The sequence below is a fragment of the Oncorhynchus nerka genome, linkage group LG17 (assembly GCF_034236695.1).
Source record: "Oncorhynchus nerka isolate Pitt River linkage group LG17, Oner_Uvic_2.0, whole genome shotgun sequence".
NCBI lineage: Eukaryota > Metazoa > Chordata > Actinopteri > Salmoniformes > Salmonidae > Oncorhynchus > Oncorhynchus nerka.
Window position 1 is genome coordinate 50,737,040 of NC_088412.1, and position 144,179 is coordinate 50,881,218.

Here is a 144,179-nt window from a genome sequence, read left to right on the forward strand (position 1 = left end):
GTATACAGTAACTATTTGACACTAGCCCATACCTGTATACAGTAACTATTTGACATTAGCCCATACCTGTATACAGTAACTATTTGACACTAGCCCATACCTGTATACAGTAACTATTTGACACTAGCCCATACCTGTATACAGTAACTATTTGACACTAGCCCATACCTGTATACAGTAACTATTTGACACTAGCCCATACCTGTATACAGTAACTATTTGACACTAGCCCATACCTGTATACAGTAACTATTTGACACTAGCCCATACCTGTATACAGTAACTATTTGACACTAGCCCATACCTGTATACAGTAACTATTTGACACTAGCCCATACCTGTATACAGTAACTATTTGACACTAGCCCATACCTGTATACAGTAACTATTTGACACTAGCCCATACCTGTATACAGTAACTATTTGACACTAGCCCATACCTGTATACAGTAACTATTTGACACTAGCCCATACCTGTATACAGTAACTATTTGACACTAGCCCATACCTGTATACAGTAACTATTTGACACTAGCCCATACCTGTATACAGTAACTATTTGACACTAGCCCATACCTGTATACAGTAACTATTTGACACTAGCCCATACCTGTATACAGTAACTATTTGACACTAGCCCATACCTGTATACAGTAACTATTTGACACTAGCCCATACCTGTATACAGTAACTATTTGACACTAGCCCATACCTGTATACAGTAACTATTTGACACTAGCCCATACCTGTATACAGTAACTATTTGACACTAGCCCATACCTGTATACAGTAACTATTTGACACTAGCCCATACCTGTATACAGTAACTATTTGACACTAGCCCATACCTGTATACAGTAACTATTTGACACTAGCCCATACCTGTATACAGTAACTATTTGACACTAGCCCATACCTGTATACAGTAACTATTTGACACTAGCCCATACCTGTATACAGTAACTATTTGACACTAGCCCATACCTGTATACAGTAACTATTTGACACTAGCCCATACCTGTATACAGTAACTATTTGACACTAGCCCATACCTGTATACAGTAACTATTTGACACTAGCCCATACCTGTATACAGTAACTATTTGACACTAGCCCATACCTGTATACAGTAACTATTTGACACTAGCCCATACCTGTATACAGTAACTATTTGACACTAGCCCATACCTGTATACAGTAACTATTTGACACTAGCCCATACCTGTATACAGTAACTATTTGACACTAGCCCATACCTGTATACAGTAACTATTTGACACTAGCCCATACCTGTATACAGTAACTATTTGACACTAGCCCATACCTGTATACAGTAACTATTTGACACTAGCCCATACCTGTATACAGTAACTATTTGACACTAGCCCATACCTGTATACAGTAACTATTTGACACTAGCCCATACCTGTATACAGTAACTATTTGACACTAGCCCATACCTGTATACAGTAACTATTTGACACTAGCCCATACCTGTATACAGTAACTATTTGACACTAGCCCATACCTGTATACAGTAACTATTTGACACTAGCCCATACCTGTATACAGTAACTATTTGACACTAGCCCATACCTGTATACAGTAACTATTTGACACTAGCCCATACCTGTATACAGTAACTATTTGACACTAGCCCATACCTGTATACAGTAATCATGGCATGGGGTTGTTCATTGACTGATATGTATTTGTTGAAAATGTATCACTTGCTGGTTTCATTTCAGCAGCATTTTAGTTTTTTTGCTAAATGCTATATATCCACAATAAATAGTCCTGCTAGGTTATATATGTAGTAAATAACGGGGGAAAAAGTTACAAATGTCACATTTGTGACAGCAATATTTAAATGTTTTTTAAATCGTTCAAAACAGTAATATGAGATCTGTATGTAAAACATGAGTCATTTAGCAGATGCTCTTATCCAGAGCGACTTACAGTAAGTGCATTCATCTTAAGATAGGTGAGACAACCACACATCACAGTCAAATATACAGGATATGAAGATTCCATTCCATCTAAACAATTAAAATAGCATTTAGCAAAAAAAAGCCCATTTTCATACACCTCTAAAAATCTATTAATAAGAAATCTGAGAACAGTAATATTTTACACACACATGACGGTACCCAGAAGCAAATCATTTCTGATGAGAAAACACAAATGTTTAAAATTGGTGGATTTAGCGTTTTGGAGAAAAAAAAACTTCAATTAGCTCTCTCCCTGTCTCTCTTTCTCTGTCCTGTAGGTTTCATCGACCGTAGTTCTTCTTCTGCCATCTTTTACAATAACCTCAAGTGCTGGATCGCAAACTACTGCCTCTGTGTACCACACCCCTTCGCTTCCAGACCAGAACACAACAAGACCAGAACTGGACCAGAACCACACTAGAACATGTCCTGAAACTGACCCGAAATGTCATCTGAACCTGGAGGGGTGTGTGTACAGAACTGGGCAGCTGACACTACTCCAGGCGGCTCCAATGTTGACCCAAAATATGTGCCAATATCTAGAGTGGGTAGACTGGACCAATCACAACAGTATCTTGGTTCTGTGTTTATAGAGAGGTCACAGTGTGGCCATGTTGGGGTTGTGGAGAGGGAGCATCGTACACATGGAGAGAGATTGATGGACTGACTGACTGGGTTCTCCTCTAAACGGAGATTATATGGACTAAAACGTATTGTTTTTAACAGCCTTTTATTATCCTTTTTAATTATGAAGATAGTTCATGTGTTTACTTTACTGCACTTTAGTTTTTGACGGTACTCTATGGAGGGGTTATGGAAATCTATTCCTATATCGGTGCCAACAAGACTTTGGGATTGTGGGAGATTGAGTCTGGGAGGGTATCCGTAAGGAATAAAGAGAGACATCCAAAACTGATTGGTTAAAAAATGATTATCCTCCATTGGTTAATGTTCCTGCCTTTTTAATACTTTTTGGTACATTATTCGTTTGACTATTTTCCATTGTGGGCTGCTGTTTCCAAAACAGAGGGACCAAACCCTTTTAATCTGATAGTACTGCAGAATAGGATTCTGTAATAAGTGTGTTGTGGTTAAAGTACTATTTTACAATACCGTGCTATTCTGAAGGAAACTGTAGTAGGAGAATATGATCGGAAATATTTACCTCTTAAAAACGTTGAAATACAACACAAAACTCTCCTGTCCATGTTGTGTTCATGTTGGGATATTGACACGTGAACCAAGCAATAATTGAACTTTTCTTTCCTCCATCTGTCTGTCTTTCTGGGCTGCATTCAAGTGAACAAGTACTGGGAACATTTCGGAGAGCTACCCGCTCAATACCAAATACACTTTGAAATGCTGTTGTGATCTTGAATGCAACCCTTTGTATAGTGTCACTGTGCCTGTTGTATTGTTTACAGGGATGAAAACATTGCCAAATGTACTTTGTTTGAATGACATTTGATCAAGTATGTTGTCAATATAATGTTTCAGTAGCGTGCTCCATAGACTGGTAAGTATCAGTTCTGAATGGAATGGAATTGTTCAATTTCTCAATGTTCTCAAAACAGGAATTGTATGGTTCCACCTGGTTTGGCCTCATAGTGGAGAACCTATATTAGACCACCCTTTGGCTGTGGATCAAAGTACAGTACCACCTTTTGCTCACAAAAAGCCAGACACCTCAAAATACAAGGAAAAACATTCTTCTTTTTTTTTTTTTTTTTTCAATGAACACATGCAGTTGATGAGTTGGTCTTGATCGTTTAGTCTGAACCCTTGTTGGGTGTGTGTGTGCGTACATGTTCATTAGGCACAAAACAGGAAAATGTTTTACAACGGAGTGCTTACTTAACACGACCCAAGACTCAGTGTTGTTTCCCTGTGCCTCTCTCCTGTATCCAAACTAACAAAAGAGGACACTCTTTGTATAATATATGTACATAATACAAAAGAAACTTAAATATTTAAATATGAATTTCTTTTTTGTACAGAAGGAAACTGCATGTGATGATTGTTAACTATTTGTTCATCTTCTATAGCCCTGTTTATACCTGGTTCTAACTTGGGTCCTTTGTCCGGATCTTGTCCAAATTCTGGTTTTGCCCACATTATTAGGCAGGTGTAGAAAATCAAGAGACACATTGTGATCAGATCATTCTTCCCACTTCCGGAGGTAGTCAGGCATGCATTGTGTAGAGAGATCTGGACAGAGAAACCATTTAAATCATCGTTTTTCTGCCGTCTAAAATCATTGTGATCCGATTGTGATCCGATCATTCTTCCCACTTCCGGAGGTAGTCAGGCATGCATTGTGTAGAGAGATCTGGACAGAGAAACCATTTAAATCACCGTTATTCTGCCGTCTAAAATCATTGTGATCCGATTGTGATCCGATCATTCTTCCCACTTCCGGAGGTAGTCCGGCATGCATTGTGTAGAGAGATCTGGACAGAGAAACCATTTAAATCATCGTTTTTCTGCCGTCTAAAATCATTGTGATCCGATTGTGATCCGATCATTCTTCCCACTTCCGGAGGTAGTCAGGCATGCATTGTGTAGAGAGATCTGGACAGAGAAACCATTTAAATCACCGTTATTCTGCCGTCTAAAATCATTGCATTGATCTGGACGATCATTCTTCCCAAAATCATTCCGAGTGATCAGATCAGGCATGCATTGTGTAGAGAGATCTGGACAGAGAAACCATTTAAATCACCGTTATTCTGCCGTCTAAAATCATTGTAATCCGATTGTGATCAGATCATTCTTCCCACTTCCGGAGGTAGTCCGGCATGCATTGTGTAGAGAGATCTGGACAGAGAAACCATTTAAATCAAAATCATCGTTTTTCTGCCGTCTAAAATCATTGTGATCCGATTGTGATCCGATCATTCTTCCCACTTCCGGAGGTAGTCAGGCATGCATTGTGTAGAGAGATCTGGACAGAGAAACCATTTAAATCATCGTTTTTCTGCCGTCTAAAATCATTGTGATCCGATTGTGATCCGATCATTCTTCCCACTTCCGGAGGTAGTCAGGCATGCATTGTGTAGAGAGATCTGGACAGAGAAACCATTTAAATCACCGTTATTCTGCCGTCTAAAATCATTGCCAGGTGGCATCAACATATCTTACAATAAATACATATTATTTTGAAAGAATAACTGTGAAATAATTTGCATAAAGGAAGGAAATCTGGTCACAACAAAGACATAGTGGACAGAGAAGACATTTTAATAGCCTGTGTAGACACATTTCTGGAAATGTGGGCACAATCAGCATGTAGAAAAGATCAGGACAACGAACCTATAAAAGCACCAGGTATAAACGGGGCTTGTGATGTATGCAGTTTCTTATATAAAGGAAATATATATAAAACAACTTTTAAAAACGTTCATAACTGCTTTTTTCTTCAACCTTCTCTATTCCATATATACAGTGGTGTACGAAATGATTGACACCCTGGATAAAGATGAGCAAAATTACTGTATAAAATAAATAATTCAAATATTAAGATATATTTTAATGCTCCAAAAATTGGGAAATTATATTATTTTATACTAAGTAATAATCTTTTTTCAAAAAATAGGTAGGGGTCAAAATCACACCCATGTTTTTAATACCTTTAAATACCTCACATTGCAAAGATAACAACACTGAGCCTTTTTCTGAAATATTTAGAAAAAGGCTCAGCGTTGGTAAATTCACTCAGGCTATCTACTCCGATTTCAAAACCTCTGAGTGTGTCAGAGTGCAGAATAACTGAGGAGTTTACGACCGTGCATCACCTGTTGAATATGACTGGTGTCAGAGTGCAGAATAACTGAGGAGTTTACGACTGGTGTCAGTAAACTTCGGCAAAAGATTAATATAATAATTAAATTGTTGCCAGCAGCAGTTACAGTCAAACGGAGTCTGTATTGAATACACATCAGGGGAGATACCTATTTAGACCATCCCTAGCTGCTGGGCTGCTCAGCCCTGGGGGTCTGTCGTACTGTTGGCTGCTGGGCTGCTAAGTCCTGGTGGTCTGTCGTACTGTTGGCTGCTCAGCCCTGGGGGTCTGTCGTACTGTTGGCTGCTGGGCTGCTCAGCCCTGGGGGTCTGTCATACTGTTGGCTGCTGGGCTGCTAAGTCCTGGTGGTCTGTCGTACTGTTGGCTGCTGGGCTGCTCAGCCCTGGGGGTCTGTCGTACTGTTGGCTGCTGGGCTGCTCAGCCCTGGGGGTCTGTCGTACTGTTGGCTGCTGGGCTGCTCAGTCCTGGGGGCTGCTGGGCTGCGTCCTGGGGGGTCTGTTGGCTGCTGGGCTGCTCAGTCCTGGGGGTCTGTCGTACTGTTGGCTGCTGGGCTGCTCAGCCCTGGGGGTCTGTCGTACTGTTGGCTGCTGGGCTGCTCAGTCCTGGGGGTCTGTCGTACTGTTGGCTGCTGGGCTGCTCAGTCCTGGGGGTCTGTCGTACTGTTGGCTGCTGGGCTGCTCAGTCCTGGGGGTCTGTCGTACTGTTGGCTGCTCAGCCCTGGGGGTCTGTCGTACTGTTGGCTGCTGGGCTGCTCAGTCCTGGGGGTCTGTCGTACTGTTGGCTGCTGGGCTGCTGGGCTGCTCAGGCTGCTCTCCTGGGGTCTGTCTGTTGGCTGCTCAGCCCTGGGGGTCTGTCGTACTGCTGGCTGCTGGGCTGCTCAGTCCTGGGGGTCTGTCGTACTGTTGGCTGCTGGGCTGCTCAGTCCTGGGGGTCTGTCGTACTGTGCTGGCTGCTGGGGGGTCTGTCGTAGCCCTGGGGGTCTGGGGGTCTGTCGTACTGTTGGCTGCTGGGCTGCTCAGCCCTGGGGGTCTGTCGTACTGTTGGCTGCTGGGCTGCTCAGCCCTGGGGGTCTGTCGTACTGTTGGCTGCTGGGCTGCCCTGGGGGTCTGTCCTGGGGGTCTGGGGGTCTGTCGTACTGTTGGCTGCTGGGCTGCTCAGCCCTGGGGGTCTGGGGTCTGTCGTACTGTTGGCTGCTGGGCTGCTCAGCCCTGGGGTCTGTCGTACTGTTGGCTGCTGGGCTGCTCAGCCCTGGGGGTCTGTCGTACTGTTGGCTGCTGGGCTGCTCAGCCCTGGGGGTCTGTCGTACTGTTGGCTGCTGGGCTGCTCAGCCCTGGGGGTCTGTCGTACTGTTGGCTGCTGGGCTGCTCAGCCCTGGGGGTCTGTCGTACTGTTGGCTGCTGGGCTGCTCAGCCCTGGGGGTCTGTCGTACTGTTGGCTGCTGGGCTGCTCAGCCCTGGGGGTCTGTCGTACTGTTGGCTGCTGGGCTGCTCAGTCCTGGGGGTCTGTCGTACTGTTGGCTGCTGGGCTGCTCAGCCCTGGGGGTCTGTCGTACTGTTGGCTGCTCAGCCCTGGGGGTCTGTCGTACTGTTGGCTGCTGGGCTGCTCAGCCCTGGGGGTCTGTCGTACTGTTGGCTGCTGGGCTGCTCAGTCCTGGGGGTCTGTCGTACTGTTGGCTGCTGGGCTGCTCAGTCCTGGGGGTCTGTCGTACTGTTGGCTGCTGGGCTGCTCAGTCCTGGGGGTCTGTCGTACTGTTGGCTGCTGGGCTGCTCAGCCCTGGGGGTCTGTCGTACTGTTGGCTGCTGGGCTGCTCAGCCCTGGGGGTCTGTCAGCCCTGTTGGCTGCTGGGCTGCTCAGCCCTGGGGTCTGTCTGCTGGGCTGTTGGCTGCTGGGCTGCTGGGCTGCTCAGTCCTGGGGGTCTGTCGTACTGTTGGCTGCTGGGCTGCTCAGTCCTGGGGGTCTGTCGTACTGTTGGCTGCTGGGCTGCTCAGCCCTGGGGGTCTGTCGTACTGTTGGCTGCTCAGTCCTGGGGGTCTGTCGTACTGTTGGTTGTCACGCTGGCCTTGGTTTAACACACCTGAAACCAATAATGAATGTTTCACTAAGATCCTAAAGATGAGTGGGGCGCTGCAGGGCTGTGGACCCCTAGGGGCAGGACAGGGTGACCCCGATTTATTGTGTACAAAAAGAGCTCTATAGAATTATTAGGCCTATGATATCATATGGAGGATGTACTGTTTGTGTGTGTTAATGTGTAGGTATATGAGTGCTTTTATTAAACTTTGGTTTTTCAAACCTTTTCCTCTTGAGACAAAAAAAAGATGGGAAGGAAGTTGTTGGGGAGTAGAGTGATTGACTAGACTGGTGGGGGTGGTGGGGTCAGGCATGTGGCGGCTCGGGCTGGCTGGGTGGCCTGGCTACTAGACTGGTGGGGGTGGTGGGGTCAGGCATGCAGGCGGCTCGGGCTGGCTGGCTGGGTGGCCTGGCTACTAGACTGGTGGGGGTGATGGGGTCAGGCATGCAGGCGGCTCGGGCTGGCTGGCTGGCTGGCTGGGTGGCCTGGCTACTAGACTGGTGGGGGTGGTGGGGTCAGGCGTGCAGGCGGCTCGGGCTGGCTGGGTGGCCTGGCTACAATTTGATATAGAGGATGTCTTAATATGGACAAACAAAAGTTATGTCTTTGTACTTTATTTGTGAGAGTTGTTAGGCTATTGGTTAAAGGTGCAACACAATATTGATTATTGAATTATCATTTATCTAGTTCAGTCTAATCAATCAATAAACATGTTTAATAATGATCTCTTACCCAGTGGTGGAAAAAAGTACTCGATTGTCATACTTGAGTAAAAGTAAAGATGCCTTAAAAGAAAATGACTTGAGTAAAAGTGAGTCACCCAGTAAAATACTACTTGAGTAAAAGTGAAAGTCACCCAGTAAAATACTACTTGAGTAAAAGTCTTAAAGTATTTGGTGTTAAATATACTTAAGTGTCAAAAGTAAATGGAATTGCTAAAAATGTACTTATATTAAGTAAATCATTTCAAATTCCTTATATTAATCAATTGTTTCTTGTGCCAGGGGCACATGCCAACACTCAGACATCATTTACAAACAATGCATTTGTGTTTAGTGAGTCCGCCAGATCAGAGGCAGTAGGGATGAGCAGGGATGTTCTCTGTTTAGTGAGTCCACCAGATCAGAGACAGTAGGGATGACCAGGGATGTTCTCTGTTTAGTGAGTCCTCCAGATCAGAGGCAGTAGGGATGAGCAGGGATGTTCTCTGTTTAGTGAGTCCACCAGATCAGAGACAGTAAGGACGACCAGGGATGTTCTCTGTTTAGTGAGTCCACCAGATCAGAGGCAGTAGGGATGAGCAGGGATGTTCTCTGTTTAGTGAGTCCACCAGATCAGAGGTAGTAGGGATGAGCAGGGATGTTCTCTGTTTAGTGAGTCCTCCAGATCAGAGGCAGTAGGGATGACCAGGGATGTTCTCTGTTTAGTGAGTCCTCAGAGGCAGAGGGATGACAGGATGTTCTCTGTTTAGTGAGTCCACCAGATCAGGGATGATGACCAGGGATGTTCTCTGTTTAGTGAGTCCACCAGATCAGAGGCAGTAGGGATGACCAGGGATGTTCTCTGTTTAGTGAGTCCACCAGATCAGAGGCAGTAGGGATGACCAGGGATGTTCTCTGTTTAGTGAGTCTACCAGATCAGAGGCAGTAGGGATGACCAGGGATGTTCTCTGTTTAGTGAGTCCTCCAGAGGACATGTTCTCTTGATAAGTGTGCGAATTGGACAATTTTCCAGTCAAAATATAACGATGTACTTTTGGGTGTCAGGGAAAATGTAGTAAAAGTAAAAAGTACATTATTTTCTTTAGGAGTGAAGTAAACGTAGCCAAAAATCTAAATAGTAAAGTAAATTACAGATACCTCAAACGACTTAAGTAAAAATACTTTAAAGTACTACTTAAGTACTTTACACCACTGCTCTTACCTAGCCTGATGATTGTGGGCATTTTTGTTTATTTTTTGTTCTAAATAGAGACAGCTATAGGGCCATGGGTCACATTAGATAGTGTAGAAATGTAGGAAATTAGCTGCCCAATAAAAAATACAAAAATCACATTTAAACAGACCACAGCCAAGTTACACCCCCCCCCCCCCCTCCACTTCTAAAACCAGACCTGCGCCCCTTACTGATAGTGATGCTAATGTTAGCTAAACAAACACTGTTAGCTACCTACATTAATAGTTAAGAGCTGTTTTTATGAAAACATTGAGAAAACGGGATTGTAATGTATTTGAGAGTGTTTGCTATTGCCATAATATATTTAGTATTAAGTTTTATTTTTCAGCTTTCTTTAGAGCTGTCCCTGCATTGTCAAATACTCTATTCTGATTTCTGTTCTTTACTTTTCAGAGAAAGTAATATATCTGCTGCATCATGGGTTGTAGGTGAAGACCTTAAGGGAGGCTGCAGAAACTAACCAAAGGAAACTTCTGGGCAGGAAAAAAACACATTGGAATAAATAATACGATTTAGAGTTTAAATCCTTTGTTTTTGTTGGAAAGATTGTTTTACAATCATGTTTTTAATTCATTGTATTTTGAATAACTTGTAGAAAATAGACTTTATGACACCATCAAGAAGCATTGTGACATCCTGGGTCACTTTACTTGGACTAAGAAAATACACTTTGACACCATCAAGAAGCATTATGACTTAGGCTTATATGAAAAAAAATAAAAAATAATAAAACATATCACATACATGCCCTTATGTCAGTCATCAGCCACAAAGAGGGTGTCTTGTCCTGCTCCTGAAAACTGCTCCTGCATTTATCCCAGTCACCAGCAACAGAGTATTGGGGAGAAGGTTGAGGCAGTGGTAATAGCTCTTGATGCAGAGAAGGTTGAGGCAGTGGTAATAGCTCTTGATGCAGAGAAGGTTGAGGCAGTGGTAATAGCTCTTGATGCAGAGAAGGTTGAGGCAGTGGTAATAGCTCTTGATGCAGAGAAGGTTGAGGCAGTGGTAATAGCTCTTGATGCAGAGAAGAATAGCTCTTGATGCAGAGAAGGTGAGGCAGTGGTAATAGCTCTTGATGCAGAGAGAAGGTTGAGGCAGTGGCTCTTGATGCAGAGAAGGTTGAGCAGTGGTAATAGCTCTGATGCAGAGAAGGTTGAGGCAGTGGTAATAGCTCTTGATGCAGAGAAGGTTGAGGCAGTGGTAATAGCTCTTGATGCAGAGAAGGTTGAGGCAGTGGTAATAGCTCTTGATGCAGAGAAGGTTGAGGCAGAGTATTGGGGTAGGTGCATGTTTGACATCAATGTATGTGCAATTACAATGATATTTTAATATGTAACATTTTTGAAAATGTTATTTAAAACATAAACATACGGTTTACAAGTAGGCTATGGTGTAATGGATTGGTTCGCCTTGTTTGTGGGTTTTGATACTTTTGTAGGTGTCATAACCAGCCAAAAAAACAACGCAATATATTGCCGCATTCACATGCTAGTCAGAACTAGGAAACCAGATAGCAAATCGGACATTTCTGAGTTTCCTCATTCCGACTAGCACTTGAATGCGGCGTATGTCACAACAGATCTATCTAGATATGTCATGACAGTGTTATGACCATATTATGACAAGTTATGTCAGCTGTTACAGCAGTGGTGGGTTTGGCGTCGAAATGACCCGGAAACCAGCTACTCCAATGTGTCAGAGGAAACACTATTCAACTAATGACTGAAGTCAGCCTGCAGGTGCCTGGCCCGGCACAAGGAGTCGCTAGAGTGCGATGAACCAAATAAAGATAATCTCAGTCTCTGGACTTAAAACTAATTTAAAACATATGGTTTGAATTGAAGAGGGCAGCCCATAAGCACATAGAATCCTTCCAGATCCTTGATATCCTGTCTGTACACTTTAGAAACGGTTCAGTGTCCTTATCCTATTGAAAACAGGAGTGTCAATGATTGTCTCTCTTTGAGAAAAAAAAAAGTATTACTTGTTAAACAAAATCTCTACCTCTGAGCAATTGTATTAGTACAATTTTTTTTTTTTGCATACAATATAGCTCAGTATTTGAATTATTTTATGAAGTTATTTTTTATCAAGTGTCAATTTCAGATCCCACCGTATATAACTTTATAACTTCCCTTCACTAACTGAAATCAAACTGTTTTCATAATAGAAATAGAAGAGTATTATATCTCTGGTTTTAATTCACTCAAACTTTCTCTGTCATTAAATGCATGTTTATTGATATATAAATACATGATTCAGCTGTGATCTTCTGCTAGATGGTCACATGTCAAGCAAAGACACCTCCAAATTCCTTCCTTTGGGACACATGTTCAAGGAAATGGGCTTCATTTCAAGGAGTCTGAACTGAGTAGGTTGGAGGAGTTGACAAGCATGGTTGGAATTGACAAGACAAACAGATCTGAGACCAGGCCATAAATATAGTGGATTGCTGCTACGATCCAAACCTGTCTGCTTAGTAAACCTCCCTAAGCACAGGTTTAGGACCAGTTTCCCCATAGAAACAACCATAGTAACCTCAACCATGACAGGCCCTGGACCAGCCCTTTGTACTGTACAGTCATTCATTTTATCCATTTGGTCCAAGCTCAATGTATGTTGTGTTAGTGGCAGAGGACTGGATGTTCTCCTGTTAACCCTTTAGACTCGTGGGAATTGGCCTATATGGATAAGGATTAAGAAAAATTATGAAAATGGTAGCAATTGAACAGGAACAGTTTGGGCATTATGGAAAAAGTATTAGACCAAAGTGAGGACAACAGTTCACCTGACACAATACTGAATCCAAATATAACACTTGATTTTATGTGCATTTTTACATACAGTACCAGTCAAAAGTTTGGACACACCTACTCATTCCAGGATTTTTCTGTATTTTTTACAATTTTCTACATTGTAGAATAATAGTGAAGACATCACAACTATGAAATAACACATATACGGAATCATGTAGTAACCAAGAAAGTGTTAAACAAATCAAAGTACATATTTTAGATTCTTCAAAGTAGCCATCCTTTGCCTTGATGAAAGCTTTGCACACTCTTGGCGTTCTCTCAACCAGCTTCATGAAGTAGTCACCTGGAATGCATTTCAATTAACAGGTGTGCCTTGCTTAAAGTTAATTTGTGGAATTGATTTCCTTCTTAATGCGTTTGAGCCAATCAGTTGTGTGGTGACAAGGTAGGGGTGGTATACAGCAGATGGTATTTTACCAAATAGGGCTAAGTCCATATTATAGCAAGAACAGTTCAAATAAGCAAAGAGAGTACATCATTACTTTAAGACATAAAGGTCAGTCAATGCAGAACATTTCAAGAACTTTGAAAGTGCAGTCGCAAAAACCATCAAGCGCTATGATGAAACTGTCTCTCATGAGGACCTCCACAGGAAGGGAAGACCCAGAGTTACCTCTGCTGCAGAGGACAAGTTAAAGAGCTAACTGCACCTCAGATTGCAGCCTAAATAAATGCTTCCCAGAGTTCAAGTAACAGACGCATCTAAACATCAACTGTTCAGAGGAGACTGTCTGTTATCAGGCCTTCATGGTCAAATTGCTGCAAAGAAACCACTACTAAAAGGACACCAATAAGAAGAAGAGAAGAAACATGAGCATTGGACATTAGACCGGTGGAATACTGTCCTTTGGTCTGATAAGTCCAAGAGATTTTTGGTCCCAACCGCAGTGTCTTTGTGAATGGTTGATCTCTGCATGTGTGGTTTCCACAGTGAAGCATGGAGTAGGAGCATGGAGGAAGTGTGATGGTGTGGGGGGGCTTCGCTGGTGACACTGTTAGTGATGTATTTAGAATTCAAAGCACACTTAACCAGCATGTCTAATACAGCATTCTGCAGCGATACGCCATCCCATCTGGTTTGCGGTTAGTGTGACTATCATTTGTTTTTCAACAGGACCATGACCCAACACACCTCCAGGCTGTGTAAGGACTATTTGACCAAGAAGGAGAGTGATGGAGTGCTGCATCAGATGACCTGGCCTCCACAATCACACGACCTCAACCCAATTGAGATGGTTTGGGATGAGTTGGACCGCAGAGTGAAGGAAAAGCAGCTTACAAGTGCTCAGCATATGTGAGAACTCCTTCACGACTGTTGGAAAAGCATTCCCCATGAAGCTGGTTGAGAGAATGCTAAGAGTGTGCAAAGCTGTCAAAGGCAAAGGGTGGCTACTTCGAATCTACTTCGAATCTAAAATATATTTTGATTTGTTTAACACTTTTGGTTCCATATGCATTATTTCATAGTTTGTCTTCACTATTATTCTACAATGGAAAAAATATAGTAAAAAGAAAAACCCTTGAATGAGTAGGTGTGTCCAAACTTTTTACTAGTACTGCTGTATATATGAATATTATATATATAATAATATATATACTTTTTACTAGTACTGTATGCTGTCCTTTGCGTCACATTTGTTGAAAACTAAATCTGAAAATGCTCTTGATACATTCAGTAACAGGATAAGAATATTCCTGGAAAATGTGGTGTAGCTACAACATAAGACAAATAAATTACAAGGGTTTGAGTGAGAGGATTAACTGGTATCTCCAAGTGGCCACACCTTTCTAAAGGGTGCACAGTTTCTAAGTCATTTCAATGCACTTTTATGATTTAAAGAAGAGTCTTCAACTATAAGGTGAGCTCTCCTAGCTGTGCCATTCAGGAACTAGAGCAGCAAGCACACTTGCAGTGTTGTTCCAAACAAAAATAACTACATCCCCGCAATCACACAATTACAGTTACTTACGCAATCCAAAATGGTCAATTATAAATCGCAATCTGAGTCAGGTGGGCATCATTTCAAAGCCTGTTCCATTGTCAACATGACTAGAAAAGGTATAAAATACGATATTACAGTGTTAGACAAAGACATTATAAAAGGCTTTCACAATGCAATTCAGGGAAACAGATCAGAATTTTGGTGCGCATAGAAAGGAGTCATGAGCGCATTCAGGTGCGTGCGCCGCGGCAAATCTTCTTCACAGAAACCGAGGATCATTCTGTTCAGAATAACGTATGACGGCATGTCATCTTGTAACTGGACATCAAACATAGTGATCATAAACGTTGACACGGTATATGACATGAGTTTTATGACATGGAAATGTGAAGTGCACATTTTGGACTCAAGGGTGTTTGGCTTGCTTGTATGACATCAATTTGGTATTTATTATAAATTATAAATAAAGTATCATCTTTCAAAATATACTGAATAAAAATATAAAACGCAACATGTAAAGTGTTGGTCCCATGTTTGATAAGCTGAAATAAAAGATCCCCAAAATGTTCCATATGCACGAAAAGCTTATTTCTCCTCAATTTTGCGCACAAATGTGTTTACCTCCCTGTTAGTGAGCGTTTCTCTTTGCCGAGATAATCCAGCCACCTGTGTGGCATATCAATAAGATGATTAAGCAGCATGATCATTACACAGGTGCAACTTGTGTTGGGGACAATAAAAGGTGCAGTTTTGTCACACAACACAATGCCACGGATGCCAAGTTTTGAGGGAGCGTGCAATTGGCATGCTGACAGCAAGAATGTCCACCCGAGCTGTTACCAGAGAATTGAATGTTCATTTCTCAACCATAAGCTGCCACTTACGTTGTTTTAGAGAATTTGGCAGTATGTCCAACAGGCCTCACAACCGCAGACCACGTGTATGGTGGTGTGTGGGTGAGCAGTTTGCTGATGTCAACGTTGTGAACACAGAGCCCCGTGGTGGCGGTGGGGTTATGGTGTGGGCAGGCATAAGCTATGAACAATGAACACAATTCCGCAGACCACATGTAACCACACCAGCCCAAGACCTCCACAATCGGCTTCTTCACCAGCGGGATCGTCTGAGACCAGCCACCTGGACAGCTGATGAAACTGAGGAGTATTTCTGTCTGTAATAAAGCTCTTTTGTGGGGAAAAACTATTTTTGTTTGACTGCACCCCTGCCCAGTCATGTGAAACCCATAGATTAGGGCCTAATATATTTATTTCAATTGACTGATTTCCTTCTATGAACTGTAACTCTGTAAATTATTTTAAATTGTTTCGTTAATATTTTTTTCAGTATACATAGAATCCTCTTAATTTACAGCATTTCCCTCAAAAGTTGCCCAATTTAGCGGGAGGGATGGGGGCAACTTCTTGTCGTGCGAGGTGCTCATGTTCAGAACGGCTGTCAGTCAAAACCCATACAGTGCTGTGAAGAGCAGAGCCAGAGTTCTGACGTCATGCAATGGCTGTACAGTAACGTTTCCAATTTAGGCATGCCCAAATCTGCAACGGGGTACTGCCCTTCCCCACCTGGACAAAGGGAACAGCTATATGAGAATGTTGTTCATTGACTACAGCTCAGCATTCAACATCATAGTGCTCTCAAAGCTCAACACTAAGCTAAGGACCCTGGGACTGAACACCTCCCTCTGCAACCGGATCCTGGATTTCCTGACAGGATGCTCCCAGGTGCTGATGGTAGGCATCAACACATTCGCCACACTTACCCTCAACACGGTGGTTCCTCAGGGGCACTTCCAGTCAGAGGTTGAAAAGACTTGGCATGGAGGCTGAAAAAAATTTGTCGTGGACCCTCAGATCCTCAAAAAGTTCTCCAGCGACACCACTGAGAGCATCTTGACTGGCTGCATCACCGCCTGCATCACCGCCTGGTATCACCGCCTGGTATCACCGCCTGCATCACCGCCTGCATCACCGCCTGGTATGTAAATTTCTTGGCATTCAAGCGCAAGGCTCTGCAGAGGGTAGTGCGTACAGCTCAGTACATCACTGGGGCTGAGCTCACTGCCATCCAGGACCTCTGTACCAGGCACTCATCACATACACTGCTGCTACTGTTTATCTATCCTGTTGTCTAGTCACTTTATTCTTAGTTATATGAACATATCTACCTCAATTACCTTGTACCCCTGCAGATCTACTTGGAACTGGCACCGTGTGTGTATATAGACATGTTATTATTACTTTTATATTAGTTCTCTATGCTCTTTCTCTCTGCATTGTTTGGAAGGGCCCGGAAGAAACCGTTGCACTGCTAGTCCACATCTGTTGTTTTACGAAGTATGTGACAAATAAACGTGATTGATTTGAGTCCAAGCGTATCCCAATGTCAACGACCCCATCCAGACGGTCCGGCAGGAGACCTGCGATCCTATACAGAGTGCATGGGGGTGCCACAGTACTTGTGCCACAGGTCAATGGCCTTAGTCACTATTGCGTCCGTGTTCTCCTGGGGCATCTGGGTAGTAGAGGAGGAAAAACAAATCAATGTGATTGGTAGACGAAAAAGGGGAGAAAATACTCAAACCTCCAGCGGATCCTGTGATGATGACGTCACTCACGTTGCACAGGACGCTGACCACTCCCTCCGGTCTGCTGGTCCCCATCACCACGATCTTGTAGCTGAGAAGGATCTCCATGGCAACGAAGACCAGGATCTTACAGGACCCGCTGATCACCTTGTCCCACACCCTGAAAGAGCAGAATACCATGACATGAGTCAGAACGCCAGCACAGAGCGATGAGTTTCCTGAAAGCGTCATAGCTAACACGGTACATGACTTCTCCAAGTCCCAGACCCACGCCACTCACAGAACAGCAAAGTGCTTCATGCAACAAATGTGGTTTGTTGATGCAAAGATTACACCTCTCACGCCTGTGTGGCTGGGTTGTTGAGAGAAACAAGCCTCAGTGTGCCTAACCTCTGCAGGCTGGACTCAGGCAGGCAGCCAGCGAAGCATCGTCTGAACCACAGGCTGTATGGCAGCATGGCGAGGGCCCCAGTATTCTTCAGATGGTTCAGTAGCCGGGGCTCCTCCACACTCAGGTAGTGCTCCAGACTCTTGGGCTAAACCAACCGGACACAGATGGGGGGGTTAGATGTGTTGAGAGGTAGATGCAGTGTGTTGAGAGGTAGATCCAGTAGATGCAGTGTACACATCAGCTACATGTACAATTTTTATGTTGGATATTTGACTATAACAGTAACAACAACAACGAGCAAGGCAACACCATACAACAAGTGTAGTCCAGACCACCCCTTTCATCCCCTTTCATCCCCCCTCCAATCCACTGCTCACCAGGTGGGGAATGGAGTCTCCAAACTTATTGTTGAACTGGTTGACAAAGCTCTTGATCAGCCAATAACAATCCATAGGGTCTTCTACGATCTCCTCCATGGCTCGAGCTATGGACAGGAAGTCCTCATCCTCCTCGTCCTGAAACAGAGACACGGCCGTCAGTCTCACACATAAACAGCCTATCCTACTGATTCTACCGAGAACAAAGAATAAAGTGAAATCAAGTTCCTGAGTAGGACCAGGCAAGTTTCAGGTATTAATGTCACGGGCACAAGTACAGTGAAATGACTTTCTCGCAAGTTTTAAACCCAACAACGGAGTAAGCAATGTCAATGTAGTGCTAAAAAAATTACCTAAGGTTGGACAAAACACACAAGTAATAAAAATAAGAAGAACACGAGAAGTAAGTAAGCTGGATACAGGGTCAGTTCCAATACAATATTTACAATGTGTAGGGATACTGGCAGAGGTAAGTTGCACATTCAGAACAAGAGCCTGATTTAATTTAATCTCCCACTCCAACTGTTTACTTTAAAATAAGCAAAGAAAGGCCCAGTGCAGTCAAAAACGTGATTTTCCTGTGGTTTATATACAGCGCCCTCCAACAGTATTGGGACAGTGAAGCATTTTTTGTTATTTTGGCTCTATACTCTAAGAGTTTGGATTTGAAATCAAACAATGACTAGGAGGTTAAAGTGCAAACCGTCAGCTTTCATTTGAGGGTGTGTTTGTCCATTTTGGGTGAACCGTTTAGAAATTAAAACACTTTTTGTACATTGTCCCCCCATTTCAGGGGAGCAAAGTATTGGGACAAATTAACTTACATGTGTATTAAAGTAGTAAGAAGGTAAGTAATTTGGCACGCAATGACTACATCAAGCTTGTGACTCAACAAATGTGTTAGATGCATTTGCTCTTTGTTTTGGTTGTGTTGCAGATGATATTGTGCACAATATTAATTCATGGTAAATAATGCATTGTGTCATTTTGGAGTCATTTGAAAAGTAAATAAGAATGGAATGTGTTTCTGAACACTTCTACATGAATGTGGATGCTACCATGGTTACAGATAATCCTGAATGAATCGTTAATAATGATGAGTGAGAAAGTTAGACGCACAAATATCATACCCCCAAGACATGCTAACCGCTCACCATTACAATAACAGAACAGGGGGAGGTTACCATTTTTTTGGGGGGGGGTATGATAGTTAGAAGCACAACTTTCTCATTCACGATTTGATATTGCGATAAAAACAGCTGCATTGGACCTTTAAATTATTATTATAATAATAATAATAATAATAATAAATAATATATATATATATATATATTTTTTTTTTAAAGGCCCCTCTTATTCTCTCTCGCTCTCCTCTTACCGGGGCTGAGGTATCAGAGCGTCTGGGCAGCACTTGGCTCTCCAGCTGGAACATGCGTAGGTACACCTGCGTCTGGGGAGTGGCCATGTGGACAAACCTCATCACCTTCAGGGCCTCCAACACATCCTGGTACTGTTCCCGCCTGTACCCTCCCACCAGGGAGTGGGAGTCACTGTGGGGAGGAAGGATACCTAGAGACAGACACAGGGTGGGTCACATCAGCAAGTCACGGCAGCGGGTTGGTCTGTCAGACGGATCTGTCGAGTGTATGTGTGTCTGGAGAGAAATAGGGTTTTCTATGGGCTGAGAGGCGGGCTGGTATGTGAAATATGCTCTGAATCCTGTGGGTAGTCTGTGATAAAAGACTTACCCAACAGCACTTTCCATACATGGATCCTATACATTGAGGGCAGAGGGAATCTCTGACTGAAAGTGCTCAGCTTCTCCACGTCTGATGAAAGAACACAAAAAACGCATACGAACAGACTTGGAGGTAGAAGCAGAACAGCAGTGATAATAACAATGATGTACCCGTTGTAACAGTTAGTAGTACTGTAATGTACATACCCAGTGGGTTGTCCTTCAGTAATATCTCCAGTGATTTCTTCTCCTCCACCCCTCTGAAGCCCACCTTCTCATAATAGGCAGAACGGAAGTTCCTCTGAGGGTCCTCAGCCATACTGTCACCTGGAAAAGCAGTGTTAAAGAATGGTAATTTATTGATAGGATACCTAGAGACAGACACAGGGTGGGTCACATCAGTCTCCTGAAAATGACATCAAAACCACAGCACACTTACTTTGTCGGGCACTGGCAGGCTTAGAACGCTAAAGATACTTAGACTAACGCCATCATCTCTACGGACAGCAATTAAGTTAGCACAGCTGAAAACTGTTGTTCTAATTAAAGCAATACAACTGGCCTTCTTTAAACTAGTTGCGTATCTGGAGCATCAACATTGGTGGGTTCGATTACAGACTCAAAATGGCCAGGAACTTTCTTCTGAAACTCGTGAATCTATTCTGTTCTGAGAAATAAATACACACACAGAAAATTACTGGTCCCCTCCCCTCGTGTCAAACACTTAAGGAGGCAGGCATTACCAATGATTTACTTCTGTCCTCCCAATCCACACAGAAATGCATACAAAGCTCTCCATCAACCTCCATTTGGCAAATCTGACCAGTGCATCAAAGGATTCGTCCCCACAGTGACCGTACACACAAGCCATCGTTTACTGAGCTAAAGGCAGATTACAAAGGGAAACCCATCCGCAAGCTGCCCAGTGACATCAGTCTACCAGACAAGCTAAATGCCTTCTATGCTCGCTTTGAAGCAAGCAATACTGAACCATGCATGAGAGCACCAGCTGTTCTAGACGACTGTGTGATCAGGCTCTCCATAGCCGACTTGACTAACACCTTTAAACAGGTTAACATTCACAAGGCCGCAGGGCCAGAGGACTACCAGGATGGCAGGGTTTCTGTTAACCGGTAAATGCTGGTTTAAAAAAGAAAAGCCAATAAATTAAATTGACGGCCAAATTGCCCCCCCCCCCCCAAAGAATCCATTGCGAAATAATGCTTTTTATTCATTGATGGAAATAACAAATATACTTCATAGGCTAATAAATCCACAAGCTGCTTGGAAATTAGTGTCGGGTAAGTATGTTTTTTATTTTTACTCATGCAAAAGACGCAAAGGGACTTCCGCTAAAATGTACCTTCCGACAGGGCGAAATGAAACGAGTGAGATATCATTTCAGTTTTGGAAACAAGTACTTTCATAAAAACATGACACCTCGTTTCACAGGAGCATGAATTTTGTTTATTTACATTGCATGTACATTACCGTTCAAAAGTTTGGGGTCACTTAGAAATGTCCTTGTTTTCCATGAAAACATACATGAAATTAGTTGCAAAATGAATAGGAAATATAGTCAAGACGTTGACAAGGTTATACCTAATTATTATTTCAATAAAAAAATAATCGTGTCCTTCAAAGAATCCTCCATTTGCAGTAATTACAGCAATGCAGACCTTTGGCATTCTAGTTGTTAGTTTATTGAGGTAATCTGAAGATATATCAACCCATGCTTCCTGAAGCACCTTCCACAAATTGGATTGGCTTGGCTTGATGGGCACTTCTTACGGCCAAGCTGCTCCCACAACAGCTCAATAGGGTTGAGATCCAGTGACTGTGCTGGCCACTCCATTATAGACAGAATACCAACCAGCTGACTGCTTCTTCCCTAAATAGTTCTAGCATAGTTTGGAGCTGTGATTTGGGTCATTGTTCTGTTGTAGGAGGAAATTGGCTCCAATTAAGTGCCGTCCACAGGGTATGACATGGCGTTGCAAAATGGAGTGACAGCCTTCTTCGAGATCCCTTTAACCCTGTAGAAATCTCCCACTTTACCACCACCAAAGCACCCCCAGACCATCACATTGCCCCCACCATGGTTGACAGATGGTTCACTCCTCCAGCATCTTTTCATTTTTTCTGAGTCTCACAAATGTTCTTCTTTGTGATCCGAACACCTCAAACTTAGATTTGTCTGTCCATAACACTTTTTGTCCAATCTTCCTCTGTCCAGTGTCTGTGTTCTTTTGCCCATCTTAATCTTGTATTTTTATTGGCCAGTCTGAGATATGGCTTTTTCTTTGCAACTCTGCCTAGAAGGCCAGCATCCCGAAGTCGCCTCTTCACTGTTGACGTTGAGACTGGTGTTTTGGGGTACTATTTAATGAAGCTGCCAGTTGAAGACTTGTGAGGCGTCTGTTTCTCAAACTAGACATTCTACTGTACTTGTCCTCTTGCTCAGTTGTGCACCTGAACCTCCCACTCCTCTTTCTATTCTGGTTAGAGCCAGTTTGCGCTGTTCTGTGAAGGGAGTAGTAACCAGCTTAGTACGAGATCTTCAGTTTCTTGGTAATTTTTCTCATGGAAGAGCCTTCATTTCTCAGATCAAATTTACACTGACGAGTTTCAGAAGAAAGTACTTTGTTTCTGGTCATGTTGAGCCTGTAATCGAACCCACAAATGCTGATGCTCCAGATACTCAACTAGTCCAAAGAAGGCCAGTTGTATTGCTTCTTTAAGCAGGACCACAGTTTTCAGCTGTGCTAACATTATTGCAAAAGGGGTTTCTAATGATCAATTAGCCTTTTAAAATGATAAACTTGGATTAGCTAACACAACGTGCCATTGGAACACAGGAGTGATGGTTGCTGACAATGGGCCTCTGTAGATATTTCATTTACAACATTAACAATGTATTTCTGATCAATTTGATGTTATTTTAAAAATGGACAAAAAAAAATGCTTTTCTTTCAAAACAAGGACATTTCTAAGTGACCCCCAAACTTTTGAATGGTAGTGTACATATCAAATTTGATTGTCCAATATGAGTTGTATAATTTTCCAATGATGTGATGCTGAATCGCAGCGGGATGGGGAGGGCAGGCTAGACGGACGGAATCCAGCTTGTCAAAATCAACATCAAAAGTAGATTTATTTTTATTTATTTTGCATTTGAGCTAATTCTCCTAACCTGCGGAGTAACTTCTCCTAATCAGCTATGAAAAGGCAAATCTGACATGAATTTGACAAAAGTTGGAACACTTCTATCCATGACCGGCCTGACCTGGTGCTTGTAAACAGCCATGTTTAATTATTAATTAGGCCTAATTCAAATGTTCAAGCATAGGCTAAATTAGATGAGATGATATTAGAAAAAATGCTGTTTTGTTATTTATTAATGAACATGTTCATACAGATAGCCTAAAGGACAGGTTGTTCGAAAATTATATAATATTTGGAAGTTATATTTTATTATTGTGTGCTTAGTCATTGTCCTGTTGGAAGGTGAACCTTCGCCCCAGTCTGAGGTCCTGAGCGCTCTGGAGCAGGTTTTCATCAAGGATCTCTCTCTACTTTGCTCCGTTCATCTTTCCCTCAATCCTGACTAATCTCCCAGTCCCTGCCACTGAAACATCCCACAGCATGATGCTGCCACCACCATGCTTCACCATAGGGATGGTGACAGGTTTCCTCTAGAAATTACGCTTGGCATTCAGGCCATAGAGTTCAATCTTGGTTTTAGCACACCATCGAATATTGTTTCTCATGGTCTGAGAGTCTTTTGGTGCCTTTTGGCAAACTCCAAGCGGGCTGTCGTGTGCCTTTTACTGAGGAGCGGCTTCCGTCTGGTCACTCTACCATAAAGGCCTGATTGTTCGAGTGCTATAAAAATGGTTTCCTTCTGGAAGGTTCTCCCATCTCCACTGAGGAACTCTAAAGCTCTGTCAGAATGACTATCGGGTTCTCGGTCACCTCCCTAACCAAGGCCCTTCTCCCCCAGTTGCTCAGTTTGTCCGGGCAGCCAGCTTTAGGAAGAGTCTTGGTGGTTCCAAACGTCTTCCATTTAAGAATGATGGAGGCCACTGTGTTCTTGGGGACCTTCAATGCTGCAGACATGGGTTGGTACCCTTCCCCAGATCTGTGCAGTGCCTTGGAAAAGTATTTACCCCCTTGGCATTATTCCTATTTTGTTGCAAACTGTAATTTAAATAGATTTTTATTTGGATATCATGAAATGGACATACACAAAATTGTCCAAATTGGTGAAGTGAAATTAAAAGAATGTCTTGTTTCACACATATGAGTGGTTTCGGAGGAAATATGTAAATGTCTTTGAATGGCCTAGTCAAAGCCCAGACCTCAATCCAATTGAGAATCTGTGGTAAGACTTAAAGACTGCTGTTCATCAGCGGAACCCATCCAACTTGAAGGAGCTGGAGTACTTTTGCCTTGAAGAATGAGTCTAATCAAGTTATAGAAACATCTCAAGGATGATCAATGGAAACAGGATGCAACTGAGCTCAATTTCGAGTCTCATAGCAAAGGGTCTGAATAATTGTATAAATAAAGGCTGTAATGTAACAAAATGTGAAAAAGGTCCAGGGGAATACTTTCCACTGTATGTCTAAGCTTCTAAGGTGCAGAAGTTGCTTTACAAAATATTGCGAAGAAGTCTATCAGTCAACTGTATTCTATAATTACACTGAACTAAAATATAAACGCAAATGTAAAGTGTTGGTCTCATGTATCATGTGCTGGAATAAAAAAAGTACCAGAAATGTTTCATATGCACAAAAAGCTTATTTCTCTCAAATGTTGTGCCCACATTTGTTTACATCCCTGTTAGTAAGCACTTCGCCTTTGCCAAGATAATCTATCCACCTGACAAGTGTGGCATATCAATTTTGTCACACAACACAATGCCCGATGTCACAAGTTGAGGGAGTGTGCAATTGGCATGCTGACTGCAGGAATGTCCACCAGAGCTGTTGCCAGACAATTGAATGTTAATTTCTCTACCATATGCCACTTCTAACGTTGTTTTAGAGAATTTGGCAGTAATCGGCCTCACAACCGCAGACCACGTGTAACCACACCACCCCAGGACCTCCTCACCTGCGGGATCGTCTGAGACCAGCTACCCAGACAGCTGGTTTGCAAAACCGAAGAATTTCTGCACAAACTGTCATGGTATATAGGCAGGCATAAGCTACGGACAATGAACACAATTACATTTTATCAATGGCAATTTTAATGCACAGAGATACCGTGACGATATCCTGTTGTGCCATTCAACCGCTGCCAACACCTCATGTTTCAGCGTGATAATGCACGGCCCCATGTCGCAAGGATCTGTACACAATTCCTGGAAGCTGAAAATATCCCAGTTCTTCCATGGCCTGCATACTCACCAGACATGTCAATCCTTGAGCATGTTTGGGCAGCTCTGGATTGTAAAACAGCGTATTCCAGTTCCTGCCAAAAATCCAGCAAGTTCGCACAGCCATGGAAGAGGAGAGGGACAACATTTCACAGGCCACAATCAACAGCCTGATCAACTCCATGCAACAATAGATTTGCAGCACCACATGAGGCAAATGGTGGTCACACCAGAAACAGACTGGTTTTCTGATCAACACGCCTACCTTTCTTTTAAGGTACTGTATCTGTGACCAGGAGATAAAATAGAATACAACTTTATTGGCCATCCAGGATGGATTTTTCTTCGGCATCACTTTCCATTAAAATAATGACACACCTACATTCTCACATCATATACAGTCAGTCCATCATGTGGCATACATGTGCGGCAGGGTAGCCTAGTGGTTAGAGCGTTGGACTAGTAACCGAAAGGTTGCAAGTTCAAATCCCCGAGCTGACAAGGTACAAATCTGTCGTTCTGCCCCTGAACAGGCAGTTAACCCACTGTTCCTAGGCCGTCATTGAAAATAAGAATTTGTTAACTTAACTGACTTGCCTAGTTAAATAAATACACTAACAGCATAGATGCATATCTGTATTCCAAGTCATGTGAAATCCATAGATTAGGGCCTAATGAATTCATTTCATTTGACTAACTTCCTTATATGAACTGTCACCCAGTAAAATTGTTGCGTGTTGCGTTTATATTTCAAATCAAATGTTATTCGTCACATGCGCCGAATGCAACAGGTGTAGTAGACCTTACCGTGAAACACTTACTTACATACAAGCTTTTAACCAACAATGCAGTTTACTGAAAAGTTTTTTTTTAAATAGCAACAATAAAATAACAGTAACGAGGCTATAGGTACCGAGTCAATGTGCGGTGGTACAGGTTAGTTGAGGTAATTGCGGTAATATGTACAGTACCAGTCAAAAGTTGATGTCTTCACTATTATTCTACAATGTAGAAAATAGTAAAAATAAAGAAAAACCCTTGAATGAGTAGGTATCCAAACTTTTGACTAGTACTATACATGTAGGTTGGGGTAAAGTGACTATGTATAGATCATAAACAGCGAGTAGCAGCAGGGATTATCTGGTTTTTTGTTCAGTGTAATTACAAAACAATAGAAATGCAATTGTGTATTGCTGCTGTTTGTCTGCTATCCAACAGGCCATGAATAGCTCTGTTGACCATGAGAGAGAGCATTTCTCAGAGAAAATGGGTTGAGTCATGCCAATTAGGATCTGGATGACATGTGGCCCATTGTTTCACTTGTCATCAATTGTTTATCTTGGTACCTGGAAACGACCACATGGGCAATTCCAATAACTGTCAGTCAATGAGATCTCATGAATATAAACTGCCACCCCACTCAGCATTTCCTTAAGGTTTCCTGATAGTTAAAGATCCAAGAAAGTATATAATTTCTTCAATTCTGACCATTCTAATAGCTTAAAAATATTATGGGTGATGTGTTAGTCATGCAAATGCTATTTTTACTTGAGAAATAGGATGATTGTGCGGGACATTTATGGGTTAAGGTTCGTTTTAGGTAAGGTTTATAGTTAAAGGTTAGAGGTTCAAGTTAGGCTTAGGGTATGGACGTCCCAAGGATCCATGATAGCCCTAAACTTGAGTTTCTAGTATTTTCTGTGACAGTGTTAAAATGACACTTTACTGAAAACCATTAAACTGTTGGATGAATAACGTAACAGAAGTACAGTTTACTGTTAAAATGTGCTTTATGTCAAGCTTATTTAGCCTCCTACCTGGTTGTACCCGTTGGGCCTCACCGCATCCACGTCCTTTCCAGCTTGCAGTCACCGGGGAAGGAGCTCTGAAGCCGGGCGCGACCTACACGACTGTCTGCAACCTGCTTAGCTATCGCTCTAGCTAGATACTGTAACCACTATTGGTACATCTCCTTCTCATATAAGTATATCAACGTCACTATGCAAGCAATGGAACCCAAGCTAGCAATACCAAAGATGTTTGAATAACAGAAATCACATGCCCAGCAATGAGAAAGTGAAACGCAGGCTATTGATCCATTCATAACATGTTGACCATTTCCTCATCGACAGCACGTGCAACCAGCAGATGGCAATGAACATTATATTATTTGCTGTAGTTACAGATATCTGCCAATAGAGGGTGTACTGTAGCTGGGTAACAAACATTCAATGTTACTTTTATTTATTTTATTTGACCTTTATTTAACTAGGCAAGTCAGTTAAGAACACGTTATTTACAATGACGGCCTACACTACGGTCTACTGCCATTCTACACTGAACAAAAATATAAACGCTACATGTAAGTGTTGATCCCATGTTTCATGAGAAAAAATAAAATATCCCAGAAATTTTTCATTCCCATAAAAATCTGTAAAAAAAAAAAAAATTGTGCACAGATTTGTTTATTGTTTGTTTCCATGTTAGTGAACATTTCTCCTTTGCCAATATAATCTTTCCACCTGACAGATGTGGCATACCAAGATAATGATTAAACAGCATGATCATTACACAGGTGCACCTTGTGCTGGGGAAAATAAAAGTCACTCTAAAATGTGCAGTTTTGTCACACAACACACGCTTTGGAGGGAGCGTTCAATTGGCATGCTGACTGCAGGAATGTCCACCAGAGCTCATTTCTCTACCATAAGTCACCTCCAACGTCATTTTAGAGAATTTGGCAGTATGTGCAACCACAGACCATGTGTATGGTGGTGTGTGGGCGAGCGGTTTGCTGATTTGAACGTTGTGAACAGAGTGCCCCAAGGTGGTGGCGGGGTTATGGTGTAAGCTATGGACAATGAACACAATTGCGTTTTATCAATAGCAATTTGAATGCACAGAAATACCATGACGAGATCCCGAGGCCCATTGTCGTGCCATTCAACCGCTGCCAACACCTCATGTTTCAGCATGATAATGCACGGCCCCATGTTGCAAGGATCTGTACACATATTCAGGAAGTTGAAAAAGTCCCAGTTCTTCCGTGGCCTGCATGCTCACCAGACATGTCATCCATTGAGCATGTTTGGGATGCTCTGGATTGACGTGTACGACAGTGTGTTCCAGTTCTCGCCAATATCCAGAAACTTCCCACAGCCATTGAAGAGGAGTGGGACAACATTCCACAGGCCACAATCAACAGCCTGATCAAATCCATGTGAAGGAGATGTGTCGCGCTGCATGATGCAAATGGTCGTCACAGCAGATACTGACTGGTTTTCTGATCCACGCTCCTATCTCTTTTGTTAAGGTATCTGTGACCAACAGATGCATGTCTGTGTTCCCAGTCATGTGAAATCCATAGATCAGGGCCCAATGAATTGATTTAAATTGACTGATTTCCTTATATGAACTGTAACTCATTCAAATCTTTGACATTGTAGCATGTTGCGTTTATATTATTGTTCAGTATAGTTTGGCTCACTTGTATACTTTAACATTGTAAGGATAAACTATTCATGATTTGATTGTTCTGTAGTTATATTCTCTAAACCAGATGTAGAAACTGCTCTCTCTGAACTGCAGATTAGTTTAGGATTTATGTAAGGGCCATCTGGCACATTCTAAATGATCATTGATGATTTCTGTGTTTATTTCACGCAATATTTATGACTATGACTACATGTCTCGATGCTCTAAGGACACTGGCCTATTGTACGCTTAGCGTGGTATTTTTTATGTACTCGTACAAAGACCATTACATCATTTGACTGACCATAAATAGGCTATTTCACACAGAAACCAAAGAGCAAGGATGTAACATTTTATTTTGAGAAATAGAAAAATAGTTACATAAAAGAAGTTAAATAAAAGAAGACACACAACAGTACCCTCACACCTATTACCCCAAAACACACAACAGTATAAACATTAGGAATGTTCCCAAAGCAATGTTATTATGTTCCCCAAAACACACAACATCCCATGCAAAACACACAACAGTACTGTACCTCACACCTATTAGGAATGTTCCCCAAAACACACAACAGTACTGTACCTCACACCTATTAGGAATGTTCCCCAAAACACACAACAGTACTGTACCTCACACCTATTAGGAATGTTCCCCAAAACACACAACAGTACTGTACCTCACACCTATTAGTGTTCCCACACACAACAGTCACACCCTATTAGGAATGTTCCCCAAAACACACAACAGTACTGTACCTCACACCTATTAGGAATGTTCCCCAAAACACACAACAGTACTGTACCTCACACCTATTAGGAATGTTCCCCAAAACACACAACAGTACTGTACCTCACACCTATTAGGAATGTTCCCCAAAACACACAACAGTACTGTACCTCACACCTATTAGGAATGTTCCCCAAAACACACAACAGTGTTCCCACCTAAAATGTTCAAAACACAACAGTACTGTACCTCACACCTATTAGGAATGTTCCCTAAAACACACAACAGTACTGTACCTCACACCTATTAGGAATGTTCCCCAAAACACACATAAGACACTAACCCTCTCCCATCCAACTTTTTATACATTAGTAAATTTGTTACATTATTGTCATCAAAATGATACATTTATACTGTAGTACAACAGTTTTGAAAAAATATTATCTGGCAGCAAAATGCTCGTATCATGATGTCAGAGGGAACAAATACAATTTAACAAGATACAGACAGCACATAGCAGAGCTCTGTTTCCTCCTTCCCCTTTAACAAGATACAAACAGCACATAGCAGAGCTCTGTTTCCTCCTTCCCCTTTAACAATATACAAACAGCACATAGCAGAGCTCTGTTTCCTCCTTCCCCTTTAACAAGATACAAACAGCACATAGCAGAGCTCTGTTTCCTCCTTCCCCTTTAACAAGATACAAACAGCACATAGCAGAGCTCTGTTTCCTCCTTCCCCTTTAACAAGATACAAACAGCACATAGCAGAGCTCTGTTTCCCTTCCTTCAAGATACCCAGAGCTCTTAACAAGATACAAACAGCACATAGCAGAGCTCTGTTTCCTCCTTCCCCTTTAACAAGATACAAACAGCACATAGCAGAGCTCTGTTTCCTCCTTCCCCTTTAACAAGATACAAACAGCACATAGCAGAGCTCTGTTTCCTTCATGATGTCAGAGGGAACAAATACAATTTACATGAAGTATTTTTCTTCCACTCAAACACCCAGGAATGTTTGTTTCATTGTTATCCGTCTGCAGCCACTTTAAACAGAAGAGACAACATTTGATGGGACCTCTTTATTTAGGACAGACACATTTCTAACTGACCAATAAGCAGGGCTTCCTTACATAAGTAAAGCAAAAGGTAATATGTGAAACAAAAAACTAAAAGTATGCAGAGGTTAAGACAAAGACTAAGTTAATGTAACTAATTAATAGTTATCCCTATTTTTCCCTCTTCTCCATCACCCTATGACATGGAGCTGGAACTGAAGGAGGTGCGGCTGTAGGTGGTGCTGCTGACGATGCTGTATCGTCTGGAGGAGCCAGATGATCCCAGGTCCAAGCTGCCTCTCCGAGAGCTCGCCCTCGACCCGGTCCTGGAGCCCGATGTGGACCCGGGAGTGGATGAGTTGTACGGACTACTGATCCCTCTGGAGGAGGCAGAGGCAGCCTGGAGCATCTTGACTCCTGTATTCTCCTCCACCAAGCAGTTATCCATTGCTTCTTTGTAAGAGATCTTCAGCTTGGTCTTGGGGCAGGTCAGGTTCTTGGCATGGTGCCTCGTGTCCTGGAGCTTCTGGGCCCCTCTTCCATCCAGCCAGCCCTCTTTGAGAGCTTCCTTGATGGTCCTCCTGCGGCCCAGCTCTGGGTCATACAGGCCTCCGGTAACAAACTGGAACTCCAGGAAGCGGTGGCCCGCCTCATAGGGAAGCCACTTCTCCCTCATGGCCTCAGCAGCGGACATTTTATGTTTACACTTGATGTCTTCAAACCCGATGTAGGCCTTCTGGGCGGGCTTCAGCCTGGTAGCCATGTCGTTCTCGATGATCCCCTGGCTGGAGGCCTCCTGGATGGACAGGCGCCGTCCATCGGAAGGGTTTACAATGCCTCCGGTGCAAGCCTGGGCCTCCAGTAGTCTCTGGGCAGAAATGCTGTCCACCAGCCCACGTTTGTGAGCCTCGGAGATGGAGATCTTCTCTAGGGCCTCCATGTCAAAGATGGCGCCCACGGGGCTCTGCTCCCCATCCAAGACCACAGCTTCAGCAGGGCAAGCCAGGGAGACAGAGATACTGGCGATATGCTTCAGAGTGCTGGGAGAGGAAGGGCCATCGGGCTGGGTAAAGGAGCTGCTGGTGGTGGATCTGGTGATGGTGGAGCAGTCGCCAATGGAGGAGGGTCCAATGGTAGAGCTGCCAATGATGGAGCTCGTCTTCTCAGCCTTGATGGAAGTAGATGATGTTGAAGTGATCCGTGGTGAGTAGGTGGTTGATGAAGACAGCAGGGATGAGTATGCTGCTGCTGATGTTGCTGCTGCTCTGGCTTTGGATGATGATGTTGATGAGGAGGAGGAAGACGAGGCAGAGGATCTGTTTGCTTTGGTCTTGCTGGTGATGATGTCAGCAAACTGTGTGAGAGTAATCATCTGCGATCTGTACTGGTCGTACAATGATTGGTTGATCACACTCTTCTCTAGCAGCTCTCTGATGTCATACTGGATCTCTGTCTTTCTGTCGAAGATGACCAATCTCTTGGATCCATCCTGGGTGGTGGTAGTGATTTCCTCCCACTCACACTCTTGCTGCGACAGCTCCAGGAACATCTCGTAGTCGATCAGCCCCTTGTCGTACGCTTCCTTCACCGACATATCCTTATTGGTGTCTGGGTCTACAATCACCACCCTCCTCTTCCTTTGAGTGCTCTTCTGGGTGATGGGCTGAGGCGGTTCCTTCTTCTTCTTGATGGAGAGGAGAACCAGGCCAGTCTTCTGGTCTATGATGCAGCGTTTCTTTAGCTGGAGATAAGTTAGGTTGTCCTGGTTGTTTGGATCGAAGAAGCCCTTGGAGTTGTCCCCTTCGTCTGTCAGGATCTGGTTCATTTCCTTGCTGAAGTAGCCCTTCTTATAGGCAGTCACCACCTCGATGCGGTGGCTGTGTCTGGGGTCGATGATGCCCCCGCTGGCAATCTGAGCCTCGAGTAGATGGATCCCATGTTCCTTCTCGATCAGCCCCTTCTCTATGGCCTGGAACAGGGAGATGATCTTATCCGTGCCTGGGTCTTTATACCCGGTGACGGCCCTCTCTGCAGACAACAGCTTGTCTTTGAGCTCCGGCCCAGCCAGGCCCCTCTTGTAGGCATCGACCACGGTCAGACAGAGGTTGTTGACGGGGTCAATCATGAATCCAGAGGCGGCCTGGGCTTCAAGGAGCTCCAGGGTGGTGCTGGGCTTCAGTAACCCTTCCTTCATGGCCTGGTAGATGGACAAGATCTTGTCGTTTGCCTCGTTGTAGACCCCCGCAATACAGGTGGAGCCACGGAGGTACGACCTCAACCGGTGCTCGATGTCCTGGCTGGTCAGTTTGCCTTCCTTCAGTTGGTCCATGTCAGATTTCTCCAAGAGGTTAGCACTCATCAGGTCTGTGACAGACACCTCTCCCCTGAGACCCTTCACTGTCATGGGCTTCTCTGGAGCGGGGAGAATCAGGAGACCTGTGGTGGGTTCGGCCTTGCATCTCCTCTTCAGGGATACGTAGCTGGCTCCCAGCTGGGTGTCTGGGTCCAAGTAACACTCAGGTCGTTGGTTCAAGGCTCGGTACAGATCCTCGTCGATCAGGTCCCGGTCCATGGCTGCATCTTTAGGGAGGAAGACACTGAGGACAGGGTCTATGATTCCCCCTACTGATTCTTGTGCCTGGAGCATCCGCAGAGCTGTGACTCTATCGATCAGGCCCTTCCTCATAGCCTGGCCTGCTGACAAGAGCTTGGTGGTGTTGGGGTCACGGTACCCCAGACATGCAGCCTCAGCAATCAGCAGCCTCTCTCTGTCCTCCTCGTATACCACTCCTCTCTTGCACGCCTCCTGCACCGTCATCTTCTCGTTGACTCTGGGATCCACAATGTGGCCTGTGGCAGCTTGGGCCTCTAGCAGCAAGATGGCGCTGTCTTCAGAGAGGATGTTCTCTCTCTTGGCCTCTGTGAGGGACATTTTACCTTGAGGTCCCACAGCCACACCAGAGATACTACCAGTCCCCTTAAGATTGAGCTTGATGTCCACAGACACCTCGCGGACGGTCTTCTGACCGTTCAGGAGCTGTCCGTAAGTCACTTTGTTGATGACCCCACAGTCCAGCAGCTGCTTGGCCATCACCATTTTGCGGACACCTTCGAAGACCAGCGTGGCGGGATCCAGGTCTTTCTTTCCGCTCTCGTCCGTCTGGGTGTGTTTGGCGAAGGCGTAGGGCCTTTCCTGAGTTTACTCAACTCTGCCTCCAGGGAGTCTCTGACGGAGGTGAGTTCAGAGAACTGGGTCTGGGTGATCAGCAGCCTGCTCTTATGACGCTCCTCCACCTCCCTCAGCTCTCTCATCAACCGCTCTATCTCAGTCTTCAGAGAGCTCCTCTCCCGCTCCAGCTTCTCCTTCTCCGAGTTAAACTGCCTCACCTCCCCTTCCTTGGACTCGTACTGGCCCTTCCAGTACAGGAAGTCCTTCTTGACCTGAATGGATGAATAAATGTATTAATTGATGGATGAATAAATTATATAAAATATGATAATAATACAAATTAATGTAATATGAATCATAAATGAATGAATCAATGGATGGATGGATAGATAAATAAAGGAATGAATGAATTAATCAAATTTAAAATACACATATATAAGATTGACTCCAGACAGCAAAGTGAAATCAACAATACACACCTTCTCATTCTCCTCCTGCAGGCACAGCTTGATGCGTGACTCGGACTCAAGAGAGACTTTCATGTGGTTCAGCTCTTCCTCTAGCTTCTGAGAGCGAGCTCTGTCCTGGTTTGTCTGCTTTAGCTTCAACAGCAGAGCATCTCTCTCCGTCTCTATCTCGTTGTACTGGGTCTCAGTGGACTGAATCAGACAGGATGTCTGGATGGGGAGAGACGGGGGGACGGGGGGGTCAAGGGAGAGAGAGAGAGGAAGAGAAGGAGAGACAGGGACAGAGGGGTGAAGGTGAGATAGACAGATAGACAAAGGGGCAGAATATTAGCAGGTTAGCGTTTTTCGTCATGAATCTTGTTTTTGAGGCATCTCTGCAGGGTGGTCACTAACTGGCACAGTTTTTTAAAACCTAACCTTAACCTTAACCATACTGGTAACCCGAATGCCTAGTGGTTCCCCTAACCTTGAATTAAGCTTAGTTTTCATAAATATTTACAATATAGCCCATTTAGATTTTGCAGCTGGCCTATCTAAGCGGAAATCGCTCAGTTCTGCCTCCAGGACAAGATTCATGACAATAAATGTCCACCTGCAAAATATTAGTTGAGTGATTAGTTTTAGAATAATTATGAATTATTTTGTTAGAAAATGTCACAGAATTAGCTGATTTGGCATTTACAATAAGAACAGCATGCTCTGTTATTGAAAAACAAAACACAGCTCCCAATAACTTACCCACACATTGGCAATAAGCAGTTATCATTGGTCAATTAAAATGATATCACTAAAGCAATAAATTACCAGAATTCCCCAACATGGAAACAAGAGTGCAATTGGTTTCCTGTACATTCAAAGGAAATAGACAGATACTGTCAGAGACTGATTACCAGTTTACTAGACTAGACAAACAAGAATCTATCTACTAATATTACTAGATACGTGGACACGACAATAATTACAAGGACAGAGACTAAATTAAGACCAGAGGACAAGATCAGTGATGATGTAGACACTGTGGATCACTGGAGACAAAACAAAGCAAAGGCAAAAAGCCTGATGATTGGTAAATCAACAGAGGAAGTATCTAGTTGTGGGCAGGGGTGTGAGAAAGCAGTATGGTGAAGGCAACCACAGTGGATGCACAGATTGCATTTGCATTCCTTTTTTTTCTTCAATCTTTCAATTGAAAATGCAAATCACAACACATACAAGGATGCATGACTAGCATGGGTTTCACAATAAACAAGCAAAGGCAGGCATCTACATGAGGTTTGCCAGCATGCAAGATAAACGGATTGTCTGCAGCCAGCTAAAGCTATCCACCAACTAACTAAAGTAGTATAGTCTGATTTGAAGAAACACAAAACAGTCCGACATGAACCTCTGAGGTTCAAGACAAGTACCTCAAAGACCTGACCCTGGAGTTGCCCTATCTCCATCCTGAGTTTCTCCCTCTCCGAAGAGAGCTCTGCCACCAGGCTCTGGGTATCCAGGCTGCTTCCCGAGCTGCTCTTCAGCTGCAGCTCCAGGACAGTGATCTGGGCCACCAGCTCGTCATCAGCCCCCTGTCTGGTCCTCAGCAGCTCCTCCCTCTCATGTTTCACCCCCCTCAACTCTTCCTCGAGCCGCAGTCGCTCTTTGGTCAGGGTCTGGGTCAGGGTCTGGAGACGCTCGTGTTCTACCGAGCTCTCGTTGAGCACTCGGCTCTTCTCCTCGATGGTCTTGTAGAGTGTTTCGTTACAGAGATTAGCCTCGCGGACCTTGGCCTGCTCCTGGAGGAGATGCTGTTGGAGTGACTTCAGCTCGGAGCTCAGAGACGCCAGACACTCCGTGGAGGCTTTGAACTCCTTCAACCTCCTCTCTAGCTCCTCCTGGAGTTTCCTGTGCTCCTCTTCTCCCCTCCTCCCCACGGTTTTGGCCTCCTCCTGACTGCGACGCAGGGTGGTGATGGTACTGGTGTACTCCCGCATGGTGTGGTTGGTTTTCTGGAGCTCTGTCTCCACGTGCCTCCTCTTGATCACCTCCTCCTGGCCGGTTCTCCTCAAAGCCTCCACCTCCCCATCTTTCCTTTCAAGAGTAGCCTGCAGCTCCTTGATGGATCCCTGTAACCTGGCTACACTCTGCTCTGCCTTGTTCTTCTCACCGCTCACCTTCTTAAACTCTGTACAGCTACTAACCAGCTCCTCCTCCACCTCCCTCAGCCGGGTCACAGCCTGGGAGGAGGAGGTCCGCTTGCCCCGAATCTCCCCCAGGAGCAGCTCCATCCTGGTCCTCTCCTCCTCCAATGCTCTCCTCCTTCTCTGCTCCTCGTCCAGGCTGTGTGTGAGGAGGACCAGCTGGCCGCTTCTGTCCTGCAGGGCCTTGGTGAGCTCTGACACCTCACCTCTATACTGACTACTGTCCTCCCCTCTCTGCCTGACTAATATCTCCACCTGCGCCTCCAGCTCCCTTCTCCTCCGCGCCTCCTCTGTGACCACAGATCTCTGAGAATGGGCCTCCTCCTCCGCCATCGTCCTCTGCTCCTCGGCCTGACTCAGAGACACATTCAGCCTCCTGAGCTGGTCCTCCTGGTCCCTCCTATCAGCCTCTAGCCGTTCACACTGCAACTTGATGCCCTGGTCCACCTCCTCCCTCTGGGAAGACAGGTGCTGGATGTCCATCCTGCAGATGGTAATCTGGGACTCGTAGCTGAGCTTTTGGTTACTGATCTCCACACTGCATTGTGTCCTTACCTTAGACAGCTCTTGCTCCAGCTCTTTGAAGCGCTGCTCCTCCTCCTCCAGCTGCTTCCTTAACCGCTCTGCCTCCCTCTCCTGGGTCCCCACACTCTTCTCCACCTCCATCTTTGCCCAGTTGGCCTGCTCCAACTCCTTCTGCCTCCTCCTCAGCACCTGCTCGTGCTCATCCTGCAGCTCCCCGTAGCGCTCATCCGCCATCCTCCTCTTCCTCTTCTCCTCCTCGACGAGGGAGTTGAGGCGGGTCACCTGCTCCTGCAGCTCCTTCAGTTGGCCGCGGGTGGAGGCAAGGGAGTCCTGAGTGGCGCTGCACTGCAGGGCCGTGCTCCTCTTCACCTCCTCCACAGAGAGGAGCTGCTCCTGCGACTGGGACAGCTCAAGCCGGTAGCGGACTAACGCCTCCTCCAGAGAACTGTTCTTAGCGTTGTGGTCCTCAATGTCCTCTTTGAGCAGCCGTAGCTCCTCCTCCAACAGGTCGATCCTGGTGTTACGCATCTACAGGTGGAGAAGGAAGGATTAGGATTAGGTCAGACATGGCCTATTATGTTTTTGTTTTTTTAAATACAACTGCGACACAAAATAGGGCACTTCATAATGTCCACTTATGTACCATCGTGACCCCCCTTCATAATGTCCACTTATGTACCATCGTGACCCCCCTTCATAATGTCCACTTATGTACCATCGTGGCCCCCTTTCATAATGTCCACGTATGTACCATCGTGGCCCCCCTTCATAATGTCCACTTATGTACCATTGTGGCCCCCCTTCATAATGTCCACTTATGTATCCCGCAAAGGCGGAGGTGTTGCTAACATTTACGATAGCAAATTTCAATTTACAAAAAAAAAAATGACGTTTTCGTCTTTTGAGCTTCTAGTCATGAAATCTATGCAGCCTACTCAATCACTTTTTATAGCTACTGTTTACAGGCCTCCTGGGCCATATACAGCGTTTCTCACTGAGTTCCCTGAATTCCTATCGGACCTTGTAGTCATTGCAGATAATATTCTAATCTTTGGTGACTTTAATATTCACATGGAAAAGTCCACAGACCCACTCCAAAAGGCTTTCGGAGCCATCATCGACTCAGTGGGTTTTGTCCAACATGTCTCTGGACCCACTCACTGTCACAGTCATACGCTGGACCTAGTTTTGTCCCATGGAATAAATGTTGTGGATCTTAATGTTTTTCCTCATAATCCTGGACTATCGGACCACCATTTTATTACGTTTGCAATTGCAACAAATAATCTGCTCAGACCCCAACCAAGGAACATCAAAAGTCGTGCTATAAATTCACAGACAACACAAAGATTCCTTGATGCCCTTCCAGACTCCCTCTGCCTACCCAAGGACGCCAGAGGACAAAAATCCGTTAACCACCTAACTGAGTATCTCAATTTAACCTTGCGCAATACCCTAGATGCAGTTGCACCCTAAAAACTAAAAAAATGTATCATAAGAAACTAGCTCCCTGGTACACAGAAAATACCCGAGCTCTGAAGCAAGCTTCCAGAAAATTGGAACGGAAATGGCGCCACACCAAACTGGAAGTCTTCCGACTAGCTTGGAAGGACGTTACCGTGCAGTACCGAAGAGCCCTTACTGCTGCTCGATCATCCTATTTTTCTAACTTAATTGAGGAAAATAAGAACAATCCGAAATTCCTTTTTGATACTGTCGCAAAGCTAACTAAAAAGCAGCATTCCCCAAGAGAGGATGACTTTCACTTTAGCAGTGATAAATTCATGAACTTCTTTGAGGAAAAGATTATGATTATTAGAAAGCAAATTACGGACTCCTCTTTAAACCTGCGTATTCCTCCAAACCTCAGTTGTCCTGAGTCTGCACAACTCTGCCAGGACCTAGGATCAAGAGAGACGCTCAAGTCTTTTAGTACTATATCTCTTGACACAATGATGAAAATAATCATGGCCTCTAAACCTTCAAGCTGCATACTGGACCCTATTCCAACTAAACTACTGAAAGAGCTGCTTCCTGTGCTTGGCCCTCCTATGTTGAACATAATAAACGGCTCTCTATCCACTGGATGTGTACCAAACTCACTAAAAGTGGCAGTAATAAAGCCTCTCTTGAAAAAGCCAAACCTTGACCCAGAAAATATAAAAACTATCGGCCTATATCGAATCTTCCATTCCTCTCAAAAATTTTAGAGAAGGCTGTTGCGCAGCAACTCACTGCCTTCCTGAAGACAAACAATGTATACGAAATGCTTCAGTCTGGTTTTAGACCCCATCATAGCACTGAGACGGCACTTGTGAAGGTGGTAAATGACATTTTAATGGCAACGGACCGAGGCTCTGCATCTGTCCTCGTGCTCCTAGACCTTAGTGCTGCTTTTGATACCATCGATCACCACATTCTTTTGGAGAGATTGGAAACCCAAATTGGTCTACACGGACATGTTCTGGCCTGGTTTAGATCTTATTTGTCGGAAAGATATCAGTTTGTCTCTGTGAATGGTTTGTCCTCTGACAAATCAACTGTAAATTTCGGTGTTCCTCAAGGTTCTGTTTTAGGACCACTATTGTTTTCACTATATATTTTACCTCTTGGGGATGTTATTCGAAAACATAATGTAAACTTTCACTGCTATGCGGATGACACACAGCTGTACATTTCAATGAAACATGGTGAAGCCCCAAAATTGCCCTCGCTAGAAGCATGTGTTTCAGACATAAGGAAGTGGATGGCTGCAAACTTTCTACTATTAAACTCGGACAAAACAGAGATGCTTGTTCTAGGTCCCAAGAAACAAAGAGATCTTCTGTTGAATCTGACAAATAATCTTAATGGTTGTACAGTCGTCTCAAATAAAACTGTGAAGGACCTCGGCGTTACTCTGGACCCTGATCTCTCTTTTGAAGAACATATCAAGACCATTTCGAGGACAGCTTTTTTCCATCTACGTAACATTGCAAAAATCAGAAACTTTCTGTCCAAAAATGATGCAGAAAAATTAATCCATGCTTTTGTCACTTCTAGGTTAGACTACTGCAATGCTCTATTTTCCGGCTACCCGGATAAAGCACTAAATAAACTTCAGTTAGTGCTGAATACGGCTGCTAGAATCCTGACTAGAACCAAAAAATTTGATCATATTACTCCAGTGCTAGCCTCTCTACACTGGCTTCCTGTCAAAGCAAGGGCTGATTTCAAGGTTTTACTGCTAACCTACAAAGCATTACATGGGCTTGCTCCTACCTATCTCTCTGATTTGGTCCTGCCGTACATACCTATACGTACGCTACGGTCACAAGACGCAGGCCTCCTAATTGTCCCTAGAATTTCTAAGCAAACAGCTGGAGGCAGGGCTTTCTCCTATAGAGCTCCATTTTTATGGAACGGTCTGCCTACCCATGTCAGAGACGCAAACTCGGTCTCAACCTTTAAGTCTTTACTGAAGACTCATCTCTTCAGTGGGTCATATGATTGAGTGTAGTCTGGCCCAGGAGTGGGAAGGTGAACGGAAAGGCTCTGGAGCAACGAACCGCCCTTGCTGTCTCTGCCTGGCCGATTCCCCTCTTTCCACTGGGATTCTCTGCCTCTACCCTGTTACGGGGCTGAGTCACTGGCTTACTGGGGCTCTCTCATGCCGTCCCTGGGGGTGCGTCACCTGGGTGGGTTGATTCACTGTTGTGGTCGGCCTGTCTGGGTTGGCGCCCCCCTTGGGTTGAGCTGTGGCGGAGATCTTTGTGGGCTATACTCGGCCTTGTCTCAGGATGGTAAGTTGGTGGTTGAAGATATCCCTCTAGTGGTGTGGGGGCTGTGCTTTGGCAAAGTGGGTGGGGTTATATCCTTCCTGTTTGGCCCTGTCCGGGGTGTCCTCGGATGGGGCCACAGTGTCTCCTGACCCCTCCTGTCTCAGCCTCCAGTATTTATGCTGCATTAGTTTATGTGTCGGGGGGCTAGGGTCAGTTTGTTATATCTGGAGTACTTCTCCTGTCCTATTCGGTGTCCTGTGTGAATCTAAGTGTGCGTTCTCTAATTCTCTCCTTCTCTCTTTCCTTCTCTCTCTCGGAGGACCTGAGCCCTAGGACCATGCCCCAGGACTACCTGACATGATGACTCCTTGCTGTCCCCAGTCCACCTGGCCATGCTGCTGCTCCAGTTTCAACTGGCCTGGGCCCTAGGACCATGTCCCAGGACTACCTGACATGATGACTCCTTGCTGTCCCCAGTCCACCTGGCCATGCTGCTGCTCCAGTTTCAACTGTTCTGCCTTACTATTATTCAACCATGCTGGTCATTTATGAACATTTGAACATCTTGGCCACGTTCTGTTATAATCTCCACCCGGCACAGCCAGAAGAGGACTGGCCACCCCACATATGCTCTCTCTAATTCTCTCTTTCTTTCTCTCTCTCTCGAGGACCTGAGCCCTAGGACCGTGCCCCAGGATTACCTGACATGATGACTCCTTGCTGTCCCCAGTCCACCTGACTGTGCTGCTGCTCCAGTTTCAACTGTTCTGCCTTATTATTATTCGACCATGCTGGTCATTTATGAACATTTGAACATCTTGGTCATGTTCTGTTATAATCTCTACCCGGCACAGCCAGAAGAGGACTGGCCACCCCACATAGCCTGGTTCCTCTCTAGGTTTCTTCCTAGGTTTTGGCCTTTCTAGGGAGTTTTTCCTAGCCACCGTGCTTTTACACCTGCATTGTTTGCTGTTTGGGGTTTTAGGCTGGGTTTCTGTACAGCACTTTGAGATATCAGCTGATGTACGAAGGGCTATATAAATAAATTTGATTTGATTTTGATTTGATGTACCATCGTGGCCCCCCTTCATAATGTCCACTTATGTACCATCGTGGCCCCCCTTCATAATGTCCACGTATGTACCATCGTGGCCCCCTTTCATAATGTCCACTTATGTACCATCGTGACCCCTCTTCATAATGTCAACTTATGTACCATTGTGTCCCCCCTTCATAATGTCCAGTTATTTACCATCGTGTCCCCCCTTCATAATGTCCACTTATGTACCATCGTGGCCCCCCTTCATAATGTTCACGTATGTACCATCGTGGCCCCCTTTCGTAATGTCCACTTATGTACCATCGTGGCCCCCCTTCATAATGTCCACTTATGTACCATCGTGGCCCCCCTTCATAATGTCCACTTATGTACCATCATGGCCCCCCTTCGTAATGGCCACTTATGTACCATCGTGGCCCCTCTTCATAATGTCCACTTATGTACCATCGTGACCCCCCTTCATAATGTCCACTTATGTACCATCGTGGCCCCCTTTCATAATGTCCACGTATGTACCATCGTGGCCCCCCTTCATAATGTCCACTTATGTACCATCGTGGCCCCCTTTCATAATGTCCACTTATGTACCATCGTGGCACCTTGCACTTTTTTCAAGTAACTCACAATTTTCACAAAAAATATGTTGAAATTTACCAAAATATTTGGTCTCCACAATTCTGTTAATATTACCAAACTTTTTTTTTTTTAAAGAACTTAATATATCCATTTAAATCAGATAATAAACAGAAATGGCATTGATACTATTATTGACACCCTAGACTTAATATTTGGTAGCACATAGATCTGGACTCATTGCTGGCCACATCAGAACAGTCCAGTGTTTTATCTTGAACCATTCCTGGGTGCTTTTTGAAGTGTGTTTGGGGTCATTGTCCTGCTGGAAGACCTATGACCTTCAATGAGGACCCAGTTTTCTGAAATTGGGTCTGACATTACACTCTAAAATGCCTTGTTATTCTCCTGATTTCATGATTCCATGCACACGTTCAAGGCACCCAGTGCCAGAGGCAGCAAAGCAGCCCCAAAACATCACAGATGTCTGACTGTAGGGAAGGTGATATAACATCACAGATGTTTGACTGTAGGGAAGGTGATATAACATCACAGATGTTTGACTGTAGGGAAGGTGATATAACATCACAGATGTTTGACTGAGGAGAAGGTGATATAACATCACAGATGTTTGACTGTAGGGAAGGTGATATAACATCACAGATGTTTGACTGTAGGGAAGGTGATATAACATCACAGATGTTTGACTGTGGGGAAGGTGATATAACATCACAGATGTTTGACTGTGGGGAAGGTGATATAACATCACAGATGTTTGACTGTAGGGAAGGTGATATAACATCACAGATGTTTGACTGTAGGGAAGGTGATATAACATCACAGATGTTTGACTGTGGGGAAGGTGATATAACATCACAGATGTTTGACTGTGGGGAAGGTGATATAACATCACAGATGTTTGACTGTAGGGAAGGTGATATAACATCACAGATGTCTGACTGTAGGGAAGGTGATATAACATCACAGATGTTTGACTGTAGGGAGGTGATATAACATCACAGATGTTTGACTGAGGGGAAGGTGATATAACATCACAGATGTTTGAGGGGAAGGTGATATAACATCACAGATGTTTGAGGGGAAGGTGATATAACATCACAGATGTTTGACTGTGGGGAAGGTGATATAACATCACAGATGTTTGACTGTAGGGAAGGTGATATAACATCACAGATGTTTGACTGTAGGCAAATAGCATTAGTGATGATAAGATACAGTGCACTGGCTGGCTTGTGTGTAGGTGTGTGTGTGTGTTTGGGAGGAGGGGTGTGTGAATGGCAATGCTATTTGGCATGCAGGACGTTGGTAGTGGTTGCTGTGACATAGTAGTGCGGCGCGTCTCGGGCTGTATGGAAGCGGACCAAAATGAATTGACACATGGTCTAAAAGCTCATTGTTGTAAAAACACAGCGGAACAGATTGAATCTCCAGTTCCGTGTGGTTCCTCCCAGTACCTTGAGCGTCTCCATGTTATTGTGTAGTTCTCCCAGGTATTTGTTGTAGTCACCAGACAGGGTGAGCAGCTCTATGTAACGGGTCTGCAGCAACGTAGTCTGGGAAAGAAAGCACCGTTAAATAATGGAGACACACAATGACACAAACCCCTCAGAGACAGAGACATACAGTGCCTTCGGAACGTATTCACACCCCTTGAACTTCCAATGGATCACATTGAGATTGTAATATAACAAATCTCCCCGGCGTGAAATCGTTCCCAATCGTTCTGATCGCGTTCTGATCGCGTTCTGATCGTGTTCTGATCGCGTTCTGATCGTGTTCTGATCGTGTTCTGATCGCGTTCTGATCGCGTTCTGATCGCGTTCTGATCGTGTTCTGATCGCGTTCTGATCGCGTTCTGATCGTGTTCTGATCGCGTTCTGATCGCGTTCTGATCGCGTTCTGATCGCGTTCTGATCGCGTTCTGATCGCGTTCTGATCGTGACGTCATGCTGAAAAGTTTCTCCCGGCGTGAAATCGTTCCCAATCGTTCTGATCGTGTTCTGATCGTGTTCTGATCGCGTTCTGATCGCGTTCTGATCGTGACGTCATGCTGAAAAGTTTCTCCCGGCGTGAAAATGTTCCTGGTTCAGTAATTGGACATGCATCTCTTTATGTGGATGGCTGAGCTCGTGCGGATGAATCCCTCTCACACTCCCCCCACCTCAAAAAAACTATTCTGTGGGCAAGCGCATACACTTCACACATCTGCCAATCAATGTTGGCCTGGAGTATTGACACTGACCAATCAGAAGCTTGTTGAGGCATAAGGTCAACGATTAAATACCCAGATTTGTGCATCAAAGTGCTGAGGGTTGATGTGAGAAGAGATTTTTTGCGATTGCAAAGACTTGGGCGCTACTTTTTCGATTGACAGTGCATATACTGTATTTGTTAGTTAGTTAGATAGCTAAAACAAGGGCGAGGGAGGGTGTGAGAGAAACATCCGCATGAACTCAGACATCCACGTAAAGAGACGCACATGCAATTATTGAACAAGGAACATTTTCACGCTGTGGAAATGTTACAACATGAAGTCACTATTTCACTCTGGGAAGATTTTTACTTGACACCCGACACACAATACCCCATTCTGTCAAAGTGGAATTGTTTTTCTTTTGTTTTTCTCAAAGGGTTATGTTTAGGGCAGATCCAACCCAACACATCACCGAGTACCACTCTTCATATTTTCAAGCATGGTAGTGGCTACATCATATCATGGGTATGCTTGTCATTGGCAAGGACTAAGGATTTTTTTAGGATAAAAATAAACTGAATAGAAAGAACTAAACACACAAAAATCAGTTCAATCTGATTTTTAACAGAAGATAAATTTCCCTGTCAGCAGGACAATTACCTAAAACACAAGGCCAAACAGACACCGGAAGACACATTCCCCTGTCAGCAGGACAATTACCTAAAACACAAGGCCAAATATACCCTGGGAGACAAATTCCCCTGTCAGCAGGACAATTACCTAAAACACAAGGCCAAATATACCCTGGGAGACAAAATTCCCCTGTCAGCAGGACAATTACCTAAAATTACCTAAAACACAAGGCCAAATATACACTGGAGTTGCTTACCAAGATGACATTGGTTGCATCACCGCCTGGTACGGCAACTGTTCGGCATCTGACCATAAGGCGCTACAGAGGGTAGTGCGTATAGCCCAGCACATCACTGGGGCCAAGCTTCCTGCCATCCAGGACCTGTATATCAGAGGGTAGTGCGTATAGCCCAGTACATCACTGGGGCCAAGCTTCCTGCCTTACTGGACCTGTATATCAGAGGGTAGTGCGTATAGCCCAGTACATCACTGGGGCCAAGCTTCCTGCCTTACTGGACCTATATAATAGGTGGTGTCAGAGGAAAGCCCATAAAATTGTCAGAGACTCCAGTCACCCAAGTCAAAGACTGTTTTCTCTGCTACCGTACGAGAGAGAAGGATTATCACCACAGCAAGTAAGGTACTTGGAGTCAAACAGACAGGCCTGGATGAGATCTTTAAGGTCAGGACCCTCCGCAAGGCTCACAAAATCATTTTAGACCCAAGCCACCCCCTGTACACGGACAGAACTACTCCCCCTCTGGGTATAAGGCCCCCCTCAACAGGAAAAACACAACTACTCCCCTCTGGGTATAAGGCACCCCTCAGCAGGAAAAACACAACTACTCCCCTCTGGGTATAAGGCCCCCCTCAGCAGGAAAAACACAACTACTCCCCTCTGGGTATAAGGTACCCCTCAGCAGGAAAAACACAACTACTCCCCTCTGGGTATAAGGTACCCCTCAGCAGGAAAAACACAATACTCCCCTCTGGGTATAAGGTACCCCTCAGCAGGAAAAACACAACTACTCCCCTCTGGGTATAAGGCCCCCCTCAGCAGGAAAAACACAACTACTCCCCTCTGGGTATAAGGCCCCCCTCAGCAGGAAAAACACAACTACTCCCCTCTGGGTATAAGGCCCCCACAGCAGGAAAAACACAACTACTCCCTCTGGGTATAAGGCACCCTCAGCAGGAAAAACACAACTCCTCCCCTCTGGGTATAAGGCCCCCTCAGCAGGAAAAACACAACTACTCCCCTGGGTATAAGGCACCCCTCAGCAGGGTATAAGGCCCCCCTCAGCAGGAAAAAACACAACTACTCCCCTCTGGGTATAAGGCCCCCCTCATCAGGAAAAACACAACTACTCCCCTCTGGGCACAGGTATAAGGCACCCCTCAGCAGGAAAAACACAACTACTCCCCTCTGGGTATAAGGCACCCCTCAGCAGGAAAAACACAACTACTCCCCTCTGGGTATAAGGCCCCCCTCAGCAGGAAAAACACAACTACTCCCCTCTGGGCACAGGTATAAGGCACCCCTCAGCAGGAAAAACACAACTACTCCCCTCTGGGTATAAGGCACCCCTCAGCAGGAAAAACACAACTACTCCCCTCTGGGTATAAGGCCCCCTCAGCAGGAAAAACACAACTACTCCCCTGGGCTGGGTAAAGGCACCCCTCAGGAAAAACACAACTACTCCCTCCCCTCAGGGAAAAACACAACTATAAGGCACCCCTCAGGGAAGGAAAAAAAACACAACTACTCCCCTCTGGGTATAAGGCACCCTCAGCAGGAAAACCCTCAGCAGGAAAAACACAACTACTCCCCTCTGGGTATAAGGCCCCCTCAGGGAAAAACACAACTATAAGGCCCCCTCAGCAGGAAAAACACAACTACTCCCTCTGGGTATAAGGCCCCCTCAGCAGGAAAACACAACTATAAAGGCACCCCTCAGCAGGAAAAACACAACTACTCCCCTCTGGGTATAAGGCACCCCTCAGCAGGAAAAACACAACTACTCCCCTCTGGGTATAAGGCACCCCTCAGCAGGAAAAACACAACTACTCCCCTCTGGGTATAAGGCACCCCTCAGCAGGAAAAACACAACTACTCCCCTCTGGGTATAAGGCACCCCTCAGCAGGAAAAACACAACTACTCCCCTCTGGGTATAAGGCCCCCCTCAGCAGGAAAAACACAACTAGACAATCATTTGTGTCAGGTGTGATATCCCTCCTAAATAGCTCAGGCTAAATTTCCTAAGGACTCAGTAAGAACAGCAGGTTAGTCTTTAAAAATAAAAATGAAATGGTATGTGACTGTTATGAAAGTTGTATTGTCAATTTTGTTTTGTATTTAAACGCCACTTTAAATGTGTACATTTAACACTGCATGGGGACAGTAAAGTTCCCCATGGGGACAATAAAGTTCCCCATGGGGACAATAAAGTTCCCCATGGGGACAATAAAGTTCCCCATGGGGACAATAAAGTTCCCCATGGGGACAATAAAGTTCCCCATGGGGAAAATAAAGTCAGTAAGTAAGTAAGCAATACAGGAGCGCCAAGTCTAGGACCAAAAGGCTCCTTAACAGCTTCTACTCCAAAGCCATAAAACTGCTGAACAATTAATCAAATGGCCACTAGACAATTACATGGACCCCCTTCCATTTGTTTTGTACACTGCTGCTACTCGCTGTTTATTATCTATGCATAGTCACTTCACTACCCTACCTAGATGTACAAATGACCTCTAACCTGTAACCCCACACACTGACTCGGTACCGGTACCCCCTGTACATAGCCTCGTTATTGTTATGTTATTGTGTTACTATTTTTGTTTATTTGGTCATTATTTTCTTAAATCTTCTTGAACTGCACTGTTGGTTAAGGGCTTGTAAGTCAGCATTTCACGGTAAGGTCTACACATGTCGTATTCGGCGCATATGACAAATAAAGTTTTATTTGATTTGACATGGAATGTTCCCGAGTGGCCTAGTTTCAGTATGGACTTAAATTGTCTTGAAAATCTATGGCAATGATCAATGATCAACAACCAACTTGACAGAACTTAAATAATTGTTTTAAGAATAATGTGAAAATATTGTACAATACAGGTGAGCACAGCTTTTAGACACTTACCCAGAAAGGCTCACAGCTGTAATCGCTGCCAAAGGTGATTCTAACATGTATTGTCTTAGGAGGTTCAATACGATATATTGGTGTTTTATTTTTTTTATTTTGTTTTGTTTTACAAATGTTAAACATTTTCGGCCACTTTGACGTTACAGAGTATTTTGTTTAGATCGTTAACAAAAAAGGACAATAAAATCCATTTTAATCCCACCTTGTAACACAACAAAATGTGTAAAAAGTCAAGGGGTGTGAATACTTTCTGAAGTCACTGTAGATACTGAGTGGGCTGTGTGTGTAACAGAGATATAGAAATAAACGTCCCTTTTTCAGGACCCTTTTTCAGGACCCTAAGATTATTCATAAAAATCCAAATAACTTCCTTCACAGATCTTCATTGTAAGGCGATTAAACACTGTTTCCATGCTTGTTCAATGAACCATAAACAATTAATGAACATGCACCTGTGGAACGGTCGTTACGACACTAACAGCTTACAGATGGTAGGCAATTAAGGTCACAGTTCTGAAAACTTAGGACACTAAAGAGGCCTTTCTACGGACTCTGAAAAACACCAAAAGAAAGATGCCCAGGGTCCCTGCTCATCTGTGTGAACGTGCCTTAGGCATGCTGCAACGAGGCATGAGAACTGCAGATGTGGCCAGGGCAATAAATTGCAATGTCCGTACTGTGAGACGCCTAAGACAGAGCTACAGGGAGACAGGATGGACAGTTGATCGTCCTCGCAGTGGCAGACCACGTGTAACAACACCTGCACAGGATTGGTACATCCGAACATCACACCTGCGGGACAGGTAAGGGATGGCAGAAACAACGGAAACAATTGTCCTAGTTACACCAGGAAAGCACAATCACTCCAGCAGTGCTCAGACTGTCCGCAATAGGCTGAGAGAGGCTGGATTGAGGGCTTGTAGGCCTGTTGTAAGGTAGGTCCTCACCAGACATCACCGGCACAACGTCACCTATGGGCACAAACCCACCGTCGCTGGATCAGACAGTAATAGCAAAAAGTGCTCTTATCTGACGAGTCGTGGTTTTGTCTCACCAGGCGTGATGGTCGGATTTGTGTTTATCTTCGAAGGAATGAGTGTTACACCGAGGCCTGTACTCTGGAACGGGATCAATTTGGAGGTGGAGGGTCCATCATGGTCTGGGGCGGTGTGTCACAGCATCATCGGACTGAGTTTGTTGTCATTGCAGGCAATCTCAAAGCTGTGCATTACAGGGAAGACATCCTCCTCCCTCATGTGGTACCCTTCCTGCAGGCTCATCCTTACATGACCCTCCAGCATGACAATGCCACCAGCCATACTGCTCGTTCTGTGCATGATTTCCTGCAAGACAGGAATGTCAGTGTTCTGCCATGGCCAGCGAAGAGTCTGGGCCCTTTTGGATTGGAGCGTGAGGGCTAGGGCCATTCCCCCCAGAAATGTCCGGGAACTTGCAGATGCCTTGGTGGAAGAGTGGGGTAACATCTCAGAGCAAGAACTGGCAAATCTGGTGCAGTCCATGAGGAGGAGATGCACTGCAGTATTTAATGCAGCTGGTGGCCACACCAGATACTGACTGTTACTTTTGATTTTGAACCACCCCTTTGTTCAGGGACACATTATTCTACTTCTGATAGTCACATGTCTGTGGAAATTGTTCAGTTCATGTCTCAGTTGTTGAATCTTGTTGTGTAAATACAAATATTTACACATGTTAAGTTTGCTGAAAATAGACGCAGTTGACAGTGAGAGGACGTTTATTTTTTTGCTGAGTTTAGACACACATTTTAAAAGTATCTTTGTTGACTGGATGTTGTGATTACTGTTTACCTCCTCAGTGAGTTTAGTAGAAGGAGATTGTAGCATGGTCCTCTTCATAGGGATGTTTAGTAGAGTCTCCAGACCAGCACTGTATGAGGCCAACTCCAGCTCATAGTCCTAAAAACATAAAGTCACATTAAAACAAATGTACAATACAAACATATTTTATTACATCCCAGAAATGTTAAAACAGACAGGTACTGTTAGATATAATGTGTCAGAAATGGTCTGTACCTTGATGGAGTTGACGCAGGCGTCAGTGTCTCCAAGAACACTCACCACACTCTCCCTCTTCCCCTTGATCTCAGAGTTCAGCACCTAGACAGACACATACATTCAGATGTTGGGTTAAATTGACTCCAATAGACACTGAACAACTGGACTGTTTTAAAAAATTGATTAACCTTCTGCTGGTTGAGGTGTTCGTCCAGGGCTGTGATGCTATCTATCTTGGTGGCCTGCAGCGCGTCATGTTTCTGACGAGTAGCACAAATCCACTCACTGAGGACTGAGCTCGTGGTTGTGTACTGCTGGAGCAGATGGAGGTACCCCTCCAGGTCCCGCAGTCTGAGAGAAGCGAGATACAGTTTTTTGTAAATAGAAACAGGAAGTCTGTAAACAAGAATCAGAGGGACGACACACAACAAAACAGATCAAACTACGGAGTGAGATATACACTATATTTACAAAAGTATGTGGACACCCCTTCAAATTAGTGGATTCGGCTACTTCAGCCACACCCGTTGCTGACAGGTGTACACAATCTAGCACACAGCCATGCAATCTACATAGACAAACATTAGCAGTAGAATGGCCTTACTGAAGAGCTCAGTGACTTTCAAAGTGGCACCGTCATAGGATGGCACCTTTCCAACAAGTCAGTTCGTAACATTTCTGCCCTGCTAGAGCTGCCCCGGTCAAGTGCTGTTTTTGTGAAGTGGAAACGTCTTGGAGCAACAACGGCTCAGCCGCGAAGTGGTAGGCCACATAAGATCACAGAACGGGACCTTCAAGTGCTAAAGTGTGTAAAAATCGCTTGTCCTCGGTTGCAGCACTCACTACCGAGTTCCAAACTGCCCCTGGAAGCAACGTTAGCACAAAAAAACTCATCAAGAGCTTCATGAAATGGGTGTCCATGGCCGAGCAGCCGCACACAATCCTAATGTCACAATGCGCAATGCTAAGTGTTGGCTGGAGGTGTGTAAAGCTCGCCCCCATTGGACTCTGGAGCAGTGGAAACGTGTTCTCTGGAGTGATGAATCACGCTTCACCATCTGGCAGTCCGACGGATGAATCTGGGTTTGGTGGATGCCAGGAGAACGCTACCTTACACAATGCATTGTGCCAACTGTAAAGCTTGGTGGAGGAGGAATAATGGTCTGGGGCTGTTTTTCATGGTTCGGGATATGTCTATTGTATGTCTACTGTAGTGAGAATGAGATAAGGAACAGCTAAGGAACCGAAAAGGTGTAGATAGATAAGGTAAAGACAGGTCCATACCTAGAGTCTAGCTGGCTCTGGAGGCGTCTCCAGCGGTCAGACAGCTGGTTGACCTGTTCGCTGTATATGGACAGGTCCACGTCACACCTGTGGAAGGCTCTGCCCACCTGGCCATTCCAGTGGACCGCCTTCCCCAGCTCCGTCTCCATGGAGACCAGGACGGCCCTCTTCCCCTCCAGCTCCGCCCTCATACTCTACACACACACACACACACAACAGAACAACCTAGATTTTAATCAGAAAGTTAACTGTCCCTTTTAGAGTACATACCGAGAACCCAAATAACCACAAAACTCACAGACTTCAAAACATTTACTAGAGCCCTATAAAATCTATTTTATTTTTTGGCAAATTCCGTTTAGTTTTTTCCCAAATTCCGTTTTCTCAGTTTTATTTTTCCAAGTTTCAGATTTTTCCCCTTTTCAGGTTTTCTCAAAATGGACACTTACCCTCCCCCATCCCCAATGGACATTTATCATTGCTACAGTTGTAAACGTGTAAACAGTATATTATTATTATTTTTGACTCATCACATCTTTTTCTTGTCCTGCACTGTAGGAGCTCAGAGCATAAACATTTCACTTAAGCCTGAGATGACATCAGTGACCCTGTGCATGTGACTAATAAACTCACCTAATTAAAAAAAATACAACAAATAATCACTTCTTTTTTGTTTTACGGAAAACAATCAAATTGGATGTTCTAAGTTCACAACAGTGCTTAAACCACATCAGGAGAGCACTTTTGAGGTGTGGGAAAGATCTAAGAAATTATTCCCTTTAATTCAAGTGCACACCAGCAAGAGACTTGCTTGGTGAGCAGTGTTTCTGTAGCACACATGTGAGTACAGAGTTTGCTAAACAAATCACCACTGGATTGATACAAATAATCATTATATCATTCTGCCAGACAGGCAGAGACTACTTTGTCATTTACATTTAATTGAGATCATTTTTTGGAAAGCCAGAAGACGGGTGTCATTAGCTTCATCGCTTAGGGCTACATCAATAAAATAAAAAATAAATTGTTCAATTCCGTTTTAATGTCTGGATTCCGTACTCGTTTTCCACATCACGGATTTCATTGGGCCCTAATTTACAAAACGGACCGTTGTATCATAGAAGTACCACATACAGCTAACTGACAGGCTGAATAATTGATGTGACAGCACCGCAATTCCCACATTCTTTGTGCTTGTGTGTCATACAGTAACTGTTACCTTCAGAGTGGACCTGTAGTCCCCCACCTCTGCAGGATTCAAGGATGTGGTCTCCTTCTCTGTCAGTCTGGCCTCATGGACCTTAATGATGTCCTCAGCCCTGGACACACTTTGCAGGAGGACCCTTAGAGCCCGCAGCCTGGGAGGGAGAGAGGGGCGGAGGACAGAGGAGAGAGAGAGAGAGAAGAAGGGGGAGAAATGCAAAGAATGAGAGAGAGATGGAGAGAGAGAATTTGTCAAAATAAATTAGTTACACTTGAGCAATGAGTGGTGAGTGTGTATGGATGAGTTTGTCTGTTATTAGAGCACCACTATGGGTATACTGGCAAGGTAACTTGGCTGTGGGTGTATGCTCATACACTACAGTATAATGTTTACCTCTGTAGGTATGCTGCGAAGCACTCGTCCAGACTGCCCAGTCTCTCGTTGATGAGGCCGAGTTGGCTGTGTAGGAACGTGGCTTTGTCAGAGTCAGTCATGTTCTCCAGTTCCTTCAGAACACGCTCATTTAGACGCAGGTACTCCTCACGGATAGAGTCCACGTCTCGCTGTACAGACTGGGGAAAACACACACACTTAGTCACATGCACAAACCCAAACCTACATACGCAGTAGTAGTCCTAGTAAAGTACACTCCTAGGTATATTCTATCTGTGTGTGTGTGTGTGTGTGTGTGTGTGTGTGTGTGTGTGTGTGTGTGTGTGTGTGTGTGTGTGTGAGTACCTCTAGCTGTGTGATCCTCAGGCCGTGTGCTCCATCCTCTGCCAGACAGATGTGGATGTGCTGAGTAAGCCCCGCCTCTGCCCCCTCCAGTCTCAGTCTGAGCTCGTGCAGCTCCGTCAGGCTCTGTGATGTCACCGACGCCACCTTCTTCTTCACCACTACCTTCTTCACATGATCTTGCTTAGTCCCCACTACCTTGTCTTCCTCTTTCTCGGCCGCCAGTATCCTGGCTTCCTCCTCTGCTTTGATCTTCTCCTCGTTGCCGGTCTGTTGTGCAGCTAGGGACAGAGAGATGAAATGCTGGTGTCATTTACTGTGAGGTACAGATCCAATTTAGGTTATTGACATGCACTCAAGAGTAGTCAGGTGTATATCTTCTCACTGTAAACAGGTAGCTGGACCAGCAGGCGGTCGTAGTGAGCATGGGCTCCAGTGTACTGGCTCTCGATGCTCTGCTTGTCCTCGTCCTTGAACATCTCGGAGCCATGGCAACAGTGGGTGAACTCGGAGTAGTGTGCCTCCAGACTCTTCAGGATGCTGCGGTACTCCTCAGGACGCATACGGGACAGCTGAAAGGACACAATAATGCAGTTATCGTTCAATTTTTTTTCAAAGGGCATACTTATTTAGGTTATATATTGTTATTACCATTTTTAGGTATTTTTTTTGTAATCTTAGTATAAGTAAACAGTGGGCTGTGAAGCAAAGCGCAACCCTGACACTTGAGCTAGTGGTCATCTAAGTAGTTACAAGGATGTGTTTACGGAGATGATGGTGGTGACAATGATGGTGGTTACCGCAGTGACTTATAGACTTACCATGGTGACGGTGAGTGAGTTGATACGTGTGAGGGCCTGGACATAGTACTGCCAGGAGATGAGACTCTTGATGTTGATGTAGAGCTGATTCCACACAGACAGGATGGCCTCATAGTACTGCTCATTCCTGATGGACCACACAACACAGATGGTGATTTAATTTTCACATTGTGTGTGTGTGTGTGTGCGTGTGCGTGTGTGTGTGTGTGTGTGCGTAATGCGTGTCTTCATGTGTGTGTTCTTACTTGTTGGCCAGGTTGATGCCAAGGGAGTTGGGTGGTGGCACCAGCAGACAGACAGAGGGCACCAGCATGTCCAGTCCTCCTGGTCCTGTTACCTGCCACTTACTGCGCTGGGAGTTATCTTTCAGTATGCCCTCGTTGCCCTTCAGAATCACCTTCTATAGAGGGACATGCACAATGTTAGATGCATGTAAGAGAGAGAGCTTGTGTGTGTGTGTGTTCATGTCTCGGACCTGGTCTTGTTTGAAGTCACACAGGGCCTGTACCATAACAGGACTACAGCTCTTCTCCTCTTCAGGGTTACGTGGTCTGAGCCTCACGATGCTCTTGGACTTGTTGACCAGGTGCTGCACCTGCCTCTTATTCTCCATGATTCGCTCCTTCTCTTTCTGTTGGAGGTTAAGGGTCAGAGGTCAATATCCCTACCAGAGGAAAGGGGGAGCAATTCTATTCTATCTTCACAAATTACTTCCTATTCCACACGTAGTGAACTAGTCCTTCACCAGAGTGACTACACTCTTAGAAGAAATATGTCCCTTCTCCCATTGGAGAACTCTTTGAAGAACCCTTTTTGGTTGCAGGTAGAACCTTTTGTTCCAGGAAGAACCCCTTTGGGTTCCATGTAGAACCCTTTCTACAGAGGGAACCCAAAAATGGTTCTACCTGGAATCAAAAATGGTTATCTTATCGGGACAGCCAAAGAACCCTTTTTTCCAAGAGTGTATAGTACAGTCTGTAAGTAGTGCTCTATATGCAGAATTGGGTGTTTGAGATATAACATTGTACAGTATATCTGTGGTACCTTCAAAGATGTACAGGTCTTACCTCCAGGCCTTTGAGTAGTTCCAGCAAGTTTTCAAGGGGCGTGTTTCTGTCGCTGGTGAACTTCTTACGGATGTTCTCATGCGCCTTCTGCAGCTTATTGTACATCTCATTGGCCTCCTTGAAGAACTCGCTGTAGTCAGCATTCTCCTTCAGGTGGACATGGATACACTTGGTGATCTGGAGGAGCCAGCTCCACTGGGTCTGCAGAGTGTCCATGTAGGCCTGGAAGAAATTTAAAAAGAAGGATAGAGGGATTAAAGAACGAATAAAAGGAAAGGAAGATGAGAACTCATCTCAAAATAACCATCCCAGCAAATTAGACATTGCTAGACATTGCTAGATATCATGGGCCCCAGGAAGAGTAGCTTTTGCGACTGTAACAGCTAATGGTGATCCAAATAATCAAGTAGATATTCTCCTAGACAGACATCTCCTAACCTCGATCTTGTCAGAGGCAGGGTGGGGGTTCTTCAGAAGGCTGTCCACTTTCAGCTTCAGTTTATTCAGGTCCTTATCCTTCTCCTCCAGGGCACTCATCAGTTTCTGACAGAGAAAAACAACACTGTTTTACAGACAACACAGTTAGGGAAAAACTGGAGAGATAGAATGACTGTTTGGCCCTGGGGACCCATTGGGACTGAAAAAATGATATGTGGTTTCATTGCACAAGTCTCAGAGGTTTGGCAATTGGCATTATACTTCCCCAGGGTACATAATGCAAAACAGATTAACAACACATAATGATATACAGACACACAATACACTAGACGTCACGGGACTAGAGACTGCCAAACATCACCAATGAACAGGAACAATTACAGCTGGCCTGCGTCCCAAATGGCACCCTATTCCCTACATTAGTGCAGAGCCCTGGTTAAAAGTAGTGCACTAAATATGTCAAATGTCACCCTATTCCCTACATTAGTGCAGAGCCCTGGTTAAAAGTAGTGCACTAAATATGTCAAATGTCACCCTATTCCCTACATTAGTGCAGAGCCCTGGTTAAAAGTAGTGCACTAAATATGTCAAATGTCACCCTATTCCCTACATTAGTGCAGAGCCCTGGTTAAAAGTAGTGCACTAAATATGTCAAATGTCACCCTATTCCCTACATTAGTGCAGAGCCCTGGTTAAAAGTAGTGCACTAAATATAGGGAATAGGGTTCCATGTGGGATGCCTGTATGTATGTATACAGGCAGCCTGTATTGCCTCTATGGGAATCATCGATTAGCCTCTCCACCCTCCCACTGTGACACTTCCCCCTCTGACGCTTGATCTTTAACCGTTGGCCCAGTCCTTACCGAGTAGCTCTCCTGCTTCTTGGGGATGTAGAGGTCGATGTTCTTGTCCCCCCAGTCGAACACCAGCTCCTCCTCCTCTCTCACGTTCACCCACATGATCTGTCTACTGATCGCCTCAATGATCTGCTGCATCTCCCTCAGCTGGTCGCTACGACCATGAGACATTCTCTGACAGAGCGATAAACGTGGTGAGACTCATCAGTAGTTAGGTACAATCAATAAAGTCACACATCCATTGTGGCACGACTAACATAGACAGACGAATGAAAACAAAGATGTTCAGTACAACACAAACCGAAAGAAAGATGATATAATGGTACAACAACCGTATTATACAGTAATGCAGGGGGGGTGTGTGTGTGTGTTTTCCCCAGAGCCTCTGTCACCTGCAGCGTGTCCCATTCCTGATCCAGAGCATACTGGTTGGCCTTGTCTCCTTTCTTAATCTGTAGGGAGGAACACACAAACACTGAGAGAGAATCACACACAAACACACTCCCAGAAATAGAATCTGTATGAGAGACAGTGTGAAAGTAACTGTGTCTGTGTTTGTGACAGGTGTATGTGTGTGTGTCTGAGTGTGTGTATGTGTGTGTGTTTGAGTGTGTGTATGTGTGTGTTTGTGACAGGTGTATGTGTGTGTGTGTGTATGTGTCTGTGTTTGTGACAGGTGTATGTGTGTGTGTGTGTGAGTGTGTGTGTATGTGTGTGTTTGTGACAGGTGTATGTGTGTGTGTGTGAGTGTGTGTATGTGTCTGTGTTTGTGACAGGTGTATGTGTGTGTGTGTGTGAGTGTGTGTATGTGCGTACCCACCAGTTCAACCTTGGCCTTGTCCACCTCGGGGCTTCTCTGTATCGAGCTGTGGAACTTGCTGTGGCTGATCAGCTGGTGTTCAACGTCTGCCGAGTTATCTCCCCACTGAGCGGTCTCTATCAGATGCTGGAATACAAACACATTACGATCACATTATAACTGCATCTAAAATACATTATAACTACATCTAAAATACATTATAACTGCATCTCAAATACATTACATTACATTTACATTTAAGTCATTTAGCAGACGCTCTTATCCAGAGCGACTTACAAATTGGTGCTTTCACCTTATGACATCCAGTGGAACAGCCACTTTACAATAGTGCATCTAAGTCTTTTAAGGGGGTGAGAAGGATTACTTTATCCTATCCTAGGTATTCCTTAAAGAGGTGGGGTTTCAGGTGTCTCCGGAAGGTGGTGATTGACTCCGCTGTCCTGGCGTCGTGAGGGAGTTTGTTCCACCATTGGGGGGCCAGAGCAGCGAACAGTTTTGACTGGGCTGAGCGGGAACTGTACTTCCTCAGTGGTAGGGAGGCGAGCAGGCCAGAGGTGGATGAACACAGTGCCCTTGTTTGGGTGTAGGGCCTGATCAGAGCCTGGAGGTACTGAGGTGCCGTTCCCCTCACAGCTCCGTAGGCAAGCACCATGGTCTTGTAGCGGATGCGAGCTTCAACTGGAAGCCAGTGGAGAGAGCGGAGGAGCGGGGTGACGTGAGAGAACTTGGGAAGGTTGAACACCAGACGGGCTGCGGCGTTCTGGATGAGTTGTAGGGGTTTAATGGCACAGGCAGGGAGCCCAGCCAACAGCGAGTTGCAGTAATCCAGACGGGAGATGACAAGTGCCTGGATTAGGACCTGCGCCGCTTCCTGTGTGAGGCAGGGTCGTACTCTGCGGATGTTGTAGAGCATGAACCTACAGGAACGGGCCACCACCTTGATGTTAGTTGAGAACGACAGGGTGTTGTCCAGGATCACGCCAAGGTTCTTAGCGCTCTGGGAGGAGGACACGATGGAGTTGTCAACCGTGATGGCGAGATCATGGAACGGGCAGTCCTTCCCGGGAGGAAGAGCAGCTCCGTCTTGCCGAGGTTCAGCTTGAGGTGGTGATCCGTCATCCACACTGATATGTCTGCCAGACATGCAGAGATGCGATTCGCCACCTGGTCATCAGAGGGGGGAAAGGAGAAGATTAATTGTGTGTCGTCTGCATAGCAATGATAGGAGAGACCATGTGAGGTTATGACAGAGCCAAGTGACTTGGTGTATAGCGAGAATAGGAGAGGGCCTAGAACAGAGCCCTGGGGGACACCAGTGGTGAGAGCGCGTGGTGAGGAGACAAATTCTCGCCACGCCACCTGGTAGGAGCGACCTGTCAGGTAGGACGCAATCCAAGCATGGGCCGCGCCGGAGATGCCCAACTCGGAGAGGGTGGAGAGGAGGATCTGATGGTTCACAGTATCGAAGGCAGCCGATAGGTCTAGAAGGATGAGAGCAGAGGAGAGAGAGTTAGCTTTAGCAGTGCGGAGTGCCTCCGTGATACAGAGAAGAGCAGTCTCAGTTGAATGACTAGTCTTGAAACCTGACTGATTTGGATCAAGAAGGTCATTCTGAGAGAGATAGCGGGAGAGCTGGCCAAGGACGGCACGTTCAAGAGTTTTGGAGAGAAAAGAAAGAAGGGATACTGGTCTGTAGTTGTTGACATCGGAGGGATCGAGTGTAGGTTTTTTCAGAAGGGGTGCAACTCTCGCTCTCTTGAAGACGGGAGGGACGTAGCCAGCGGTCAGGGATGAGTTGATGAGCGAGGTGAGGTAAGGGAGAAGGTCACCGGAAATGGTCTGGAGAAGAGAGGAGGGATAGGGTCAAGCGGGCAGGTTGTTGGGCGGCCGGCCGTCACAAGACGCGAGATGTCATCTGGAGAGAGGGGAGAAAGAGGTCAGAGCACAGGGTAGGGCAGTGTGAGCAGAACCAGCGGTGTCGTTTGACTTAGCAAACGAGGATCGGATGTCGTCGACCTTCTTTTCAAAATGGTTGACGAAGTCATCGGCAGAGAGGGAGGAGGGGGAGGGGGAGGAGGATTCAGGAGGGAGGAGAAGGTGGCAAAGAGCTTCCTAGGGTTAGAGGCAGATGCTTGGAATTTAGAGTGGTAGAAAGTGGCTTTAGCAGCAGAGACAGAGGAGGAAAATGTAGAGAGGAGGGAGTGAAAGGATGCCAGGTCCGCCGGGAGGCGAGTTTTCCTCCATTTCCGCTCGGCTGCCCGGAGCCCTGTTCTGTGAGCTCGCAATGAGTCGTCGAGCCACGGAGCGGGAGGGGAGGACCGAGCCGGCCTGGAGGATAGGGGACATAGAGAGTCAAAGGATGCAGAAAGGGAGGAGAGGAGGGTTGAGGAGGCAGAATCAGGAGATAGGTTGGAGAAGGTTTGAGCAGAGGGAAGAGATGATAGGATGGAAGAGGAGAGAGTAGCGGGGAGAGAGAGCGAAGGTTGGGACGGCGCGATACCATCCGAGTAGGGGCAGTGTGGGAAGTGTTGGATGAGAGCGAGAGGGAAAAGGATACAAGGTAGTGGTCGGAGACTTGGAGGGAGTTGCAATGAGGTTAGTGGAAGAACAGCATCTAGTAAAGATGAGGTCGAGCGTATTGCCTGCCTTGTGAGTAGGGGGGAAGGTGAGAGGGTGAGGTCAAAAGAGGAGAGGAGTGGAAAGAAGGAGGCAGAGAGGAATGAGTCAAAGGTAGACGTGGGGAGGTTAAAGTCGCCCAGAACTGTGAGAGGTGAGCCGTCCTCAGGAAAGGAGCTTATCAAGGCATCAAGCTCATTGATGAACTCTCCGAGGGAACCTGGAGGGCGATAAATGATAAGGATGTTAAGCTTGAAAGGGCTGGTAACTGTGACAGCATGGAATTCAAAGGAGGCGATAGACAGATGGGTAAGGGGAGAAAGAGAGAATGACCACTTGGGAGAGATGAGGATCCCGGTGCCACCACCCCGCTGACCAGAAGCTCTCGGGGTGTGCGAGAACACGTGGGCGGACGAAGAGAGAGCAGTAGGAGTAGCGGTGTTGTCTGTGGTGATCCATGTTTCCGTCAGTGCAAAGAAGTCGAGGGACTGGAGGGAGGCATAGGCTGAGATGAACTCTGCCTTGTTGGCCGCAGATCGGCAGTTCCAGAGGCTACCGGAGACCTGGAACTCCAAGTGGGTCGTGCGCGCTGGGACCACCAGATTAGGGTGGCCGCGGCCACGCGGTGTGGAGCGTTTGTATGGTCTGTGCAGAGAGGAGAGAACATGGATAGACAGACACATAGTTGACAGGCTAGAGAAGAGGCTACGCTAATGCAAAGGAGATTGGAATGACAAGTGGACTACACGTCTCGAATGTTCAGAAAGTTAAGCTTACGTAGCAAGAATCTAATTGACTAAAATGATTAAAATGATACAGTACTGCTGAGGTAGGCTAGCTGGCAGTGGCTGCGTTGTTGACTTTGTAGGCTAGCTGGCAGTGGCTGCGTTGTTGACACTACACTAATCAAGTCGTTCCGTTGAGTGTAAAGTTTCTACAATGCTGCTATTCGGGGGCTAGCTGGCTAGCTAGCAGTGTTGATTACGTTACGTTGCGTTAAAAGAACGACAATAGCTGGCTAGCTAACCTAGAAAATCGCTCTAGACTACACAATTATCTTTGAAACAAAGACGGCTATGTAGCTAGCTATGTAGCTAGCTACGATCAAACAAATCACACCGTTGGGACTGTAATGAAATGAAATGAAAATGTGATACTACCTGTGGAGCCTCACAACCACAACACACACCTTAACCTTAACACAAATACACATCTTAACCACAACACACACACACACACACACACACACACACACAGCTCAACCACAACACACACCTTAACCATAACACAAATACACCCTCAACCACAACACACACTCACACACAGCTCAACCATAGGGAGTAGGCTCCCATGCTAGAACACTGCCACTAGGTGGTGATAGAGTATCCTTACCCTCTAAGCCTAACACTAAAAACCAACCAAGAAGAAAATGTGGTATGTCAGGAATTCACCAATAGACAGGGAGTCTGGGCCACTAACACCAGAACTTTCACCTAGGTTTGTGCAAAGGGGGGGTGCATAGTATGAGTGTGTGTGTGTACAAAGTATTCTACTTGGTACAATGCTTAACATTCAGTTACACTACGTCTAGCCTCCAGCGTGACTTCTGCATGTGTGTACAAGTGTCAAAGCAGGCATAACCGCCAACACAGCCTGCTCTATCCTTTCTGTTCGTTCTCCAGTTTGCAAAAAGCAGGCAGTGGAAGGTGTTCAATGGCAAGGATGACTTTCATCACCGGTGGTTGTGAGCACTGTACATTGCAGTGGGAGGGTTAAGGGTTACTTTAAGACAATACTGTGTGTGACAATAACACATAAATGATCAATGGAAAAATGAATTTCCAAGTTTATCAAGACATTTAGTACAATAATGTTATCTGTCTGCCAATTGAAGCGCAACAGAAGTTGGGTGATGCAACAGGACAACGACCTAAAACAAAGAAGTAAATCAACAACAGAATGGCTTCAACAGAAGAAAATACGCCTTCTGGAGAGACCCAGTCAGAGTCCTGACCTCAACCCAATTGAGATGCTGTGACCTCAAGAGAGCGGTTCACACCAGACATCCCAAGAATCTTGCTGAACTGAAAGAGTTTTGTAAAGAGGAATGGTCCAAAATTCCTCATGACCGTTGTGCAGGTCTGATCCGCAACAAAAGAAAACATTTGTTTGAGGTTATTGCTGCCAAAGGAGGGTCAACCTGTTATTAAATCCAAGGGTTCACATACTTTTCCCACCCTGCACTGTGAATGTTTGCACGGTGTGTTCAATAAAGACATGGAAACGTATAATTGTTTGTGTGTTATTAGTTTAAGCAGACTGTGTTTGTCTATTGTTGTGACTTAAATGACGATCAGAACAAATTTTATGACCAATTTATGCAGAAGTCCAGGTAATTCCAAAGGGTTCACGTACTTTTTCTTGCCACTGTAAGTGTGGGGGAATGGAGAAGATTCCCAAAAGTGTCAAAGGTTCAAGTGTTTCAAAATGATGACTTTAATACTATATGAACTGGGGGTGTTTTGCAACACATTGTCAGAACCATTTGTGTCTCACACTAAAAAAATATATCTACCAGTAAATGCAACAAGTAATATGTTAATGTCCATATAGAGTATTGAAAAATACTAAAAACAAATATATATATATATATATATGACATCTTCCTGGCAGGTTGCAAATACACAACATTGACGCTGTGCAAATCATATGTAACTCATATGTGTCATACGCTTTCCTGCCCTGGCATTACACATATGACTGCAGGCAGTTCATCTGAAGGGGAACAGGTGGTATCAATAATATTATGCAATCCTGTAGCATATGCCTTCCTACACACATGTGTCCTGTAGGGTGTGGTTCTCCTTACCTTCTGGTGTCCAATCCAGGCCATGGCCTCATTGAAGCTCCACCCAGCTTCCTCCCAAGCGCCACTCCCTCTGCTCCCCCGGCTCCGCCTCTGCATGGTTCCGTTTATGGCCATGTGGACTCCCGTCAACTGGTCCCTACACATCTCCACACTATGGAGGGGGTAGGGGGAGTGGGAGGAGAAGGGGGAGCAGGGGGAGAAGGGGGAGCGGGTGGAGAAGGGGGAGCGGAGAAGGGGGAGCGGGGGAAGGGGAGAATGGGGGACCGGGGAGAAGGGGGAGCGGGGGAGAAGGGGAGCGGGGGCCAAGGGGAGAGGGGGAGAGGGAGAAGAAGGGGGCGGGTAGAGAAGGGGGAGCGGGGGAGAAGGGGGAGAGGGAGAAGAAGGGGGGCCAAGGGGAGGGGTGGAGAGGGAGAAGAAGGGGAGCGGATGGGGAGGGGGAGCGGGAGGAGAAGGGGAGAGGGAAGGGGAGCAGAGGGGGAGAAGGGGGAGGGGAGAGGAGAAGAAGGGGAGCGGGAGAAGGGGGAGAGAGGGGAGAGGAGAAGAAGGGGGAGTGGGGGAAAGGGGGGCGGGAGAGAGGAGAAGAAGGAGGGGCAGGGGGAAGGGGAGGGAGAAGGGGAGCGGGGGAGAAGGGGGAGCGGGGGAGAGGGAGAAGAAGGGGGAGCGGGGGAGAAGGGGAGGGGCGGGGGGAGGGAGAGGGGGAGAGGGAGAAGGGGGAGTGGGGGAGAAGGGGGAGGAGGAGGGGAGAGGGGGGAAGAGAAGAAGGGGGAGTGGGGGAGAAGGGGAGCGGGGGGAGAAGGGGAGAGCGGATGGAGAAGGGGGAGCGGGGAGAAGGGGGAGGGGTAGAGGAAGAAGGGGGAGAAGGGGGAGGGAGGGAGGGGGAGGAGAAGAAGAAAGGGGGAGCGGGGGAGAAGGGAGCGGGGAGAGGAGAGAAGGGGGAGAGAAGGGGGAGCGGGGGAGGAGGGGGGAGAGAAGGGGGGGGGGGGAGAAGGAGGAAGAGGGAGAAGAGGGAGAAGAAGAATAATAAACCCTAACAGGGTAGAGGAATAATAAACCCTAACAGGGTAGAGGAATAATAAACCCTAACAGTGTAGAGGAATAATAAACCCTAACAGTGTAGAGGAATAATAAACCCTAACAGGGTAGAGGAATAATGAATAATAAACCCTAACAGGGTAGAGGAATAATAAACCCTAACAGGGTAGAGGAATAATAAACCCTAACAGGGTAGAGGAATAATAAACCCTAACAGTGTAGAGGAATAATAAACCCTAACAGTGTAGAGGAATAATGAATAATAAACCCTAACAGTGTAGAGGAATAATAAACCCTAACAGTGTAGAGGAATAATAAACCCTAACAGTGTAGAGGAATAATAAACCCTAACAGTGTAGAGGAATAATAAACCCTAACAGGGTAGAGGAATAATAAACCCTAACAGGGTAGAGGAATAATAAACCCTAACAGGGTAGAGGAATAATAAACCCTAACAGTGTAGAGGAATAATAAACCCTAACAGTGTAGAGGAATAATAAACCCTAACAGTGTAGAGGAATAATAAACCCTAACAGGGTAGAGGAATAATAAACCCTAACAGTGTAGAGGAATAATAAACCCTAACAGGGTAGAGGAATAATAAACCCTAACAGTGTAGAGGAATAATAAACCCTAACAGGGTAGAGGAATAATGAATAATAAACCCTAACAGTGTAGAGGAATAATAAACCCTAACAGGGTAGAGGAATAATAAACCTAACAGTGTAAGGAATAATAAACCTAACAGTGTAGAGGAATAATAAACCCAGTGTAAGGAATAATAAACCCTAGTGTAGAGGAATAATAAACCCTAACAGTGTAGAGGAATAATAAACCCTAACAGGGTAGAGGAATAATGAATAATAAACCCTAACAGGGTAGAGGAATAATAAACCCTAACAGGGTAGAGGAATAATAAACCCTAACAGTGTAGAGGAATAATAAACCCTAACAGGGTAGAGGAATAATAAACCCTAACAGGGTAGAGGAATAATAAACCCTAACAGTGTAGAGGAATAATAAACCCTAACAGGGTAGAGGAATAATAAACCCAGTAACCTAACAGTGTAAGGAATAATAAACCCTAACAGTGTAGAGGAATAATAAACCCTAACAGTGTAGAGGAATAATAAACCTAACAGTGTAGAGGAATAATAAACCCTAACAGTGTAGAGAATAATAAACCCTAACAGTGTAGAGGAATAGAGAGGAATAATAAACCCTAACAGGGAGGAATAGAGGAATAATAAACCCAGTAACAGGGTAGAGGAATAATAAACCCCTAACAGTGTAGAGGAATAATAAACCCTAACAGTGTAGAGGAATAATAAACCCTAACAGTGTAGAGGAATAATAAACCTAACAGGTAGAGGAATAATAAACCCTAACAGGGTAGAGGAATAATAAACCCAGGGTAACCTAACAGTGTAGAGGAATAATAAACCCTAACAGGGTAGAGGAATAATAAACCCTAACAGAGAGGAATAATAAACCTAACAGGGTAGAGGAATAATAAACCCTAACAGGGTAGAGGAATAATAAACCCTAACAGTAGAGGAATAATAAACCCAGTGTAACAACAGGGTAGAGGAATAATAAACCCTAACAGTGTAGAGGAATAATAAACCCTAACAGTGTAGAGGAATAATAAACCCTAACAGTGTAGAGGAATAATGAATAATAAACCCTAACAGTGTAGAGGAATAATAAACCCTAACAGGGTAGAGGAATAATAAACCCTAACAGGGTAGAGGAATAATAAACCCTAACAGTGTAGAGGAATAATAAACCCTAACAGTGTAGAGGAATAATAAACCCTAACAGGTAGAGGAATAATAAACCCTAACAGTGTAGAGGGAATAATAAACCCTAACAGTAGTAGAGGAATAATAAACCCAGTAAGGAATAATAAACAGGGTAGAGGAATAATAAACCTAACAGTAACAGTGTAGAGGAATAATAAACCCTAACAGTGTAGAGGAATAATAAACCCTAACAGTGTAGAGGAATAATAAACCCTAACAGTGGTAGAGGAATAATGAAACCCTAACAGTGTAGAGGAATAATAAACCCTAACAGGGTAGAGGAATAATAAACCCTAACAGGGGAATAATAAACCCTAACAGAGAGGAAATAAACCCCTAAACCTAACAGTGTAGAGGAATAATAAACCCTAACAGTAACAGGGTAGAGGAATAATAAACCCTAACAGGGTAGAGGAATAATAAACCCTAACAGTGTAGAGGAATAATAAACCTAACAGTGTAGAATAAACCCTAACAGGAATAATAAACCCTAACAGTGTAGAGGAATAATAAACCCTAACAGGGTAGAGGAATAATAAACCCTAACAGTGTAGAGGAATAATAAACCTAACAGTGTAGAGGAATAATAAACCCTAACAGGGTAAACCCTAACAGTGTAGAGGAATAATAAACCTAACAGGGTAGAGGAATAATAAACCCTAACAGGGTAGAGGAATAATAAACCCTAACAGGTAGAGGAATAATAAACCTAACAGAGTAATAAACCCTAACAGAATAATAAACCCTAACAGGGTAGAGGAATAGAGGAATAATAAACCCTAACAGGGTAGAGGAATAATAAACCCAGGGTAGAGGAATAATAAACCTAACAGTGTAGAGGAATAATAAACCCTAACAGGGTAAACCCTAACAGTGTAGAGGAATAATAAACCCTAACAGAGAGGAATAATAAACCCTAACAGGGTAGAAACCTAACAGTGTAGAGGAATAATAAACCCTAAAAGGGTAGAGGTAATAGAGGAATAATAAACCTAACAGTGTAGAGGAATAATAAACCCTAACAGTGTAGAGGAATAATAAACCCTAACAGGGTAGAGGAATAATAAACCCTAACAGGGTAGAGGAATAATAAACCCTAACAGTGTAGAGGAAAAAGGGAAAGAGAGGTATATTGTACGGAGCAATATTAGTCATCTGTTTTGCGTGTGTCTGACCTCAAACAGTGAGAGGGAACGGGGAATAGAGAGAGAAACAAGGAGAATGGATATTGGTTTATCTGTATGCGGTAGTGGTGGTCATCTCATAGTGTGTCTAACCTTCGGACCACGCTGTCATTGGGTTGTCCCATCTGTCTGAGGTCCAGAGCACAGGCCTTCAGCTGCTCTAAGGTCTCTCTGGCCAGGGCCATGTAGTGATCTGCCTCCACTGTGCCGCGCCCAGAATCGCTGCCCTGCAGGACACACGGGGAAATGTCAGACACACGTTATGACTTTGTACATCAGGTTCAGTCTAGCCTCAACTTGCAGTTCTGGGTTTCTCAAACGGGAATACGGTAGACCATATTCAGTCAGGTAAATCCTTCAGTTCAAGACCCAGTCAAAGATAGGACCATAATGTATAGATCATGAGGATGCCATGCATGATCTTTCTGTCCAGATAGCTTCTATCTGTAGGCTAACTGACTGTTGGTACAGTAGTGTACTTTAATAGTTAAAAGACTACATTCTGTGACAGGTCACGGCCAAATGAACACTTTCCCTGGGTTTGTTTTCATTGTTGGTGTGTGTTTAAAGATAATTCCTGGGTTTACTGCTGACTGTGTGCCAGACACACGCTGAGATGCACTTCTTGTTTTCACTTCATGCGTGACCAAAACGCACACACATGCTGAGTCGACATGTAACGAACATGCTGAACTAAATATGGTAGAGACAGTGAGTGAGAAATATAATCTGACAAGACGTGGCTTGACAGGCTGAACGTATTTAAAAGCGGTTTTAAGATCTTTTGCGCGCATGAAGCGGAAGGGCGGAGTCAGAGCCTGACAGAGCATATTTCACAAATGCCTCAGCCAACCACAGACACACAGTTGTGAGGACTCGTCATCAGAGTGAGTGTGTCCAGTCTAATGACCTGTTATGGATCACCTCATTATTATAAGATAATAGACCTGACATTTAAAGGGATAGCGTGAGACTTTGGCCATACTAGCTGTACCGGTAGACGTCCCAGTCATTTTGCTAACTCTAGTTAGCGTTAGCTCACAAAACGACCTGTAACTTCTTTCAATGCTGCACGTAGAGACATGCAAATGACGTCCTCGAGTTCTTCTGATCCTGGGTAACGAGGCAAATGCCGAAATGGAAAATCTCGCAGTATCCCTTGAAGAAACCTAACAGTCATGTTCCTTTGCTGATTAAATGCATAGGCCTACTTGTACTAACACACCACAATTCCCCTAAAGCAAGTCAAGGGGGGCTTGGTTGCAGGACTGGTATAGTAATCTCAGCGTTCATACCTCAATCTATAGGTGCAGTACATGTCTTAGTCAGAGTGTCTGATTACATTTACTGTTGCCAGACATGAGACTAAGTGTACTTAGACTAAAATCATGACCAAAGCTAGACTGTAGGTAGTACAGAATGAAACAGAACACTGTTGTTATATATCTACGGTGGGTAGTGACTCACAGCCTGTAGGTAGTGTTCTGCTTTCCTCAGGTTGTCCTGACACTGGCCCTGCAGGATGTACGCCTTCTGGTGGAGGCCACTGAGGGGGAACTGTCTGTAGGAGACATGGAGGGGAGGGTTATAATCAACATCTTCCTATAATCCAACCGGTCAATGTTAGGGTACCAGTCCATGCAGAGTTCACATTCAACAGGCTTACACCAAAAATCGATCAAATAATATTTTGCAAACCGGTTGTGTTGTTGCTGTTGCGTTATAGGCTGCCTGAGGCCTAGGACCTGCATGTAACAGGGTTTAGCCTGGAGCAGTTTAAGTCAGAGGTAGACGCATATCAAATATGTCCGTTTCTGTTGCATTCTCAGATACTGGTCCCCTCATTCTCAGATACTGCTCACCTCATTCTCAGATACTGTTCCCCTCATTCTCAGATACTGTTCCCCTCATTCTCAGATACTGCTCTCCTCATTCTCAGATACTGCTCCCCTCATTCTCAGATACTGTTCCCCTCATTCTCAGATACTGCTCCCCTCATTCTCAGATACTGGTCCCCTCATTCTCAGATACTGCTCCCCTCATTCTCAGATACTGCTCCCCTCATTCTCAGATAATGCTCCCCTCATTCTCAGATACTGTTCCCCTCATTCTCAGATACTGCTCCCTCATTCTCAGATACTGCTCCCCTCATTCTCAGATACTGCTCCCCTCATTCTCAGATACTGGTCCCCATTCTCAGATATTGGTCCCCCTCATTCTTAGATACTGTTCCCTCATTCTTAGATACTGTTCCCCTCATTCTCAGATACTGGTCCCCTCATTCTCAGATACTGTTCCCCTCATTCTCAGATACTGGTCCCCTCATTCTTAGATACTGTTCCCCTCATTCTTAGATACTGTTCCCCTCATTCTCAGATACTGCTCCCCTCATTCTCAGATACTGCTCCCCTCATTCTCAGATACTGCTCCCCTCATTCTCAGATACTGGTCCCCTCATTCTCAGATATTGGTCCCCTCATTCTTAGATACTGTTCCCCTCATTCTTAGATACTGTTCCCCTCATTCTCAGATACTGGTCCCCTCATTCTCAGATACTGTTCCCCTCATTCTCAGATACTGGTCCCCTCATTCTTAGATACTGTTCCCCTCATTCTTAGATACTGTTCCCCTCATTCTCAGATACTGCTCCCCTCATTCTTAGATACTGTTCCCCTCATTCTCAGATACTGTTCCCCTCATTCTCAGATACTGGTCCCCTCATTCTCAGATACTGCTCCCCTCATTCTCAGATACTGGTCCCCTCATTCTTAGATACTGTTCCCCTCATTCTCAGATACTGGTCCCCTCATTCTTAGATACTGTTCCCCTCATTCTTAGATACTGTTCCCCTCATTCTCAGATACTGCTCCCCTCATTCTTAGATACTGTTCCCCTCATTCTCAGATACTGGTCCCCTCATTCTCAGATACTGGTCCCCTCATTCTCAGATACTGCTCCCCTCATTCTCAGATACTGCTCCCCTCATTCTCAGATACTGCTCCCCTCATTCTCAGATACTGGTCCCCTTAGGTGTTTCTAAAACAAGAACTTTGTTAACTGTTACTTGTTATCTTGGCATTTCAAGTAGTTTCATGACTATCATTGTTGTTCTCAGTATATATGTCAACATCATCGATAATATAAACATCGTTATCATAATCATCTTCATCCTCAAACAACAACATTGTAGTCAGCATCATCATCAATATCCCCATCATCAATTACACTTTCTGCTATGTACATCAATGATCCCAAAGGTTTACCGTAATGAGTTATTATCTTAGTGTAGCAATTAGCAAGTCGTTAGTTATCCGAGGATGATTCCGCTATGCCCTAGTTGAATTGAGCATGAGTGCAGGGATAGACAAAGGGGAAATGTGAGTCAAGAGAACTGTCACATTTTCCCTATGCCATTTGCAACACAACAACACAGAGGCTGCATTTACACAGGGAGCCCAATTCTGATCGTTCCCCCCCCACACTAATTGGTCTTTTGACCAATCAGATCAGCTCTGAAAAAGATCTGATGTGAAAAGAGCTGATGTGACTGTCAAAAAGACCAATTAGTGGGGGAAAATATCAGAATTGGGCTGCCTGTGTCATCACAGACATATTCAACTGTAACCATGACCTCCATACTGTAGACTCTATAGAATTGTATAGGTTGATATCAATAAAACGTCACAATACGATGCAGAGCGTTCAATTTGGCTGCTGGGGGAGCAAGGAGACGACCCCCTAGGTCCACTAAAACCATTGCCCTTCCTCTTCCTGTAGTTCTTTAGATCAAGTCCCTCCTCTTCTTGTAGTCCTCCAGGTTGAGAGACCTACGTGGAGCACCGTCCTTCACTGCCAGGGTGTTGGCGCCATTTGGCTAGGAGCAAGGAGACGACCCCCTAGGTCCACTAAAACCATTGCCCTTCCTCTTCCTGTAGTTCTTTAGATCAAGTCCCTCCTCTTCTTGTAGTCCTCCAGGTTGAGAGACCTACGTGGAGCACCGTCCTTCACTGCCAGTGTGTTGGCGCCATTTGGCTAGGAGCAAGGAGACGACCCCCTAGGTCCACTAAAACCATTGGTTTAATATCATCACCTCTTGGAGACGATAGTCAAAAACACATTACCGATTATCCCACATTTAGCTGTCATTAGAGTTATTCAGCAAGTAACTGCACGCTGTTTATGATCATAGCCCGTTAACTAGCCATATTGACGTGATCTGTTATTCGTTTGCTAGCCAATTTGACATGCAATATTTATGCATTAGTTCTAACATTATATGACATGTATATTTATTTCATGGGCGAAATTTCAGTCCATAGGACTGGAAATGTATGGATTCAACAAGCATGTCTCTGTCACTAACAAATACAGTCAATTCACTCAAAAAGGGGAAATTATATTGGAGCTGTGGCTTGGTGGGGATGTGGCTTTCAATTCATTGTTTTTGGCCACATGCAAGTCGAAGTGTTGTAGCAGATGAAGGGCTCTTTGCTAATTCAAGTTTGAGCATGTCCGCTACCAGTTCTGAAGTCTTTGTACATGCTTATATAAGAGCATGTGGCACTAAAGTCTCGTAAACATTATTGTAATGTCCTTAATCCAACACGGGTGACCTTGTCAAGAGATACAGACCTACATTGTCTTTAGAAGGTATTCATATCCTGGGATTTATTCCACATTTTGTTGTGTTACAGCCGGAGTAAAAAAAATATTAAATCTATGTTTTGTCTCACCCATCTTTCACACAGTACCCAATAATGACAAAGTGAAAACATGTTTTTAGAAATGTTTGCTCATTTATTCAAAATGAAGTACAGAGGTATCTAATTTGCATACAGTACCAGTCAAAAGTTTGGACACATACTCGTTCAAGGGTGTTTCTTTGTTTTTACTCACTATCACAATTATGACATAACACATATGTTATCAATTAGTAACCAAAAAAAATGTTAAACAAATCAAAATATGTTTTATATTTGAGATTCTACAAAGCAGCCACCCTTGATGACAGCTTTGGACATTCTTCACATTCTCTCAACCAGCTTCACCTGGAATGCATTTCCAACAGCCTTGAAGGAGTTCCCACATGCTGAGCACTTGTTGGCTGCTTTTCCTTCACTCTGCAGTCCAACTCTTCCCAAACCATCTCAATTGGGTGGTCAGGTGATTGTGGAGGCCAGGTAATCTGATGCAGCACTCCATCACTCTCCTTCTTGGTAAATCTGCCCTTACACAGCCTGAAGGTGCATTGGGTCATTGTCCTGTTGAAAAACAAATGATAGTCCCACTAAGCCCAAACTAGATGGGATAGATGGGATATCGCTGCAAAATGTTGTGGTAGCCATGCTGCTTAAGTGTGCCTTGAATTCTAAATAATTCACAGACAGTGTTACCAGTAAAGCACCCCCACACCATCACACCTCCTCCATGCTTCATGGTGGTAAACGAAGCGGTCTTCTGGTCAGGCTCCGGAGACGGGCACATCGCGCGCCACTCCCTATCATACTACTCGCCAATGTCCAGTCTCTTGACAACAAGGTTGATGAAATCCGAGCAAGGGTAGCATTCCAGAGGGACATCAGGGACTGTAACGTTCTTTGCTTCACGGAAACATGGCTCACTCGAGAGACGCTATCGGAGTCGGTGCAGCCAGCTGGTTTCTCCACGCATCGCGCCGACAGAAACAAACATCTTTCTGGTAAGAAGAGGGGCGGGGGCGTATGCTTTATGGTTAACGAGACGTGGTGTGGTCACAACAACATACAGGAACTCAAGTCCTTCTGTTCACCTGATTTAGAATTCCTCACAATCAAATGTCGACCGCATTATCTACCAAGGGAATTCTCTTCGATTATCATCACAGCCGTATATATTCCCCCCAAGCAGACACATCGATGGCTCTGAACGAACTTTATTTGACTCTTTGCCAACTGGAATCCATATATCCTGAGGCTGCATTCATTGTAGCTGGGTATTTTAACAAGGCTAATCTGAAAACAAGACTCCCTAAATTGTATCAGCATATCGATTGCGCAACCAGGGCTGGTAAAACCTTGGATCATTGCTATTCTAACTTCCGCGATGCATATAAGGCCCTCCCCCGCCTCCTTTCGGAAAAGCTGACCACGACTCCATTTTGTTGCTCCCTGCCTACAGACAGAAGCTAAAACAAGAAGGTCCCACGCTGAGGTCTGTTCAACGCTGGTCCGACCAATCTGACTCCGCGCTCCAAGACCGCTTCCATCACGTGGACTGGGATATGTTTCGTATTGCGTCAGACAACAACATTGACGAATACGCTGATTCGGTGAGCGAGTTCATTAGAACGTGCGTTGAAGATGTCGATCCCATAGCAACGATTAAAACATTCCCAAACCAGAAACCGTGGATTGATGGCAGCATTTGCGTGAAACTGAAAGCGCGAACCACTGCTTTTAATCAGGGCAAGGTGACCGGAAACATGACCGAATACAAACAGTGTAGCTATTCCCTCCGCAAGGCAATCAAACAAGCTAAGCGTCAGTATAGAGACAAAGTAGAATCGCAATTCAATGGCTCAGACACAAGAGGTATGTGGCAGGGTCTACAGTCAATCACGGATTACAAAAAGAAAACCAGCCCAGTCACGGACCAGGATGCCTTCATTGATTTAGGACTCAAGTTGCACTTCCTATGGCTTCTAGATTCCACTAAATTGTTTCAGGCTTGTATTCTGAAAAATGAGGGAGTAAGACCTCTCTGAGTAAGTGGACCCTGCAGTGTCCCAGAGGTTTTTCATGCGCACGACCGAGGATGCGCCTTTCTTGTTTTCCTTTTATATTGACAAAACTTTTGTCCGGTTTAAATATTATTGATTATTATGACTAAAAACAACCTGAGGATTGATTATAAACATCGTTTGACATGTTTCTACAAACTTTACTGATACTTTTCGGATTTTTCGTCTGCCTGTTGTGACTGCCTTTGAGCCTGTGGATTACTGAACAAAACTTGCAAACAAAACTGAGGTTAATCGCATGGTAGGCTTTCGCCGTAAAGCATTTTTGAAATCTGACACCGTGGTTGGATTAACAAGAAGTTCATCTTTAAACCGATGTATAACACTTTTTTTTTGCTTATTTGAGCTGTTCTTGCCATAATAAGGACTTGGTCTTTTACCAAATAGGGCTATATGCTGTATACCACCCCTATCTTGTCACAACACATCTGATTGGCTCAAACACATTAAAAAGGAAAGAAATTCCAGAAATGTACATTTTACAAGGCACACCTGTTAATTTAAATGCATTCCAGGTGACTACCTCATGAAGCTGGTTAAGAGAATGCCAAGAGTGTGCAAAGCTGTCATCAAGGCAAAGGGTGGCTTCTTTGAAGAATCTCAAATATAAAGTATATTTAATTTTCTTGGTTACTACATGATTTCATATTTTTTTATTTCCTACTTGACTTCTTCACTATTATTCTACAATGTAGAAAATAGTGAAAATAAAGAAACACCCTGGAATGAGTAGGTGTGTCCAAACTTTTGACAGGTACTGTAAGTATTCACACCCCCGAGTCAATTCATCTTAGAATCACCTTGCAGCGATTACAGCTGTGAGTCTTTCTGGTAAGTCTCTAAGAGCTTTTGCACATCTGGATTGTACAATATTTGCACTTTATTCTTTTTTTAAATTCTTCAAGCTCTGTCAAGTTGATAGTTTATCATTGCTAGACAGACATTTTCAGGTCTTGCCATAGATTTGAGCAGATTTAAGTCAAAACTGTAACTAGGCCACTCAGGAACATTCAGTGTTGTCTTGGTGAGCAACTCAGTGTTTATTTGGCCTTGAGTTTAAGGTTATTTCCCTGCTAAAATGTGAATGTGTCTCCCACTGTCTGTTGGAAAGCAGACCACCACGTTTTCCTCCATTTTGCCTGTGCTTAACTTGATTCTGTTTATTTTTATCCTAAACAAACAACCTAGTCCTTACCGTTGACAAGCATACCCATAACATGATGCAGCCACCACCATGCTTGAAACTATGAAGAGCGGTATTCAGTGATGTGTTGTGTTGGATTTGCTCCCAACATAACACATTGTATTCAGGACATTAAGCTCATTTCTTTGTCACATTTTTTGTACTTTTACTTCAGTGCCTTGTTGCAAACAGGATGGATGATTTGGAAAAAATATATTCTGCTCAGGCTTCCTTCTGTTCCCTCTGTCAATTAGGTTAGTATTGTGGAGTATCTACAATGTTGTTGATCCATCCTGAGTTTTCTCCTATCACAGCCATTAAACTCTGTCCTTTAGGTTAGTATTGTGGAGTAACTACAATGTTGTTGATCCATCCTCAGTTTTCTCCTATCACAGCCATTAAACTCTGTCATTTAGGTTACTGTTGTGGAGTAACTACAATGTTGTTGATCCATCATCAGTTTTCTCCTATAACAGCCATTCAAATCTGCATGTCTCAACATGCAATTGGCCTCCTCTCCGGCAACTGAGTTAGGAAGTATGCCTGTATCTTTGTAGTGATTAGGTGTATTGATACACCATCCCAAGTGTAATTAATAACTTCACCATGCTCAAAGGGATATTAAATGTCTGCTTTTTTATGTGGGAAAAGTCAAGGGGTACTTTCTGAAGGACCTGCATTTGCATAATGGTTCAAATCCTATGAGGTGGTATTGCACAACACCATTGGTGCAAACTATACACACATCCTAGTGTTATTTTTTAAAATTAAGTAATGTGTATTATGTTGATTACGTTCTGTAAAAAAATAAATAATTGCATAACACCATTGGTGCAAACTATATACACTTCCTAGTGTTAAAAATACTATATGAGGTAGTATTGCACAACCCTAAAAGTGTTCATTCCTTAACACTGAAAAAGTGTAACAGTGTCAGCTCTAAGCACAGTTTTAATTTAACACTGAAAAGGGTGGACCCATTTAGACACTGGCCCATAGTTATATGTAACACTAAATGTCAGTGTTGATTTAACGCTGAAGAATTTGCTGTGTGGTTCATTTTCTGTATTTTTTGGGGGGTTGTCACATGGTTTAAGACAGCAGGTCGTTATTCTTGGAAACAAAGACCTCTCAATGATACCTAATAAATTATTAACTGGGTCGGCAGTCACAGATAATATTCGCCCCTGCCATAGCCTAGGCTATATATATACGACAACGACACATAACAGGCCTATAATTATCCCCCCGACAAAAATCAAGACCTTGACATAAAAAAATAATGAACTAGATTGAAATAATGTGACTAGATGACACGGTTATATAGTGCATTGTATTTATCTTCAGTGGCAATGGAGTTGTAGCCTAGTTCAAATGTATACGGGCAAGTGAACGCAATCGTGTAACACAGTACCCTACCAGCAGAATAGGGGCCTTTTGAAGAAAAACAATTCTTACCCCTGTCCTCCACCACCACCTCGCATGGAAGCCTTTGAGTAACTGTAAGTATTATCGTACATGTACTCCTGTCCGTATCCACTACCACCGTGCGCTTCGCTCTGGGCATATTGTCCACTTCTGCCGCTCAGGTCGGGCCTGGACCCGATACTGCGGCTGACATAAAGCACCCTCTGGGACCCGTAGAGACTCATCTCTTGATCCAAAAAGTTATAAAACTCCGGTGGAGAAAAATGGTGGACGAAGAGTTTGAAATCCTGGCTGCAGTGCGCAAAAGCTGTCCGAGGAGACTGTCTGAAGCGGTTGATGTGATCCCTCCTGCACCTGTCTGCGGAGCAGAGTCCCTAGGCAGCACCGACTTGATCTGCAACACGGGAAAGTATCGTTTTTGGCCAAACAAAACAGACCACACCTTTCATCAACCTACTTGCCTAGAAAAATATTTTAATTTAGTGTTTTTTTCTTTCCACGTCCCCGGCCCTCCTCTATCTCAACCTGTACTCAGGGGGAGATGTATCATAATAAACGTAAATCTGTTGTCTTCCATTTAGTATGATATGTATGTTCCGTAGCCCAGCCTAGGTGGATAAGTGGTGTGTGTGTTTGGTTTGGTTCTTCAATCCTTGTGGGCACCTAAAATCCCCCAAAGTCCCCACAAGGATAGTAAAAACAAGGAAAAATCTACCTCGTGGGGACATGTCCCCATGAGGACAAAGGATATTTGAAGTTTATGGGTTAGGGTTACAATTAGGGTTAGGGTAAGGGGTTAGCAATTAGGGTTAGGAGTTAGGTTTAGGGTTTGGGTTAGAGTTAAGGTTAGGGTAAGGGTTAGGGAAATACGATTTTGAATGTCGACACGAGGATAGAAGAACAAAACGTGTGTGTGTGTGTGTGTGTGTGTGCGTACATGCCTGTGTTTTCCGTGGGAGGGTAGGCTAATTATCTCTCAGTGTTTCAGTCTGTTGTTGAAGGTCAAACTGAAGAAGTCTTGACACTGAAATGTTTAATGTTTCTTTCCAACAGATCACTATTGAGGAAATGAATGGAGTAAAAGACTATCAGGAAAGGCCCCCTGGCTAAAGAACATATCGAAGGCGATCCAATATTATTAATCTTTACAAAACAGTTATGTATGTTGCAGACAATTGTGACAGTTCATCTCTAATGAGACATTCATTCATAACAGCATTCATAACAGTATTCATTACAACAGCATTCATAACAGTATTCATAACAGCATTCATTATAACAGCATTCATAACAGTATTCATAACAGTATTCATAACAGCATTCATTATAACAGCATTCATAACAGTATTCATAACAGTATTCATAACAGTATTCATAACAGTATTCATAACAGCATTCATTATAACAGCATTCATAACAGTATTCATTATAACAGCATTCATAACAGTATTCATAACAGTATTCATAACAGCATTCATAACAGTATTCATAACAGTATTCATAACAGTATTCATTACAACAGCATTCATAACAGTATTCATAACAGTATTCATAACAGTATTCATTACAACAGCATTCATAACAGTATTCATAACAGCATTCATTATAACAGCATTCATAACAGTATTCAGCATTCATTATAACAGCATTCATAATTCATAACAGCATTCATTATAACAGCATTCATAACAGTATTCATAACAGCATTCATAACAGTATTCATAACAGCATTCATTATAACAGCATTCATAACAGTATTCATTATAACAGCATTCATAACAGTATTCATAACAGCATTCATTATAACAGCATTCATAACAGTATTCATAACAGTATTCATAACAGTATTCATAACAGCATTCATTATAACAGCATTCATAACAGTATTCATTATAACAGCATTCATAACAGTATTCATAACAGCATTCATAACAGTATTCATAACAGTATTCATAACAGCATTCATTATAACAGCATTCATAACAGTATTCATTATAACAGTATTCATAACAGTATTCATAACAGCATTCATAACAGTATTCATAACAGTATTCATAACAGCATTCATTATAACAGCATTCATAACAGTATTCATTATAACAGTATTCATAACAGTATTCATAACAGCATTCATAACAGTATTCATAACAGTATTCATAACAGCATTCATTATAACAGCATTCATAACAGTATTCATAACAGTATTCATTATAACAGCATTCATAACAGTATTCATAACAGTATTCATAACAGTATTCATAACAGCATTCATAACAGCATTCATAACAACAGCATTCATAACAGTATTCATAACAGCATTCATTATAACAGCATTCATAACAGTATTCATAACAGTATTCATAACAGCATTCATTATAACAGCATTCATAACAGCATTCATAACAGTATTCATTACAACAGCATTCATAACAGTATTCATAACAGCATTCATAACAGTATTCATTACAACAGCATTCATAACAGTATTCATAACAGCATTCATAACAGTATTCATTACAACAGCATTCATAACAGTATTCATAACAGCATTCATAACAGCATTCATTACAACAGCATTCATAACAGTATTCATAACAGTATTCATAACAGTATTCATAACAGCATTCATAACAGTATTCATTACAACAGCATTCATAACAGTATTCATAACAGCATTCATAACAGTATTCATTACAACAGCATTCATAACAGTATTCATTATAACAGCATTCATAACAGTATTCATAACAGCATTCATAACAGTATTCATTACAACAGCATTCATAACAGTATTCATAACAGCATTCATAACAGTATTCATAACAGTATTCATAACAGCATTCATTATAACAGCATTCATAACAGTATTCATAACAGTATTCATAACAGCATTCATAACAGCATTCATTATAACAGCATTCATAACAGTATTCATAACAGCATTCATAACAGCATTCATTACAACAGCATTCATAACAGTATTCATTACAACAGCATTCATAACAACAGCATTCATAACAGCATTCATTACAACAGCATTCATAACAGTATTCATTACAACAGCATTCATAACAGTATTCATTATAACAGTATTCATAACAGTATTCATAACAGTATTCATAACAGTATTCATTATAACAGCATTCATAACAGTATTCATTACAACAGCATTCATAACAGTATTCATTACAACAGTATTCATAACAGTATTCATAACAGTATTCATAACAGTATTCATAACAGTATTCATAACAGTATTCATAACAGTATTCATTATAACAGTATTCATAACAGTATTCATTACAACAGCATTCATAACAGTATTCATTATAACAGTTTTTGGTACCACTTTACTTGATACCCAGCATCATAACCTGTTATAATATAGTCATAACAGCTGACATAACGTGTCATAACCTGTTATAATATAGTCATAACAGCTGACATAACCTGTCATAACCTGTTATAATATAGTCATAACAGCTGACATAACAACTGTCATAACCTGTTATAATATAGTCATAACAGCTGACATAACGTCATAACCTGTTATAATATAGTCATAACAGCTGACATAACCTGTCATAACCTGTTATAATATAGTCATAACAGCTGACATAACCTGTCATAACCTGTTATAATATAGTCATAACAGCTGACATAACCTGTCATAACCTGTTATAATATAGTCATAACAGCTGACATAACCTGTCATAACCTGTTATAATATAGTCATAACAGCTGACATAACCTGTCATAACCTGTTATAACATAGTCATAACACAATGTCATGACACATCTTTAGACCTGTTGTGACATATATTGCGTTATTTTATGGCTGGTTATGACACCTACATAAGAGTGTCAAAACACACAAAACCTACCACACAAGGCAAAACATTCCATTACACCATAGCCTACATGTCAACAGCATGTTTATGTTAAAATCTATATATATTATTACCATAATAAATTGTCCTAACGCAATATATGTCACAACAGGTGTAAATATATGAGTCATGACAGTGTTATGACATATTATGACAGGTTATGTCAGCTGTTATGACATATTATGACAAGTTATGTCAGCTGTTATGACATATTATGACAGGTTATGTCAGCTGTTATGACATATTATGACAAGTTATGTCAGCTGTTATGACATATTATGACAGGTTATGTCAGCTGTTATGTCAGCTGTTATGACATATTATGACAGGTTATGTCAGCTGTTATGTCAGCTGTTATGACATATTATGACAGGTTATGTCAGCTGTTATGACATATTATGACAAGTTATGTCAGCTGTTATGACATATTATGACAGGTTATGTCAGCTGTTATGTCAGCTGTTATGACATATTATGACAGGTTATGTCAGCTGTTATGTCAGCTGTTATGACATATTATGTCAGCTGTTATGTCAGCTGTTATGACATATTATGACAGGTTATGTCAGCTGTTATGTCAGCTGTTATGACATATTATGACAGGTTATGTCAGCTGTTATGACATATTATGACAGGTTATGTCAGCTGTTATGACATATTATGACAGGTTATGTCAGCTGTTATGTCAGCTGTTATGACATATTATGACAGGTTATGTCAGCTGTTATGACATATTATGACAGGTTATGTCAGCTGTTTTGACATATTATGTCAGCTGTTATGACATATTATGTCAGCTGTTATGTCAGCTGTTATGACATATTATGTCAGCTGTTATGACATATTATGTCAGCTGTTATGTCAGCTGTTATGACATATTATGACAGGTTATGTCAGCTGTTATGACATATTATGACAGGTTATGTCAGCTGTTATGTCAGCTGTTATGACATATTATGACATGGTTATGTCAGCTGTTATGACATATTATGACATGGCTATGAGCATGACATAATGTGTTAAAGGCACTGGGTGTCAAGTAAAGTGTTCCCTAGTTTGGTAAATACTTTTTATCACTGTAACACACATGCCTAGACACTGACAATATGCAGATCCCTCATCCAATGGGTGGTGTCCACAGGAAAAACACGTTTGGCAGCACTCTGTCACTTGTAGAGAGAACCTGATTTGAATCAGCACAATAAAGAATGAGTTATACCTATTTCCATCTTATCATGTTACAGTATCTTTAAAGCGGCAATCAGCAGTAGAAACAATAACAAGGCGTTTCCCTGCCCCTGGTTCAGTAGAAAGCTGAGGGATGGGGCTGCAATCAGCAGTAGAAACAATAACAAGGCGTTTCCCTGCCCCTGGTTCAGTAGAAAGCTGAGGGATGGGGCTGCAATCAGCAGTAGAAACAATAACAAGGTGTTTCCCTGCCCCTGGTTCAGTAGAAAGCTGAGGGATGGGGCTGCAATCAGCAGTAGAAACAATAACAAGGCGTTTCCTGCCCCTGGTTCAGTAGAAAGCTGAGGGATGGGGCTGCAATCAGCAGTAGAAACAATAACAAGGCGTTTCCCTGCCCCTGGTTCAGTAGAAAGCTGAGGGATGGGGCTGCAATCAGCAGTAGAAACAATAACAAGGCGTTTCCCTGCCCCTGGTTCAGTAGAAAGCTGAGGGATGGGGCTGCAATCAGCAGTAGAAACAATAACAAGGCGTTTCCCTGCCCCTGGTTCAGTAGAAAGCTGAGATATGGGGCTGCAATCAGCAGTAGAAACAATAACAAGGCGTTTCCCTGCCCCTGGTTCAGTAGAAAGCTGAGGGATGGGGCTGCAATCAGCAGTAGAAACAATAACAAGGCGTTTCCCTGCCCCTGGTTCAGTAGAAAGCTGAGGGATGGGGCTGGAGAAATGTACACTCTCTCAAATTCATAGACAAAGCTTTGGATGCAAGGACTGACCATCCATGATGTCACAATTATAGTTTTAACCATGTTTTAAGACTATATAGTGTTTGTTAACAATTTCTTTGTTTACAAAGTGTTGGAGTATGACAAGCTTATATTTTGGGTTCTGATGGTGTCTGGTGTCTGTATGTAGCCTCGCTACTGTTTTTCACAGTTGTTTTTATTTCTTTACTTACCTATTGTTCACCTAATACCTGTTTTGCACTATTGGTTAGAGCCTGTAAGTAAGTATTTCACTGTTGTGTTCGGCGCACGTGGCAAATAAACTCTGATTTGATGAAGTAAGACAGTTTAACTAAGTTCATTAGGCATTTATATGTTGTATTCGTCAAGAATCAATGGGTAATTATCATTGGATGTAGCAACTGCTGAATGCCCCTTTAAAGATTATGTAAAGATCATATGAAGACATTCAATCTTCACCACTAGGCATGAGCTCGTCTAAAAGGTTAACAGTAATGTGTCTTGGTCTCAAATGTAGTCAATTCTGAATATAATGTTGCAGTAATGTGTTGTTTACCATGTGGGGTAGCCTATCCTGTACACTGTACACAGACTGAACAGCCTTGGCCTCTGTACTTGACCTTGACCAGAACGACTCTACCCCAACGAACCCAGCAGGCTCTGAGGAATCTCACAGCTCTTTCTGTGTGTGTGTGTGTAGGTGTGTGTCTGTGTGTGTGAGTGAGTGTGTGCATTAGAGCGTGCGTGTGTGCTTGCTTGCATAAGTGAGTGTTTATGATGATTGACTGTCAGGGTACAGTGTGTGTGCATAATTCATTTATTGCAAGACTGTGTGTCTCACATTAGCTCAAACATGTAACTGCAGAATGTTGCTCCTATGTGTGTGAGGTAGGCCTATTGTTGGAGACTGATGCTTGTTGTCATGGAAATGCAGAGCAACATACGCATAAACCACCCTTTCTTTATCAACCCGAATCCTTCCTTCCATTTCCAGAAGTGTCACATGTTTAATAGCAGCAGTGTGGGTGGATTGATTCGTCTATATCGAGTCTTGGGAGTTTTTTCATGTAGAAGACCAATTCAGTACCGCCCTTATAATCACTAGGCTATAGAAAGGGTTGGTTGTTAAGCAGCGAAACCAACACGTGTGCAACTATGGGGTAAAACAGACGGGGTTGGCTTAGATTGTTGACTACATGTAAACTATATTTCATCTCCAATGTTTATTGAAAACATACAGTGGGGCAAAAAAGTATTTAGTCAGCCACCAAGTTCTCCCACTTAAAAAGATGAGAGAGGCCTGTAATTTTCATCATAGGTACACTTCAACTATGACAGACAAAATGAGAAAAAAAATCCAGAAAGTCACATTGTAGGATTTTTAATGAATTTATTAGCAAATTATGGTGGAAAATATTTGAAGCTGCACAAAGAACGGTAAGTCGTGGCTAATATAGCCGACAGCTATATCATTCATAACATTGCTAGTGAAAGTTTAGGACTTGAGACTTGACCTGAGACTTGTTGGTCTTGACTTGAGACTTGACTTAGACTTGCCTGTCTTGACTTGGGACTTGAGTGCTAAGACTTGAGACTTACTTGTAAAACAATGACTTGGTCCCACCTCTGCTTGGTATACACTCTCTGACTACAAAACTGTGAGCTTTTGCATGTTTGTCATGGTAAGTTTTCTGTCCTGCTTGCTTAGCCTGCACCTTACTCTTTAGGTCTGGATGTATCAAGACTAACGTGCACCTCAACTTCATCATCTCAGCCGGTGAAATCTCAGCCGGTGAAAGTCCGGTGGTTGACTATAGCGTGACACGATAGCTAAACAAGGCTCTACTCAATTTTGTCTCCAAACAGTCGTCTGCACTCTTTTCATTAGCTCTTTGATCGTCTGAGCGGCTCTCTCTGCCAAACCATTCGGCGCAGGATGGTATGGTGACCAAGTGACATGTGTGATTCCAATCTTTGCCATGAACTCCTTACTTTTCTCACACACAAAACCCTGAGCGTTGTCTGAAACAATCATCTCTGGAATGCCATGAATAATGAAACTGTTCCTGAGGCACAGATGTAGCTGAGCTCACTGGATATACATCCAGCCATTTTGAGTGAGCGTCTATAATCACCAAAAGGATCTTCCCCATGAAAGGAACTGCATAGTCTATGTGTAGCCTTCTTCCAGGGCTTACTGGGCCACTCCCATGGACGGAATGGTGCACTAGCAGGTGCTTTCCTTTGGTCTTGACATGTGGTGCATGACTTTACCTTCCTTTCAATGTCAGAGTCCATATTAGGCCACCACATGTAGCTCCTGGCAAAGCCTTTCATTCTGGTCATGCCGGGATGACTCTGATGTAGCTGTTTCACCATCGCTGTGTGTCCTCTCTCTGGAACGATGACATGGGCTGCCCACAGCACACAGTCGTCCTGGACACTGAGCTCGTGCTGTCTCTGTTTGTATGGCGCAAACTCAGGTCCGACATTGTGATCTGGCCACCTCCTCAGTGTGTACTCACGGACCCTCGATAGGACTGGATCCTTCGCTGTCCAGCTCTGGATTTGCTGGGAGGTCATCAGTGGGCTGTTTTCCTGGTCCAACATCAGCACTCGTTCCTCCGGTGGCGGACTGCTTGGACACTCTATGAGAGGGAGGCAGCTCAGAGCATCTGCAGTACCATTGTCCTTGCCTGCTCTGTAAGTAATAACGTACTCATATGCTCGTAGTGTTACTGCCCATCTCATTATTCTAGGAGAAGCCATCTGTGGCACTGCTTTCATTTCATTTAACAGAGTGATAAGAGGCTTATAGTCTGTACAGATTTCAAACTTTCTCCCATTTGGATACTTATGAAACTTCTGCACCCCAAATATGAAATCTAACCCCTCCCTATCAAGTTGTGAATAGTTCCTCTCTGCAGGTGAGAGAGTGTGTGATACAAACCCTATTGGCTTCTCCCCCCCATCTGGCATGCGATGAGACAATACCGCCCCTACCCCGTGGGGTGAGGCATGACAGGAAAGTATCAGTTCTTTTCCTTCATCATAATGCACTAACACTCTGCTCGACTGCAACAGTTCTTTTGACAGTTTGAAGGCCTTTTGTTGTTGGACCATGGCTCGTCCTTCCTCAGCAGGTTGTGCATAGGAGCCAATAGTGTCAACAGATTCGGTAGGAAACTCTTACAGTAGTTTAATCGACCCAGATACGATTTCAGTTTTGTGACTGTGGTAGGCATTGGTGCGTCCTGCAAGTAGCGTCCACCCTGTGTCCTAGGAATGTCACTTCCTTGTCCATGAAGCTGCACTTACTCCGTTTCAAGCATAGCCCAGTCTCCTCCAGTTGCTGTACCACTCTGTCCAGTGTTCGGATGTGGTCCTGATCATTTCTTCCTGTCAAGAGAATATCATCCAGATACACTGTAGAATCTCCTCCATAGTGCGCTGGAAGATGGCGGGACTGGAGCTGACGCCGAAGGGTAACCTGGCATAGGTGAACAGTCCCTTGTGTGTGTGTGTTCACTGTGACATATTTCTTTGAATCTTCATCTAGCACAGTCTGCTGGTAAGCATGACTCATGTCTAGTTGGCTGAATTTTTCTCCTCCAGCTAAGGACGTGAACATGTCCTCCATTTTAGGAATGGGGTACTGTTCTAGTGATAACACTCTGTTTACCGTTACTTTATAGTCACCACACACTCAGACTGGGTGCTGCACAGTCTGAGAACTTCACTGGTTCCATGATTTTGTTGTCTTGGCAACGATCTAACTCAGCCTCTATCTTAGTTTTCATTGCAAACGCTGCTGACCTTGGTTTGAAGAAATGGGGTGTGGCATCACGTGATACATGCATCTTTGCTGTGAATCCTTTCAATGTGCCCAACTCATCATTGAACACTTCCTCATGTTTCTTTGACACTTCCTGTAGAGCATCTTTGCTGTCATGCATCTTATTCATGGTATGCCAGTCCACATCCAACATGGTGATCCACCCTCGCCCCAGCAGGTTTGGTCCTGACCCCGCTACAACTACAACTGGTAGCTCTTTGACTATTCCTTTGTATTCAACTTTCACATTAGCTGATCCTACAATGTCCACTTTCTGTCCGGTATATGTTTTCAGACTGATAAAACATGTACCTAGCTCTGGAACCTTTGCTTTCTTCCCTAGCCTAGCATACTCTGACTGTGGTATTATTGTTACACTACAGCCAGTATCTATCTCATATTTCACTTCACATCCCTGTACAGTTAAATACTGTCAAAGCAGAGGTACCTTAGTAATGGTAGTATCCATATTGTGAATAGTAAACACATCCTCACTACACTCTTCCTGTATGAAATGTGCCCTTTCGAATGTCTCCCCCCTCCCCTTGAGTTGTTTTATGAGCCTGCGTGCTCGTTTTGTCTGCGACTGTAATTCTGCCCTCTTTATGTGCCCCATCTTACCCCAGTTGTGACACTTTTCTCCTTTGAACCTGCACTAATTTGCCCAGTGGTTGCGTTCACCACATCTGTAGCATTTTCCCTCCTGCTGCTTCTTCACGTGCTCGTCCACTTTGTAAACTGTCCCTGTCGCCAGTCGGCCCCCCTTCGCTCAGGCAGTTCAAATCCTTCACGTTCTTGTCGGCTGCTTCGATGGCCTGCGCTTTCCTTAGAGCCGTGTCAAATGTCAAAATCTCCTCAGTTAAAAGGCTCCGCTGTATCTTATCATCATCTACCCCACATTACTAATCTGTCACGTAGCATCACTGTGAGGGTGTCTCCATAGTTACAGTCCTGTGCTAGCTTCCTTAGCTCTGCCACATATTTAATAACACTTTCCTCTGGTTTCGTGAGTTTAATTTCCACCTTTGTACTATTTCACTCGGTTTAGGATTGACATTTTTATTCAGTAGACTCACCAAGTCCTCAAATGATTTCTCTCCTGGCTTTGCCGGGCTCAGTAAATTCCTCATCAAGGTGTAGGTTTGCACGCCCACACAACTCAGTAGAATGGCCCTTTGCTTTTGCTGCGTTGGCGATCTCATTTGCAACAAAAATAAAATGGTTGAAAACTTGGCAATATTCTTCCCACAACTGTGTCTTGTTGTCAAATGGTGCCACCAATCCTACTGTGCCTGCCATCCTTTCTGTCGTCCAGTCACTGCTTCCAAAAAGAAGGCAAAGTATTTGCTAGCTTCCCCATGTCGCTAGCTCTCACTCGCTTAGCCTTTCCTAGCTAACTAGCATGCTAATATTCACTCACGGTAGTTTCACCGTTCATAACTCATAAAACTCTGTAGTCTCACCAAAAACTTCTTTCCCGATTTTTTGTCTCGTCGCCAAATGTAGTATATCGAATAGAGCAACATATAATTGGAGGACATAGGATGTAATCTTTACTTGTAATTTATTAGGAACTGATTTACACCACTATCTATCATGGAGACCAATACTCAACTAACTAACTCTATTGCTCACAGAACAGTTACCAACCTAGGACCGGTAATAGCGCCGCCTATTGGTTAGATGAGTATAATTTTTCACTCTAACAAAAACAAAAATCCACCCTTGTTGAACTGATAAAAATGTAATTGATCTTTTGAAAAAGTCTTCATCTATATGTAACAGTATAACTTTAGACCATCCCCTCGCCCATACCCGGGCGCGAACCAGGGACCCTCTGCACACATCAACAACAGTCACCCAGGAAGCATCGTTACCCATCGCTTCACAAAAGCCGCTGAGCGAGGGGAACCACTACTTCAAGGTCTCAGAGAAAGTGACGTCACCGATCGAAACGCTATTTAGCGCGCACCACCGCTAACTAGCTAGCTATTTCACATCCGTTACATATATCTGCCGACTTTTGTCCGTGCAGCGTTTAAGGTGATGTGAGCTGTAGCTGTTGTGAAGGAAGTTGTCAATTGAGATTTGTTTTATACAGGACCTCCCGCCCCCTCCTACCAGTCATGTCAATGTGGAGCTATACGGCGCTATATGGAGACCTTCGCATTGTTACAAATTTGGGAGGCGTACAGCGATGTGGTACGGAGCTCAATTTGGCCTCTGCATGCCGACAGGGGCTCCGCCATTGCGTCACACCCTCCATAGGCGCCTGCGACCACATTTCCAAGCAAGCATAAATTGGCTTTAAACGTGGGTCAATGGAACCTGCCTACTGTCAAACATTAGGCAATGCATTATACCAGAGAGGAAGAGGCGAAGAGAAAGGTTTCACTCTGGCCAAAATATGTCAAATATAAGCCCAATTCGGTTTCTATCGGTTTATTTTGGACCTAAACGTTTCGCCTACCTTCCCGCCTTTAGAAAAACGACTCCCATTGTTAGGGCGGAGACACGAGTATCTCGTTATTATGTACTGATCTCTGATTGCACTCGCCCTTAGTTTGTGATCATTTGGCGCCCTCTGGCGTCATACTATCCACACATCACCTTGCGGAGGCGACAATGTGATAATTGTACAGTAGGCTGCAGCTGCAACCCACCTGAGTGACAGGCTATTGTCATCTCCAGAAATGCAAACGTTATTATCTATTTCTGAGTCAGACATTCTGACATGGATATTATAATCAACTGAGCCATATGGGGGGCTCGGTAGACTGTGATTGGGAGCCCCTCGCTCGCTTTAGTTGACACAAATCATTATAGCTTCCAACACATCTTCAGTTAATCTACCCTCATCGACAATACACAGTAATTGTAGTATTTCGCATAAGCTCATTTGATTATTTTATGGGAAATGGGACATGCGCTAAACAAAGGAGATCTTTGTTGCAGTTTGGTAGGCCTGGGTTACGGCGCCGATGCCCAATTGCGCGTGAGTGGTGCAATCGCCCCGTAAACCCTGACCAATCACAGCGCGGTGCACGACCAGGGCGGGCGGGGCTTGATTCTATCTCAGAGACTGGGTGTGGGATCGTTCAGGACTGGAGACCCAGGCGAATAGAGAAATAGGCTACCTGTTCATGGAAATCAAACGGTGATCTCTTATTGTTTGAGAGCCGGACGAGATGTAGGATAACGGTTGGCTTTGTCTGTAAACTGGAGCAATGACTACCACCACCACAATACCTGCGAAGGGTCAAGGATTGGACAGGTGTGTTACCTGTGGAGCGCGTGGAGGGGCTAGCAGATGTGCAGCCTCGAGTTTAGACTGATCGGTCACCCACACCTCTTTGCCTGTGTGTTAGCGCCACATGGATGCTATACCTGGTTGGAACACAAAGCACATGGTAAGCATGCCGGCCTCTCCGAGCCACCACCTTGCCTGTGTCCTCACCTCGGCTTCCCCCTGAGACCCAGGCACCACCTGAAACTGTTATTCGGTCGGCCCATTCTAACCGGAGCACCATGGTGAGATGACCAACCGCTCAATAATCTGCCAGACCTCATTCTATGCGTCTTTGTTGGACACACAAGATTGGTCTGCCTGCGCTCGGGGTTTCCTTTGTAACAAAGGGTTTACGCAGAGCGGTGTGGACAGGGCAGCAGAGCGCCCGGAGTTTGGCTGTGGGGTTTGGCACCTCTTTGTTGTATAGATGGCAGCGGGACCAGAGCGGCCGGTGGCGGAGGCGCAGCCACAGGACCGGGAACAACCGCCACCGGAGAACGGCTTCATGCCGCTGGAGCAGACACAGGCACCTAGGCTCCTGCCGCACGTCGACGGCTCGGTACTACCGTCTCTCGGGGGATTTGGGAAACACCAAAAACAGCTCGTTGTTCTGACGTGGATACCGGCTTTATTTATCGGATTTAGCCAGTTTTCGGATTATTTCCTTTTGGCGCAACCAAAAGGCACGTGCGTGCAGCCTCTTGTTAACGGAAGTAATTGGACCGTTGGTTTTTCAAAGTTACCGGTGACCGCCACGAACGGAGACATTGTTAAGCCCGTGCCTTACAGCGGCGGCATGGAGTGCGAGTGCAAGGAGTGGACACTCGAGCTGCAGACGGGACTCAGTCAGAACGTGGTTACCAAGGTAACGTGTGCTCCATATACCATACCTTCCCTCTGATGATTTCTGCGTCTGAAAATACATAATAGGCCTAATCATCAGAATCAGCAACACTGCATCCTATGCAACTATAGGGCGGATGTATAGGAAATGTAGCCTACCCAGCACCATGGACAGCGCATGCACTCGGTCCAGTGTTCCATTCTGTGCCATAGGCCTACTGTAAAACAGATCACAGTTTGCTCTCAGAGCACACAGTAACTCATTTTCAAACCACTTTAATTTATCCTGTGACCTGAATTGGCATGATCAAAAACACACTGCACTCTGGAGTATAATTATCCATGCAAGCTAATTTAGTTATTCAGTGTTTAACGTGATATATGTGGCAGTGTAGCCTCTGTGGTGCTAATGAGAGCAGGGAATGTGATTATTCTGCGAGCCATCATAGAAGAAGAGTAGGTGTACGCTGTCTCTTGTTACCCCAACACATGAACCAGCATATGAGCAGGTTTGACAAAACAACCAATTGAATCTTAAACTTCTATGAGATAAGGTTTCAGTGTGTGTGTGTTGTTAGTGTGTGTGATCCTTTATGGGTGTTTTACTGTGTGTGTGTGTGTGTGTGTGTGTGTGTGTGTGTGTGTACAGTGCCAGACATCTGCTTTCTCTGATAATGCTGAGTTTAAATAGCCATTAGATACACCTATTACAGACTGTGTCTTTCTGCCCAGGCCACTGCAGACTTATCACTCATACCCAATAATCATCTCTCTTTCCTTCTTATCCTCTTTCTCTCTTTCCCTCTCTCTCTCTCCTTCCCTCCCGCTCTCTCCTCTCTTTCCTCTCCCCCTCCATCTATCTCCATCTCTCTCTTTCTCTTCATCTCTCTCCATCCCTGTATCGCTCTTTATCATCCCTCTCTCTGCTCCCTCTCCCATCCTGCTCTCTCTCTCTCTCTTCCATTTCTTCCTCCAACTCTCTATCCCTCTCTTCTCTCTCTCTGTCCCTCCCTCCCTCTTTCCCTCCATTCCTCTCACCCTCCTCTTCTCTCTCTCTGTCCCTCCCTCCCTCTATCTTTCCCTCCATTCCTCTCCCCCTCCTCTTCTCTCACTCCCTCTCCTCTGGAACAAAGCTGGGGGCTCAGCAGGGTGTGAGTCACTGTTAAACAGCCATACTCTTTCACTAACAGCTGCTTGACATCACACACACACCAAAATGCACACATTGAAAGTAAGCACAGACACAGACACACACCACATACCCCCCCCACACACACCTTCACAGGCCACTGTTCCCAAAAGCTGTTTTAAATTAACTATACCATTGTGTGCATTGACACAAAACATAGATGTTCTTAATATCTGATACTCATGAACACAGACAGGCTCTTTGTGACTTCAAACAAGACCAGGTCCGAGACATGGATATACACACTAAAGCTATCTCACTCTCAATCTCACTCTCAATCTATAATTTCATATATCATTCTCGCACGCACACACACACAATCTCTGGTTTCCTTCTGGGGCATGTTTGAATGGTACACATGAGATTACAACATGTTTGTACACTCAAAACTCCAAATCGCCCTTCATGAATAATCAACACATTCAGAGCATAACAGAGGGAAAGAAAAAAAGGGAGGGAGGGAGAGAGAGAGAGCAAGGGATAGGAAGAGATAGAGAAAGAGTGTGTGAGAGACAAAGGGAGAATTAGAGAGAGAGAGAGACAGACAGTGTTGATAAATCACACCACTCTGTGCTGTCTGTGCCTTCCATCTGCACACAGGTTCTCAGGGTAAAAAAAACTCCAACCAAATTGTGCATAGGGATCTTTTAGTTCTTTTTTCTCTATTCTCTAACGAATGACTCATTACTCTTCCCGTTGTGGTGTTTGCTGTAGGATATAATGCTGTTGATAGATATATGGTGTATGTTTGTCCCTCTCTTTCTTTCACCACCAAATAAATTGACCGTGAAAAATATCGATTTTTGTTGCATTAGGAACTAGTGGAATTATAAGAGGGGTCGGGGGTAAAAGGTGATACAAAATACTCATAACCAATAAGGATGTTTGATATATTATTTCATATTGTTAACAATATATTTAATTTCCTCTCTCTCTCTCTCTCTCTCTCTGCAGTGGAACTTGGTGTGTGATTCAGCCTGGAAGGTTCACATCGCTAAGTTCTCTTTCCTAGTGGGATCTATCTTCGGCTACCTGGTGATGGGAGTCGTAGCCGACTGGTACACTACTCTGCACTGTCCCCTTCTTTCATTTCACATCTGTGGCTGCATCCCCTTCTCCCATACATCTCAGAATAGAGCATCGTCTCGTGTTGAAACACCCACTGCTCTCCGTGTTGAGGTTGTCTGTAGGCAATAGAGGCTATAGAATAACTGGTTCACAACTCTGACCCAATGACCTGCTGACCTCTGAACCAAACAGACTGTAGAGGATCGGAATGTTCTCTTCCAGACCAAAATACTAATTTCTTCCTCTCCACTTCCATTTCACGCCACTTCTCTCACTTTCGCTCTGTTTCTCTGTCTGCCCCCCTCTCTCTCTCTATGTCTGCCTCCCTCTCTCTCTCTATGTCTGCCCCCCTCTCTCTCTCTCTCCCGCCGTCTCCCCCCTCTCTCTCAGGTTCGGTCGTCAACCTGTTCTGATCGTCTCGGTGCTGTTCATGTTGGTGTTTGGTTTGAGCGTAGCGTTCTCCTTCAACGTGACTATGTTCAGCACACTGCGTTTCTTTGAGGGTTTCTGTCTAGCTGGCCTCACTCTCTCCCTCTACATACTGAGTAAGTAGGGCACCTCCACTTCCTGGTATCTACTTCATACTTCCTGCTCTAGACGTTCTGCTTCCTGTTTCCTACCTGTATCAGATTGATAGATGTGCTTTGGTAAATTAGAGCTTGGTTGGTCCCTTGTTCAAGAAGGTCCTCATAGACTGGGGGGGTGTAAATGAGTTTTAAACCTCAATGGGCTCTGAGAAGGCATTAACAATGTCTAATTCGATTAAATGCACAGCATGAATAAGATGACTAGCATGAACTATCACTTAATGGTCTTTGATGGGGGGGGACCTTGACAAAGTCTGGCATACTGACACCCCACCCCTTGATGGGGACATCAGTGTTGTCTATCTTGTCCTTTATCTACAGTGATGCCTGGGATTCTATCCTACTACACCATATACCACCTAACCTCCAACCCCCCACTCATCTCCCTTTGCCCCCTAGGCCTTTTATCACCAGAGAGATTAGTCAGTCAGTTTGAGGTTGGGGCTAGGGGGGTCTATGAAGGTGGTCTTGGGAAGATGGTTTTGAATATAGGATTTCTAGTTTAAATCATTTTGTTGCGTACTATGCATGTGTTTGTGAATGTGTAGCCTCGCATTCGCAAAGTGGATGCTGTCTTTAGATTGGTGTGTGTGTGTGTGTGTGTGTGTGTGTGTGTGTGTGTGTGTGTGTGTGTGAGGTCATTGATACCAGGCCATACTAGAAGGGAGGCTGACAAAGCGTTTTTTCCCCCTCCATCATGACTTCTGCTAAAAACTCTGCCATCACATTTTTTTCACCTGATCAGGTTCTTTCTCTAATATCAGCATTTCTTAACCTTTTAAACTCTTGTTTGGGCCCTGCAAGAAGATAGAAAGTTACATATAATTTGAAAGCTTTTACAGCCCTTGTCTTTTTGGAAATGTTATTCAAATCTTAGAGTTAGCAACTTCTCAACATCATAGGATCTCCTACTGATATCTAGTGGACAAACTGTGAATTGGATATTATATATATATATATATATATATATATATATATTGGATATATATTTACATCAAGGAGAGACAAAAAATGAAGGCAAGTTGCAAAAAGGTACAAATCAAACTTTTTTATGAACAGTAAAATGGGGATAAAGAAATAAGTACATTTTAGGTTTCTTTGGACCGGCTGTATCTCAGACTCTTATCACCGGCTCCACAGTTCTTCTAACAGTACTAAGCATGTGTTTGTAGGACATACTGTGCCTTCGGGGGAAAGTATTCAGACACATAGACTTTTTTTCCACATTTTGTTACGTTACAGCCTTATTCTAAAATGGATTTAAAAAATGTCCCCCTCGTCAATGTACACACAATACCCCATAATGACAAAGCAAAAATAGTTTTTAGAAGTGTTTGTAAATGTATATAAAACTCCCCAGAAATATCACATTTACATAAGTATTCAGACCCTTTACTCAGTGCTTTGTTGAAGCACCTTCGGCAGCGATTACAGCCTTGAGTAAAGAGTAAAAATAATATTTTTAAAAACTCAGTAATCTACATACAATACACCACAATGACATGGCAAAAACAGTTATATTGACATTTTTACAAAAGTATTACAGATCATTAACAGAAATACCCTAGTTTAAAAAGTATTCAGACCCTTTGCTATGAGACTCAAAATGAACTCATGTGCATCTTGTTTCCATTGATCATCTTTTAGATGTTTCTGCAACTTGCAGTCCACCTGTGGTAAATTCAAGTGATTGGACATGATTTGGAAAGGCACACACCTGTCTATATAAGGTCCCACAGTTGACAGTGCATGTCAGAGCAAAAACCAAGCCATGAGGTCGAAGGAATTGCCCGTAGAGCTCCGAGACAGGATTATGTCGAGGCACATATCTGGGGAATGGTACCAAAACATTTTTGCAGCATTGAAGGTCCCAAAGAACACAGTGGCCTCCATCATTCTTAAATGGAAGAAGTTTGGAACCACCGAGACTCTTCCTAGAGCTGGCCGCCGGGTCAAATTGAGCAATTGGGTGAGAAAGGCCTTGGTAAGGGAGGTGACCAAGAACCCGATGGTCACTCTGACAGAGCTCCAGAGTTCCTCTGTGGAGATGGGAGAACCTTCCAGAAGGACAACCAGACGGACAACCATCTCTGCAGCACTGCACCAATCAGGCCTTTATGGTAGAGTGGCCAAACGGAAGACACTCCTCAGTAAAAGGCACATAACAGCCCGGTTGGAGTTTGCCAAAAGGCCCCTAAAGGAATCTCAAACCATGAGATACAAGAAAAAGGAGCCTTTTTTGGTCCGAGACTTGGCGCTCCGGTACGGCTTGCCGTGCGGTGGCAGAGAAAACAGTCTATGACTTGGCGCTCCAGTACCGCTTGCCGTGTTGTAGCAGAGAAAACAGTCTATGACTTGGCGCTCCGGTACGGCTTGCCGTGAGGTGGCAGAGAAAACAGTCTATGACTTGGCGCTCCGGTACGGCTTGCCGTGTGGTAGCAGAGAAAACAGTCTATGACTTGGCGCTCCAGTACCGCTTGCCGTGTTGTAGCTGAGAAAACAGTCTATGACTTGGCGCTCCGGTACGGCTTGCCGTGAGGTGGCAGAGAAAACAGTCTATGACTTGGCGCTCCGGTACCGCTTGCCGTGTGGTGGCAGAGAAAACAGTCTATGACTTGGCGCTCCGGTACCGCTTGCCGTGTTGTAGCAGAGAAAACAGTCTATGACTTGGCGCTCCGGTACGGCTTGCCGTGAGGTGGCAGAGAAAACAGTCTATGACTTGGCGCTCCGGTACCGCTTGCCGTGTAGTGGCAGAGAAAACATTCTATGACTTGGCGCTCCAGTACCGCTTGCCGTGTTGTAGCAGAGAAAACAGTCTATGACTTGGCGCTCCGGTACGGCTTGCCGTGAGGTGGCAGAGAAAACAGTCTATGACTTGGCGCTCCGGTACGGCTTGCCGTGTGGTAGCAGAGAAAACAGTCTATGACTTGGCGCTCCAGTACCGCTTGCCGTGTTGTAGCAGAGAAAACAGTCTATGACTTGGCGCTCCGGTACGGCTTGCCGTGAGGTGGCAGAGAAAACAGTCTATGACTTGGCGCTCCGGTACCGCTTGCCGTGTGGTGGCAGAGAAAACAGTCTATGACTTGGCGCTCCGGTACCGCTTGCCGTGTGGTGGCAGAGAAAACAGTCTATGACTTGGTGCTCCGGTACCGCTTGCCGTGTGGTGGCAGAGAAAACAGTCTATGACTTGGCGCTCCGGTACCGCTTGCCGTGTGGTAGCAGAGAAAACAGTCTATGACTTGGGTGACTGGAGTCTCTGACAATTCTATGGGCTTTCCTCTGACTCCGCCTATTATATAGGTTCTGGATTGCGGGAAGCTTGGCCCCAGTGATGTACTCTATAGCGCCTTACGGTCAGATGCCAAGCAGTTGCCATACCAGGTGGTGATGGAACCAGTCAGTATGCTCTCAATGGTGCAGCTGTAGAACTTTTTGATGATTTGGGGATCCATGCCAAATCTTTTCAGTCTCCTGAGGAGTAAAAATATTTTGTCGTGCCGTCTTCACGACTGTCTTTAGTGTGTTTGGACCATGATAGTTCGTTAGTGACGTGGACACCAAGGAACTTGAAAACTCTCGACCTGCTCCACTACAGCCCCATTGATGTTAATGGGGGCCTATTCGGCCCGCCTTTTCATGTAGTCTACGATCAGCTCCTTTGTCTTGCTCACATTGAGTGAGAGGTTGTGGTCCTGGCACCACACTGACAGTTCTCTGACTTCCTCCCTATAGGCTGTCTCGTCGTTGACAGTGATCAGGCCTACCACCGTGGTGTCATGGGCAAACGTAATGATCGTATTGGAGTCATGCTTGGCCGCGAAGTCAATGATGACAGGGAGGCGACTAAGCACGCACCCGAGGAGCCCCCGTGTTGATGATCAGTGTGGCAGATTTGTTGTTGCCTACCCTTACCACCTGGGGGCGGCCCGTCAGGAAGTACAAGATCCAGTTGCAGAGGGAGGTGTTTAGTCCCAAGGTCCTTAGCTTAGTGATGAGCTTTGTTGGCACTATGGTGTTGAACGCAGCGCTGTAGTCAATGAACAGCATTCTTACATAGGTGTTCCTTTTTTCCAGGTGAGAGAGGGCAGTGTGGAGCGCAATTTAGATTGCATCATCTGTGGATCTGTTGGGGCGGTATGTGAATTGGAGTGGGTCCAGAGTTTCTGGGATGATGGTGTTGATGTGAGCCATGACCAGCCTTTTAAAGCACTTCATGCCTACAGATGTGAGTGCTACTGGCGGTAGTCATTTAGGCAGGTTACCTTGGTGTTCTTGGGCACAGGGACTATGGGGCTCTGCTTGAAGCATGTAGGTATTACAGCCTCGTTTCAGGGAGAGGTTGAAAATGTCAGTGAAGACACTTATCAGCTGGTCCGCGCATGCGGAGTACACGTCCTGCTAATCCGTCTGTCCCCGCGACCTTGTGAATGTTGACCTGTTTAAAGGTCTTACTCGCATAGGCTACATGAGCACACAGTCTTCCGGAACAGCTGGTGCTCTCATGCATACTTCAGTGTTGCTGGCATCGAAGCGAGCATAGAAGGCATTTAGCTCGTCTGGTAGGATTGCGTCACTGGGCAGCTCACGGCTGTGTTTCCCTTTGTAATCCTTAATTAGTAGGATTCAATCTTAGTCCTGTATTGACGCTTTTTGCCTGTTTGATGGTTTGTTTGAGGGCATAGCGGGATTTCTTATAAGTGTCTGGATTAGTGTCCCGCTCCTTGAAAGCGACAGCTCCAGCCTTTAGCTCAATGCGAATGTTGACAGTAATCCATGGCTTTTGGTTAGGATATGTACGTATGGTCACTGTGGGGACGACGTCATCGATGCACTTATTGATGAAGCCGGTAACTGATGTGATATACTCCTCAGTGCCATCGGATGAATCCTGGAACATTTTCCAGTCTGTGCTGCAAAACAGTTCTGTAGCTTAGCATCTGTGTCACCTGACCACTTCCATATTGAGCGAGTCACTGGTAATTCCTGCTTTAGTTTTTGCTTGTAAGCAGGAATCAAGAGGATAGAATTATGGTCAGATTTGCCAAATGGAGGGCTAGGCAGAGCTTTGTATGTATTTCTGTATGGAGTAAAGGTGGTCTAGAGTTTTCCTGTGTTAAATTCTCCGGCTTCAAGGAGTGCCGCATCTGGATGAGCATTTTCTTCTTTGCTTATGGCCTTATGCAGCTCGTTGAGTGCGGTCTTAGTGCCAGCATCGGTTTGTGGTGGTAAATAGACAGCTACGAAAAATATAGATATTGTGGTCTACAGCTTATCATGAGCTAATCTACCTCGGGTGAGCAAAACCTCAAGACTTCCTTAGTATCAGAGATTGCGCACCAGCTGTTATTGACAAATAGACACACACCACCATCCCTCGCCCTACCGGAGGTAGCTGTTCTGTCTTATCGATGCACAGAAAACCCAGCGAGCTGAATATTATCATGTCGTCATTCAGCCACGACTAGGTGAAACATAAGATATTACAGTTATTAATGTCCCGTTGGTAGGATAGTCTCAAACGGCGCTCATCCAGTTTATTCTCCAGTGATTGCACGTTGGTCAATAGGACAGATGGTAGAGGCGAATTCGCCAACAAATTCTCAAATGGCACCTGGATCTGCTGGGATTTGGGCCTGGTCCGCGAGCAGCAGTACATTCTTAGCGTCAGACTTAATGAAAAAATCTTTGTCCGGGTGAGTAATCACTGTTCTGATATCCAGAAGCTCTTTTTGGTCATAAGAGACGGTAGCAGAAACATTATTTACTAAATAAGTCATTCATTTTAAAGTTTTTGCTTTAGAGCTTTAACTAAGATGTTTGGTGCAGTATTTTTCACTAAAAAAATGTGCATGAAAACAAGTCGTCTATCAAGAAAGACTCTATTGAAAAATCCCTACTTTTGACCAATTACCGACGGAGGGGCAAACACTTCGGCTCCGAACTTCGGCTTGCCTCCAGAAAAACATGTGTGTACCCGAACAACCCAAAGAAACCTCTCCGGAGTTTAATATAATATATGCACAACTGTTTCGGCTGGGAAGCATGCAGATGTCTTTAGGGCCTAGGCGAAGGTGAACACTGCTGCTTTGTAGAGGAGGACCTGGTCATAGAGGCTGTGCAAGTCCAGGGTTGAGTGGTGGGCCAGGTAGACGTTGGGTTTTTGAAACACAGTCATGGGAATGCTTGCATTTACCCGCTGTATGGTAGCAGGGTGGAAGTATTTTCATAGGTATCTCTCTCTCTTCTCTCTGCAGGTGATCAATTTCCGCCTTATTCTTTTTGTTTGCCTCCTTGTGAAAGGAGTAGGAGGGGAACAAGGACAGGGGGTGGGGGAAGAGGACAGGGTGGGAGTGGGAGCTTTTGAGGGTAGAGCCACTTCAGCTGAGAAGAGAGAAGTGGGGGAGGGAGGAAGAGAGAGGGATCAGCTTTGGGAAGAGCAGAGGAGGGGAGGGAGAGCAGAGGAGATTAGGAGAGGAGGGGAGGAGAGGAAGGAGAGAAGGGGGGTCAGTGAGGTAATCGACACAAGAGGAGTCTTTCTCCCTTTAAGCTGGAACAAAAGTCCCTGCCTGACTCACAGTGCTGTGTGTTTGTGTGTGTGTGTTTGTGCCATATTAAATTGTATTTGTCACATGCTTCGTGAAAAACAGTGAAATGCTTACTTACTTTTCCAACAATAAACAGTTAAAGATAAAGATTTTTTTTATATATAAATACAAATTGAAATAATGACACCTCCCTAAGGGGTTACATTTTTGGGGAGGCAGCAGGGGTTACTGCTATATTTAGCAAGTAATTATATATACCAGGCTCTTCTAGAGACATCTTTATTGTGAGCAGTACATGAAACTAGTGTCATACAGACTGCTACAGTATCTGTCTAATGAGGAGGTGGTTTGGACTTGGGCTCTGGGTCTGATTCTGTTTGAACAGAGGGGGCTGTGCTGAGTGGGCAGACTTTCATCACACACACACAGAAAGAGAGAGCGAGAGAGAGAACTTTGTGTTTGGGCTCCAGGGGAGAGGAGTGGGTGTTCTCAATCTTCAGGTATCAGCTGACTCCTAGCTCTCCTCCCTAGTGTAGTTAGAGAGAGAAAATGACAGGGGGAGGAGGAAGAGGAGATATTCCCCTGCTGCAATACACTTCTCCCCCCTTTTCAGTCTCTATGGCATTTTCTCAATTAAACTCCTGGGTCCACTCTCGCCTCCTTTTGAAAAGGTCAAAGGTAATCGATGAGAGGTGACAAGGAGAGTGAACATGGATGAAAATGCTCTTGTATGAAATGAGAAGCTTCTTCTCCACAAATATGTAATGTGATAAAAAAAAAGTAGCATTTCGTTTTGAAATGTGTGCATGCATTTCTCCTCTGACAATACAACAGCTGGTTCAAAGAGGGTGTGGATCAAAACACTTCCACGGTAGGATACACTTGTGCTTCCTTGCCAAAAGGAGGCTATCGAGGAGGGGTGAACCATCTTCCGTTTGCCTACTAACTAATTGACACACTCCTCAACCACTTATTGGTTTCCGGGTCACGGAGGAGGGAGGACAGACTTTTGCCCAAATGAGAATAGGCCTAACCAATTTCTCTCTCTCTCTCTGGTTTATTATTATTCAACCAGTGATCGAGCTGATGAATGGAGGAAGTTCTCCTCTCCTCTTAAGAGAGGGGCTTATTTGTGTTCTGCAACCTTGGCATTCTTTCCTTTCTCCCTCCTCTCTGTCATCTCTGCTATGGGAAGTGACATTACATGGGCCCTGGTTAGTGAGCATACAGCATAGAGCCCCCCCCCCCTCTCCTAAACCCCCTACTGGGCGCATTTAAATAGACCTTGCCATCTGGAGTGGACCATCTGGTCTGTAGCCGGTAGAGGGATGAGATGACAGGCCAATCAGGGAAGAGATGGGCGGTGACTGTGAAATGGCTCACTGACTGAACTGACTGAACCCTTGAGAATGGCCATAGTGTGGATTTCTGACAGAAAGGCGAGCTCATGGTTCACCGGTTCTTAACTGGTTGTTAACTGGTTGGTTAACTGCCGGCTTCTGAGGGAATTTTGTGACACAGATAGGTATTCAATTATTAATTGAGGGAATGAGCTGTAGGTTGAACACCATAAGCTACATCAGAGAGCTACAGCACTATACCTCAGTAATGTATGCCATTATACCCTACCCCTTTCACACTATCGCGGCTACCCGAACAGAACTGTTCTTATCCCCCCACATTGTCCTTTTCAGCACTGTTTCAGCAACAATGGTGGATTTGTAACCAGGACAGCTCAGTACAGTTTGAATTGGGCTCAGCTAGGTTTGTCTCAGTAGGAGGAAAAGCCCTTAATAGCAAAAACATACAAAAAGCTCCGAGACTGAACTCACTGAACCCGCCCAATTTATCTGGCTGTAACTTCTGTCCCGCTCCCTCTCTCTCTCTATGGAGATTGGGCTGTGCCTGCCAAGCTGGCATTTCTCCATGGCCATGGTGGCTATATGTCTAACTTCTCTCCCCTCTCTCTCTCTCCTCACCCCCTCCCCCATAGGGATTGAGCTGTGCCTGCCAGGCTGGCGTTTTTCCATGACCATGGTGGCCAGTTTCCTCATGGTGGGCGGTCAGCTGGTGATGCCCGGGGTGGCGGCTCTGTGTCGTGATTGGCCGGACCAGGATGACTGGCAGGTCCTGCAGATCATGATCATTTGCCCCTTCATCCTGATGCTGCCCTACGTCTGGTAAAGAGCCCCGCCCAAATGTCTTACATGTTACCACCATTCTGTTGAGACAATCATCCTAGAGTTAGAGGTTGAAATTAGAGTCCTTCCCACTGAGGAACGTCCTGATGCTGCCCTACGTCTGGTAAAGAGCCCCGCCCAAATGTCTTACATGTTACCACCATTCTGTTGAGACAATCATCCTAGAGTTAGAGGTTGAAATTAGAGTCCTTCCCACTGAGGAACGTCCTGATGCTGCCCTACGTCTGGTAAAGAGCCCCGCCCAAATGTCTTACATGTTACCACCATTCTGTTGAGACAATCATCCTAGAGTTAGAGGTTGAAATTAGAGTCCTTCCCACTGAGGAACGTCCTGATGCTGCCCTACGTCTGGTAAAGAGCCCCGCCCAAATGTCTTACATGTTACCACCATTCTGTTGAGACAATCATCCTAGAGTTAGAGGTTGAAATTAGATGTACCATGGAGTCCTTCCCACTGAGGGGATTGCCACACCCACTTAGGAAGTGGCTCCTCCCACTCATGAAGTAGCTCAGCACACTGAGGGGATTGCCACACCCACTTAGGGAGGGGCTCCTCCCACTCATGAAGTAGCTCAGCACACTGAGGGGATTGCCACACCCACTTAGGGAGGGGCTCCTCCCACTCATGAAGTAGCTCAGCACACTGAGGGGTCATGCGTCCTCTCTCCTCCGTCCCCTCTCGAACTCCTTTTAAAAAAAAATCTAAGTTAACCGAGAAGAGTGAATGTGGTTGGAAATGCGTTTTCTTCAAATGAGACTTTTCCACTCCACTCTCGATTCATTAAGCAAATTACCTAAAATAAATGTGTCAAGTGCTTAAAAACATTCTTTGTTGGTAATGCAAGACAGTTCATAGATAAAACAATAAGTTGCATATTGTTTTTAAACGTGTGCATGTTTTTCTCCTTTGACAAAACCAAAGCTGATTCAGAGTGTAGCAGATTTCCAAACTATTCATTGGTATGATACACATGAGTAGTCTATCCTTGATGGAAGGTGGCTATCGAGGAGGGGAGGACCCTCTTCTGTTTGCCTACTAACTAATTGACACTCTCCTCGACCACTCAGAAGAGAGAGGAGAGGACGAAGCAAAGAGGACGGAGGACAGACTTTTGCTCGAACGAGAAAATCCCAGGGATTCCACCATGCTGTGGGGTTAGAGGATAATTAATAGGCTAGTGGCCAGTCCTCAAAAAGGATAGCCCTACCCAAGGTAGAACAAAACACAACCATGTTTTCTTATGTCTCCATTTATAAAATGGATGGTTGTGTACATTTCTTTGACTGCTAAAGTGGTTAAATTGATAGATATTGTGACACACCCCTTAAACTCAAAAGGTGCAGAATAATGCCTGGCTGGAGAGGGGATTGGCCACATAAACTCATGTAACCCAATATTGCAAGCTCTGACATTGCTCAAATGTGAAATACAATACACTACATTAACAAAAAACAGCATTAGGATATCTTAATGCATCTTGGAAATATAAACCTGTAAACACAGAGATATAATAGGCGTAAATATATATCTATGAATATTTATGATGAATGCAAGCTTTACTTTTTGGTAGCAGATTAATAGGCAACATTCCAAGTTAAAGTTGCTCTCATTCACTGTTGTATGGTCCTGACAAAAATACGTAAGTTTACGTTTTCTTAAAGTTGTGGCTATTGTGATCAAATTTTAATAAAAAAAAAAATGTAACCTTTATTTAACTAGGCAACTTTACAATGACGGCCTACCAAAAGGCAAAAGGCTTCCTGCGGGAGTTTGGGGACACTTAGAAATGACATTGTTTTCCATGAAAACAGACATGAAATGAGTTGCAAAATATAATCAAGACATTGACAAGGTTTTTAATAAAGATTTTTAATTGAAATAATAATTGTGTCCTTCAAACTTTGCTTTCGTCAAATAATCATCCATTTGCAGCAATTACAGCCTTGCAGACCTTTGGCTTCTAGTTGTCAATTTGTTGAGGTGATCTGAAGATATATCACCCCCTGCTTCCTGAAGCACCACCCACAAGTTGGATTGGCTTGATGGGCACTTCTTACGGTCACTTCTTACTGCTCCCACAGCAGCTCAATAGGGTTGAGATCCGGTGACTGTGCTGGCCACTCCATTATAGACAGAATACCAGCTGACTGCTTCTTCCCTGAATAGTTCTTGCATAGTTTGGAGCTGTGATTTGGGTCATTGTCCTGTTGTAGGAGGAAATTGGCTCCAACACAGGGTATGTCATGGCGTTGCAAAATGGAGTGATATCCTTCCTTCTTCAAGATCCCTTTTACCCTGTACAAATCTCCCACTTTACCACCACCAAAGCACCCCCAGATCATCCCATCAAGCACCCCCAGACCATCCCATCAAGCACCCCCAGACCATCCCATCAAGCACCCCCAGATCATCCCATCAAGCACCCCCAGACCATCCCATCAAGCACCCCCAGACCATCCCATCAAGCACCCCCAGATCATCCCATCAAGCACCCCCAGACCATCCCATCAAGCACCCCCAGACCATCCCATCAAGCACCCCCAGATCATCCCATCAAGCACCCCCAGACCATCCCATCAAGCACCCCAGACCATCCCATCAAGCACCCCCAGACCATCCCATCAAGCACCCCCAGACCATCCCATCAAGCACCCCCAGATCATCCCATCAAGCACCCCCAGATCATCCCATCAAGCACCCCCAGACCATCCCATCAAGCACCCCAGATCATCCCATCAAGCACCCCCAGACCATCCCATCAAGCACCCCAGACCATCCCATCAAGCACCCCAGATCATCCCATCAAGCACCCCAGACCATCCCATCAAGCACCCCCAGACCATCCCATCAAGCACCCCCAGACCATCCCATCAAGCACCCCCAGATCATCCCATCAAGCACCCCCAGACCATCCCATCAAGCACCCCCAGACCATCCCATCAAGCACCCCAGACCATCCCATCAAGCACCCCAGACCATCCCATCAAGCACCCCCAGACCATCCCATCAAGCACCCCCAGACCATCCCATCAAGCACCCCCAGATCATCCCATCAAGCACCCCCAGACCATCCCATCAAGCACCCCCAGACCATCCCATCAAGCACCCCCAGACCATCCCATCAAGCACCCCCAGATCATCCCATCAAGCACCCCAGACCATCCCATCAAGCACCCCAGATCATCCCATCAAGCACCCCCAGACCATCCCATCAAGCACCCCCAGACCATCCCATCAAGCACCCCCAGATCATCCCATCAAGCACCCCCAGACCATCCCATCAAGCACCCCCAGACCATCCCATCAAGCACCCCCAGACCATCCCATCAAGCACCCCAGATCATCCCATCAAGCACCCCCAGACCATCCCATCAAGCACCCCCAGACCATCCCATCAAGCACCCCCAGACCATCCCATCAAGCACCCCCAGATCATCCCATCAAGCACCCCCAGACCATCCCATCAAGCACCCCCAGACCATCCCATCAAGCACCCCCAGACCATCCCATCAAGCACCCCCAGACCATCCCATCAAGCACCCCCAGACCATCCCATCAAGCACCCCCAGACCATCCCATCAAGCACCCCCAGACCATCCCATCAAGCACCCCAGACCATCCCATCAAGCACCCCCAGACCATCCCATCAAGCACCCCCAGATCATCCCATCAAGCACCCCCAGACCATCCCATCAAGCACCCCCAGACCATCCCATCAAGCACCCCAGATCATCCCATCAAGCACCCCCAGACCATCCCATCAAGCACCCCCAGATCATCCCATCAAGCACCCCCAGATCATCCCATCAAGCACCCCAGACCATCCCATCAAGCACCCCCAGATCATCCCATCAAGCACCCCCAGATCATCCCATCAAGCACCCCAGATCATCCCATCAAGCACCCCCAGATCATCCCATCAAGCACCCCCAGACCATCCCATCAAGCACCCCCAGACCATCCCATCAAGCACCCCCAGATCATCCCATCAAGCACCCCAGACCATCCCATCAAGCACCCCCAGATCATCCCATCAAGCACCCCCAGATCATCCCATCAAGCACCCCCAGACCATCCCATCAAGCACCCCCAGATCATCCCATCAAGCACTCCTCCAGCATCTTTTATTTTTTTCTGCGCCTCACAAATGTTCTTCTTTGTGATCCGAACACCTCAAACTTAGATTTGTCTGTCCATAACACTTTCTTCCAATCTTTCTCTGTCCAGTGTCTGTGTTCTTTTGCCCATCTTAATCTTTTCTTTTTATTGGCCAGTCTGAGACTTGGCTTTTTCTTTGCAACTCTGCCAAGAAGGCCAGCATCCCGAAGTCGCCTCTTCACTGTTGATATTGATACTGGTGTTTTGTGGGTACTATTTAATGAAGCTGCCAGTTGAGGACTTGTGAGGCGTCTGTTTCTCAAACTAGACCCTCTAATGTACTTGCCCTCTTGCTCAGTTGTGCACCGGGGCCTCCCACTCCCTTTTCTATTCCGGCAAGAGCCAGTTTGCGATGTTCTGTGAAGAGAGTAGTCAAATCAAATTGTATTTGTCACATACACATGGTTAGCAGATGTTAATGCAAGTGTAGCGAAATGCTTGTGCTTCTAGTTCCGGCCATGCAGTAATATCTAACAAGTAATCTAACAATTTCACAACAACTACCTTATACACACAAGTGTAAAGGAATTAATAAGAATATGTACATAAAGATTAATGAATGAGCGATGTCCGAACGGCATAGGCAAGATGTAGTAGATGGTATAGAATACAGAATATACAAATGAGATTAGTAATGTAGGGTATGTAAACATTATATAATGTGGCATTGTTTAAAGTGGCTAGTGATACATTTAATACATACATTGTTCATTATAAAAAGTGGCTAGAGATGAGTCAGTATGTTGGCAGCAGCCACTCAAAGTTAGTGATGGAACAGTCTGATGGCCAGTCTGATAGAAGCTGTTTTTCAGTCTCTCTGTCCCCACTTTGATGCACCTGTACTGACCTCACCTTCTGGATGATAGCGGGGTGAACAGGCAGTGGCTCGGGTGGTTGTCGTCCTTGATGATCTTTATGGCCTTCCTGTAACATCGGGTGGTGTAGGTGTCCTGGAGGGCAGGTAGTTTGCCCCCGGCGATCCGTTGTGCAGACCTCACTCCCCTCTGGAGAGCCTTACGGTTGTGGGTGGAGCAGTTGCCGTACCAGGCGGTGATACAGCCTGACAGGATGCTCTCGATTGTGCATCTGTAGAAGTTTGAGTGTTTTTGGTGACAGGCCGAATTTCTTCAGCCTCCTGAGGTTGAAGAGGCGCTGCTGCGCCTTCTTCACCACTCTGTCTGTGTGGGTGGACCATTTCAGTTTGTCCGTGATGTGTACACTGAGGAACTTAAAACTTTCCACCTTCTCCACTACTGTCCCGTCAATGTGGATAGGGGGCTGCTCCCTCTGCTGTTTCCTGAAGTCCACGATCATCTCCTTTGTTTTGTTGACGTTGAGTGTGAGGCTATTTTCCTGACACCACACTCCGAGGGCCCTCACCTCCTCCCTGTAGGCCGTCTCGTCATTGTTGGTAATCAAGCCTACCACTGTGGTGTCGTCTGCAAACTTGATGATTGAGTTGGAGGTGTGCAATGCCACGCAGTCGTGGGTGAACAGGGAGTACAGGAGAGGGCTGAGAACGCACCCTTGTGGGGCTACAGTGTTGAGGATCAGCAGGGTGGAGATGTTGTTTCCTACCCTCACCACCTGGGGGAGGCCCGCCAGGAAGTCCAGGACCCAGTTGCACAGGGCGGGGTCGAGACCCAGGGTCTCGAGCTTAATGACATGTTTGGAGGGTACTATGGTGTTAAATGCTGAGCTGTAGTCGATGAACAGCATTCCTACATAGGTATTCCTCTTGTCCAGATGGGTGAGGGCAGTGTGACTGTCGTCTGTGGACCTAATGGGGCGGTATGCAAATTGGAATGGGTCTAGGGTGTCAGGTAGGGTGGAGGTGATATGGTCCTTGACTTGTCTCTCAAAGCACTTCATGATGACGGAAGTGAGTGTTACGGGCCGAAAATCTACTCCAACAAGTCAAAATACGTTTCTATTTACTCCTCAGACACCCTAAAATGTAATCAAACTATAATATTTATTTCGGAAAGAAGTATGTTCAAAAGGAAAAGATTTTAGCAGGTGCGCAACTTTGCCAAAAACACGGATTTCCAAGACTGTGTCCTCATACAAAAACTGTAATTTCTTATTCGTTTTTGAAGTTACAAGCCTGAAACCTTGAACATAGACTGCTGACACCCTGTGGAAGCCATAGGAATTGCATCCAGGGAGCTATTTTACAATATGACCTTTCTCTTGCAATTCCGGTTCGTTTTTCTTTTGATTTTCTCCTACCATATCTATTGTGTTATATTCTCCTATATTATTTTAACATGTCTACAAACTTCAAAGTGCTTTCTTTCCAATGGTACCAATTATATGCATATCCTGGCTTCAGGCCCGGAGTTGCAGGCAGTTTAGTTTGGCATGTCATTCAGGCAGAAATTGAGGAAAAAGGGGCCAATCCCTAAGAAGTTTTAACAATGTCTACACTGTATTTCTGATTAATTTTACATTAATTTAATGGACCATTTTTTTTCTTTATAAAACAAGGACATTTAGGGATCATTAACAGAATGTGACTGGCAGAACGGGTGTTGTATGTGGAAGATAAGGGCTGCAGTAGATATCTCAGATACGGGGCAATGAGGCCTAAGAGGTTTTAATAAATAAGCATCAACCAGTGGGTCTTGCAACGGGTATAATCGGCTCTAAGAAAAACAAGTGGGCTCAGACACTGAAAACAGTCATTTTCTTTTCAGTTCAAATTTCCTCGTGTACATTAGGGGGGCTCCCTAGATTTGACTAACCCAATATGGCACCCAAAATCCAATATGGCTGCCACATTAGCATTAAATGGTGGGTAAATCATCTGTATATAGAAAGCTTTCAGATTTGTGTCCTGTTCTTATGACCTTAACTCAGTACTATTTCTGTGCAATTCAACTTGGTTGGAAATCCAATATGCCAGAAGTACACTCAAAACACGTTTGTCTGGGTATGTACTGAACAAAAATATGAACGCAACCATTTTAAAGATTTTAATGTTACAGTATGTGGAAATCAGTCCATTTAAATACATTCATTAGGCCCTAATCTATGGATTTCACATGACTGGGAATACAGATATGCATCTGTTGGTCACAGATATCTTAAAAACAAATGGTCTCAGGATCTCGTTACGGGATTTCTGTGCATTCAAATTGCCATTGATAAAATGCAATTGTGTTTGTTGCCTGTAGCTTATGCCTTCCCATACCATAACCCCACTGCCACCACGGAGCACTCTGTACACAACCTTGACATCAGCAAACCACTCGCCCACACAATGCCATACACGTGGTCTGCGGTTTTAAAGCTAGTTGGACATACTGCCAAATTGTCTAAAAACGACATTGGAAGCGGCTTATGGTAGAGAAATTAACATTCAATTTTCTAGCAACAGCTCTGGTGGACATTCCTGCAGTCAGTATGCCAATTGTACGCTCCCTCAAAACTTGAGACACCTGTGGCATTGTGTTGTGTGACAAAACTGCACCTTTTATTGTCCCCAGCACAAGTAATGATCAGCTTCTTGATATGCCACATCTGTCAGGTGGATGGATTATCTTGGCAAAGGAGAAATACTCACAAACAGGGATGTAAAATGTGTGCACAAAATTTGAGAGAAATAAGCTTTTTGTGTGTATGGAACATTTCTTCAATCTTTTATTTCAGCTCATGAAACATGGGACCAACACTTTACATGTTGCGTTTATATTTTTGTTCAGGGAAGAAAGGGCAACAGACTGCTTGGCATGGCAACATTCATTTGTCAAAGTTAACTTCTTGCGTTGAGCCAACCCGGATCCGGTATCATGACTACAGCCTCAAGCCCATTACCATAACGCAACGTTAACTATTGATGAAAATCGCAAATGAAATTAAATCAATATGCTAGCTCTCATGCTTAGCCTTTTGTTAACAACACTGTCATCTCAAATTTTCAAAAATATGCTTCTCTACCATACCAAACTAGCATTTAGCATTAGCATTTAGCATTAGCATTTAGCGTTAGCATTAGCAGGCAACATTTTCACAAAAACCAGCAAAAACATTCAATAAATCATTTACCTTTGAAGAACTTCGGATGTTTTCAATGAGGAGACTCAGTTAGATAGCAAATGTTCAGTTCTTCTGAAAGATTATTTGTGCAGGAGAAATCGGTCCGTTTGGTGCGTCATGTTTGGCTACCAAAAAAAAACGAAAATTCAGTTATCCAAACGCCGAACTTTTTTCCAAATTAACTCCATAATATCGACTGAAACATGGCAAACGTTGTTTAGAACCAATCCTCAAGGTGTTTTTCTACATATCTCTTCAATGATGTATCGTTCCTGGAAGTGTGCTTCTGCTTCTGTATCCCATGGTAAAATGAGTGTTACTGACAATTGCGCACCAATTTAGACAAAAGACACCGGACGGCCCCCTGGCAAATGTAGTCTCTTATGGCCAATCTTCCAATGATATGCCTACAAATACGTCACAATGCTGCAGACAACTTGGAGAAACGATAGAAAGGGCAGGCTCATTCGTGGCGCTTTCACAGCCATATAAGGAGACAATGAAAAACAGAGCCTCAAAAATCCTGCTCATTTCCTGTTTGAAGTTTCATCATGGTTTCGCCTGTAAGATCAGTTCTGGGGCACTCACAGATAATATCTTTGTCCTTCCCCTCTCCAGCCAGGCATTATTCTGCACCTTTTTGAATGTAGGGGTTGTGGCACAATATCTATCAATTAAACCACTTTTGCAGTAAAATATTTGGACACAACCATCCATTTCATAAATGGGAGACATTTGTGATGTGAAAATACATGGTCGTGTATTGTTCTACTTCTACTGGACCTTTGCCACTAGCCTATAAAGACTTGCTCATCAGGACCAGGTTTTGGCTTGAACAGTACACTGCACACTGCAGTCTCAGACAATACGATCTTTCTCTCACTTTCCTTCTGTCATTCTCTCTCTCTCTCTTTCTCATGTTTACTCCCCCCCTCTTCCTCTTCTCTCTGTAGGATCTTCCCAGAGTCCCTGCGTTGGCTCCTGGCCACCCAGCACTACGGCTGCTCTAAAGCCATGATGCTCCGCATCGCCAGGAAGAACCAGGTCGACATGACAACTGAACCCAGCGGTATTCTAGCAGGTGAGGAAGATGGAGAGACAGGGAAATGTAGACAGACATCGAAAAAGAAGAGAGATGGAGAGATAGAGACGTGGTAGGTGATGATACACAGATGGGAGAGGTGGAGAGAACGAGGGGATATGGAGAAGTAGAGAGAAAGAAGAGAGGTGGAGAGAACGAGGGGATATGGAGAAGTAGAGAGAAAGAAGAGAGGTGGAGAGAACGAGGGGATATGGAGAAGTAGAGAGAAAGAAGAGAGGTGGAGAGAACGAGGGGATATGGAGAAGTAGAGAGAAAGAAGAGAGGTGGAGAGAACGAGGGGATATGGAGAAGTAGAGAGAAAGAAGAGAGATGGAGAGATAGAGACGTGGTAGGTGATGATACACAGATGGGAGAGGTGGAGAGAACGAGGGGATCTGGAGAGGCAGGAAAAACCCTGAGTTAAACAGAACCACACGTATTCCATCAGTGTCTACACACACCTCTGGTTTGTAGCTGGCCATGCAGAATATACAGTTGAAGTCGGAAGTATACACTTAGGTTGGGGTCATAAAAACTTGTTTTTCAACCACTCCACAAATTTCTTGTTAACAAACTATAGTTTTGGCAAGTCTACTTTGTGCATGACACAAGTCATTTTTCAAACAATTGTTTACAGACAGATTATTTCACTTATAATTCACTGTATCACAATTCCAGTGGGTCAGAAGTTTACATACACAAAGATGACTGTGCCTTTAAACAGCTTGGAAAATTCCACAAAATGATGTCATGGCTTTAGAAGCTTCTGATAGGCTAATTGACATAATTTGAGTCAATTGGAGGTGTACCTGTGGATGTATTTCAAGGCCTACTTTCAAACTCAGTGCCTCTTTGCTTGACATCATGGAAAAATCAAAAGAAATCAGCCAAGACCTCAGAACAAAAACAATGTAGACCTCCACAAGTCCGGTTCATCCTTGGGAGCAATTTCCTAATGCCTGAAGGTACCACGTTCATCTGTACAAACAATAGTATGCAAGTATAAACACTATGGGACCAGGCAGCCGTCATACAGCTCAGGAAGGAGATGAGTTCTGTCTCCTAGAGATGAACGTACTTTGGTGCGAAAAGTACAAAACAATCCCAGAACGGCAGCAAAGGTCCTTGTGAAGTTGCTGGAGGAAACAGGAACAAAAGTATCTATAGCCACAGTAAAACGAGACCTATATCGACATAACCTGAAAGGCCGCTCAGCAAGGAAAAAGCCACTGCTCCAAAACCGCCATAAAAAAGCCAGACTAAGGTTTGCAACTGCACATGGGGACAAAGATCGTACTTTTTGGAGAAATGTCTGGTCTGATGAAACAAAAATAGAACTGTTTGGCCATAATGACCATCGTTATGTTTGGAGGGAAAAGGGGGAGGCTTGCAAGCCGAAGAACACCATCCCAACCGTGAAGCACAGGGGTGGCAGCATCATGTTGTGGGGGTGCTTTGCTGCAGGAGGAACTGGTGCACTTCACAAAATAGATGGCATCATGAGGATGGAAAATTATGTGCATATACTGAAGCAACATCTCAAGACATCAGTCAGGAAGTTAAAGCTTGGTCGCAAATGGGTCTTCCAAATGGACAATGACCACAAGCATACTTCCAAAGTTGTGGCAAAATGGCTTAAGGACAACAAAGTCAAGGTATTGGAGTGGCCATCACAAAGCCCTGACCTCAATCCCATAGAAAATGTGCGGGCAGAACTGAAAAAGCGTGTGCGAGCAAGGAGGCCTACAAACCTGACTCAGTTACACCAGCCTTGTCAGGAGGAATGGGCCAAAATTCACCCAACTTATTGTGAGAAGCTTGTGGAAGGCTACCCGAAACGTTTGACCCAAATTAAACAATTAAAGGTAATGCTACCAAATAAAAATTGAGTGTATGTAAACTTCTGACCCACTGGGAATGTGATGTGAAGCTTAAATAAATAATTTTCTCTGCTATTATTCTGACATTTCACATTCTTAAAATAAACTGTTGATCCTAACTGACTTTAAACAGGTCACAACAGCAGCAGGACTCTGATTTCAGTTATGAAATGTGTGTAATGGATTCAGTCATTCAGACACAGTGACACACACGTACACATTCATTTTAACACGCGCAACTGCAGGACTCTAGTTACATTTGATGAAATAATCTGCACAGCTTAATCCCAGACACACACGCAGATGTAAAATCTGATAAAATATTTTAAAGCTGGGAGCAGATTAATAGGTAAAATAAAGTGTTTTATTTCAGATCTCATACACACACATCCATCCACAGAAGAACATTACTAAAGAGTCTGTGTGGTGTGGATTTCCTGCTGGGTGGCTCTGTGTGTGTGTGTGTGTGGTGTGTGTTTGTGTGTGTGTGTGTGTGTGTGTGCGCGTGTGTATTGCCCTGCCAGTGGGAAGGTCTTACAGCATGTTGTGTCTCACCACCAGAACTGGAACGTGAGCTGCATAAGAAGCCAAAGAGGACCTGCATCATCAAGATGACCAGCACCAGAAACTTTTGGAAGAACCTCGTGGTGCTCTGTGTCAACTCGTAAGTCTCTCTTTCTCTCTCTGTGTGTGCATCAAGTCAAATCTTGTTTTTCTTGGCAAACAATTAGTGTAGACCAGGTATTCCCAAACTGCCATCGAGGGTCCGCCAAATAAAATACAAACAAGTGTACTTTTTTTCCCTTCACATTTTCAAACAGTCCATTAATATTTTCCAACATTTGAGTGATTTTTTTTTCTCCCTCGCCTGAGTAGCCTCGTTTCACTGCCAAAAATAAAATTAAACCATCTAGTGTTCAGGGAAATAACAGCACAATGTCAAATACAGGTAGCCTCGTCAAACAATTAACATCCAATCACATTAACCGTTACTCTCTCGCGGGAATTCCACTAACGGTCCGTAAGTAGCCAAATGTAGCTGCTGCTAATGTTGGTATCTGTACTGATGGAGCAAAAGCCATGACAGGGAGACATAGTGGAGGAATTGATGACCCCGATGTTCCTGCTAAGGAACTGATGCCCTTTGCAACCACGTACCTATGTGAGAATGGATTCTCGGCCCTCACTAGCATGAAAACTAAATACAAGGCACAGACTGTGTGTGGAAAATGATTTAAGACAGACTCTCTCCAACACAACCCAACATTGCAGAGTTATGTGCATCCTTTCAAGCTCACCCTTCTCATTAACCTGTGGTGAGTTATTCACAATTTCCGATTAGCAAATAAAGTTGTACATGTAAGATGGTTAAATAAAGAGTAAAATGAGTGATTATCGTTATGTTATTATTTGTGCCCTGATCCTATAAGACAAGGCTCCGTACCAGCGTCTCGCTTCTAGTACTGATGGTGTGTGTGTGTGTGTAACTGGTAGGATCTGAACCCGGGTCTCCCACTTGGAAAACCAATGTCATAACCCTGAGACCAAGAGGAGGGTGACACTGATTTTAATTAAGTTACTTCATCGCACTAGCGTCAATCCCACTCACCTCCGCTACATGTGTCTCACTCTGCTGGTTGACGGGGTGTTTATGTGTGTATCTGTAGGTTGACGGGGTACGGTATCCACCACTGTTAGGCTCTTACCAATAATGTGTTTATGTGTGTATCTCTGTAGATTGACGGGGTACTGTATCCACCACTGTTTTGCTCTTACCAATAATGTGTTTATGTGTGTATCTCTGTAGGTTGACGGGGTACGGTATCCACCACTGTTCTGCTCTTACCAATAATGTGTTTATGTGTGTATCTCTGTAGGTTGACGGGGTACGGTATCCACCACTGTTCTGCTCTTACCAATAATGTGTTTATGTGTGTATCTCTGTAGGTTGACGGGGTACGGTATCCACCACTGTTTTGCCCGCAGTATGATGGACCCAGAGGCCCCTGTGTCGGCCATGTTCAATGCCGACTACTACACCATGGCCGGCATCGCCGTAGCAACCTGCCTGGCGCTGTGCCCGGCCGTGGCGTTCATGGGACGTCGGGGCGGACTCCTCACCTTCATGATCATCACCGCCCTGGCATCACTGCTGCAGCTGGGCCTGCTAAACTGTGAGTAGAGTACAGACATGTGTTGTGCATTCAACACACGTGAAACACACACACACACGGACATTCGATGTCCAAGAAATAAACATTTAGGTCAACCGCCGGCCTTTGAAAGCCCACGTTTTGTCAGTGGTTTTAACCTGTTGCGACGAGCAATCCCGTATCCGGGAGTGTAATTAAAGCCTCAAGCTCATTACCATAACGCAACGTTAACTATTCATGAAAATCGCAAATGAAATAAATATATTGGCCTTTTGTTAACAACACTGTCATCTCAGATTTTCAAAAAATGCTTTTCAACCAATACTACACAAGCATTTGTGTAAGAATATTGATAGCTAGCATAGCATTAAGCCTAGCATTCAGCAGGCAACATTTTCACAAAAACAAGAAAAGCATTCAAATAAAATCATTTACCTTTGAAGAACTTCGGATGTTTTCAATGAGGAGACTCTCAGTTAGATAGCAAATGTTCAGTTTTTCCCAAAAGATTATCTGTGTAGGAGAAATCGCTCCGTTTTGTTCATCACCTTTGGCTAAGAAAAAACCCCGAAAATTCAGTCATCAAAACGCCGAACTTTTTTCCAAATTAACTCCATAATATCGACAGAAACATGGCAAACGTTGTTTAGAATCAATCATCAATGTGTTTTTCACATATCTATTCAATGATAAGTCATTCGTGGCAGTTTGGTTTCTCCTCTGAATCAAATGGGAAAATACATGCTGCTGGAGAATACGCACGAATTTCTAAATGTAGTCTCTTATGGTCAATCTTCCAATGATATGCCTACAAATACGTCACAATGCTGCAGACACCTTGGGGAAATGACAGAAAGTGTAGGCTCGTTCCTAGTGCATTCACAGCCATATAAGGAGACATTGGAACACAGCGCCTCAAAAATCTGGCTCACTTCCTGTTTGAAGTTTCATCTTGGTTTCGCCTGTAGCATTAGTTCTGTGGCACTCACAGACAATATCTTTGCAGTTTTGGAAACGTCAGAGTGTTTTCTTTCCAAAGCTGTCAATTATATGCATAGTCGAGCATCTTTTCGTGACAAAATATCTTGTTTAAAACGGGAACGTTTTTCATCCAAAAATGAAATACTGCCCCCAGAGGTTCAAGAGGTTAATGAGTGAGCAATGTGGGCATCCCCCTCATAGTCATCATCCACAAAGAGTTGTTTACATGGAAATTACAAAGCCACAACATCTCATTATATCCCGAACCTGTTACACACAAAGGACATACTCTGATAATGGAGTTATTTCAGTGATCCTTAGGAGTCACTACTAGAATGCCCTTTTCCGGATCATTGCCTCTGTTGTCCTCATATCAGATCTGTATCGGTCAGAAAAATCATGAGATTCTCTCATGGCTGTACTCATTTTCACTGTTTTTCTTCCCCCACCCTTGACCTTGCCTTGAATGCAGTGATTGGGAAGTACAGCCTTCGCCATGACACAGGTACACTTTGACTTTATAAAATTCACCGATTGAAAAAATATGCCAAACAGGTGCTCTGGGTTGCAGCTCCACAGGCCAGGCTCATGCTCCCATCTGTTGATTTTGTGTGGTAGAATCAACAAAACAGTCGTTTTGGCTGGCCAGTACACCAACTGTTTTCCGTGATCAAGTTCTCTGTTATGACTAGACCCAGTAATTTGTATATTTATGATGTACAGTATGTGTCTCACCTCCTCTCTCGTGATTCTCATCCTTCTCGCCTGGTTAGTTCTGAGGGACACACTAAACAGGAAGTTCTCTGTGGCATTCTCCATCATCGGAATGTTCTCCTCGCGCGCCGTCAGCACCCTCAGCATCTTCTTCTGCGCTGAGATCACTCCCACCGTCATCAGGTAACACACACACACACACACACTATGTATGGTCTGACCGCACCCACACCTCGCGCGCCGTCAGCACCCTCAGCATCTTCTTCTGCGCTGAGATCACTCCCACCGTCATCAGGTAACACACACACACACACACTATGTATGGTCTGACCGCACCCACACCTCGCGCGCCGTCAGCACCCTCAGCATCTTCTTCTGCGCTGAGATCACTCCCACCGTCATCAGGTAACACACACACACACTATGTATGGTCTGACCGCACCCACACCTCGCGCGCCGTCAGCACCCTCAGCATCTTCTTCTGCGCTGAGATCACTCCCACCGTCTTCAGGTAACACACACACACACACTATGTATGGTCTGACCGCACCCACACCTCGCGCGCCGTCAGCACCCTCAGCATCTTCTTCTGCGCTGAGATCACTCCCACCGTCATCAGGTAACACACACACACACACTATGTATGGTCTGACCGCACCCACACCTCGCGCGCCGTCAGCACCCTCAGCATCTTCTTCTGCGCTGAGATCACTCCCACCGTCATCAGGTAACACACACACACACACTATGTATGGTCTGACTGCACCCACACCAACAGTTATTGGATTCCTATAACACACTTATTTGGTAAAATGATGTCCCGCCAAGTACGTTTGTGTTAGAATGGCTTACTAGCGCCATCTTGTGGTGTAGTCTGTATGTGTCATATAAATGCAATTTGACAGACTATTGTTCAGGAATATCAGCCTGGTCTCATAGACTAGACTGGTAACATAGTAAACATACGTCTGAGACACTCAAATGAGTATGATATGTTACGTTTGCTATGGTTACGTAAGACAGAAGGTTACTTAAGGCAAAAACAATGGTAGAGTGGTTGCATGTTCATATCTCATCACGGACAACTTTAGCATTTTAGCTAATCAGCAACTTTGTAACTACTTACTACTTTTGAGCTACTTTGCAACTACTTAGCATGTTAGCTAACCCTTCCCCTAACCTTAACCCCTAGCCTAGAGATCGTTAGCCACAACAAATTTAAATTCGTAACATATATGTTTTGCAAATTCGTAACAAATTGGAATTCGTAACATATCATATGAATTATACTTCTTAACATTTCATAGGACAAACGGATGATGGACATCCACAAATTAATACATACCATACGAAACGTAAAATATCATAGCAATTGGAGTGTGCCGATTTACTATTACAATGTTACTTGTACCCGATTCCAGGTTGATAATCCTTTTTATGTTGTTTGGTTTCAGTGTTCGTTTCTGAAACTAGACTCTCCCTCTTTGTCTCCCTCTCTCGTCAGGGGTGGTGGTCTGGGTCTGGTCCTGGCCAGTGCTGGTTTCGGCATGCTGACGGCCCCTATCATGGAGCTCCACAACCAGAAGGGCTACTTCCTGCACCACATGATCTTCGCCGCCTGCACCCTGCTGTGTATCATCTGCCTGCTACTGCTGCCTGAGCCGCGCAACCAACCCCTGCCAGAGAGCCTCGTGGACGGGGAGAGCTACACCCGCCAGCCCCTGCTCACCCACCGGCCTGGAGAACAGCACCTCCTTCTCACCAAGCCTGGGGATAGGGACTTATACTCCCGCGTCCATGATACGCCGCTGCATCTTACGACCACCGGGGGCGCCACAGCAGCAGCGGCTACTGCTCTTGCAGCAGTGTCTACGTCTTTTGCGTACGCTACCGGAGGAGAGGTGATCAGTAATAGTATGGTGGTAAATGGCGTGGGAGGGTCATTGTAGCAGCAAACACACACAGACAGAGGATAGGACAAGACTGTGGGGATAGCTTGAACTGCCCCACTCCTGGTCATGACTGGTCTGATTCATTCAGTCCTGCTGGTAAGATTCTTCCATGAGGAACTCTTTCATTTAAAAAAAAAAAAACCTTCCGTTGGGTTTAATGGAGAAATGATGACCCTCTCATTATCACCCTCAGACACTCAATATGATTTATTAATATGATTTATGAAGTATTTGAGGGCCTGCAATAGAACAGGATATTCTTGAAACAAACGATGGAGTTATTCACACACCTGTGTAAGTCTTTGCAATGAACAGAAACTCATTACAATGACTTACATCTATTTGTGCCCATAGGGTAGTTGTTGCCACGGGTTGGCGGTGTGTCTATGGGTACCGTGGTCCCAGCATGGGACTGGGGAGGGATGTCATGGTGTCGGTTGTACGTTCTAAGCAGAGTGGTGTACTCTAAACACACAGAGAGACACATATAGAGCAGCAGAGCAGACATGTTTTCATTTGAAATGTCTTTCAACAGGGATGTGTGCTCTATGCATTTCAAATTCTATTAGCGTAACTTTTTTTGCACTAAAATTCAAAGTTCAATCAAATGTAATCAAAATGTGTCAGTCAGCTCGTTTGAGACACTGGTTGTGGGTGACACTGCTGCACTCTAAATGTAATAAAAGGAGAGGTCAGGCCTATATACTGAAGCCTATTTGATGGGTTCAATTGTGAATTTCTGCCTCCCACCCCCCTGTCAAAAGTCCAAGTTGGCACTTTATCCTTAGTAGTAGTATAATCAATGTAAATACTTAAGAAAACGGAGTACTGCAGCCCCTATTAAATGTTGGCGCCAGCCGGAAACCTAAAGAAACTGTGATGGCTTAGGAAATTAGTTTGGACTTTGAATTTTTTTGTGTTTTTATTTCCATATTCTATGGAAAAATCAAAAGGCATCGAGTGTTGAGTGGACAATACTAATGTCCAGTTAGTTACTAGTATATCTGCGTCCCAAATAGCAGTCTATTCCTTACATAGTTCACTACTTTTGAGCTTTGACCAGAGCACTATTGGCCCTGGTCAAAAGCAGTGCACTACATAGGGAATAGGGTGCCATTTGGGATGCAGACTGTCTACTGCTACTACTATGAAACATCTCAAGTTATTGAATGGCTTTATCACAATGGTTGTTCAGTTTTAAAAATCCTCTGATTTCAACTGGACAGGTGACTGAAAATAATCTGTAATCAGTAATTCAGTATTTATTTTTTGTCTCGTTGCCAAGGGGATTATTGTCGCTTGACATTACCTCTAGTTTAAGCTAATTTTCACCTGGTAAAAAATGTTAGTTGTATATTGCTGTTTTTAGTACCTGTTTAAACCGCTCTCTAGCACGGTTAAATAATCTCTGGCCATGCCATGAATCACAATGTCTATAGGGGTTTTGAAATGGTTAGTGTCTAGAATAGATTACGTTATAATGCAATAGAGTGATCTAGTTAGAATAGCTGTGGCTGACAGAGTGTTTGTATACAAACTTTATACCCTTACAAATGATTGAATACCAAATGTAAGGTCTGTATTAATGTGCCATCCATTGACAATGCATGGACTATCATACGTTTTAAATACTATGCATATCAAATAGTTTTCATAGCACATTTCGTCACACGTATAGATGACCTTAAAAAGGCCAAGTCTATACATTTCTACCATGAACTATATTTGAAGCAAATGGCACATATTTTGACCACTTGTATGGTTTATTTGTAAATGTTTTCAGCGATGAAATGTTGTGGTAAATAAAATGAATTTCCATGAGTGATCGATTGTCAACCACTAATATTTTGTACGTGTTTATTTTTTATATATGATGCATTTGCAATATTAAAGCCATAAATGTTGTTTTGATAATAAACTTGTTGATTATGTCAAATAAATGAACTACTGAGGTGATACATGTCTGTAGACTTGAGTTTGTGGGCAGTGGGCACAGAAAATATAGTGTGTCTGCAGCCTCTACACAGAGGCGTCTCTGGTTAGATCTCATGAGTGAAGTGAGAAGCCTCTACACAGAGGCGTCTCTGGTTAGATCTCATGAGTGAAGTGCGAAGCCTCTACACAGAGGCGTCTCTGGTTAGATCTCATGAGTGAAGTGCGAAGCCTCTACACAGAGGCGTCTCTGGTTAGATCTCATGAGTGAAGTGCGAAGCCTCTACACAGAGGCGTCTCTGGTTAGATCTCATGAGTGAAGTGCGAAGCCTCTACACAGAGGCGTCTCTGGTTAGATCTCATGAGTGAAGTGCGAAGCCTCTACACAGAGGCGTCTCTGGTTAGATCTCATGAGTGAAGTGCGAAGCCTCTACACAGAGGCGTCTCTGGTTAGATCTCATGAGTGAAGTGCGAAAACAGCAATCGACAGAACATTCCAGACAGGTAATGTTGTTTTTCTTTCCATTGTTTTATTTTGGTACAAAACAATTAAACTAGTGAAAAAAAAGAAGGGGGGGGGAAGTTAAAACTTGTCAGGGTGAACTTCCATCTCTTTCTTTATCCTGTTCTCTACCAGCAGAGACAGGTTGGAGTCAGTCATGGGCAGGCAGTAGCTCACATACACCTGTTTCTTAGTCCTTTTAGCTGAAACACAAAGGAGACGGAGGACAGCTGGGTTAGTGGCGTTTCAGATGGTGAAAACTGACACCAACAATAGAACATAATACTGGTTAGTAGTTTAAGCATCTAGCTTTCGGTTATTGTTCTGAAGAACATATAGCTATCAACGAAATCCCTGTATAATTGACGGTTAGACAGATTTGACTGTATAAACAACGTTGTGGCAGCCTAAAATTGCCATCAGATCATTTTGATGTTAGTAGCCTCGTGTTGGGTAACAATAGAGGCGTCAGGGATCAAATATCTAGCTTCCCATTCTTTACTTGGATGAGTTTGAACAAACTAACTCAGCAAATACCAAAATCTAGAAATGCATATATGAATTGGTGGTTTGTTGTCCCCCACAATGAAATTGAAACTATCTGTCTCCGTATGTACACGTTAGTACATATGTAAATCAAACACAATCTCAGACACCACTGGCCTGATACTGACAAAATGTGGGTGATATATATAGATATATATATACACACATACACACATATATATATATGTGTGTGTATGTGTGTATACACACACACACACACAGGTAGATTAATCGGTATCTGCTTTTTTTGGTCATCCAATAATTGGTATCTGCATTGAAAAATCATAATCTGTTGACCTCAAATTAAGTTGCCAAAATGCCACGTGCGTTCACTTAAATCAGTACATTCATATCAACCTAACCATCACGAACGTTTAATTTGATCAAATAGCTATAACATTTTTTGTTGACCAAATTCGACACACATTGACCTCCATACAAAAATCCGTGGCCAGATTTGGAGCGGAGTAAAACCTCTTGCTCTCTGAGACGACAAATACCCATGAGAGAGAGAGATGATATTGACAGGATGAAAGGGTGCTTACTCAATCTCTGCGCCAGTGAATTTGGAGTGGTGTCCGATGGGTCCCCCAGGACTAACGTAGACAGCGGCATCGAATCCTGAATATATATATATATATATATAAACACAGATACGTAGGTTAGCTCAATTACAAATAGCACATAGCATCATCAGCCGTTAGAATAACGTTATAGTAGCGTAGCTAGCTAACAACATTGCACGGTGAAGCTAACTAACAATCCATCTCTGTTAGCTAGTCTGCTTCAAAACAATATATTTACAGTAGACTACTCACAAATTTACTTTCCATTGAAACAGCCAAGTTGGACAAGACGGGGTTCGAGCCCACCCAAAGGAAAAATCCTCCATTGAGTTTTATGACGTGAAAGTGAACCGTTTGCTCGAGAATCTTCTCGGAGAAATCGTGCACTGTAATGGCATCGCCTACTGCTCCACTTTCTGCTATGTTCATATTGAATCGATGTTTATATGAAGACAATGATACCAGACCATTATTCAAACATTTCAACCACCTCATGTGCGTCCATAAACAACAAGTCACTTCCTTGTTTTCTTCGTCGTTGGTATTCTTCTTAGGTTGGGTTTATCGGTGGTTGGCATCCAACGTTAAGGTGCAATACCGCCACCTACTGTAGTGGAGTGTGGGCCAGAGACAGGAGAAACTAAATAACAAAATATACTCGATATACTCTTTAAACTAATTTCCTGTATCCCCTTCTCCCTCATACTAGATCTCAGCCTCTCTCTTTCCCTCTGATACTGCCCACACTGTAGCAATACACGCTCCACGGTCTCTGTTTCCAAGCAATAATCACACTTTCCTGTTGGAAGCTTTTCTATCACATTTAAGGACTTATTCAACTGGTTGTGTTCCACCCTTAATCTTGTAAAAATAGCCTCCTCTCTTCTGTCTCTTCCTGCCGCCCTCCCCTCCCCGACTTTCCTCTGTACTTGAAATAAATGACTGCTCTTAGTATCTCTATTCCACTGCTCCTGCCATCTCTGCACCATCACTGTCCATATCAGGCTTTTTGCCCCTGTCTTGCTCATCGAAACTAAAACATTAACATCCCCACTTCTAAGTGCTTGTACATCAGCCAGCACATCAACTGCCTCGTTCCTCTCCACCTCCACATGGGCTGGGACCCAAGTAAATCTTATCTGTATACCCATCTGTCTAATCCTGCCATGGGTTTGTAGCACCTCATAAAACATATCTTGTCTGTTACATGACCTAAAGGACTGGAGACTCATTAACACTGCACATGAATCAGAGCAAATAACTACTATGTCTGGCTTGACTTCCTCCACCCACTGCAAGGTCAACAGTAATCTGCAATGGCATATCCCCCATCTCCACCGTGCAGCCACTGGGGACGTCCGAAATGCCCCACTACATATTCTGAGTCCTTGCCCCTGTGTGACATCTAGCCTTTCCAATGAGGTCCGGGCTGCCAAACCATACGGTATACTGCCATAGTCTATTACAGATGATGTCTGGGCTGCTGAACCATACGCTATACTGCCATAGTCTATTATAGATGAGGTCCGGCCTGCCGAACCATACGCTATACTGCCATAGTCTATTACAGATGAGGTCCGGGCTGCCGAACCATACGCTATACTGCCATAGTCTATTATAGATGAGGTCCGGGCTGCCGAACCATACGCTATACTGCCATAGTCTATTATAGATGAGGTCCGGGCTGCCGAACCATTTTATTTTTTTTATTTTATTTATTTTACTAGGCAAGTCAGTTAAAGAACAAATTCTTATTTTCAATGACGGCCTAACTGCCTGTTCAGGGGCAGAACGACAGATTTGTACCTTGTCAGCTCGGGGATTTGAACTTGCAACCTTTCGGTTACTAGTCCAACGCTCTAACCACTAGGCTACCCTGCCGCCCCATAAGGTATACTGCCATAGTCTATTATAGATGAGGTCCGGGCTGCCGAACCATACACTATACTGCCATAGTCGATTACAGGTCGGATCAATGCAACATACATGGTCCTCAATGAGGAACGGCCAGCCCCCCCACTCCTTCCCCATCAGACAGTGCATCACATTTCGCACCTTCTTACACTTTCACAATGTGTTCTTCCCAGGTCAGTCTAGTGTCAAAGTACACCCCAAGGAACCTGAAGGCCCCCACCCTCTCCAAGTTTCTCACATATAACCTCAAGCATATCTCGTCATCCACCTTCCTCCTGGTAAAGAACACTGTCTGAGTTTTCTCTACAGAGAACCTGAATCCCCACATTAATGCCTACTGCTCAACCTCATCAATCGCTCCCTGTACCTTCCTGCCTATGTATGGCACATTTCTTCCCCTCTTCCATAAGGCCCCATCATCTGCAAATAACAACCTCCCAATATCCGGCTATACCTGAGAGTAAACATAATTGACCATGATTGAGAACAACAGAGGACTAATCACGCTCCCCTGTGGTGTACCATAATCCACATTTTTTGGTATCGTAGCGTTCACACATTTTGTTTGTGCATGCCGCCATCCTACTGTGCGGTAGTGTGTGATCAATCACGTTACATTTGTGATACAAAAAATATATATATATATATCTAATAATTGCACCACCAACCAAACCTACACCGATATACCACTATTTCATAAACATCTGAGAACCATCTTATAACTCTTCTGCAGTAAAATCTCATACACTCAGGTACTTCTCTGCAGCTGGCACTTACACTCATTAAAAACCCACTACCCCGTTCCACTACTACTTTCACCCTATCTGCTCCTGCACCTTACCAATGGCCTGCCTGGAACACCGCCACTCAACACACCCTGTAACTCTTAACTCAATTCTCGTATACCCAAATATGTCTCTGCAGCTGCCACCACAACATCTATTTAATGTGATTTACGATACATTTCTGCGGTACAGTTGATAACCATTGCTATCAGTGGTGCCTGCTGAGGGGAGGATGGCTCATAGTAATGTCTGGAATGGAGTAAAATGGATGGACCGGAGTGAATGGAATGGTATCAAACACTTGAAAACCATGTTTTTGATACCATTCCATTTACTCCATTCCAGACATTGTTATAAGCCGTTCTCCCCTCAGCAGCCTCCACTGATTGCTATGAATGCTAAGAAGCCAACCTTACTGAAGCATATGTAACAGGTAAGAAATAGGGTTTAGCTCAAGTTCAGCCTTGGGAGGTTGAGCAACAAACAGAAATGTGTCTCTGTTGGCCAACACATTTAACCTCACCACAGTACTTAGTAGTAGTGGCACCTTTCCTACGAGTATATGGTGAAAAGTTACAAATAACTCACCATATGCAGCTTGAGTACAACCAATGAAACCATAGCAAAGAGTTTAGCAGTCTTACAGCATTTATATCATCCCAATAACAAACAAACAGAGGGCTGGAAGGGACTAAAATAATAGAAGTAGTCTGCGGTAATATAATTCTCCTACGAATGGCTAATTAGGCCTAGATGTTCATTATTAACAGCGTCTATGCTTATGTCTAACAACTGAAAAGTCCACACTTTAGATGTCCTCTTCTTGTAGGACATAAACAGACATAGAAGTTACTTCCGTGGGAATCTTTTATAACTAAATCACTACAACGCACGGCTCTCTTCTGGTTTCGGTAACAATTCTTTGATGTCAAGTCGGTAGCACAATGTGACACTGGTTACACAATATGGAGATTTAAAGAAAGAGAGAAAGAGAAATAACACTTGGATACATTTGTGACTAAGCTTAGTTTATCCCTAATAACTTGCCCCGAATTGCCGCTATTATGGGTAAGAAGTAGTGAAGTAGTGAAGGTCTTCATCGGATATCTCTGCTGGGCCCAGGCCTTCGTGGGCCAGGTTGCGCTTGGTAATAAGGGTTCGATGGAGGCCTTGTTCTTTAGATGGCCCTCTCCTTCATTCTCGGGTGTAAGTCTCTGATTGTCCACAAGATGTCACACTGTCCTTCTTAGTTGTCTGTTTAAATGCACTCGTTCTGGAAGAGTGGTCTCCTGAGGACGGCTAATCAGCCGTGTACATGATCCCAGAGTGGTGATGAAAGCCGCGTAGACAAACAATGATTTGAAGAGAATAACCAGATGGTCCTGCTTAAATTCACCTTCCCTAGATACAGTACAGCTACTCAACCATAGCATTGATTGTTAAGAGGTTCCTTTGTCTTCTTCAACCTTGTGTTGCATTTCGGGGTCGTGACTAATCATAGACCTCAGCTGCAGCTTGTGGCCCTTCTAGTCTGACATGTTAATTCTTAACTAAAAAGGGGGCGTTTGCGTCACATTGACATGCTCTCTGGGTTCCCTGAGGCGTGTCTAGTTACGAGGCAAGGTATCACAATTTACAATGATCTTGTCAGAGAACTAAAATCGCAGTCTTATCATCAGAAAAACATTCTCAATATCCTGGATATTAAGTAAACATGATATGCCCTTCAACACGAAAACCCTTCAAGTTACAATGTTTCCATTATGACATTACTTTTAATGACCTCACAAAATAGACAATAATCTTTCACATTCCATTTCTCATAATTACTAACATTCGGAGGATAAAATATATTGTCCCGACGTGTTTGATGTTGAAGTTCTTGGGCAGTAAACTCTTCATAAGGCACACAGACATTCCGATCACACAAACTAGGCAACAAAAGGAATCGTCTGCTGCCTTATGGTTTACGATCGAGGTGTCTAAAAACCCCCACATCCACCCCACCTTGTGTTCCTGATAAGCTACGACTGGGGGTGTGGCAATTTTCACATGGGTGCTGTTGTGCCAAAATCCTACATTTAGAATTTTCAATCTATAGATATTCTCCAGTTCAACAACCGGCAATGTCAGTAAAAATACACCCTCTGCAGTTGGTTATAAGGAGTCCTAGATTATCGCGGAGAACGATTCCCTTTGGGGGTCCACTCGTGAGTACATCTGCTGGGTTGGTTGTGACTAGGGCGTCAGGATCAGCCAAAGGAGAACGATTCCCTTTGGGGGTCCACTCGTGAGTACATCTGCTGGGTTGGTTGTGACTAGGGCGTCAGGATCAGCCAAAGGAGAACGATTCCCTTTGGGGGTCCGCTCGTGAGTACATCTGCTGGGTTGGTTGTGACTAGGGCGTCAGGATCAGCCAAAGGAGAACGATTCCCTTTGGGGGTCCGCTCGTGAGTACATCTGCTGGGTTGGTTGTGACTAGGGCGTCAGGATCAGCCAAAGGAGAACGATTCCCTTTGGGGGTCCGCTCGTGAGTACATCTGCTGGGTTGGTTGTGACTAGGGCGTCAGGATCAGCCAAAGGAGAACGATTCCCTTTGGGGGTCCGCTCGTGAGTACATCTGCTGGGTTGGTTGTGACTAGGGCGTCAGGATCAGCCAAAGGAACTCCATCCTACAAAAACGCTTAATCAGAGATATTGTTTGATTATTTCAGCGGTTTGGTTTTTGTAAACGAAAATGTTATGACACAACAAATGTTGCTGATTTCCCTATTTCGAACAGCACAGGGCAGTACAATATCAACAGTGACAACGAACGTATGTCTTGTAGCTGGGAAGAGAAGGTAAGGTGCAACTTATTGATCTCCTTGAAGGGATCAGCTGAGGACACTTAATTTTCTTAGTACCTCTGACTTTGCTAGGTTTCTATCTATTCGGTGCTGGCTTGCACCCCTTCTATTCCCATGGGGGGAGTGTACAACTTAATTTGATTCCTGTGGACCCACTTGAACGTGCTAGGTTTCTATCTATTCGGTGCTGGCTTGCACCCCTTCTATTCCCATGGGGGGGGGGGAGTGTACAACTTCATTTGATTCCTGTGGACCCACTTGAACGTGCTAGGTTTCTATCTATTCGGTGCTGGCTTGCACCCCTTCTATTCCCATGGGGGGAGTAGTACAACTTCATTTGATTCCCATGGTACAACTTCATTTGATTCCCATGGTACAACTTCATTTGATTCCCATGGTACAACTTAATTTGATTCCCATGGTACAACTTCATTTGATTCCCATGGTACAACTTCATTTGATTCCTGTGGACCCACTTGAACATGTTGTTTTGTCGACCTTTGCTGATTCTGATTTGATAAGCTACAGGTGACAGTTTCACCAAAATCTCGTGTGGCCCCGTCCAGTGGGGCAGGAACTTTGTCGTGACGCCCACAAGTTTGGTGTATATGACGTACCACACCTCATCCCCAACCTCGAACACGTGGTGTGAGGCCTTTTTGTCGTAATGGGTCGTGTCACCTTTTGAACTTCTTTCCAACTTTCCTTGAGCGTGCGCAAAGGAAGTCTGGAGGTGGGTTCACAAGTCCATCACGTATTGATTAGTCGTGTAGGCGGTGGCTGCGGCGACATGTCCCTGTTGGTACAGAAGATGCAGTGGAAGTATCATTTGTTGGCCTGTCATCATCTTGAATGGTGTTATTCCCGTAGACCTGTTGCCTGTGGCTCTGATCGCCATCAGTACCAGTGGGAGTTTGACGTCCTAATCCCTGTGGTTGGCTGCCATGTATTTCCTCAGGATTCTGATGATTGTCTTGGGGGCTCCTTTCTACCCTGCCGGAGCTCCTAGGGTGGTGCATGATGTGGAGGTTAACTCTGTCTCCCAGGAGCCGCCACAGTTCTGTCATTACAGCTTCCGAAAAGTGGGTTTCTCCTGTTGCAGTCCACGGTTTCTCCTGTTGCAGTCCACGGTTTCTCCTGTTGCAGTCCACGGTTTCTCCTGTTGCAGTCCACGGTTTCTCCTGTTGCAGTCCACGGTTTCTCCTGTTGCAGTCCACGGTTTCTCCTGTTGCAGTCCACGGTTTCTCCTGTTGCAGTCCACGGTTTCTCCTGTTGCAGTCCACGGTTTCTCCTGTTGCAGTCCACGGTTTCTCCTGTTGCAGTCCACGGTTTCTCCTGTTGCAGTCCACGGTTTCTCCTGTTGCAGTCCACGGTTTCTCCTGTTGCAGTCCACGGTTTCTCCTGTTGCAGTCCACGGTTCTCCTGTTGCAGTCCACGGTTTCTCCTGTTGCAGTCCACGGTTTCTCCTGTTGCAGTCCACGGTTTCTCCTGTTGCAGTCCACGGTTTCTCCTGTTGCAGTCCACGGTTTCTCCTGTTGCAGTCCACGGTTTCTCCTGTTGCAGTCCACGGTTTCTCCTGTTGCAGTCCACGGTTTCTCCTGTTGCAGTCCACGGTTTCTCCTGTTGCAGTCCACGGTTTCTCCTGTTGCAGTCCACGGTTTCTCCTGTTGCACCACGGTTTCTCCTGTTGCAGTCCACGGTTTCTCCTGTTGCAGTCCACGGTTTCTCCTGTTGCAGTCCACGGTTTCTCCTGTTGCAGTCCACGGTTTCTCCTGTTGCAGTCCCTGTTGCAGTCCACGGTTTCTCCTGTTGCAGTCCACGGTTTCTCCTGTTGCAGTCCACGGTTTCTCCTGTTGCAGTCCACGGTTTCTCCTGTTGCAGTCCACGGTTTCTCAGTCCACGGTTTCTCCTGTTGCAGTCCACGGTTTCTCCTGTTGCAGTCCACGGTTTCTCCTGTTGCAGTCCACGGTTTCTCCTGTTGCAGTCCACGGTTTCTCCTGTTGCAGTCCACGGTTTCTCCTGTTGCAGTCCACGGTTTCTCCTGGCAGGCCGAAACGGCTGAAAATGTGGTTTCCGCTGTGTCATTGGTTGCGGGCAGGCACTCCACCCACTTGGTGAATGCGCACGTCACTGTGAGGAGATACTATTTGCCTCTTGCCGACCTAGCAACTGGGCCAACCCAGTCGATCTGGATCGAGCTCCAGGGGTAAGACGCAATGGTGCTCTGTGAAGTGGGTGGTAGGAGGGTTGAAACTGGCAGCAAACTAGACACCCCTTCACGGACTGTGCCACGTCTTGTTCCATGTGAGGCCACCTGTTGCAATGTTTCACATGTAGCCTTGACCCCCCTATGGCCTCCACATGGCTCATTGTGGGCATGAGGTATCATTAACCCCCTATGTGTTTTAGGAACCACCCACCCTTGTGTGGTGTCGGTTTCTGAAACATAAACCAGTAGGTCATCTACAAGTGTGAGGTGCTGTTTAGTTGCGTACAGCGAATGCAAGTCGTGTGAGCCTGCCAAAGCCAGTTCGGACATTGGGTGATTGACAGGATCAGACAAGAAAACCATCAAAGTGGTGAGGGACTCATCTTGGTGTTGCATTGCTACCAGTTCACCGTTCACGAATGAATGAGTTGAAAACACATTATGTTCGTGCGAAGATGTTTCCCGCGGTGCTACATGGCTACGCGTTACCGCAGACACCATGGGCACCTCGGTGATCATTGCGTCTCGAGCATCGAACAACCAAGGGGTGCAGTGGATTGCACCAGATTTCGCCATACTGTTGGCATGGTCGTTGGCAAGTTTGTCACGACCAGGTAATTTGGAGTGTCCCTTGACTTTCTACCAATACACCTCTATGTCGTGTTTGGTTATGAGGTCATCACAAGCTAGAATTAGCTCCGTGTTTTTCACTTATTTGCCTCTTGAAGTAGTCATGTGCTTTTGTTTCCAAAACACCAAGTGGCATAAGAAGGTGAGTCTGGCGTAGTTTAAGTCAGTGCAGATTTCTAGTTCTGAAAATCGTGTTTCACCGCCGTTTGCAGTGTGATAAGTACGCCAGCAACTTCTGCAACAAAGCTGGTCTTGTTGCCTAGCTGAAATTGAAGAGGTTTGCATGGAATGTCGAGGTGCCATACCAATCCCACACCAGCTTGCAAGAGTTCTAGATGACGGTAAGAACAGCCATTCACAAATGCCATCGGCATGCCGAGACACACATTCTCTTTGAAGTAGTGATGGTTCGAAGGCAACGGCGGAGCTACATTACACGAGAATGGTGCAAATTTGGTTTCATCGTCATCACACCGCCAAAGCCCCGCCCAAAGGCAGGTTTTTCTTTTGCGGAGTTGACTACCACATCATGGCTCTGGCTCTCATAAGCCAAGCCACTATTCTGCTGTTGAGTACAGCACCTTCACAGATTTGTTGGCTTTTCAGAAAGGTCACCAGCTGGTGACATGTTTCTATGATCACCTTTTGTCCGCCGACATAACTGGTGAAGTGCTTGATCGCCCAGACGGTTGACAGCAGCGCTTTTCCACAGTCTGAGCACTTGTGTTCAGCAGGGTTGAGTGGTTTGCTTGTGTAAGCAGCCCCATGTCTGTCTTGGTCGTATTTTTGGTACAAGCCAGCACTAAGGCAGTGCTCTGAGAAACCAACATTCAAAAAAGAACATCTTTGTTGAGGTATACCAGGCAGGGTGCCTCACAAAGCAGGTTTTTCAAGGAAGTTACAGCTTCGTCGTGAGTGGCATCCCAAACGAACGGGGTGTCTTTCTGAAGAAGATGGGTCAAAGGCTTTGACAAGTCCTGCTGTACATACCTACACGTACGCTACGGTCACAAGATGCAGGCCTCCTTACTGTCCTCCTTCTAAGCAAACAACTGGAGGCAGGGCTTTCTCCTATAGAGCTCCATTTTTTTTATGGAATGGTCTGCCTATCCATGTGAGAGACGCAGACTTGGTCTCAACCTTTAAGTCTTTATTGAAGACTCATCTCTTCAGTAGGTCCAATGATTAAGTGTAGTCTGGGCCAGGAGTGTGAAGGTGAACACAAAGGCACTGGAGCAACGAACCACCCTTGCTGTCTCTGCCTGGCCGGTACCCTTCTCTCCACTGGGATTCTCTGCCTCAAACCCTATTACAGGGGCTGAGTTACTGGCTTACTGGTGCTCTTCCATGCCGTCCCTAGGAGGAGTGCGTCACTTGAGTGGGTTGAGTCACTGACGTGATCGTCCTGTCCACGTTGGTGAACCCGTTGGGGAGATCTTCGTGGGCTATACTTGGTCTTGTCTCAGGATGGTAAGTTGGTGGTTGAAGATATCCCTCTAGTGGTGTGGGGGCTGTGCTTTGGCAAAGTGGGTGGGGTTATGTCCTGACTCTTTGGCCCTGTCCGGGGGTATCGTCGGACAGGGCCACAGTGTCTCCCAACCCCTCCTGTCTCAGCCTCCAGTATTTATTTTGCAATAGTTTATGTGTCGGGGGCTAGAGTCAGTCTGTTTATCTGGAGTATTTCTCCTGTCTTATCCGGTGTCCTGTATGAATTTAAGTATGCTCTCTTTAATTCTCTCTCTTCTTTCTCTCAGTCTCTCTATCTCTCGGAGGACCTGAGCCCTCGGACCATGCCTCAGGACTACCTGGCCTGATGACTCATTGCTGTCTCTAGTCCACCTGGTCATGCTGCTGCTCCAGTTTCAACTGTTCTGCCTCTGGCTATGGAACCCTGACCTGTTCACTGGACGTGCTACCTTGTCCCAGACCTGCTGTTTTCAACTCTCTAGAGACAGCAGGTGCGGTAGAGATACTCTGAATTATCGGCTATGAAAAGCAAGCTGACATTTATTCCTGAGGTGCTGACCTGTTGCACCCTCTACAACCATTGTGATTATTATTATTTGACCTTGCTGGTCATCTATGAACATTTGAACATCTTGGCCATGTTCTGTTATAATCTCCACCCGGCACAGCCAGAAGAGGACTGGCCACCCCTCATAGCCTGGTTCCTCTCTTGGTTTCTTCCTAGGTTTTGGCCTTTCTAGGGAGTTTTTCTTAGCCACCGTGCTTCTACACCTGCATTGTTTGCTGTTTGGGGTTTTAGGCTGGGTTTCTGTACAGCACGTTGTGACATCAGCGGATGTAAGAAGGGCTTAATAAATACATTTGATTTGTTAGAGAAAAAGAAAACCAACTAGTGTTGGTCACAAGGGTCTACTGTCATGGTCCAGAAACCATTCGCCACATCGAGGGTGGAGAAGTACTTGGCGTTTGCCACCTTTGGCAACTCTTGGTCGAGCTGTTCCATTGGCCAACGAGACAACGGAACCAGTTTGTTGAGTTGTCTATAGTCAATGGTAAGACTCGATTTACCCGTTGGTTTCAAAATGGGCCACACGGGAGCACTGTACATAATGTTGCATTCCTTGATTATCTGTGTACCTAATAGGGAGACGATAATCTCTTGTACCACGCTGCAAGAGGAATTTTTGGTCGTCTCACAAACGTAGAAGCTGCTCTGGGTGGCGTAGGAATACGCACCACATGAATACCCGCAACACAGCAATCCAGCGATTCTGGACCAGATCTCACTGTGTTAAACAATTCCCATAACTGATTTTGTTCTGCGTCAGTCATTGACAAGTACATCTGCCTCCGAAAGAAGTTTTAGTACCTGTGCATGGAAACCAGGATATGGTTCGGCCATATTGTACAGGTTTTCATCAGGTGGTGATGGCCTCTCAATTGTTGGGGAATGATCGGCTGTTCCCTCATCAGTGTTGTCATGACGTTGCCCTCTTTGTACACCGCGAGCACCATCCCACTACCTAGACACCATCTCTCTCTGTCTCCTACAACCAGGCTGCTGTGGTCAGAGAGGTCGTAAATTCCCAGGGAAGATCCTGCCTCATGGCCAGACGGTATAGAGAGAGATTGAGTTTCATAGAGAGAACAAAGGAATTTCTTCCACCTCACAGAACTGGAGAACCGAACGACATTTATGTTCTGGAGAATGTATAAAAGATCAGTGAAGAATCCAGCTACGAACTGGTCCGTTTGGTACAATTTTGTGAAACTCATGGGAGACAAATACGGCCACATTACCATAACACTGTTTATACAATAGCCTCAGTTATGAGGTTTACATCTAATTGTTGTATAAGATGAATGAGTGAGGATGATACTGTTTGTGAAATTGTGTAATGTGATTTTGGACTGTTTAATGAAGGAAAATCCAATTCCCTAAAAAGTTTCACCAAGTCATTGGCACGCCCCCAGGGGCACAGACAGGGACCTGACGTCATGAGAAAGCCTTTTTTCTATGTCCCAAATAAAACCCCCACGTGGGTTTTCTATCACCAGACCGAGCTCAATTACGAGATGGCCAAAGGTTGCAGACCAGCTTACCATGAGAGGGCCAAGGTTTGTGTAGAGACCATAAACCTGAGTATGAGCTAAGGTTTGAGTAGATGGCTGAATATTTTAACCATACCACGTGGTTAAACTCCTAGACTATCGAAACAGACAGAATAAGAACAAGTCTTTGGTATTAATTACTAGTCTGCAGCTAGGAATTTGGTATCATTGAACGCGAAGACCGACAACCGCCGAAACATCTATTCTATAACAACATTGCTGAATGTCACTCTGAACTACCCATTCTAACCACGACAGACAGAGAGGGAGAGAGGGCGGACAGACTCTCCAACAGAAACAAACTGTTCAACAGAGATCCTGATGACAAACTGAGCGTAAATATATGTATTGCAATTGTTCCCGAATGAGTGAGCGTTCATGTGCAAAGGATTAGCATTTCAATTGTTATAATATTCAACTCTGTAGTGTCTTCTCAGCTGACCCCCCACTTCCCTTTTGTCTAACAAGCACCATGCCGGTTTAGCCCACTAGGGGCACATTCTCCTATCATTTCCTTTTAACCATATCTACTGTTTGTTATGCATTTCTGTTTGTTATGCATTTCTGTGAATTACTTAGTTAGTAAATAAATTATTTTAAGACAATTGATGTATGGATGGGTGGCAGGGTAGCCTAGTGGTTAGAGCGTTGGACTAGTAACCGGAAGGTTGCAAGCTGACAAGGTACAAATCTGTCGTTCTGCCCCTGAACAGGCAGTTAACCCACTGTTAACCCACTGTTCCTAGGCCATCATTGAAAATAATCATTTGTTCTTAACTGACTTGCCTAGTTAAATAAAGGTAAAATAAAATAGTGAAGACTGGGTTCGTGCAGATAACCAACAATTTATGACGTTTGGAATGAGACTAACGTGAGGTTATTTATTAATTTGAAGACTAATTGATCAGATATTAAAATATCTGAAAGTTATATTAGGAAAATTATAACTTTGTAATCTGAATATTTTCCTTGGTGCCCCGACTAAATGTTAATTACAGTTACATGATTAATCAGTTTAATCGCGTAATAATAATTACAGAGAGTTATTTGATAAATAAGTCTTCAGTTTTAATGATGCCAAAGGCATGACAGTGTGTACCTCACATGCAGAAGGAGATGAGGTATCATCCTCTGTGACAATGGCGTATATCAACAGCTCTTTGTCAGAATCGACATCCAGCCTGAACGTCGATGTGTCATCAAGTGGCAATACGGGAGTTATTGCGATTGCCTTTGACGGACAAGTAAAAAGCGTTCCTCTCTCACCACATAGGTCTAGGGAGGACAGAAGAGGCCCAATCACAGGAACAACAAGTTCAAAATCATGGAAGGAGTAATCAATCAATGTTCCTAGCTGAGTGGATCTAGCATTTAGTTCCAACAGTGGGTTACCATTCACAGCCCCAAGTCGAATAGTCGCGGAGAGGGTAGCCCGGCACCAGTTTCAGTCTTATAGAAACCTCCCAAGTCGAATAGTCGCGGAGAGGGTAGCCCGGCGCCAGTTTCAGTCTTATAGAAACCTCCCAAGTCGAATAGTCGCGGAGAGGGTAGCCCGGCGCCAGTTTCAGTCTTATAGAAACCTCTGTGGTTCTTGCCAGTATCACCACGGCAGACTCAGTTATCACTTTGCAAGCTTCAGGAATAGTCTGCCCGGATGCCATTCGCACCGGGTCGAAAGACAAGGCATGTTGGACTGGCTGCGCCAAAGACCAAAGACCTTGGTGTATGGTATCGAGGTGAACACCCAATCTTACCAAAATGTCCGCTTCCCGATAGATTGTATGTGGGAGGTTCGCGACGACCAGTAGGTAGTGAGATACTTCCTTGGTTCCAATGCAGAGTGATAGCGTATACACCCATAAGGCGGTGAGTGTTGTCTGGGGAGTCGTTGCCAGTGGGAATCTGAATGTTTTCGGAACAAGGGGGTGGCAGTTAGTCACTTTTGAAATGTTGTTGAACATTTCCAAACTGATTGCAGAATTTCCGGACCAGTTTGCCAGTATGGCATCCTCAATCATAGTGCCATTTAGGAGCACACCACCTATCAGAGGAGGGCAGTATGTGTCGGCTGGTGAACCACCCAAGCCACACAGTAAAACCTCATGTTTGATTAAGAGTTGAACTTGTCACCCTGTAATTTGCCACCAATAGCGGACTCATGACCAAGTTCACCGGGGGTACGTCAGTAGATGATGTTGAACCCTCGTCGTTGCACAATGTCTGGCATAGTTATTTTTGACCAGACTTGGCTGGTTTTCCAATCCATTAGTGGAACCAAAAGGTCAATTAAATCTATCCCAATCAGCATCTGTTCGGTGTCAGTGCTAGTCACGTACACGGGGCGACTAAGTGACACGCATTTGAAGTTCAGTTTTAGTAGGAGACGCTTGGTTAGAGGCGAGGTAGCCTGAGTGAAACCTCCAACCAAAGTTTTGATGGATCCACTGCTCTGTTGAGTTCATCCAGCAAAGTCTGCAATATGAGGGAAATAGTTGAACCCGAATCTATCAAAGCATCACAAGTCAAACAGTCCTCTAAGACGGCTTTAAGGTAAGGCCGGTTCAAGTTGGTTTCTCGCTTTATATCCCCCACAAAGTGGAGTGGGTTGGAAGAACAGAGCGGTTGGTTATCTGTGTCGGTTTTCAAGACAGATAACCCACCTTCGTGTCCACTAACGGAATGGGAAAGGAGTCAGCTGTATTGACGCTGCTTATTTTGTGCGTCTCCACATCTCTATCAGAGACTGTAGACAAAACCAGGGGGCTTGTGTCTAGATCAAGTGTTCCCTGGACAGGGATTTGAGTGAGGGCATGGGTAATGTGAATGTTGACGTCCTCACGAATGGTGTGAATTTCGTCGTGAATTTCGTCGAACTCGTTCTCCAGCAATTTTACACCGAGTCATGGTGACTTATCCTTGTCCTCTTTCTCAAATTTCTTCCGCTGTCTTGAAGTCTTGAAGGAGTTCCCACATATGCTGAGCACTTTTTGGCTGCTTTTCCTTCACCCTGTGGTCCAACTTATCCCAAACCATCTCAATTGGGTTCAGGCTGGGTGATTGTGGAGGCCAGGTCAGCTGATGCAGCACCCCATCACTCAAATAGGTCAAATACCGCTTGGACACACCTGGAGGTGTGTTGGTTCATTGTCCTGTTGATAAACAAAGGATAGTCCCACTAAGCGCAAACCAGATGGGATGGTGTATCACTGGGATGGCGTATCACTGGGATGGCGTATCACTGGGATGGCGTATCACTGGGATGGCCTGTTGCTGCAGAATGCTGTGGTAGCAATGCTGGTAAAGTGTGCCTTGAATTCTAAATACATCACAGACAGTGTCACCAGGAAAGCACCCCCACACCATCACACCTCCTCCTCCATGCTTCATGGTGCGAACCACACATGCAGAGATCATCCATTCACATACTCTGCCCTCTCACAAAGACACGACGGTTGGAACCAAAAATCTCACATTTGATCTCATCAGACCAAAGGACAGATTTCCACCGGTCTAATGTCCATTGCTCGTGTTTCTTGGCCCAAGCAAGTGTCTTTTTCTTATTGGTGTCCTTTAGTAGTGGTTTCTTTGCAGCAATTCGACCATGAAGGCCTGATTCACACAGTCTCCTCTTAGCAGTTGATGTTGAGATGTGTCTGTTACTTGAACTCTGTGAAGCATTTATTTGGGCTACAATTTTCTGAGGCTGGTAATTCTAATGAACTTATCCTGTGCAGCAGAGGTAACTCTGGGTCGTCTTTTCCTGTGGAGGTCCTCATGAGAGCCAGTTTCATCATAGCACTTGATGGTTTTTGAGACTGCACTTGACAAAACTTTAAGAGTTCTTGAAGTGTTCCATAATGACTGACCCTCATGTCTTAGAGCAGGGGTGTCAAAGTCAAATGGACGGAGGGCCAAATAAAAAAATCAGCTACAAGACGAGGGCCGGACTGTTCGAATGTTCATTGAAAATTTTTTAAATGACGCATATAGTCTAGTGAACCTAATTGAACCTACTGAAAACCTAACAAATATATTACAATATGATCAGATAAATAAAGCAATATTTTCTTATGGCTCTGTCAGTAATCTTTAATTTTCAACAGACACAAAAGACAAATTTCCTTTATATAAATATCCCCATAACATGAACATTAAATGAAAGAAACCGGTATTCAAGGCACCATCAGTAGACTATATTTTCTATTTTAGCAAAAGTGGGCTAAATTTACTTCAAAGAAAAAACAATAATAGCAATTTTCTATCATCCACTCAACTGAAATATTTTTAAAATATAATTGGATTGAAATACAAAAAAATAAAGTGCAAAAATCTATTAATCAAAAACAACACTTTGTTTAAGGAGAAGTAACATGCAGTGAAAACAAATATTAAATTTTAACTTTTAAACTTGAACTGAGTAAAAACTCTAAATATGTGATTGCACAGTAATGTTCACTTGTTTGAGGTTGAGGGTGATACTTGGTGGTGTCCCATCTTTTCCACAAGTTCATCAATGTTCGGGGTAAGGCTCTGAGCTGAAGAAATCCTCAGAATTGAGTGGAGGTGTTCAGCAGTAAGTCGACTTCTGTGTGATGTTTTGTTCAGGTTCATCAAAGAAAACAGTTGTTCACACAGGTATGTGCTGCCAAACATAGACAACGTTTGAGCAGCCTGGATGCGCAGCTGGGGCATTGTGCCGGGAGGAAACGGGCGAACTCCGCAGCACCCACTGCCGTATATTTTGCCCTCAGTGCATCATTGCATTGGAGGTCAATCAACTCCATTTGGAGGTTTGGTGGTGAGCTTTCCACGTCAACAGCAAATGGGTTACCGAGCAGTTCCAACCTGCTTTTTTGTGCTTCAAAGTCAGCAAATCGGCGTCGAAAGTCAGCGGCAAGCATACCTATTTTATCAGCCAACTGTGTGCTCGGGAACGCACTGGTAGAGAGCTTCTCTTTCATGGTCTGGCAGCTGGGAAAGTGGCTCAAATTTTCTTTCCGCATCTGCGTCTCCCACAGAGTCAGTTTGGTTTTAAATGCCTTCACTGTACTGTACATATCAGAGATGACACGATCCCGACCCTGCAGCTGCAAGTTTATTGCATTCAGATGACTCGTAATGTCACACAGAAAAGCCATTTCACACAGAAACATTTCGTCTCGGAGTTGTGTTGTGTCTTTCCCTTTGCTGTCCAAGAACAGACAAATCTCCTCACGAAGCTCGAAACATCTTTGAAGCACCTTTCCCTGGCTTAGCCATCGCACCTCTGTGTGATAAGGCAAATCACCATGCTCCGTTTCTAACTCCGTCAGAAATGCCTTGAACTGGCGGTGATTCAAACCTTTGGCTCTGATAAAGTTAACTGTGCGCGTGATGATGCTCATTACATGCTCCATTTTCAAGGCTTTACCGCACAACGCTTCCTGGTGTATGATACAATGATAAGCTGTCAGCTCACCTGTCGCGTTTTCCTCTTGCATCTTTTCCCGTATCTTCGCCACCAGTCCGCTCCTGTGTCCACACATCGCAGGTGCTCCGTCGGTTGTCAAACCCACGAGTTTTTCCCAAGGCAGCTCCATCTCATTTACACATCTTGACACCTCTTCATACAAATCATGCCCCGTAGTTGTGCCATGCATAGGACGTAAAGCCAAAAACTCCTCTGTCACGCTTAGGTTGGAGTCCACTCCGCGGATGAAAATTGACAACTGGGCAATGTCAGAAATGTCGGTGCTCTCATCCACAGCCAAGGAATATGCAATAAAATCTTTTCCCTTTTTCACAAGCTGCTCTTTTAGATTGATGGACAACTGGTCTACTCTCTCGGCAATGGTGTTTCTGCTCAGACTCACATTTAAAAAGAGTTGCCTTTTTCTGGGCAAACTTCGTCACAAACTTTAATCATGCAGTTTTTGATGAAATCCCCCTCCGTAAATGGCCGGGCTGATTTAGCGATCTCTTCTGCCAAAATAAAACTGGCCTTGACAGCAGCCTGGCCTTGTGATTTGGCTTTTTTGAACAGAGCCTGTCGAGATTTGAGGCCTCGTTTTAATTCCTCTGCCTTTTGTAGCCTTTGTTCCATGTCCATATTCTTGTTTTTGTCCGCGTGTTTCGTTTCATAATGTCGTCTCAGATTATACTCTTTCAGTACCGCCACACTTTCTCCACACAGAAGACACACAGGTTTTCCAGCTACCTTCGTGAACATATACTCCGACTCCCACCTTGTTTGAAACCCCCGGTTCTCAGTATCCACCTTCCGTTTTGCCATTTTTGATGGGTATCTGAAAGTTAATTTTACTGTGATGCTGACGACTGCTGTGCCAATAAATATTGAAATGAAGCAGCCTACTGCTCGGTGCGTCACCTTTGCATTGTGGGAAATGTAGTATTGGTGCGTGTAAAAGATCTGCGGGCTGCCGGCTTGCTGCGGGCCGGTTCTAATAATAAATCAAGATCATCCCAGGGGCCGTAAAAACCTTCTTGCGGGCCGGATGTGGCCCGCGGGCCTTGACTCTGACATATGTGTCTTAGAGTAAAGATTTCATTTCTCTTTGCTTATTTGAGCTGTTCTTGCCATAATATGGACTTGGTATTTTACCAAATAGGGCTATCTTCTGTATGTATGTATATTCTGTACACCAGCCCTTCCTTGTCACAACACAACTGATTGTTTGAAATGCATTCAGAAGGAAAGACATTTCACAAATGAACTTTTAACAGGGCACACCTGTTAATGGAAATGCATTCCAGGTGACTACCTCATGAAGCTGGTTGAGAGAATTCTAAGCGTGTGCAAAGCTGTCATCAAGGCAAAGAATCTCTAATATAACACTTTTTTGGTAACTACATGATATGTCCAAACTTTGAACTGGTACTATATATATATATTTCTTTCTTTATTTCTTATTATTGCAGAAACATCAGTATACATACGTACAATAAGTATACAAACAGACAATGATAACATATGCTAGGTTGTACAACAAATTACAGGTTATACAAAGACCTTAAAAGATACACACATATTGATTGTTTTAACAGCTTGCTTTTGAAAGAATGTAGAATGGTCTTAATGTACTGCTCAAATTCCTTAAAGAAAACATGGAAGAGTGTTTTTTATTAGTGCATTTACATTTGTGAATATGACATTTTCCCATTAACACAATTAGATAAATGAGGCAAAATTGTTTTACTTTGTCCTTATTATAGTTAGGGAAACCGAGCAGCACATTCTCCCATAATAAATAAAAGTTATCAAGAATATCAACAATTATAAAACTATAAATATCCAGAATAGCAATAATTTCTTTACATGTAGACAATGTCAAAATAAATGCAAAACTGTTTCTGGATGCTCAACACAAAAAGTACAGTTAAAGTTAAACAACAGAGTTTAGCCCAATTTATCTTTGAAGTATTATTCAAAATAGGAAAATCTTAAAAATTGAAACCACAAATAATGTAATAAAATAATAATAACATAATGTGTAAAAATTTTCCAGATGAAGTTGAAAACCGCTTTACCTATTTTGTTGTCAAGATGTAGGGACTGGGCTGCGTAAGTAAGTCTGGAGATACCTTCAGATTTAGAAAGCAATACTTGAGGCTAATATTTTGTAGTCATTACTGAGCAGACAGATTGGACTCCAATTATCGAGGAGAAGCAAGTCTTTCTTGCGCTTAGGTATTAATGTAATTAGATCTTGGGTCAAACTGGGAGGGAGAGCATTATTTGCAATGCTTTCAGAAAAGACCAACAGAAACAGGGCTAGCTGTTTCATTTTTGTGTGTGTAAAAGTCCCAAGAGACTTTTTAAGGTGTTAAGAATCTCTTCAACTATAATAGGGTCATCACACCATTCCCTCTCAGCCTCCCCAATTGATTTCAAATCCCCCAGAGAATAAAAAAACAAACAGTTGAGGACACCTCACAATAGTTAGAACTATATAAATCCCTGTAGAAGTTGCAACTAAAGATAGAGATTAATTTGGGATCATCTGTGATGAGACCATTAATCTTTAATTTTTGAATTGTATTATTTTTTAAAGTAGTATTTTTCCAACCTGAAAAAAAAGATTCATTTTGTTCACCCTCCACTAGCCATTTCTTCCTAGATCTGACAAAGGCTCCCTCTGTTTTCAGTTTATACATATCATCCAAACAGAACGCATTTGTCCTCCTCTGAAAGACTTTCAACAGGCTTTTGAACAAGAGAGGTGATCTTTGTAATTACACCATCTTCAGCTCTCCTTGTCTTGGCAAGAATACTCCCATATTTTCTCAGATTTAAAAAGCTCCCAGTTATTATTGTATGATATTTTGGTATTTTATTAGGATCCCCATTAGCAAAAGCAGCAGCTACTATTCCTGAGGTTCACACAAAACATGAAACATGACATGATACAGAAATTAATAGACAAGAACAGCTCAAGGACAGAAGTACATAAAACATTTTTAAAAGGCACACTTGGTCTACATATCAATGCAATCACACAAACTATCTAGGTCAAATAGGGGAGAGGCGTTGTGCCGTGAGGTGTTGTGCCGTGAGGCGTTGTGCCGTGAGGCGAGAGGCGTTGTGCCGTGAGGCGTTGTGCCGTGAGGCGAGAGGCGTTGTGCCGTGAGGTGTTGTGCCGTGAGGCGAGAGGCGTTGTGCCGTGAGGCGTTGTGCCGTGAGGCGAGAGGCGTTGTGCCGTGAGGCGTTGTGCCGTGAGGCGAGAGGCGTTGTGCCGTGAGGTGTTGTGCCGTGAGGCGTTGTGCCGTGAGGTGTTGTGCCGTGAGGCGTTGTGCCGTGAGGCGTTGTGCCGTGAGGCGAGAGGCGTTGTGCCGTGAGGCGTTGTGCCGTGAGGCGTTGTGCCGTGAGGCGAGAGGCGTTGTGCCGTGAGGCGAGAGGCGTTGTGCTGTGAGGTGTTGTGCCGTGAGGCGTTGTGCCGTGAGGCGAGAGGCGTTGTGCTGTGAGGTGTTGTGCCGTGAGGTGTTGTGCCGTGAGGCGAGAGGCGTTGTGCCGTGAGGTGTTGTGCCGTGAGGCGTTGTGCCGTGAGGCGAGAGGCGTTGTGCCGTGAGGCGTTGTGCCGTGAGGCGAGAGGCGTTGTGCTGTGAGGTGTTGTGCCGTGAGGCGAGAGGCGTTGTGCCGTGAGGCGTTGTGCCGTGAGGCGAGAGGCGTTGTGCCGTGAGGCGTTGTGCCGTGAGGCGAGAGGCGTTGTGCCGTGAGGTGTTGTGCCGTGAGGCGTTGTGCCGTGAGGCGTTGTGCCGTGAGGCGTTGTGCCGTGAGGCGTTGTGCCGTGAGGCGAGAGGCGTTGTGCCGTGAGGCGTTGTGCCGTGAGGCGTTGTGCCGTGAGGCGAGAGGCGTTGTGCCGTGAGGCGAGAGGCGTTGTGCTGTGAGGTGTTGTGCCGTGAGGCGTTGTGCCGTGAGGCGTTGTGCCGTGAGGCGAGAGGCGTTGTGCCGTGAGGCGAGAGGCGTTGTGCTGTGAGGTGTTGTGCCGTGAGGTGTTGTGCCGTGAGGTGTTGTGCCGTGAGGCGAGAGGCGTTGTGCCGTGAGGTGTTGTGCCGTGAGGCGAGAGGCGTTGTGCCGTGAGGTGTTGTGCCATGAGGTGTTGTGCCGTGAGGTGTTGTGCCGTGAGGTGTTGTGCCGTGAGGCGAGAGGCGTTGTGCCGTGAGGTGTTGTGCCGAGAGGCGTTGTGCCGTGAGGTGTTGTGCCGTGAGGCAAGAGGTGTTGTGCCGTGAGATGTTGTGCCGTGAGGCGAGAGGCGTTGTGCCATGAGGTGTTGTGCCGTGAGGTGTTGTGCCGTGAGGCGAGAGGCGTTGTGCTGTGAGGTGTTGTGCCGTGAGGTGTTGTGCCGTGAGGTGTTGTGCCGTGAGGCGAGAGGCGTTGTGCCGTGAGGTGTTGTGCCATGAGGTGTTGTGCCGTGAGGTGTTGTGCGGTGAGGTGTTGTGCCGTGAGGTGTTGTGCCGTGAGGCGTTGTGCCGTGAGGCGTTGTGCCGTGAGGCGTTGTGCCGTGAGGCGTTGCTTTATCTGTTTGAAAAAAAACTGGGTTGCTGTTTATTTGAGAAATATGGCTCTATATAATACTGTATAATGCTTTCTTGAATTTGTTCCTGATTTGTGGACTG

The 144,179-nt window shown here is 44.6% G+C and overlaps 4 protein-coding genes and 1 pseudogene across 5 annotated transcripts in view; 2 read left to right on the top strand and 3 right to left on the bottom strand.

Annotated features, from left to right (window-relative positions):
- The window catches only part of phactr1 (phosphatase and actin regulator 1), a 17,178-nt gene extending 14,271 nt beyond the window's left edge, over positions 1-2,907 (top strand). Inside the window, exon 13 of the mRNA XM_029686907.2 lies at positions 2,270-2,907. Coding sequence (XP_029542767.1) covers positions 2,270-2,285 — 16 coding nt within the window. The 3' untranslated portion in view covers positions 2,286-2,907. The remainder of the gene's footprint in view (positions 1-2,269) is intronic.
- An 8,728-nt stretch (positions 2,908-11,635) lies between these two features.
- On the bottom strand, positions 11,636-27,213 carry tbc1d7 (TBC1 domain family, member 7). Of its 2 annotated transcripts, XR_010459466.1 has the most exons (9): positions 26,888-27,213; positions 19,895-20,014; positions 19,698-19,778; positions 19,328-19,518; positions 17,950-18,087; positions 17,572-17,717; positions 17,212-17,341; positions 16,357-17,108; positions 14,938-16,159 (listed from the first exon to the last, which is right to left on the bottom strand). XR_010459466.1 is itself a non-coding variant. In XM_029687053.2 (8 exons), the coding sequence occupies exons 2-8, from the start codon at positions 20,004-20,006 to the stop codon at positions 17,022-17,024; spliced, it is 885 nt and encodes a 294-aa protein (XP_029542913.1). In that variant the 5' UTR covers positions 20,007-20,014; positions 26,888-27,213; the 3' UTR covers positions 11,636-17,021. The 2 variants fall into 2 exon arrangements, 1 of the variants encoding a protein (XP_029542913.1); XM_029687053.2 differs by having other exon boundaries at positions 11,636-17,108.
- Positions 27,214-30,084: 2,871 nt separating this feature from the next.
- Positions 30,085-76,664, bottom strand: LOC115145387 (desmoplakin-B-like; annotated as a pseudogene).
- Positions 76,665-88,973: 12,309 nt separating this feature from the next.
- LOC115145389 (solute carrier family 22 member 23) lies at positions 88,974-120,501 on the top strand. Its single transcript, XM_029686916.2, has 10 exons — positions 88,974-90,025; positions 92,147-92,250; positions 92,651-92,805; positions 101,386-101,572; positions 110,747-110,874; positions 113,316-113,418; positions 114,702-114,928; positions 116,361-116,393; positions 116,662-116,785; positions 118,107-120,501. The coding sequence occupies exons 1-10, from the start codon at positions 89,588-89,590 to the stop codon at positions 118,549-118,551; spliced, it is 1,944 nt and encodes a 647-aa protein (XP_029542776.1). The 5' UTR covers positions 88,974-89,587; the 3' UTR covers positions 118,552-120,501.
- A 495-nt stretch (positions 120,502-120,996) lies between these two features.
- psmg4 (proteasome (prosome, macropain) assembly chaperone 4) lies at positions 120,997-122,645 on the bottom strand. Its single transcript, XM_029686915.2, has 3 exons — positions 122,353-122,645; positions 122,080-122,155; positions 120,997-121,191 (listed from the first exon to the last, which is right to left on the bottom strand). Exons 1-3 carry the CDS (start codon positions 122,593-122,595, stop codon positions 121,070-121,072), a joined length of 441 nt encoding a protein of 146 aa, XP_029542775.1. The 5' UTR covers positions 122,596-122,645; the 3' UTR covers positions 120,997-121,069.
- Positions 122,646-144,179: the final 21,534 nt, after the last annotated feature.

Coding starts and splice junctions, on each gene's coding strand:
- tbc1d7 (XM_029687053.2), bottom strand. CDS start 20,006: ATGGCTGAGGACCCTCAGAGGAACTTCCGTTCTGCCTATTATGAGAAG. Junction 18,088..19,327: donor GCTCTGATACCTCAGCCCCG/GTAAGAGGAGAG, acceptor TCTCTGTTTCAG/GACGAGGAGGATGAGGACTT. Junction 17,342..17,571: donor CCTGAGTCCAGCCTGCAGAG/GTTAGGCACACT, acceptor CTGCTCTTTCAG/GGTGTGGGACAAGGTGATCA.
- LOC115145389 (XM_029686916.2), top strand. CDS start 89,588: ATGGCAGCGGGACCAGAGCGGCCGGTGGCGGAGGCGCAGCCACAGGAC. Junction 92,251..92,650: donor ATGGGAGTCGTAGCCGACTG/GTACACTACTCT, acceptor CCTCTCTCTCAG/GTTCGGTCGTCAACCTGTTC. Junction 116,786..118,106: donor ATCACTCCCACCGTCATCAG/GTAACACACACA, acceptor CTCTCTCGTCAG/GGGTGGTGGTCTGGGTCTGG.
- psmg4 (XM_029686915.2), bottom strand. CDS start 122,595: ATGAGGTGGTTGAAATGTTTGAATAATGGTCTGGTATCATTGTCTTCA. Junction 122,156..122,352: donor TTTCAATGGAAAGTAAATTT/GTGAGTAGTCTA, acceptor ATATATATTCAG/GATTCGATGCCGCTGTCTAC. Junction 121,192..122,079: donor TTCACTGGCGCAGAGATTGA/GTAAGCACCCTT, acceptor TTTGTGTTTCAG/CTAAAAGGACTAAGAAACAG.